This window comes from Barbus barbus (assembly GCF_936440315.1).
Source record: "Barbus barbus genome assembly, chromosome: 10".
NCBI classification, from domain to species: domain Eukaryota; kingdom Metazoa; phylum Chordata; class Actinopteri; order Cypriniformes; family Cyprinidae; genus Barbus; species Barbus barbus.
Window position 1 is genome coordinate 33,531,501 of NC_136738.1, and position 144,179 is coordinate 33,675,679.

The window sequence follows — 144,179 nt, forward strand, 5'->3', positions numbered from 1 at the left end:
GTGGTACCTGAATCCCGAGAATCCAGTTCTCAAACTACAGCCCGATGTGCCGATCCCGAGAATCCAGTTCTCCAGTCATGGCCTGGAGTGCCGTTCCTGATTCTCAAGTGTCCGCGCTGCAAGACCGCCCTCAAGTGTCCGCGCTGCAAGAGCGCCCTCAAGTGTCCGCGCTTCAAGAGCGTCCCCGAGTGCCCGCTCCTCCCGAGCGCTCCATAGAGCCCGCTCCTCCTGAGCGCCCCACAGAGGCAACTCCAGAACTTCCAGTAGCTCAAGTCACGGCTAAAGTGGCCGTCTGTAACTCCTTGCCCTGCCCTGTCATGGCTAAAGAGGCCGTCTGCGATTCCCTGCCCTGTCACGGCTAAAGAGGCCGTCTGCGAATCCTTGCCCTGCCCTGTCACGGCTAAAGAGGCCGTCTGCGAATCTTTGCCCTGCCCTGTCATGGCTATGGAGGCCGTCTGCGAATCCTTGTCCTGCCCAGGCACGGCTATAGAGGCCGTCTGCGAATCCTTGTCCTGCCCAGTCACGGCTATAGAGGCCGTCTGTGAATCCTCGTCCTGCCCAGTCACGGCAATAGAGGCCATCTGTGAGCTCACGCCCTGTTCTGTCACGGCTAAAGAGGCCGTCTGTGAGCTCTCGCCCTGTCCTGTCACGGCCACAGAGGCCGTCCCTGAACTCACTGTCTACCCTGTCACGGCCACGGAGGCCGTCCCTGAACTCACTGTCTGTCCTGTCACGGCCAAAGAGGCCGTCTGTGAGCTCTCGCCCTGTCCTGTCACGGCTCAAGAGGCCGTCTGTGAACCCTCGCCCTGTCCTGTCACGGCTAAAAACGCTGTCTATGAATCCTCGTCCTGCCCTGCCGCGCTCCCTGAGATCATGAATGCTCTCCCTGTATTGTCTGTCTCTGCGCTCCCTGTGTTGTCTGTCTCTGTTTCCCCCAAATCTCTCTGCCATGGTTTCCTGCCCAGTCTGCTTCCTGGCGAGGGTTTTCTGCTCAGGTCTGGTGGTCCTCTGCCCTGCCGTGGTGGTCTTCTGCTCGGGTCTGGTGGTCGTCTACCCCGCCGTGGTGGTCTTCTGCTCGGGTCTGGTGGTCGTCTGCCCCGCCGTGGTGGTCTTCTGCTCGGGTCTGGTGGTCGTCTGCTCCGCCGTGCTGGTCTTCTGCTCGGGTTTGGTGGTCTTCTGCTCAGGTCTGGTGGTCGTCTGCCCCGCCATGGTGGTCTTCTGCTCGGGTCTGGTGGTCGTCTGCTCCGCCGTGGTGGTCTTCTACTCCGGTCTGGTGGTCATCTACTCCGCCCTGGTGGGCTCCTGGTCCGTCTGCTCCGCCCTGGTGGACTCTTGCTCTGTCCTGGTCTCCGGTTCCGCCGGGGTGTCCTGCTCTGCCGGTTCTGCCTCAGTCCCCGATCTTCCCACTTCCTCACGGACCTGGCCCTCCGTCCCTCCCCCTGTTCCGCCTCCGCTCCACCGCCCTCCTGGACTATATAGGAGCGTCTGGAAGCCGCTCCTTGGGGGGGGGGGGGCGGGGGGGCTATGTCACGAATCCTGGCCAGGCTCTTCCGTTAACTCACCACCAGATGTCACTCACTCACCACATGGACTCGTACACCACACAGCACACTGGACTACAGTTCCCACAATACATTGCACTGACGATACACACAGCTGTCACTGATTACACAGCTGATTTCACTGATCACCCTATCACACACTATTTAAGCCATGGACTTCCTCAGCATCAGGGCCGAGTATTGATCTGCATTTAGTGCTCTCCTAGCGCTAGCTGCTTTACTGTGCCTTTCCGTGTTTCTGTTCATTTCCTGTAATTGTTAGCGCTTATCACTCTCCCAGGGATAGCTACTTTACGGAGCCTTAGTCTTAGTCTTGCCTTGGTTTTCTTGCCGTGTCTGACCCTGGATTTACCCTTCGCCTCTGCCGTTTGGACTCTGTTTGCTCCCCGTTTGGATTATTGCTCTCGTCTCTGGATTATCTCTCTGCCTTGCCCCTTTGGATACTGTTCGCTGATCGTCGACCCACGCTTGCTCCACGGATTGCTTTGTCTTGCCTCCACCATACCAGTTTGCCACTGTCTGAACCTGCTTGTTTTTGACCATGTTTTATAATAAAGCTTTGCATATGGATCCGCATGTCTCACGTCTCGTCAGCCCCGTAACAACATCACTTGACTCCATGTAAATATTACTATATCAATAAGCTATTCATAATTTTTTCTACCTCATATTGCTGCTATTTAAATACCCTGTACAACTTTTTTGCACATTCCTGTTATATTACTATTTATGTCAACAACATACTGACCTGCACATTTATATTTTTTTCTGTCCTTTTTTGTAACGGATGTAGTCTGGACACAGAGGTAAGTGGGTTAACAAACGTTTATTGAACAGGTGGATGGTTTGAGCTGAGCGGGAGTGATACGAGGTAAGTGAAGAGGTGACAGGATGGATATCTGGATGATCGTAGTGGTAATGCTGGTGTGTCCTTTGTCCACAGATATGATGAAGCCGGGGAATGGCCAGTCCTACGAGAAGCCCACTGATCACGGAGACAGACGATCTGGGAGGAGAGGAGAACACAAGGAGCAGATACTGGAGGTAAGGATATAAGGTAAGTAATGGATGCTTGATACTCAACAAGAGCTGGTAGTCGTTCGGTCCACGTAGTCGATACGAGATCGGACATTGAAGGGAATGAAGAGTGAGCTTAAGTAGGTGGCTTGATGACTGTGGTGATGAGGTGCAGGTGCTCGTGATCAGAACTCAGGTGAGGCGGATCGTTGTGATTGTCTGAGGGGAGAGCCTGGCCGATCCGTGACAGAATTTTGTTTCTGTATTTTACAATATGTTTTTTATATTAACATATTTTAATGACAGTATATTTCTTTAACAAAAATGTATCATTTTATTTTTCTAAATAAGCAGAAAATAGTACAAACTTTGCTAAAGGGATTGTTTTGAAGCATTTGTATCAATACTGTGTGCCTTTTATCCCCCTTGCCACCTCATACATTTATACGATTTTTAAAAAAAATAAACGACTTGAATGATTTATTTTCACACAAAATGTGTTGCTACATTAATGTTCAATACAAGCATATGTTTGTTCTGCAATTCTACATTTTAGATTCAAGATTCAAGAGTTTTATTTGTCACATATACAATTATACAGAGTATAACCAGCAGTGAAATGTAGGTCAGGTCCGCTCCAAGGACAGTGCAATTATAAAGAATACAAATATTAAGAAGAAGTACAAACATAAAATAAAATAAAAGATAATATAAAATAAGATAAGATAAAAAAATATAAATATAAATGTGCAGGTCAGTATGTTGTTGACAAATAGTAATGAGAGGAATGTGCAAAAAATAATGTGCAAAAAGTTGTACAGGGTATTTGAATAGCAGCAATATGAGGTAGAGAAAAATTATGAAGCTTATTGATATGATATTTACATGGAGAAAAATTATGAATAACTTATTGATATGGTGATATTACATGGAGTCAAGTGATATTATGACACAGAGTTAGAGTTTAGGAGCCTGATGGCCTGGGGGAAGAAGCTCCTCCTAAGTCTCTCAGTTTTTGCCATCAGGCTACGGAAGCGCTTACCAGATGGAAGCAAAGTGAATAGACGGTTACCAGGGTGATTTGAGTCCTTGAAGATTTTAACAGCTCTATTTTTGCAGCGTTTGAGGTAGATGTCCTGCAGAGAGGGGAGAGCAGACCCTGAGATGCGCTCAGCTAAGCACACAACTCTCTGTAGTGCTTTGCAGTCCTGATTGGAGCTGTTTCCATACCACACTGAGATGCACTGAGTCAGTACACTTTCTATGGTCCCTGAATAGAAAGTTTTCAGGATTGCTGGTGAGACCCTGAATTTCCTCAGCTGTCGCAGATGGTACAGTCTTTGCCTGGCTTTCTTAACCTGTGTTTGGATGTGTGTAGTCCAAGTCAGGTTCTCGGAGATGTTTACACCGAGGTACTTGAAGCTACTCACCCTCTCCACAGGGGTCCCACTGATCCTGAGAGGAGAGTAGGGCTGCTGCTGTCTCTTCCTAAAGTCCATGATCAGCTCTTTAGTTTTCCCCACATTCAGAGAGAGACAGTTGTCCTGGCACCATGATGTGAGTCTCTCTACCTCATCCAAGTATGCGGTCTCATCGTTGTTGGAGATGAGGCCCAGAACCACAGTGTCATCAGCGAATTTGACAATGGATGTGGAGCTGTGAGAGGACACGCAGTCATGCGTGTAGAGAGAGTAGAGCAGGGGACTCAGGACACAGCCCTGTGGGGCTCCTATGTTCAGAGTGATGGAGTTTGAGGTGAACTGGCCAACTTTCACCACTTGAGGTCTGCCGGTGAGGAAGTCTTGAATCCAGTCACAGAGTGAGGAGTTTAGGCCGAGGTCTGTGAGTTTAGATGCCAGCTTGATGGGGACTATAGTGTTGAAAGCTGAGCTATAGTCAATGAATAGCAGCCTTACATAATTCCCATTGTTGCTGTCCAAGTGTGTGAGGGAAGAGTGGAGAACATGAGAAATGGCATCGTCCGTGGATCTATTTGGGCGATAGGCAAACTGAAGAGGGTCCAAAGTATCAGGTAGGGAGGAGCAGATGTGGCTCTTTACAAGTCTCTCAAAAACCTTCATGACTATAGATGTGAGGGCAACTGGGCGATAGTCATTCAGGCAAGAGGGTTTATTGTTCTTTGGCACAGGGATAATGATGGATTTTTTGAATGAAGTGGGAACCACGGAGGTAGCAAGGGACTCATTAAAAATGGAAGTGAACAAACCAGCGAGCTGATCGGCGCAGGACCTCAGAACACGGCCGGTTATCCCATCAGGACCGGCTGCTTTCCTGACGTTCACTCTCTTTAACGCCCTCCGAACCTCATCCTCCGATACGGTGATTACAGGATCATCGCTGCTCTGCCTGCTGCTTCCTGACACGCCGCCGCCGTTGCCATCGAAGCGGCTGTAGAAGATGTTTAACTCGTCGGCCAGCAACGGATCTGCTCTCACCTCCGCGGAGGATTTGTTTCCGAAGTCACAGATGGTGACTTAGGCGCAGTGAATAGAACAAATTTTCTTAAGGTGTGCCTGTAGCCCCGTTGTACCCTATATATGTTATAGTATGCTGTAGTTTTGTTTTATTTTTTCAGGTCATAAACAAATGCAGATTTTAAGGCTATAATTTGAATAACAATGACAGAAAATGCAGAAAATTAATGTTTTTTCCCCCAGCAGTTTTCCCCAGTAATAATGTTTATATATAACAGCTTATATTGTGTCAGATTGCAGTAGTAGAAGAATTTGTGAGTTTCAGTGAATGAAATAAGAAATCAGCATCGTCTGACAGAATGACTCGCTGATGATTACAGTCTTATTCTTTTGGAGAGGATGGGATGGCTGATAAATCAGGATTAGAAAGAGCCCAGAAAACCAGAGTACTCGCCATCAGTAATTCAGCGGGAGCTCAGACTGGTAAGTTATAATTAATAACCATATGGTCCATAATACTTAATGTTTTTAATGACAGTGATTTCTTTCAGCTTGTTTAGAGTGACACTCAACATCAGTCATGCTGCTGCTAAATACAGACTAATACTAGTGTGAACAAATGATGAAAAGTGTAAATAAATCTAACAAGCATTTGGAGAGTGTCCTCAGACTCAACGCTCTCTCTGTCTCTTTGTTCAGGTCAGATCAGCATAAATGACAGCAGACGGGTCACAAGTCGATTTCCTAGTCGTCGTCGTCACTGGTTTCCACTGGAACAGGTAGATTGTCAACAAAACAGTCTCTGTAGAAGGAGATGAGTGAGCGCTGCATGTAGCGCCTGCTGATGACATCATGACCCTCATCCGGGAAGATCTACAGAGAGGTCAGAGGTCAAGCGTGAGGTCAGAGGTCAAGCGTGAGGTCAGAGGCGTGCAGGTGTGTGTCAGTCGGAAGGTCTTACCTGTAACCTGTAGTTCACGTTAATCACAGACAGCAGCTTCACTAGCTCCGCAGTGTGTTGAAAATGAACGTTCGCTAACAGGAGAGAAATAAAAAGTCATGATGATGCAGCTTTTCTGTCTGAAGGTTTGTGGGTTTTCTTTCATAAGCTCACCATCTGCTGTCCCGTGTATTATCAGAAAGTGTAAGTTCTCAGAGCGCGTGATGTTCAGCGGGAGACTGGAGATCTGATGAACACACACACAGAGTAAGAGTGTGACGCTGAGCTCCCTTCACTCCGTCAGCTGAGATCTGAGATTCACACTGCATCACATTCACTGATGTGTTCACAACAGTTTTCATGACCAAAACTAATTAAACATCTAACATGAAAGAACAATATATAGGGCTGCAAAGAAGTTCAACTGTTCTCGTCTTTGTCGCATTGCTGGACGTCCATATTGTGCCCCGACAGTTGTCATCCGTTTGGTTAAAATAAATTAGATTGTGTGGCTGGTGGTGTGAATGGGGCTTTACAGAGATGCCCATGATCTAAATATCACATGTCTTTGTGTCTCTAATCATACAGCAGCAACATCTTACCTTGTATTTGAGCTCATTTTGTAGAGGGAACCCAAAGTATCGCTCTGTAAAAGCTGAAGCTGCGTACAGAAACAGAACGATCAGACTAGTGTGTGTGTGTGTGTGTGTGTGTGTGTGTGTGCGCGCATTTTTGTGACAAATGAGGACATACATTTATGACACAGGTATGACAGGTATTACAAGGTGAAAGTGACTTTTCAGGACAATGACCCAAGTCCCCACTTTTCAAAACACTTCTAAATCATACAGAGTGAGGTTTTTTGGGGGAAAGTAGAAATGCATAGTCTCCTGTGAGGGCTAAGTTTAGGTGTAGGGTAGGTGTAGGCCAAGAGCACATACAGTTTGTACAGTATAAAAACCATTACGCCTATGGGATGTCCCCACTTTTCACAAAAACAAATGTGTGTGTGTGTGTGTGTGTGTGTGCATGTTTATGTGGTTTATGAGGACACAAATTTGTATAATGACATGGGTATGACAGAGGTATTACAATATGAAGGTGGTTTATGAGGACACTGCCTATGTCCCCGTAATTCAAAAGGCTTAAAAAACATACTAAATGATGTTTTTTTGAAAATCTAAAAATGCACAAAGTGTCCTGTGAGGGCTAAGTTTAGGTGTAGGGTTGGTGTAGGGCAATAGCACACACAGTTTGTTCAGTATAAAAACCATTACGCCTATGGAGAGTCCCCATAAACCACAAAAACCAACGTGTGTGTGTGTGTGTGTGTGTGTGTGTGTGTGTGTGTGTGTGATGTACCGTAGAGCTGCCAGTCAAACACTGGACTCACAGCCGCTCCGCAGCGGAGTTCAGGTCCGTGTGAGAGCAGCAGAATAGAGCTCAGGAACCCACCATATGCCTGCACACACACACACACACCTGCAAAACACTTCTGAGATCACTTCGCACAAACACTAGGTTTTGATCTTGCAGAGCCTGATCTATTTCTGTAATAGAGTCAAACTGTAATTCTGGTCTGAACAAGTATTTTTATCTTGGTTTGCCCGACAGAGATAGTTTTTATTTAAAGCAGCTGATTTGTTTAAATATCTGTGCTTTTTGGGCAATTTATTCAAGTCTGCAGAGTGTAAGGTCACATTATGGTTTTATGGCTTGTGTGGTTTCTGCAGTAAAGGATAGATGTTATTCTGTCATCATTTAGTCTCCATCGTGTTGTTCCTAATGTGTTTGACTGACTTTCTTCTGCAGAACACAAGCAGATGTTTTGAGAAATGTGTCAGTGTTTGTTTTTTGTCCATACATTAAAAGCCAACATTCTTCAAAATATCTTATTTTGTGTACAGCGGAAGAAAGAAAGTCACACAGTTTAGAAATGTCATGATGAAGAGTAAATTCTGAGATCATTTCATTTCTGTGTGTGCGATCACTTTAACGAGTCTGGTGTGACTAATGCTGTGTTCAAGTCCTCCTGGGACGTTCGTACTTACGAGTTGACAAGCAGTCATTACAATGTCAGGTGTGTTCAAGTCACTTTGATCGGAACAAGATGACGATTTAAGTTTCCTGCATAAAATTGAACGATTTTTTAAACTTACATCTACAAAATGACGAATAAAGAATCATCGTGTTTTGGCTTTTGTTCTCTTTTTATTCAATTTATGAGTGATGTAAACAATCATTATACATTCTATTTTTAATCTTTTTGGCGCCGTACGAGTGGCAGCCTGCTACAGCAGCTCTGTGTTTTGTTACTGTTAGTCTTAGTCTGTTCTGTTTAGGGTTGTTTATGTTGCTAAACTAAGCAACATAGCACAAGAATAAGGATGGTGGGGAAGTAGTTTGATCACTTTTTTCTGCTTTTTTGGCACTTTGTTTACTCGCTGTATTGTGTGTTCATGGCGAACGCAGCGAGGGGATTGTTTACTCTCGCGACCAGCTGATAACGTTTGGGAATACCATTCTATCCCCCGGAGATATACCTGTGATTCCGAAGGAGCTGAGGAGGGATGCCGAGCTGGAGCTTTACGGAGGGCAAAGAGAAGGAGAATTAAGCCCTACCTTCCATCAGCCATTATGGGAAATATAAGATATTTGGTTAACAAGACGGATGAACTGGCGGCGCTGGTGAGAAACCAGAGGGAATATAGGGAGTGCAGCATGATGTGCTTTACGGCAACGTGGCTGCATGAGTATATTTCGGATGCCAATGCTACAGTGGCTGGCTTTCAAACAATGCGGGCGGATAGAGATTGCAGCGAGCGGTAAGAAGAAAGGAGGGGGGCTCGCTGTGTTGATTAATAACAGATGGTGCAATTCAAAGAACATTTATGTTAAAGAATGCATCTGTAATCCTGATATTGAACTGATTGCCATTGGTCTGAGGCTGTTTTATTTGCCTCGGGAGTTTACTTCCGCTATTTTTGTTGTTGTTTATGTTCCACCTACGGCAAGCACAGAGATAGCGAGTGACGTTATACATATGGTTATAGTGAAGCTACAAACACAGCAACCAAATGCCTTTGTTGCCATATCGGGAGATTTTAATCATGTAAATCTTGCCTCAACTTTATCTACTTTTTATCAGTTTGTGAAATGTCCAACAAGAGAGAATAAAACACTGGACCTACTGTATGCCAATGTCAAGGAAGCTTACAAGTCTACGACTCTCCCCCCACTTGGATGATCAGATCACAACCTTGTTTTACTCACTCCACTTTACAAGCCTGCTGTTCAGCGTCAACCTATTACAACTAGGATGGTAAGGAAATGGACCCAGAAGGGGGTTGAAGATCTGCGCAGTGCACTGGCAATTACTGACTGGAATGTACTGTGTGAACAGGGGGACGATATTGACAGTATGGTGGACTGTGTTACTGAATACATTAACTTTTGTGTTGATACAACCATTCCTACTATTGAGGTATGATGCTTCTCTCATAATAAACCCTGGATTACCAGAGACCTGAAGGCTCTGTTAAATAAAAAGAAGAGAGCTTTCAAAGGAGGGGATAAGGAAGAGGTGAAGCGTGTACAAAGGGAATTAAAGAGGAAGCTGAGGGAGGGCAAAGACTCCTATAGGCACTTGAGGATAAACTGATGAGGAATAAGGTGAAAGAGGTCTGGAGGGGTATGAGGGGTATTACTGGCCTTCAACAACCAGGCAGAGTAATAGAAAGTGATCCAGGAATGGCAGATGAACTAAACCAGTTTTTTAACAGGTTCAATGTGGAATCTGCTACAACACACTATCATCCATACTCCCACAGGAATCCTCTGGAATCGGAAGAAACAGCTTTCAGCACATATCCTCACCAAAACCCTCCACATCAGGTTTTCACATATACATCCACAGACACTAGCTTCCCCCGCACTGGACTAATTATAACAGAGGAGCAGGTTCGGAGGGAGCTGAGGAGATTACATCATGGCAAAGCTGCAGGTCCAGATGCTATTTGTCCTAAAACTCTGAAAGTCTGTACAGACCAACTGTGTGGAATATTTCAGCGCCTTTTTAATCTGAGCCTCAGTTTGGAGAGAATACCTCTGCTTTGGAAAAAATCGTGTTTGATTCCGGTGCCAAAGAAGGGTTGTTCCACTAAGTTAAATGACTATAGGCCAGTTGCACTCGCATCACACATAATGAAGACTATGGAGAGGATAGTCTTATCACACCTGAGGTCACTGGTCTGTTCATCATTGGACCCTTTGCAGTTTGCTTATAGCCCCCAGGTTGGGGTGGAGGATGCTATTATATACATGCTTCAGAGGATCTATCCACACTTAGACAAGGCTGGTAGCACGGTGAGAATCATGTTCTTTGACTTTTCCAGTGCTTTAGACACTATTCAACCAACATTACTTGCGGGAAAAATGGAGGGAATGCAAGTGGATGCTGCAATGATCTCCTGGGTCACTGATTACCTCACAGGCAGACCACAGTTCGTGAGGCTGGGGAACTGTGTGTCACAGGAGGTGGTTAGCAACACAGGTGCTCCCCAAGGAACTGTCCTGTCTCCCTTTCTTTTCACCCTTTACACATCTGACTTCCAGTACAACACAAGGCATTGCTGTGGTTGGGTGTGTTAGGGATGGGCAGGATTTGGAGTACAGTGCACTCATCAACAGCTTTGTGGAGTGGTGTGGAACTACTCACCTACAGCTAAATGTTACAAAAACAAAAGAACTGGTTATTAACTTCAGGAGGAAAAAGACAACTCACCCCCGTCAGTATAAGTGGCGGTAATGTGGAGATTGTGGACTCCTACAAATACCTGGGCTAAAATAAATAAACTGGACTAAAAACATGGAGGCAATATACAGGAAGGGACAAAGTCAACTTTATTTTCTGCGGCGACTTAAGTCCTTCAATGTATGTAGTAAAATGCTTAATATGTTTTATCAGTCTGTGGTTGCTAGTTCTTTGTTTTATGCTGTGGTGTGCTGGGGTACTGGTATGAAAGGGGGTGATGCTAAACGGCTGAATAAACTCATCAAAAAAGCTAGTTCTGTCATTGGACAGGATATGGTTCCTCTGGAGGTGGTTGCGGAGAAGAGAATGATGCATAAATTGCTAGCCATCATGGAAAACACCACCCACCCTCTAAATGACTTGTACATATAGTAGTTTTAGATAGTTTTATTGTACATTACAAAAAAAAAATAAAAACGACTATGTGGTGGCGTTCATGTGCGTTCAGCTCGTAAATACGATGTATCCGACATGACTTGAATGCACCAATAACCTCACCTTGCCAAAAACCCCGACTCTGCCTCCATCAATATACGGCTGCTCCATCAGATACCTGCGTGGAAAAATGTAATTATGATGTGGGGAAAAACTAATTTAAGATCACTGTTATATCCACCGAAGCAGAGACGATGAATGAGAACTGCTTTATGCAGACTGCAAATTTCTTCCACAAACCCTTCAACATCCACATCCAGTTTCTACATCTGTCCCATAGAGATCTGTTCTCAAGTCTACATTAACACATCAGATGCAGAAACATTTGTTTTAGATGCTTATTTATATTTTTGCTTTAATGTGCCAGTAGGAAATTAAACTTAATATAAAATGAAAAAGTGAGTGGATTATTACATGATTTGCTGAAGAAATTCTCTCTGGCACACTAGAGAAATGATATGAAACATCTTCAGTGTTTTTGTGAAACATCTAATGTCTCAGACTTTTGTACAGTAGATGGAGGTTTGAGGTTTAGTTTACTCACTGTAAAACAGAGCACAGATCCTCCGTCTCCAAGAGTCCCAGACGCTGATAGATGTCCTGCAGCATCTGCTGGCCCTGATAGCCGCTTCCCCTGCCGTCCAGCCGCGCCACAATCACTTCATCACAGCTGACCAGCTCATCGGTCCAGTCCAGACGGAAGCGCTCGCTCACCTGCTGACCGCCAGGGTCAGAGTCACTGCCTCACACACACACTCAGAGGTCAGAGGTCACCGATGCGACTTGATCGTTCCAAGATACTGTATTTATCCATACTAGTGATTATCAAAACCTGCTTCCTAAAAAAAGAAATCTCTCACTGAATATTTTTGGCGAGTAAAATAGTTTCTAATATAATATTTTAGTAAAAAAATTAATTAATTCATTAATTAAAATAATAAAAGTGTTGCTAAATAGCCTTCTAAATAAAACAATACACTTTAGATATTTTGATTACATTAATTACAGATGTTAATGATCGTATATGTACACGGAAAGTATTCACTACACAAGAGAAGGACTTCATGCTTTTTAAATAATCTTGAGACTCAGTAGTGTTTTTGTGTATGTGTGTTAGTGTATTTCATTTGTTTGTGAGCATGTGTGTGTTAGGGTCAAGGTTTTTTATATGTTAATTAGTGTGGGTGTGTGTGTGTGTGTGTGTGTGTGTGCATGTGCGTGTGTGAGTGTGTGTGTCTGTCTGTCTGTGTGAGTGTGTGTGTGAGTCTGTCTGTCTGTCTGTGTGTGTGTGTGCATGTGTGCGTGTGTGAGTGTAAGCTCGTACAGCAGCAGCAGGAGCGGATATTGTTTACTCTCCTCAAACTGCGGAGGGAAGCTGAGCTCGAGTCGCAGTGCTGTAAACACACAGTAAACACACATCAGTCTTACAGTAAAAACACAACCAGTGCAAACCATCCTAGGCTACATTCAGACTGCAGGCAAAAATTTGAATCTTTTTTTTTTTGTTGCTTATTTGTGATAAATTTTTTTGAGTGAATGGCACAAAGCACATGCAGTCTGAGGCCTCATTTACAAAACATGATCTTAAAGTGCGTGTACGATAATATACCTGCCAACATTAATTTTTCTAGAAACGGTTCGGAGTGGAAGAGTAATTAGCATCATGTCAGGGTCGAAGCAGGCGAACACACTTCTTATGTACGCACTGACCTTACATTAAAGTTATACGTTTTTCAAACTGTTGCTCATTTGTCTCTAACAATGTGCACATTTTTGATCTTCCACTTCGTTTCAATGTTTTTGCCTGAGGTTAATCACAATAATTTTTCAAATGTTTTATGTCTCCTTATCATGATGAATATACTGAACACCAGCAATGGCACGTAAATGAACATGTAACTATCTATAAAGATTGTGATCAAATTGAAAAAAATGGTTATGTTTATAGTGGTGATGATGATTATTTGGGTTCTTGAAAAATAACCTGGTTTGTTTGTGAATACTTATATATTCCTCGGTGTAACAGTTTTGCCCTGTTTTCAAGTACAAATATTTAAACATTGTTAAATCAAGATATATTTACTGCACTCTTTTTTTATTTGATATTTTCTCTTGGTTTAAGCATAAACTCACTTATCTTGATACAAGATATATCGTTTTGCTTCTCCAGTAAATATATCTTGATTTAAGAATGTTTAAATATTTCAACTGGACAACAAGACACAAACACTGAGGAAGAATGGAACTTTTTCCAGTCCTCGTAAGGTTGCTGTGGAAGTTCCTCTACGTTTAGTTCAAAGAACAGTTTGTTTCAGATCTCTCTTCTGGCTCAAATGTGCCAGTGTCGGTTTCCTGTGATGAGCTTGAGGTTGTTCTTCAGATGCTCTTCGTCAGTCCTGTTGTGGTGTGTGAGATCTTTCACACGTGAGATATTTGTTGAGCAGTCAGACTTTCATTGAGGAGGTTTGAAATATTTGGACAGGGTTTATGGTCGACTCATCTGCTATGTTGTCTTCAGATTGATTTACCTGTGTCCAGGGGCGGACTTAGTGATTTGGGGGACCTAAGCAAATTTCAGGTACTGGGCCCCAACACAATAACTATATGCTCTTTTACGCCTAACCCTTATTTTGCTCGCTAGCTCTCTCTCATTATAGCTATAACTATTATTTATTATAACTATTACCCCTTCACAAGAGACAAGAGTTTTTTATTTGTCACATACACAATTATACAGGGTATAACCAGCAGTGAAATGTAGGTCAGGTCCGCTCCAAGGACAGTGCAATTATATAGAATACAAATATTAAGAAGGAGAAAAGTACAAAACATAAAATAAAATAAAAGAATAAAATAAAATAAAAGATAAGATAAAAAATATAAATATAAATGTGCAGGTCAGTATGTTGTTGACTTAAATAGTAATAAGAGGAATGTGCAAAAATAATGTGCAAAAAGTTGTACAGGGTATTTGAATAGCAGCAATATGAGGTAGAGAAAAATTATGAATAGCTTATTGATATATGATATTTACATGGAGAAAAATTATGAATAACTTATTGATATGGTGATATTACATGGAGTCAAGTGATGTTATGACACAGAGTTAGAGTTTAGGAGCCTGATGGCCTGGGGGAAGAAGCTCCTCCTAAGTCTCTCAGTTTTTGCCATCAGGCTACGGAAGCGCTTACCAGATGGAAGCAAAGTGAATAGTCGGTTAGCAGGGTGATTTGAGTCCTTGAAGATTTTAACAGCTCTATTTTTGCAGCATTTGAGGTAGATGTCCTGCAGAGAGGGGAGAGCAGACCCTGAGATGCGCTCAGCTAAGCGCACAACTCTCTGTAGTGCTTTGCAGTCCTGATTGGAGCTGTTTCCATACCACACTGAGATGCACTGAGTCAATACACTTTCTATGGTCCCTGAATAGAAAGTTTTCAGGATTGCTGGTGAGACCCTGAATTTCCTCAGCTGTCGCAGATGGTACAGTCTTTGCCTGGCTTTCTTAACCTGTGTTTGGATGTGTGTAGTCCAAGTCAGGTTCTCGGAGATGTTTACACCGAGGTACTTGAAGCTACTCACCCTCTCCACAGGGGTCCCACTGATCCTGAGAGGAGAATAGGGCTGCTGCTGTCTCTTCCTAAAGTCCATGATCAGCTCTTTAGTTTAGTTGCTCACATTCAGAGAGAGACAGTTGTCCTGGCACCATGATGTGAGTCTCTCTACCTCATCCAAGTATGCGGTCTCATCGTTGTTGGAGATGAGGCCCAGAACCACAGTATCATCAGCGAATTTGACAATAGATGTGGAGCTGTGAGAGGACACGCAGTCATGCGTGTAGAGAGAGTAGAGCAGGGGACTCAGGACACAGCCCTGTGGGGCACCTATGTTCAGAGTGATGGAGTTTGAGGTGAACTGGCCAACTTTCACCACTTGAGGTCTGCCGGTGAGGAAGTCTTGAATCCAGTCACAGAGTGAGGAGTTTAGGCCGAGGTCTGTGAGTTTAGATGCCAGCTTGATGGGGACTATAGTGTTGAAAGCTGAGCTATAATTCCCATTGTTGCTGTCCATGTGTGTGAGGGAAGAGTGGAGAACGTGAGAAATGGCATCGTCCGTGGACCTGTTTGGGCGATAGGCAAACTGAAGAGGGTCCAAAGTATCAGGGATGGAGGAGCAGATGTGGCTCTTTACAAGTCTCTCAAAAACCTTCATCAGGGCTCCAGACAAAAAAATCGAGTAAGGAGCCATTGGCTCCTATAAAAGAAAAACTTAGGCGCCAAATTATTTTTTTAGGTGCCACAGAATAAAAGTGGTTTATTTTATTATTATCATTTTATTTTTCCCCCCTATTTTAACATTTCAATCATTTCGTCATGTGTTTATGTCTTATCTTTTCTAGGCTTTATCAGCATTTTAATCCATCTTGTAGATGATCAGGTCGACCGGGGGACTAAGGTTCACTTAAAGTGTGAATTAAATGTCTTTTACAACTTGAAATATACAATCAAAGAATTGTTCGTTACACAGAATCTGTACCAATATCATGGACCATAAGCATCACTTGGCAACTGAGTGCAGTGCATCCTATAAATGTTGTCACGTCTTTCACACATTCAGTCTGTTTTTCTTCATTAGTAAAATGCAATTTTATAGGAGGAGTTGAATCATGTACAACAGAATAAGTAAAAATATTAATATGCACAGAGCATAAATATAGCAAAACGCTCCTCTTTATAGTTATTTTTCTAGCTGACTGATGAGTTTATGGACACTGAGTGGTTATTCTGAGGTAAATGTACTACAATGCAATGTTTAAAAGCTTTATACATTTCCTCAGTTTGAAACACTGAATGAGCTTTTACATAAAACATTTCAGTAGGTTGTACTATAGGCTTTCTGCTCCGGGTGTGTGTTCACGGTGTGTGTGTGTTCACTGCTGTGTGTGTGCACGTTGGATGGGTTAAATGCAGAGCACGAATTCCGAGTATGGGTCACCATACTTGGCTGAATGTCACTTCACTTCACTTCACTTCACTTCACTTCACTTCACTTCACTTCACTTCACTTCACTTCACTTTCTTATTGCCTACCTTTTGATCATGTTCATTTCATACTATAGTAGTAAATCGAAATATATAAAGGGTTCACTTGCTGCTTTAACTGAGGTGCTAAAGAGATCGCGCCTGAGCATTAAGTGCGATACTCTCCGCTCGCGCGATCCGGACGCATACACGGACCGTGTGGACGCGGGGTACTGGTGTTTATATTACCGAAAGTGTGCGCTTGTGGTCCGCATTAAAGAGCACCCAAACCGCATCATTTGAATTTCGTAGCATTTTAAAGCTGATACTTTGTTTATTAAAAAGTAAGACAGCACAAAGCTTTTTGCGATTACTGGATGGCAAGTGCGCTTCAAATAACAGGAAGTCCATGCATTAACAGAACACAGCATAGACTAAGATCTCGATAAGAAGAATCCATATTAGTAATGATTATAAACGAGAATTGTTGACGATATTGCCAGTATCCACAGAGCTGACAGCTTTACCTGTTGAAGTTTGTTCAAGTTGTGCACGAAATAGACACGGCTTTTCTGCACTTGCACTTTGGGGCTGTTTACACCTGGTCACTTCATGCATTTTTTCCTGATCGGATAGCTATCTGATCCTGAAAAGACCAGGTGTAAATGCCGTCCGAAACGCATTCGAGACGGATATAAATCCAATCGCTCTAACCACTTCAGGAGGTGGTCTGGGCGAAACCGGACAAGTGTAAATGCATCTGGTTGTTGAAACCACATATGGTAATTTTACTCCTCCCATAATATTAAAATAATAGACGTGTGAGAGCGTTTTATAGGCTATATGGCATGTTATACTCAGATATGACAGCGCAATGCAACAAGCATCACCGCGGATGAGTAGCGGAGTATTTCTTCAGCAAGCGACGCGCAAACTGAATGAACCTGAAAGTAAGTCGCAGACGCTCAACACACAATCTTCTTCATTAAAAGTAGCGAGACTAGCCTATCTTTCCAGTGCTGATGCCGCGCGCACTCTTGTTGCGGTCTCTGATATTGAAATTAGCTGATAATTAATCAAATTATCCATTGCTTTCATTGACGTGAACTCCGTTATATTTGCATATGAAGCGGGAATTGAAGAACGGATTTATATCCGTTTTGCGAAGACACATTTATGTGGCCAAGTGTAAATGGGGAAACGTTTTAACAAATCATATAGATATCCGATCAGAGAAAATGCATGAAGTGACCAGGTGTAAACAGGCCCTTTCAGGTCTCTCTCACTGCGTTCAGCAGACTGTGTGCGGCAGAGACGAGGACTGTTTGAAACTCTTTTCCAGTAAAACTTTGATGCGCATCGTCTTATGTAAGTTTAATACGTGAACATAACAAAAGATGTGAGCGCAAAACAATCGGGAAAAAAGTCCTTTCATGCAAATTATATATAGTCGCCAGTGGCGACCTCAGCAAAAACTTCACTCGCAAATTAATATTTTAATAAATAAATATAAATAAATTTTAGTCGCAGTTTGGAGCCCTGTTCATGACTATAGATGTGAGGGCAACTGGACGATAGTTATTCAGGCAAGAGGGTTTATTGTTCTTTGGCACAGGGATAATAATGGATTTTTTGAATGAAGTGGGAACCACGGAGGTAGCAAGGGACTCATTAAAGATGGAAGTGAACAAACCAGCGAGCTGATCGGCGCAGGACCTCAGAACACGGCCGGTTATCCCATCAGGTCCGGCTGCTTTCCTGACGTTCACTCTCTTTAGCGCCCTCCGAACCTCATCCTCCGACACGGTGATTACAGGATCATCGCTGCTCTGCCTGCTGCTTCCTGACGCGCTGGTCGGCAGAAACGCGCCGCCGCCGTTGCAATCGAAGCGGCCGTAGAAGATGTTTAACTCGTCGGCCAGCAACGGATCTGCTCTCACCTCCGCGGAGGATTTGTTTCCGAAGTCACAGATGGTCCTCAGTCCCTGCCACATCCGTCGAGAGTCGTTGAGCTGGAAATGAGACTCAATTCTCTCTCTGTATCTGTGTTTGGCAGCTCTTACTGCGCGTTGGAGAGCATAGCACGATGCTTTGTACTCGCTCGTACAAACTTAAGTAGTCTAAATAATTAGTCATCCTGATGCTATTCTAAAGCCATATTAAGCTACCTTATTTTTTCTTGGATCACAAAAGAAAACATATAAAAAATGCTTGCACTTGTCCATTTAATGAATTGTAAACTTCTCTTCAATCTTTTTACAAAAAGGATTAAAATGTCATAAAAATTATCGCATGGAACTCGTTCCGCATTCTAAGTGTTCTCAAGGCATATGATAGGGTTTGCCGAGAAAAAAATCGAAAATGTAATCTATTAAAGGTGCCATAGAATGCATTGATACAGTATTTTAAATTGTTCTCTGATATCTACACAGAAGGTATGTGGCTTAGGTAAGGGCAAAAAATCTCCAGAAACGATTTTACATGTCCATTTACAACCTTAGGATTTCTCCCTAGAATGAAACGGTCTGTTATTGGCTTATTTGGCAGAGTCATGAATAATAATGAGCTCTGCTCTGATTGGCTGTTTCACAGTGCTGCTCAATGTTGAGCTCTGCTCTGATTGGCTGTTTCACAGTACGGCTCATCAGCAAGAAGGAAGCACAGGGAGGAAAATATATATTTAAATACTTTCTCTCGCAGTTATATCGTCGGGTAATTATACTGTATTATAAAACGCGGGCATCAGGGAGCTGTTATTAATATGCGAGGCATTGAAACTGCTTTTGAACGATCCATCGATCGCGTTATAGTTTCACTTTCAAGAGACGCGATCACACAAACTATGTTTACATTATGGAGCAACAGTACTTACCACACATTTAACAAGATCAGATGCTTGTCAGTGATGCTCAGGATCTGTAAGTCATTCGCCATCATCCTCATCTCGCCTTACTGAGAGTGAAATCTTATGTACTGTAACAGGCTACTGCTAGCAAGGAGCTAACCATGTCCCTTTAGTGGCTCGCGTTATTTGCTTTCTGTGCCTTTCTGAATACAGACACCAACCCATCCCTGCACTTCACACCCCCTGCACGGCCTGGAACATAACATTTATTTTGTTATTTTCGCTGTTGTCCGCGCTTGTTTATTTACAATACCTGCAGAGCTTCTGATGGTTCGGCCGGCTTAGAGCAAGGGCGGGTTTATGCAAATGTTGGGGGCGTAGTGATCCCGACTGTTGCGTCACAGTCGGTGTTATGTTCTGATTCGCCTGTTTTTCAGTGGTCTTTTTTAATCACGAGATTTACATATGAAGGAGGAAACTATGGTGTTTGAGGCTCACTGTATGTCATTTCCATGTACAGAACTGTTATTATTTAAATATGCCAGGGTAAAGACAGTTTTTCATTCTATGGCACCTTTAAGCGAAAATCTTACAGTCCTTGCATTTGCGCATTTATACGCGTTTTTAGTTTATAGTTCATTTGCATTTATAGTTCGCGCTGGCACGCCTAGGAAAAGCACACAAGAGAGTCATTTTAAAACCTCAAGAAAATTTTTTATTATGACTTGAAACACAATTTCTTTAGTGAGGTGAATATATCTTATGTTTATATATCTTAATGTGTAGCTTATTCATATCCATTTGTAATTATATTCATAGTTTTTGCTCATAGTGCACATTTACTGCACAATCCATCTGTATAGTATGTTCATATCACCCATCTGTATATCATACTGATAGTATTTAAAAAATTGGTAAATTATGTCCATAGTACTACTGCCTTATCTACATATGTAACATATTGTAGGCACTGTATATCCTGTACCTCTGCTTATTGCACTTCTGGTTAGATGCTAACTGCATTCCGTTGCCCTGTACCTTACATGTGCAATGACAATAAAGTTGAATCTAATCTAATCAAATCTATATCTGTTCTGAGACAGTCAAAACAGCTTAGAATGCGCGCAAAGAGTGCTCCGTCTATAATCACTAAAAGCTGTCACTCACTTCAGTTCATCACGATCTCACAACGTCCCGTTAATAAGCTCTCTGCACAATGAATCTCTTATTAACATCCTAAAATGGCGGCGCGCGCAGTCGCAGCGGCTTCTCTCTCTCCCGACAAATCGGTGTTTTCGTGTTTTTTGTCTTGTAAGTCGCAATGTTTTTGCACATCTTCGTCTCGTCTACCTGTCTTTAAGCGCGCATACAGTCGTGAGTTTCTGCTCGATGTCGGCAGAACCACATTTTTAGAGTTAAACTTCACGCACGCTGAAGAGCTGCGGGACCTCAGTCTGCTCCGAATGCCTACTCCATCACCGACCCCCACTACTGCATCTCGCCCACAGCGGAGGCGCTACAAGCGGCGTGAGAGGAAGCAGAAGAGGGGTAAGCGCGGAGGTATCTGAGCTAGGCTAGCGGCCAACCCACACAAGCCAGCTATCCCCACCATCGTACTGGCGAACGTACGCTCTTTGGACAATAAACTGGACTACATCCGACTACTCCTCTCTACTCAGAGGACTGTAAGAGACTGTTGTGTTTTTGTGTTTACGGAAACATGGCTCAACAACAGCGCCATACAGCTCAACCAGCTAACATGCTATCGAGCTGACAGAGCTCTCGTCGAGGGAGGTAAGATCCGCGGCGGCGGTCTCTGTGTTTACATCAATGATGCATGGTGTCGCGACGCTGTTGTGGTCTGCAAACACTGCTCACCCCTGGTGGAGTTTATGATTATTAAGTGCCGGCCGTTCTATCTACCGAGGGAATATACAGCCATACTGCTCGTTGCTGTATACATCCCTCCCAGCTCCAACAACAACAACAGGAGTGAGGCACTAAATGATCTGTACCAGCACACCAGTGAGCAGCAGACAGCCCACCCAGATGCTTTTCTTATCTTGGCTGGGGATTTCAACCACGCAGACTTAAAGAGTGTGTTCCCAAAAATTCACCAACACATAGACTTTCCAACAAGGGGAAAAAACACTCTGGACTTTGTTTACACCACCCAGAGAGGAGCTTACAAGGCCCTCCCCCTCCCCCACCTCGGAGACTCAGACCACATCACTGTCATGCTAATGCCTGCATACAGACCGCTCGTTAAAGTCACCAAACCAGTTCACAAACAGATTCAAGTGTGGCCGGAAGGGTCGTCAGAGGCACTTCAAGACTGCTTTGACACCACTGACTGGAATATGTTTAAACAGGCTGCCACATACAACAACACTACAGACCTCCAAGAGTACTCAAAGACTGTTACTGCCTACATCTCCAAGTGCATTGATGATGTAACAGTCACAAAGTCCATCACTGTCCGGGCCAACCAGAAGCCGTGGATGACAGGGGAGGTCTACAGACTTCTGAAGGCTCGGAACGCTGCCTTTAGAGCTGGAGATGAGGAGGGCCTGAAGTCAGCTAGGGCCAACCTATCCCGCGGCATCAAAGAGGCCAAGAGACAGTACTCCAGGAGGATAGCCCATCATTTCAGCGACAGCAGAGACACGCGGAGCCTGTGGCAGGGGATACAGACCATTACGGATTACAAGCCCCCACCACAGACCTGTGACAACACCATCCCCCTGCTGAACGAGCTGAATGCCTTCTTTGCTTGCTTTGAGGCACAAAACAGCACCACTGCACAGAAGACTCCACCTCCTCCCAGTGACCAGGTGATGATGCTGTCCCCGGACAGCGTGAGGAGGTCCCTCAGCAGGATCAATTCACGCAAAGCTCCGGGTCCTGACAACATTCCTGGGCGTGTACTGAGAGACTGTGCAGTAGAACTCACTGAGGTCTTCACAGACATCTTCAACATCTCACTAAATCAGGCTGTTGTCCCCACATGCTTCAAAGCTACCACCATCATTCCAGTCCCTAAGAAGTCATCTCCATCCTGCTTCAATGACTACCGTCCAATAGCACTCACTCCCGTCCTCATGAAGTGCTTTGAACGGCTAGTCTTGCACCACATCAAGTCTGTCCTCCCCCCCTCCCTGGACCCCTTCCAGTTTGCATATAGGTCCAACCGCTCGACCGATGATGCCATCACCACTGCCCTCCACCCAGCCCTCACACATCTGGAGAAAAAAGACTCATATGTCAGGATGCTGTTCATAGACTTCAGTTCAGCATTCAACACAATCATCCCTCAACAGCTCACTCACAAACTGGCCCAGCTGGGGCTCAATACCTCTCTGTGCAACTGGCTATTGGACTTCCTGACCGGGAGACCTCAAGCAGTACGGGTCGGCAGTAACACATCCAGCACCATCACACTGAACACTGGGGCCCCCCAAGGATGTGTGCTGAGCCCCCTCCTCTTCACTCGGCTGACCCACGACTGCACACCATCACACAACTCCAACATTTTCATTAAGTTTGCGGATGACACGACTGTGGTGGGTCTCATCAGCAACAGAGATGAGGCAAACTACAGGAGCGAGGTGAGCCGCCTGGCCGGGTGGTGCAGTGACAACAATCTCTCTCTGAATGTGAAGAAGATGAAGGAGATTGTTGTTGACTTCAGGAGAGTACACACTCAGCATGCCCCTCTAACCATCAACAGTGCGACTGTGGAGCGAGTGAGCAGCACCAAGTTCCTGGGTGTGCACATCACTGAGGACCTCTCCTGGACTAACAACACTGTAGCACTGGCCAAGAAAGCACAGCAGCATCTCTACTTCCTCCGCAAACTCAGAAGAGCCAGAGCCCCGGCCCCCATCATGTGCACCTTCTACAGAGGCACCATCGAGAGCATCCTAACTAGCTGCATCACTGTGTGGTATGGCGCTTGCAACGCATCCTGCCGCAAGTCACTTCAACGCATAGTGAGAGCAGCTGAGAAGATCGTTGGTGTCTCTCTCCCCTCCCTCCAGGACATTTACAACACCCGTCTCACCCGCAGAGCCCTCCGCATTGCAGGTGATCCCACCCACCCGACACACAGCTTCTTCAGTCTGCTGCCATCAGGGAGGAGACTGCGGAGTCTCCAGGCGAGGACCAGCAGACTGAAGGACAGCTTCATACATCAGGCTGTCAGGAAGCTGAACTCCCTCCCGTCCTTGCCCCCCCTCCCCTCTTTCACCCCCATTTAACACAGCAACACACTAGGAACTCTGGCTCTGTGACCGGCACCTGTCACTTGTGCAGCATTGGCTGATCACTACCCATCCAACATTGACTGCAAATTACCTCTTCGGATAGTCTGACAAAAATCTATCCGAACAGTCACTTCGACTTGTCACTTTAACAGACTGATAAGCTCTTCTTGCACTACACTCATAACAAAACAAAACAAATCTGCACAGTTTTGTTTTTGTACATTCAACTGGTTTGCACTACATCTATTCTGCCATGTTCCTTATGCACTTTATCTATCTCTCTTTTTTTATTTTTCTACAATGTCCTCAGACTGATAAGCTCTTTTGCACTACAAATTTATCTACACAGTGTTGTTTTTATTTAACTGGTTTTGCACTCTATCTGCCATGCGCCACTTTATTGATCTAATTCTTATTTTTTTCTACGATATCCTCATTTGTATATTTGTATAGTTGTATGTACATATGTTTAAACTGTATTTATCTGTATCTGAACGTGTTTAATGTTAACTGTATGCACCAAGGGTCTGAGAGTAACGCAATTTCAATTCTCTGTATGTATGTGCTGTACATGTGGAAGAATTGACAATAAAGCTAACTTGAACTTGAATTTACATCTTATCTACATCTTATCATGTTGGTATAATGAGAGGATTCACAAGCTTGCAGAACTAAAAAAACTCACTGTTTTGAGTGAACATTTGACGCTCTCCATAACACAAATACATACTGGTGCATTTGCCAAGTATGTTTCGCGAATATCAGACAGGGCCCCCTGATTCCCCAGGGCCCTAAGCGGCCACTTACTTCACCTATTGGTTAAGTCCGCCCCTGCCTGTATCTTCTGTCCTATGAATGTTAAGAGGACGTGTTGTGCTTTTTCTCAGATGTTTATTCTGATATGATGCTTTTCTATTTTCATTTGCGGTCAGGGATGTGAGGTTTATGGCATCAGATGTTAGCTATTATAATGTCTAAGGGTGTATTCACACATTTCTTGTTTGGTTCGATTGAATCAAATTCAAGTTTGTTTCCCTTGGTGCAGATCTTTTGGGCAGGTGTGAATATAGCAGTCGTACTCAGGTGCGGACCAAACAACCATACAGAGACCCAGCTGAAGAGGTGGTCTCAGTCCGCTTCCAAACAAACTCTAGTACGGTTGAATGGATGAACCAATGAATGGATGACCTTAAGCACACGTGTGGTTTTGTTTACAGTTTCTGGTTCACTTGCAAAAAGGGCAGTGTGAAATCGAACCGCACCAAACAAACAAACAAAACAATCAACCTCGTATTTGGTCCGGACCAAAGCAAGTGAACTAGCGGACTTTCCTGGTGTGGATACACCCTTTGATGAAAATCTCATTGGCATTTTTTATTGTTGCTTTTATTTCCTGTTAGGCAAGTTGGTGATGGTAGTGATGATGACTGTGATGATGATGATGACTTCATACCCTGATTGTTAATCAGTAAATTCCTGATTTGTTTAACTGGAGTTTGTTTCTTTTGGAGAAATTCTGTGATCTCCAGACGAGCATCTACAGTCACGTGATCTACAGAGCAGAAGAGAAAGAAAACAAGACCGCTTAAGGTTTGGTGTGTCCTGCCATTATTTGAGGAACTAATATAAATTGTCAGAAAAACAGCAGTTTGTTTCATTATGTATTTTAGGTAACACTTTAGAATAGGGAACACTTATTCACTATTAACTACGACTTTTCCCTCAAATTCCTAATTTGCTACTTATAAATGGTTAGTAAGGTATTTGATAAATTTAGGTAATGGGCAGGATTAGGGATGTAGAATAAGGTCATGTAGAATAAGGCATTAATATGTGCTTAATTAGTTCTAATAAATGGCTAACATTCTAGTAGCATGCATGCTAATAAGCAACTAGTTAAGAGACCATAAAATAAAGTGTTACCGTATTTTATTTTAGGCCCTTTGCCTTTTTCGACAGGAATGACAGAAAATGGATGCCCCATTAATTGTTCTTGTCAGCCTCTCACATTACTTAACTGAGTGGGAAAAAACATTCTAGCATGAGCATCACTCCCAGTTCCCAAAATCCTTAAAAGAACAGTCGTTCATTCTCTTTTATCACTGAAATGAACACATGGCCCTAGCTAACATTGCATTATAATTAGATATGCAACAAAGACCTTTGAGTTTGTTCTTATTCAAGTTTGTGTTCATGTCTCATATAGTGAGATGCAGACGCTAAACTGAGAAAAACTGAGACATGCGCAACACTTCACATTTACACAGCAGTCTGTGCTTTAATATATTCACACACACTCGTCCATATCACCATTTAAGTGAACAGCCCGACTTTTGATTTGTTCATCCAATATCTGCCAAATTCTGTGACACTTTGTTTTATACAGTACGTTTCATTTTTATGACTGGATTTCATGGTTTTATCCACATTTTACTGATAGTGCTCTGGTTTTGGGACATAAATGAGATTTCTGTGAGCGAGCAGCTCTTAACCGCAGAACTGATGAAGAACAGTCGTGTGTGTGTGAGCGTGTGTATGTGTGTGTGTTTGGACTCACTGCTCATGTTGCTGAGAAGGTGTACAGTAGTTTTGGGGATTCCTGGACCTGAACGTGAAATACAGATAGTTTAAAGAAATCTTCAGGTGTTTTTGCAAACCAGAATCAGGCTGATTCATGCCAAATCCAATGTGATATTGTGTGTGTGTGGTTTACCCCTGCAGTTCAGCAGGACCGCCCGTCTGTCTGGACTCACTGATGCTTCATAGAATGAACAGTGAGGTTTAAACACAGAACAGCTCAAGCACTCGCGATGGAACGGCTCCACCGTGCTAACCCTGTGGGTTAAAGGTCCACGCTTATGGGATGATATTAGACTCAAAATGATTAATAGATGCACGCGCAATTATCCATGTACTGCATACATTTTATGCATGTATCTTACTAACTACGAACAAATGTCTTTCAATTTGAGTCTGTGGAATTCAGGATTAAATGATTGTGCAGCGATTTTAACAAATACAGATATGTTTGTGTATAAAAATGTTGTGATCTGCATTAATATATCATAAATTGCTCATGCAAAAAGGAATCCGTGCATTTGTGGATCAGGTGACACACGTGCATGTATTGACATCTTGTTTGCATTAATCTTGTTCGGTTTCATTTGGATTTTGAGACTTCATTTTCGCAGTTTGCAGCATTTCACGACGCCCACACACACAACTTCCAATGAACAAAGCCCAGTGCAATTCATTAACGTGTACACGATTTGAAAAATTCGCAAATGTGCATCACTACACTGAAACAAATGCTTTTCAGCCAGTGTCTGCAGAGTTTAGAATTACATCAATGTGCAGCATTTTATACAAATATAGACTTATTTTTTTAATACAAATATTATAGTTTGTATTAAACTATCATAATTTGTGCATGCAGCGATTAAAATGTGCATTTGTGGAACAGGCGACGCACGTGCATTCATTCACATCTCTTCTGAGTTGATTCTATTTGATTCATTTAATTTTGAGACTTTCATTCCGCCCGTTTAGCCTTGCCCAATCCACACACACAGCTCGCGATCCACACGCAGCTGAGCCTAAGAACATCAGCGAGCACTAGATGGCACTAGCCCCACTAAGTAACAACAGTAGCATTTTTAGAGATTTGCTGTTTACACTAAGTGAAAATAGCCATTCTATACATGCTGTAAAAGTAGCAGATATTTGCAATAAGTGTAAATAGTAATTAGACTATATTTATAGGCTACTTATAAACAAATGGCGAATTAGCATTGTCAACTTCATCTTTGTAGCCGATACTGACTCAGAAAACAGTTTAGTAATAAGTAGGCCTAAATAAAATGTGTTCTAGCTATTTTTCCCTAAACATTCATTGTTAATGTTTATGTAAGTTAATGTAATAGTTTAATTAATTGAATATAAACGTGCAATTACTAATGGCTTAAATGAGCAACTATAATAGCCCTTTAATGATAATAATAATAATAATAATAATAATAATACAAGGAAGGAATAACTGACAACGTGCCGTTGAATTACAGGGAAAAAAAACACAAAGGTACCATCAGGACATTCTTGTTTGGCTAAATTAATATGAGCTATTTTGTGTCCTAAGACTAGTTAAATTAGAACTTTATAAGTTCAATAAAACATTTTTATTATATTTCTACGGGCAGAGTAGAATAGCCAAACCAAAAAGAAACGAAGAAAACACAATGTAACATTCATAAAAGTGTACACAATGGAATGAGCACAGGTGACTGGGGCTAGTGCCCTCTAGTGCTCGCTGATGTTCTTAGGCTCAGCTGCGTGTGGATCACGAGCTGTGTGTGTGTGGATTGGGCAAGGCTAAACGGGCGGAATGAAAGTCTCAAAATTAAATTAATCAAATAGAATCGACTCAGAAGAGATGTGAATGAATGCACGTGCTTCGCCTGATCCACAAATGCACATTTTAATCGCTGCATGCACAAATTATGATAGTTTAATACAAACTATAACATTTGTATTAAAACTATATTTGTATAAAATGCTGCACATTGATGTAATTCTAAACTCTGCAGACACTGGCTGAAAAGCATTTGTTTCAGTGTAGTGATGCACATTTGCGAATTTTTCAAATCGTGTACACTTTAATGAATTGCACTGGGCTTTGTTCATTGGTAGTTGTGTGTGTGGGCGTCGTGAAATGCTGCGAAAATGAAGTCTCAAAATCCAAATGAACCGAACAAGATTAATGCAAACAAGATGTCAATACATGCACGTGTGTCACCTTGATCCACAAATGCACAGATTCCTTTTTGCATGAGCAATTTATGATATATTAATGCAGATCACAACATTTTTATACACAAACATATCTGTATTTGTTAAAATCGCTGCACAATCATTAAATCCTGAATTCCACAGACTCAAATTGAAAGACATTTGTTCGTGGTTAGTAAGATACATGCATAAAATTTATGCAGTACATGGATAATTGTGCATGCATCTATTAATCATTTTGAGTCTAATATCATCCCATACACGCTGCTGTAACAAGAGTTATTGAGCAAGAATAAAAATGGTCTGGGCAGAATCAATGTATCTCACCTGTACAGGTGCCTGTGACTGAATCCAGCTTCATTACTGATAAAATATCTGCATAAAAACACATGACATGTTAGACATCTAACAGATTGCATGTGTGTGTGAGTGTGTGTGTGTGTGTGTGTGTGTGTGTGAAGTAACTCACACTGTGTTCCACTTTTGATCATAGCTCAGGATCTCTGTGACCTCCCAGGTGCCGGAGGTCAGGTGTCGCATGCTGACCTCTTCACCTTCAGGCTGAAAGCAGAAAGTGTGAGAAAAGCAGAGATCAAAGTTAGATCCGCATTAATTGTGTTTGTTTTCTGTGTGGCTCGTGTGCTTTATACCTGCTCTGACATCATAGTAAGGTGTCTAAAGGATCCACGGCCTCCACTTCTGAGAGGTGATGTCACGAAAAACGTTTCTCCATCTTTAGAGAAAGATGGTTTTTCATTCTGGACCAATCATATGAGAACATCAGATCACTTCAAATCAATGTCCTGTTGAATGTAAATAGATGTGGCAAAATCTAAAATAGCGTAATCTTACCTGTCTGGCAATCCATTTGTCCGATATCATGACGTGCTTCTGCAGAGAGAGACCAAAACAGCGTGTTTGTGTGTTTGCATACGTTGCACATAAGTGTGAGTGTGTGTGTGTGTGTGTGTGTGTCAGGGTTGTGTACCATTCAGAATGGAATTGATATTCCAATGCAACTCCTGAATTTGAATTGAGGTTACAACCAGGATTATGCGCAATATGGCAGAAAACGTCCTGCATTGTAAATTGAATAGCTGCCCAGAGACGTTACCAATATGGCTGCCAAGAGAACTGACTCTCCTTGAAATGGACTTTGACAGACAGAAGAACATTTAATTTCCAAGAATGCACTTCTTAAGTTGCAATTTAGTAAATCCCTGTTATTCCAGTTAAACTTGTTAATTAATAATAATAATAAATCATTTATTGTCATTGTTGTAAAACAACGAGATTACATTAGAGCCTCAATCGACAGTGCAGTTTCTTAAAGTGCAAATACATAGAATGTAAACATAATAAGGTCCAACATGATCAGCAATATCCCAGTATGTAAACCGGAGAGTACGGCATTGACAAGGAATAAGGGTATGAGGTAGAGAAACGGTAATAGCCAATAATGATGTGTATTGTTGTGTGTGCTGCAGCAATGCAAAGTCCAGTTCACAGTTAATGCTATTGTTGAAAAGTGGTACATGATGAATCCAAATTTAAGTGGGTGGCCAGGGGAGAGGGGAACAGTGTTTGTTCAGCAGTCTAACTGCCTGGGGATAAAGGCTGTTGGCCATTCTGGTGGTCCTGGCCTTAAGAGACCTGTACCTCTTACCAGAGGGCAAAAGGTGGAACAAAAAGTGTGCTGGATGAAACTGGTCTCTTATGATGTTATGTGTCCTACGCAGGCAGCGGGAGGTGTACACAGTAGAAACCTCCGGGAGGACGTCCCGATGATTTTACCAGCAGTTTTTACCACCCTCTGAATCATCTGCTGTTCAGCTGGAAAACCACAGTAGCAGCCCATAGGTCAGCACAGTGTGAATTACACAATTGTAAAAGTTAAACATGAGGTTCTGGGGCAATTTGGCTTTTTTCAGCTTCCTCAGGAAAAAGAGATGCTGCTGGGCCTTCCCTACAGCTAAGATGATGCTATTGCCCCAGGACAAATCCTCCGACACAGTGAGACCCAGGAATTTAAAACTGTTCACCCTTTCTACAGCCTCTCCGTTAATATAGAGAGGTGAATGTCCAGGATGATGTAATTTACGAAAATACACTATAATTTCTTTTGTCTTTTTAATGTTAAGAGCCAGGTTATGCTTTTTACACCACTCTGTCAGTAGTTCAGTCTCCTCCCTGTATGCCGTCTCATTGTTGTTTGTTATGAGGCCGAGCACAGTTGTGTCGTCTGGAAATTTAACGATGTGGTTAGTGGGGAAGGAGGCAGAACAGTCATGTGTGTAAAGTGTGTAGAGTAGTGGACTGATCACACAACCCTGAGGGGCACCAGTGTTGATGTATGTGGTGTTTGAAATGTGCTCACCCGTTTTCACACATTGAGAACGATTGGTTAAAAAGTCCAGAATCCAATTACATAGTACATTATTCAATCCAAGGTTGCTCAGTTTCAGCAGGAGTGTGTTTGGCCGGATTGTATTAAAAGCCGAACTAAAGTCAATGAAAGCAGCCTAGCATAGGTGTTTTTGTGCTCCAGGTGTTCCAGAAGTATGTGAAGCACAATAGCAATGGCATCCTCCTCCGATCTGTTCTCCCGGTATGCAAACTGGTACTGGTCGAGAGCAGGTGGTAAAGCCTTTTTTATGTGTTTCATGACCAGCCGTTCCAGACACTTGGCAGGGATAGGTGTGAGTGCCACAGGCCTGTAGTCATTTAGGCATGTGACATTAGCTTTTTTGGGGACAGGAATGATTGTGGCTGCTTTGAAACATGCTGGGACCCATGACTTGGACAGCGACATGTTGAATATGGTTGTGAAGACCTCTGCCAGCTCGGCCGCACAGTCCTTTAGCACCCGGCCCAGCACTCCGTCTGGACCAGATGCCTTCCTGGGGTTGATGTTACTAAGGCAGAGTCTCACTTCATGAAGGCTCAGGACAGGTGCAGTGTTGTCGTTGGAGGGCAGCTGGGGCAACAAAGTGTCCTTGTTCTCCCTCTCAAAACGGGCATAAAACAGGTTTATTTCCTCTGATAGCGTAACAGCCCTACTTACAGAGGCAGATGTTGTAGTCCGATATTGCCCTAATTCCATCCCACACCTGTCGGGAGTTTGTTGAGGTGTTAAAGTGGGCTTCAATTCGCCTTTTGTAATCCAATTTAGCAGACTTGATGCCCCTTCTGAGAGCACTCCTGGCTGTGCTGTAGGCCCTCTTATCTCCAGACCTATAGGCTGCATCTCTAGCTTTAATCAGCAGCCGAATGTCATCCATGGTTTTTGTTTAGGAAAGACATCGATCTGCTTCCAGGATGTAACCCTGTCTACACAGAAATTGATATAGTCCATCACTGTGGTGGTGTACTCATCAAGGGCCTGGCGTGTTAGTAATTCCAGGTCCCAGAAAACATCCCAGTTTGTATGGTGGAAGCAGTCCTGTAGTTCAGGGATAGCATTTTTAGGCCATGTTCTAACTGGCTTAGTGATGGGCCTGGCAGTCCCCGGTGTTGAGTTCGAGGAGTTCTGCATGGCTGTACTGAAGTGCCTCAGCCAAATAAATGTGCGAGAGAATGCACAACAACACTAGCATGAAAACACTATGCCAGTCGAGAGAGCTCAGAGCTGCTGCATCTGTGCGCGCCGCCGCCATCTTAGCTTAGCATTCAAAGTATTTCAAGCTAGTTCAATTCAAATTCACGCTGATGAAGGAGACTCACCGGCACACATTTCCCCGTGTGTGTGTAGCAGAGAGTGAGAATGGAGGAGTTCTGAGGACGGTTTAACCAGCGTACAGCAAGACACTCGTCCGTCACCCACTGCACCATGCTGATGTAGAGATCACTGCACACACACATACACATACGCATACACATACACACACACACACACACACACACACACACAGACAGAGACAGACAGACAGCAGGCTGATGTTCTGTGCATCTAAAGGTCTAAAAATGGAGCTTAAGGTCTTATTAAAGTAAAGATTATCCCACCAGATTTACTTGTGTGTCTCTCTTCAGTGCCCATAGATGGAACTAGTTTATCATTGTTTTTTGTGTTGTTTTTTGTTCATCATTTTGTGTGTGTGAGAGATTGTGCATCTGTGTGTGTGTGTGTGTGTGTGTGTGATTGAGTGTGTCTGTATGATTCACTGTGATTGTGTGAGATAGTATGTGTGATTGACTTAAGTGTGTGTGCGTGTAATTGTGTGAGTGTGTGACAGGCCCAGCTCAAGATTCAGATCACTGAGGGTGATTACATTAGTGAGGGTGCTCTAACCTTAATATAAAGGTTTTAGTGCCGTCCATTGCTATGACGCAAAGAGCGCTCCGTTAATAATAACTGAAGGCTGTCACTCATTTTAGTTAATCGCAATCTTACAAAATTACGTTATAATCAATGAAGTTCTCTATGCTGCACAATGAAACTCTTATTTACCTTGCGTTGACACTTTGTTATAACGAGATTACTGCAATAATTTGGCCAAAGCGCTAATGCACTCGATAGTTTGCCAAATCTGCAGTGAAATGTCATTAGTGTCAGAATGGCTGAGCCAGGCTCCAGACTCAAGGTTTCGACCTTCCCAAAGAATGAGGCTTCTGGTTTCCGAATGGAGGTGTGGGTTCAAATCCCACTTTTGACAAGAGTCTATGGGCAGTCGTGGCCTAACGGATAGAGAGTTGGACTTGTAACCTGAAGGTCGTGGGTTTGAGTCTCAGGTCTGGCAGGGATTGTAGGTGGGGGAGTGAATAACCAACACTCTCTCCACCCTCAATACCATGACTGAGGTGAGACCCTTGAGCAAGACACCGAACCCCCAACTGCTCCCTGGGTGCCGCAGCATTGGCTGCCCACTGATCCAGGTGTATGTTCACTACTGTGTGTACACTTGGATGGGTTAAATGCAGAGCACAAATTCCGAGTATGGGTCACCATACTTGGCCACACACCACTTCCCTTTCCCCCCATTATTACAGCATTAACTGAGGGTTCTATCGTGCTTAGCCCATAGAACCGGGCCTGGTGTGTGGTACCTTTTCTGTAAGCTGTTGGGATGCAGGAGTTGAGTAGCATGTGTAGATCCGTCCACGTTGATTACAAACAGTGCCACTTCAGGATTCTTCTGTCCAGCCTGTCGCACACAGAGTGAAATAAAGTTAAATGTTCTGTTGAAGTTGAAAGTGTTCTGTTGTTCACTGTCACAGCTGTAGAGATGTTTTTTTTTTAGAGTTATTTTTGGCTGGGTTTTTTGCCTTTGATTGTGATAGGACAGTGTGGAGGAGACAGGAAGCAACGTGGGAGAGAGATGGGATCGTGTATTATGGGATCGTGAAAGTTCCTCGAGCCGGGATTCTAACTCCGGACGCCCGTAGCACAACTGCGCTTTATGTCAGTCCGCTGCCCACAAGGCTATCGGTGCCGACATGAAATAGGGATTTGTAACTGAATGCACAAAACAAGTGACTTTGACACACTATTTCCCTTTTTTAAAACTGTGACGCTGCTTTGACACAATCTGCATTTTAAAAAGCACTATATAAATAATGGTGATTTGACTTGACTTTGTTTTAGACTTGTGATGAACCAAAATAACAACTTTTAATTTATGTTCTCTCTAATGGCATTTTGACTGTTAGCATCTCTATCATGCTCACAGCACGGATAAACTACAACAGGTGAAGATGTCAGCTGTGTGACGCCAGTGCTGGATTAACAATATCAATGTGTAGATATTTACACATCTACATTTTTGATGAAACTATATTAATTCTTAAATACCAAGATCTTTTTGTCTGTTCTGTTCATGCTTTCTTACTTTAGATATGAAACAAAGGCTCAGTTTTAATTTTTCTTACAAATTTCAAATAATGTCTTTTTTTTCATACTCTTTCTCTTTACTAAATTGTAGCACCAAATAAACATGAATGAACATCGGAAGGTGCTGAAAGAAACAAACTTTCTAAAATGATTCATGGTTAATGTAATCCAGTGGTTCTCAAGCTTTTTATACCGAGTACCACCTCAGAAAACATTTTGCTCTCTAAGTACCACCATTATGAACAACATTAAAATACAGTAGCATAGTAGGCTTACCTATTCAGCTACAGCGCTGCACAGTTAAAAAAACAAGGCAGTTTTATTCCTAATAAGAATATTTATTGTTGTCAGCCACTTTAACATTGTAAATACACAGTTTGAACATTAACACTGCACAGTGCTTACAAACAGGTACATAAAAAACTTAAAAAGAATTAAATTAAAATGTGTTGTGTTTTAACTTTAATATATTTAATTTAGTGATTCCTCTGCATACCACTAGTGGTACTCATACCACACACTCAAAAAAATTATTCATTGGATGAATTCAGTTTAATTGAGGGCACGATTTCCATCCAATAAATATGTGTAGCCCCAATGTAATTGAGTTGGGCCAACTCAATTCGATCAAATATAGTTTAAATGAAACTGATACCTTGATGAAGTGATGTTTGTTTATGCTTGTTGAACTCAAACTAAAACATTTAACTGGAAAATAAATTATCAGGCAGACATCCTTCTACACTAAAAAAAAAAAAAAAAAAAAAAAAATTGGATGTTGGATTTACTTAAATTTAGGCATTAGCCAACTTGGATGGTAAGATGGTATGGTTACATCCATGGCAACCCATAGTTGTGTTTTTTATTAAAAACTTTGCTTTATGTTAGCAGGTCCTCAACTCAAGCACATACTCTACAACAGGGGTCACCAACCTTTTTGTGAGGGAGGGCTCCCTGAAGTGATAAAATGGTCTCAAGGGCTACTTGTTTAATATACTCCAAATAAATAAATAGCATTTTATTTATCATGGTCACATATATATACATACATGACATTACTGTTTTCTCACAAGCATTTTAAATGTTTTTATCAATCCAGAAAAATATAAAAAATAGAAGAAATGTATAAAAAATAGGCTATCACAATTTTTTTCCATGTCATACAATATTTATCATGATATTAATTTACCATTGATGGGGAAGGAAATGCTTTCCAGGTTTGTTAGACCTTGACAATGAAGGTAAACATCACTTTGTTCACAATTAAATTCCACAGAGGACCTACTTTTTAATTTAGGGCCCCAGTAAATACATTTAATTTTTCCCTAAATTGTGTTTTATTTTTTAATTTGTTTTAATGGATTCTGTGTTTTATGATTCAGTAAAAAAAAAAAAAGCATTTTCATTTTATCAGATAAGATGCTGCACAACGGAACTGTATAAATTGATAGTTATAAAAAAATAACTTGGCTGTATGATATTCCTTAAAATTATATTATTAATATTATTATTATTATAATTACTTGCATTTTAGTATACAGTAGTAATATAATCTGTCAAAATATATTACAAAAGTCAAATATATATAATCCTATACAAAAGTTAAACTGGGCTTTTATTTTGGCGGATTGTCGTGAAGGTCTTTTAGTTTTAGTTTCAGCATGTATTTGACGGTAATTTTTCTCAAATGAAACTGCATGAAGCTGGTGAAGGGATTCTCAGAGCAGCTCTGGAGATGAAGTGTGTTCATGTCCTCATATATTGAGATGTAGATACTGAAAACACCGCGAGTCGTGTGTGTTTGAGTTTGTGTATCAGACGAAACTACTCCACACATTCACACAGAGACACACAGAACAGACTTATTAGTGACATGCACTGACTGGCTGCTGAAGCATTCATTTATGTTGTGATATGATGTTACATTAATCCATATTGAGTAAAAATATCCCGTTTATCATCATTAACAATTTTTATCATAATCTCGATATGATATCGTTTATCATCCGGTGCTAATTCAGACTGGCGGGCGACTCAGAGACTCCATGCGGGCTACCAGGTGCTCGCGGGCACCACGTTGGTGACCCCTGCTCTACAATTTACTACAATGGTAACCCCCCAAAACACTAACATACCAGAAACTCTTTTAAATACAAACACAAAAGAGCATTAAACATTAACAAGTCTCCCAATTTTATCATATAAATAAAAAATGCCTAAAATAACATTTTATTTCAAGATTTACTCTCCTTATCCAGCCCTGTGCAAAGCATGATGGGAAGGGGAAATCCACTTCCTAGTTACGCAAGTAAAATCATTTATATTCTTTCAAATTGAAAATATTGAGTTGAGCCAAAACGCAACTGTTTCAAGTCAGTTTAGCACAATGCAATTGTATAAATGGGAAACCTAACATAATGGTGTTACATGAAAAGGATTTTTAAAAATAAACTGAACAGTGTTGGATTTTTGAGTGCACTTTGAGAACCACTGATGTAATTGATCAAGATGTCCAGAAAACAGCCAGTAAACAATAAAGATAAGTATAAATATAAGTATATATATATTTATATACTTATATTTCTATAAGTTATATATACACTCACCTAAAGGATTATTAGGAACACCTGTTCAATTTCTCATTAATGCAATTATCTAATCAACCAATCACATGGCAGTTGCGTCAATGCATTTAGGGGTGTGGTCCTGGTCAAGACAATCTCCTGAACTGGTGATTTAAGCAATTTTGAGCGTGGCATGATTGTTGGTGCCAGACGGGCTGGTCTGAATATTTCACAATCTGCTCAGTTACTGGGATTTTCACGCACAACCATTTCTAGGGTTTACAAAGAATGGTGTGAAAAGGGAATAACATCCAGTATGCGGCAGTCCTGTGGGCGAAAATGCCTTGTTGATGCTAGAGGTCAGAGGAGAATGGGCCGACTGATTCAAGCTGATAGAAGAGCAACTTTGACTGAAATAACCACTCATTACAACCGAGGTATGCAGCAAAGCATTTGTGAAGCCACAACACGCACAACCTTGAGGCGGATGGGCTACAACAGCAGAAGACCCCACCGGGTACCACTCATCTCCACTACAAATAGGAAAAAAGAGGCTACAATTTGCACGAGCTCACCAAAATTGGACGGTTGAAGACTGGAAAAATGTTGCCTGGTCTGATGAGTCTCGATTTCTGTTGAGACATTCAGATGGTAGAGTCAGAATTTGGCGTAAACAGAATGAGAACATGGATCATCATGCCTTGTTACCACTGTGCAGGCTGGTGGTGGTGGTGTAATGGTGTGGGGGATGTTTTCTTGGCACACTTTAGGCCCCTTAGTGCCAATTGGGCATCGTTTAAATGCCACGGCCTACCTGAGCATTGTTTCTGACCATGTCCATCCCTTTATGACCACCATGTACCCATCCTCTGATGGCTACTTCCAGCAGGATAATGCACCATGTCACAAAGCTCGAATCATTTCAAATTGGTTTCTTGAACATGACAATGAGTTCACTGTACTAAAATGGCCCCCACAGTCACCAGATCTCAACCCAATAGACCATCTTTGGGATGTGGTGGAACGGGAGCTTCGTGCCCTGGATGTGCATCCCACAAATCTCTATCAACTGCAAGATGCTATCCTATCAATATGGGCCAACATTTCTAAAGAATGCTTTCAGCACCTTGTTGAATCAATGCCACGTAGAATTAAGGCAGTTCTGAAGGCGAAAGGGGTTCAAACACAGTATTAGTATGGTGTTCCTAATAATCCTTTAGGTGAGTGTATATAACATATATATATATATATATATATATATATATATATATATATATATATAGGTTATATATATATATATATATATAACCTGGGATTTGTCATGTGTGGGGGGGGGGGCATTCCGGTGGTTTCCAGCATTTGAGGGGTGCACGTGTATGCAAAGCCTACAAAATCAATTAACAAACAATTAACAATTAACAATTATATCAACTGACAAACTGTAAAACACTATAGCAAGTTGAGAGAGCCCTCTGTTATGAAGACTAAAATGCTGATCAAAATCATTCTAGACGCTGGCAGTGTGCAAAGCTACATCTGACCGCAGGATATTAATAAAATCTAATTTAAGAGTTTTTAGACCTTGTTTAAGACCTGCAAAAATTAATTTCAAATCAATAATGAATACCATATGAGCAGAGTATGGCAATGTCTATGGTAACATATTAAACTGTAAAATGACAGTAAAAACATGATTTAAGTACAGTTGAGATACAAGTTTTCACAAAAATAAAAAATATATCTAGCTTTCCTGTAGCTCAAATAGTAGAGCATGGCGCTAGCAACGCCAAAGGTCATGGGTTCGATTCCCAGGGAAAGCAAGAGCTGATAAAAAAAATGTTAAAAACTGTAACTTGAATGCAAAAATGTAAGTCGATTTGGATAAAAGTGTCTGCTAAATGCGTAAATGTAAATCTAAAATGATAAACCTGACATTTCAGTCTTTAAACCATTGTTTAAGAAAAGAGATGGGTCAGAAGTATAAATTATTATATCAATTTAAAACAGGGTTATATTGGGCAGATGGGGGGAATTTTCAATAAGCCAGCAGGCAGGCTTATTGAAAATCCAATTAGATTCTCTGCCAGTAGCGCTTTTAGAACGTCAAACATATAACGGTTTCCACAGAAACGGCTGTAAACAAAGCAGCACTGTGCTCATGAACGCTACTTGATCAGATAAAATTGAAATGCAATGGAAACTTTTCTGAAGACACTCGGTTCCTTTCAGTGATAGCAATCACTGCTTGAATTAGTAAGAATGAGTAAAGATTTTAAAACTATAGCCTATAATGTTGAAAATGTACGAAGAAAGTCCTCTGATAATTTACCAGGGTAGCCAACCCGTGTGTAAATATATCTTACATCTGTATAGATTTGTCATGAAAACAAGTTTTTATTAGAGACTCCATTGAATTGTCATGTAAAAAATCATGTAAAATGTGAATTTTAAATTTGTCTTTGTTTTTTGGCTAAATTAAAACTTTGCATTAATTTAAGGGTTTGTTTTTGTGTTAAGTATGAAAAACATTAGAGGAGAGATCCAGATCCAGAAAGACATTTCATCACGAGCTGCTAATCTTTTCTAAGATACAAATTCATCACCAGGACAGCAGATAGACAGCTGCCCGCGTACCTTTGGGTATGGATACTGGTGTCCGCGAGGGTAAAGCGTCCCTGTGAAACGCGGCAGCTGCATGTTGGGCACCAGAGTGTCATTGATGGTGAGAAATGCCAGCCTGGAGCCTGATGGAGACCACCAGTGAGCGGCTGAAGAGTGCAGGATCTGCTCTGATAGACAAGCAGAAAGATTCAGTAAAATAACAACAAAAACAGCTGTAATGGCACAGATTGTGTTGCTCATAATAGTGTGATGATGGTGTGTTACCCTCATAAAGCCAATCAGTTACTCCATTAAATATGAGGCCATCTTGCCCCGATGACGTCAGTCTGAGAGAACTGCTCTTCACATCTGGCTGATAGTAAATATTATTCTCAAATATGTACACCTGAGACAGAGAGAGAAGGAGCTGAGAGACGCCATACTTGTAGACAAATATCACACTCAGAAGAGAAAACAAGAAAAGAATGAAAGCTCTGCAGAAGGAGGTGAAAACAGCTGCTAGGATCATGAGCTCATGGCGGTCAGTCATTCAAAACATTGTGTTTAAAGTCTGTCCATCTATACCCGTTTGTCCAGCAGATGTCCTCAGTTCAGTGTTTTGTGAATCAGTTTACATTGCATTTGGCTCAAATGATTCAGAAATATTTTCCTCATTGCTCTCGATTTCCAACACCTCAGTATCAAATAATCGACTCCCAGCCCTTTCCTGTACTTTTAGAGTATTTTTTTCTTGCACAATGCATATTTCTTAATATTGTGCCTAAAATGTGTTTTAATATCACTATTAATAGCTAAGAATTGTATGAACTCTGTATAATATTAGTCTTTAAATGCAAGATATTTAAAGTCTACCTGAAGTATAAGATAATTAGATCATTTAGATAATTTATTTTATTTGTCCTCAGGGAGGAAATTCATTCAAGGACAACTACACATTTTATACGAACTTGTCATAATACTTAGTATAATACTCAGTGTACTTGCAATAGTTCTACTTTAGCACAATCAGATATACTTCAGTATATCTTTATTTACAATTAAAGTGCAAGCACAAAATTAGTGTTTCAACTTAGTAGGCTTTATGTATACTAGTTTAGTATTGTCATGCCTGTTTTGGGAGTTTTGTTTCATGTTCATTGTTTTCATGTCTCTTATTTTGTCATAGTCATAGTTCCTGTCTAGTCATGTGATTCCCTCGATCCTTATAGGTGTGTTCGACTTGAAGCGGCGCTACGCAGAATGATCAGTGTATGACATCAAAGTGCTATTCGAAAGCATAAGGATCCATCTGCTCTCTTATGGCTCTTGCGGTACTGTGATGTCATACACTGATCATTCTGCGCAGCGCCGCTTCACGTCGAAAACACCTAATGTATTCCTGCCTAGTGTGTGTGTCATGTTCTAATTGATTGCTTTAGTCATGTGCCTTGTTTCCCATTGGTTGGTTTGTGTCACATGACCCTTATTGTTTGGTATTTATAGCCCTCGTGTTGCCATTTTTTCTTGTTGAGTATCATCTGTGTAACCTGCTGTTGGTGAGTGTTTCTGCTCATGCCAAGTCAAGTCTGTTCAAGTTAAGTCGGTTTCTAGTCAAGTTTGTGTCAAGTCTTCATTTGTTTGGATTTTGGAATTAACACTGTTTAATAAACTGCACATGGGTTCTTAAAACTTGCCATTCAGTGGACTGCTTGTTACAAGTATACCAAAAGTACAATTACAGGGTATTTTTATTAAGCACATAAATATGTAAATGTATTTGTAGCATACTTAATACAAAATAAATATTTCATATGCATTTTAGTATTTTTTTTTTTTCACTAGGGTAAAAAAAATCGATATGGGTTGCCATGAATGTATCGATCGATTGCTTCAGTCTGTTCCTCTCTGTTGTGCTGCTGAGAGGTTTGCGATTGTAGCTCCGCTTTTTTATTGAATTTTTAACTTACTTTTACTCTCTGTTGTGGTATAATGAGCACACTCACACCCTAAAGAGAGCAGCCCAGAAAATGGAGCGCAGGAGGAGGAAAACAAAACTAGAGGTGTTTTGTATAGCTTGGCGGGAAAGTACCCTATCCTACAGAAAAGCATTAAAAACTGCTAGATCTGATTACCTTTCATCTCTTCTAGAAGAAAACAAACATAACCCCCGGTATTTATTCAATACAGTCACTAAATTAACGAAAAATAAAGTATCAGCAGGTGTTGGCATTTCCCAAGAGCACAGCAGTAATGATTTAATGAACTACTTTACTTCCAAGATCGATACTATCAGAGATAAAATTGTAACCATGCAGCCGTCAGCTACAGTATCGCATCAGATGCACTATAGATCCCCTGAGGAACAATTCCACTCTTTCTCTACTATAGGAGAGGAAGAATTGTATAAACTTGTTAAATTATCTAAACCAAAAACATGTATGTTAGACCCTATTCCATCTAAACTACTAAAAGAGCTAATTACAGAAGTCATAGATCCTCTTTTGGCTATTATTAATTCATTATTGTCATTAGGATATGTCCCCAAAACCTTCAAATTGGCTGTTATTAAGCCTCTCATTAAAAAACCACAACTTGACCCCAAGGATCTAGTTAATTACAGACCGATCTCAAATCTCCCTTTTCCGTCAAAGATACTAGAAAAGGTAGTATCCTCACAATTATATTCCTTCTTTGAGAAAAATGGTATCTGTGAGGAATTCCAGTAAGGATTTAGACCGTATTATAGTACTGAGACTGTTACAAATGACCTGCTTCTATCATCTGATCGTGGTTGTATTTCTTTATTAGTTCTACTGAATCTAAGCGCTGCGTTCAACACTGTCGATCACAACATTCTTTTAAATAGACTAGAACACTTTGTTGGCATTAGTGGAAGTGCCTTAGCATTGTTCAAATCATACTTATCTGACCGCCATCAGTTCGTAGCAGTGAATGAAGAGATATCATATCAAGTCAAGTTGAGCTTTATTGTCATTCTGCTACATGTATGGACATATAGTGGAAAGAAACGTCGTGTCTCACAGGACCACGGTGCTACATACTAGTTAAACATAAGATAAACATACAACAATGCAAGTATAAGAAAAAAAAAAACAGAGCATCTGACTATAGACAAAAATAGACCATCTGACTATACATATACTATAAATACTATAACTACTATACCTAGTTGCCTAAACATACACAAACTGAGACTGTACAAGAACTTTTACATGTATGTGCAAAAAATAAACTAAATAAAAAAAATTATATATTTTGTACATTAAATTGTTGTGCAGATTAGAGAGAGATTTTGTGGGAAGCAGCGCATAGTGCAGAAAGATTTGTAGTGCAATGCTCAAGTAAACATTATTTTGTAGTGCAATGCTCAAGTAAACATTTTCTTATTGAGTCTTTGTAGCAGGTAGTGTTTATAGAAAGTGTCTGGTGTGCATATAGTGGGATGAGTGCGTTACTACAGGTGGTTTGTATACATTTACATTTATGCATTTAGCAGACGCTTTTATCCAAAGCAACTTACATTGAATTCAAGTTACAGTTTTTATATTTTATCAGCTCTTGCTTTCCCTGGGAATCGAACCCATGACCTTAGCGTTGCTAGCGCCATGCTCTACTATTTGAGCTACAGGAAAGAATAGGCTATACAGAGGAAAGCCTCTGTATAGCCCACTCACCTGTGTGTAGCATACTCAGAACTGCACTTAGGAAAAGTTGTCAACAGTATTAATGAGTTGGGTGGATGGGGATTCAGAGGGGGACAGGGAGATTGGAGTTAAGAGCTCTCACAGCCTGGGGAAAAAAACTGTTGAGCAATCTGACAGAGCGAGCTTTGATACTCCGGTACCTTCTACCTGATGGTAGGAGCTGGAAGAGGTTGTGGGAGGGGTGGGTGGGGTCTTTCACGGTGCTGGAGGCCTTGCTGGAGAATCGTGCAAGGAAAATGTCCAGGATGGAGGGGAGAGGGGCACCGATGATCTTTGCGGCAGTGTTCACTGTCCGTTGTAGGGTCTTGTGGTCAGCAGCACTGCAGTTCCCATACCAGACAGTGATGCAGGTCGTCAGCATACTCTCAATGGTGCACCTGTAGAAAGTGGTGAGGATGGGTGGCGGGAGACTTGCCCTTTTCAGCTGGTGGAGAAAGTGGAGGCGCTGTTGACCCTTCTTATTGAGTGACGTGACGTTGGTGGTCCAGGTGAGATCCTCTGTGATGTGCACCCCCAGGAATTTAGTGCTGCTGACTCTCTCCACGGTTGAGCCGTGGATGGTCAGTGGGGGGTGGTCAACAGAGTTTCTCCTGAAGTCCATCACAACCTCTTTTGTCTTACATTGAGGGACAGGTTGTTAACACCACACCATTTCGCCAGCTGTGCCACTTCCTCTCTGTAGAGTGTTTCATTATTGTTGCTGATGAGGCCTACCACCGTTGTGTCATCAGCAAACTTGATGATGTGGTTGGAGCTGGACTTGGCAGTGCAGTCGTGAGTCAGCAGCGTGAAGAGCAGCTGGCTGAGCACACAGCCTTGTGGGGCACCTGTGCTCAGTGTGGTAGTGCTGGAGGAGTTGCGGCCGACACGGACTGACTGAGGTCTTGCAGTTAAAAAGTCCAGGATCTAATTACAGAGGGAGGTGTTAAGGCCCAGCAAGTTTAGTTTGTGGATGAGCTGTTGTGGGATTATAGTGTTGAATGCTGAGCTGAAGTCGATGAACAGCATTCTTACGTAAGAGTCTTTCTGTTCCAGGTGAGTAAGAGCTAGGTGGAGAGTGGTGGATATTGCATCGTCCGTGGAACGGTTTGGACAGTATGGAATGGGTCCAGTGTCTTTGGGAGACTGGATTTAATGTGATGCACGACTAACCTCTCAAAGCACTTCATCATGATTGGGATCAGTGCTATGGGACAATAGTCATTCAGACAGGACACGGGTGACTTCTTTGGTACTGGAATTATGGAGGTGGATTTGAGACATGTGAGGACGACTGCCTGGCTCAGCGAGGTGTTGAAGATGTCTGTTAGGACATTGGTCAGCTGTGCAGCACAGTCTCTCTCAGTGCATGTCCAGGTATGTTGTCAGGACCCGCAGCCTTTCGTGGGTTAATACGGGACAGGGTCTTCCTTACGTCGGCTGGAGAGAGTGAAGTGTCATTCAGCCAAGTATGGTGACCCATACTCGGAATTCGTGCTCTGCATTTAACAGAGAGATAGAGTACCTGGTCGTTTGGAGATGTGAGTAGTTTCTGTGCAGGTGTGTCGTTCTGTATCTCAAATCATGAGTAGAAGTGGTTGAGTGCATCTGGTAAGGATGTGTCATCGTCACTGGCCTGTGGCGGGGGCTTGTAGTCATTGTCTGCATGGCTTGCCACATTGTCCGAGTGTCTTTACTGTCTGTGAAGTTGTTGATTATTTTTAGCATATTGATGTTTTGCCTTCTTGATGCCATGAGACAGATTGGCTCTTGCTGTTTTGAGGGCTGCTTTGTCTCCTGATCTGAATGCTTCATCTCTGGTCTTTAGCAGTCCACAAACCTCTGCTGTCATCCATGGCTTCTGGTTGGCACGTGTGGTAATGGTCTTGGTGACTGTCACATCATCTATGCACTTTTTGATGTAAGCAGTCAAAGTTTCAGTGTACTACTGCAAGTCTGTGTGGTTGTTGTAGGTGGCTGCCTCTTTAAACATGTTCCAGTCTGTGTCCTGGAAGCAGTCCTGCAGTGCTGAGGTGGCATTGTCTGGCCATACTGTGATCTGCTTTTGAACCGGTTTGGCGAGTTTGAGAAGTGGTCTGTATGTTGGTATTAGCATAACAGAGATGTGGTCCGAGTACCCAAGGTGGGGGCGGGGTTCAGCTTTGTATGCGTTTTCCTCTGTTATATAAACAAAGTCCAGTGTGTTCACGCTGCCTTGTTGCAAAGTTCACATGTTGGTAGAACTTTGGGAAAACTGTCTTTAGGTTTGCATGGTTGTAGTCACCGGCTATGATTAAAAAGCCGTCAGGGTTATTTGTTGTTCGCTGATGACGCTATACAGTTCACAAAGGGAAATGTAAACCGCGACAGTAACAATGGCTAGTTTAGCAGTTTAACCTTGCTCAAGGGTGTCACCTCAGTCGTGGTATTGAGGGTGGAGAGAGTGTTGGTTATTCACTCCCCCACCTACAATCCCGGACCTGAGACTCGAACCCATGACCTGCGGGTTACAAGTCCAACTCTCTATCCACTAGGCCACGACTGCCCCTATAAAAAGCGCTATATAAATAAAGGTGACCTGACTTGAGCACTTGCAGTGTAACAGATTTCAAATAATTTGCAAAATAGAAATATTGTGGAAAAATTATTTTAGGCTATATCTGTCACAAATTCAGCCTCTGTGGCTCCCTCCGATCACCACCAGAGGGAAGCATCTCCTGAGTACTAACATTATCATTCGGACTCCATTACCCATATCACCCCATTCCTGAGACTGATTACCTGCACAGGTGTTCCTCATCAACCAGCATATATAAACCATTCTTTCCCCTCTCTCAGTGCGAAGTCTTGTTCTTGCCCATGCAGACATTTCTGAGCGTTATTCCCTTGTTTGAATTCCTGTTGCTGACCTGGACTGTTAGTTTGATTACGAACAAACTCTGCCTGCCTACTCTGACTGCCTTGTTGACCTGCTCTATTCTCAGTCTGCCGCCTGCCCTGACCCTCAGCCTGAACTTGGTTTATGATTCTGCCTTGTCTACATTGTGTTTACCATCTGTGATTGACCCCTGCTTGTACAACTATTCTGTGGAACTAATAAAGCTGCACATGGATTTAAATGAAAATGCCTCCTCGTTACAGAAGACTTCGCCTGAAATTGATCCAGCAGCATTCCACCATTTCACCACGGAGGTATCTGCTCAAGCTTCGATCCTGACCACCCATCAACAGCAACTCAATCACCTTACCTTGCTGACCGAAGAGATGCTACAAGCCATACGGGATCTACGCCGACAAACGCCCATAGCTCAAGCTCCAGTCTCAAGCTCACCTCCTCAAGCTCCGACTTCCTCCACATCCACCACCAGTCCTCATCTGGCCTTCCCAGATAAGTTTGATGGTTCACCCACGAAATGCAAGGGCTTCCTAATGCAGTGCTCGATGTTTGTGAGTCAACAACCTCTGCTTTATCCCTCCGATGACAGTCGCATCGCTTTTGTCTGCTCACTTCTCACCGGAAGAGCATTGGAATGGGCTACCGCTGTAGGGAGTGACAATCAATCTGTTTTTCCCACCTTTTCTGTCTTTATTCAGCGGTTCAAGGAGGTATTCAACCACCCCGCTGGAGATAAAGAGGCGGGTGACCAACTGATCACACTACGGCAAGGTAAAACGACGGTGAGTTCCAATTTGAATTCCTCCACTGTATTAGAGATACCAGTCACCCTCTCTGTTAATGGACGAGTCACGGAAACAAGGGCTTTGATTGATTCAGGGGCTGCTGGAAATTTCATTGATGCTGATTTTGCCAAGTCTCACAATATTCCTCTTGTTCCCTGTGGGTGTCATCTGGCAGTGGCAGCGCTAGACGGCCAGCCGCTGGGCTCGGGCCGAGTTCAGTTTGTTACCGAGGAGATTCAGTTAAGTGTTGGGGTGCTTCACACGGAATCCATCAAGCTGTTTGTCTTCTTGTCACCCCACACCCCCATCATACTCGGATTACCCTGGCTCGAGAAACACAACCCTTCCATTTCATGATCAGAAAGGCAAATCACGCAATGGTCAAAATCTTGCCAACAAGACTGTCTTCTAGCTACCTCAGCCAAAAAGATTACGAGCACACTCAAAACAACTCTTCCTACCGAATACCACGATCTCACAGAGGCATTCAGCCAGACCAAGGCCACTCAACTTCTACCACATAGGACTAGTGATTGTGACATCACCCTTCAACCCAGTTCATAACCACCCAAGAGGAGAATCGTCCCTCTTTCTCAACCCGAGGCAGAGTCTATGAAAGCATATATCGAGGAGGAGCTCGCAAAGGGATTCATCAGACCATCCACTTCACCAGCTTCAGCCGGTTTCTTTTTCGCTAAGAAGAAGGATGGGGGTCTTCGACCGTGTATTGATTATCGAGGCCTGAATGACATCACCATAAAATTCCGTTATCCACTACCCCTAGTTCCGGCGGCCCTAGAGCAACTGCGAGAGGCAAAATAATTCACCAAACTAGACCTGCGCAACGCTTATAATCTCATTCGCATAAAGGAGGGTGACGAGGGGAAAACGGCCTTCTCAACCACCACGGGGCACTACGAATACCTCGTTATGCCCTTTGGGCTTGCCAATAGTCCTTCTGTGTTCCAGTCTTTCATCAACGACGTATTCAGAGACATGCTCAACCGTTGGGTCATTGTGTATATAGACGACATCTTGATTTACTCTGTCACTCGAGGAACATATCAAGCAGGTCCGAGCTGCCCTAAAATGCCTCATTGATCACCAACTTTACACCAAGGCAGAAAAATGCGAATTCCACCAAACATCTGTTTCTTTCCTCGGTTATGTGATCAGTTCAGGAGGGGTAGCCATGGATGATCAGAAGGTTCGTGCTGTTGTCGACTGGCCTCTATTGGAGATTTATCCGTGACCTCAGCACGGTAGCAGGACCCCTTACGTCCATGACCAAGAAAGGTAATCAATGCCTCACCTGGTCACTGGCAGCCCTTCAGGCCTTTCAGTCCCTCAAGGAACGTTTTACCTCCGCTCCCATATTACATCATCCCGATCCGGAACAAGAGTTCATTGTGGAGGTGGACACCTCCAGCACGGGCATTGGAGCGATTCTCTCCCAACGTCAGGGCAACCCACCTAAACTATACCCTTGTGCCTTCTTCTCCCGTAAACTCAATACTTTGTTTTGTTTTGTCGTGACTGCCGAGCAGAATTATGATGTGGGCAATCGGGAACTTTTAGCTATGAAGGCAGCCTTTGAGGAGTGGCGTCATTGGCTCGAGGGAGCTAAACAACCTTTCACCGTTCTCACCGATCACCGGAACCTGGAATATCTCAAATCCGCTAAACGACTCAATCATCGACAGGCCCGATGGGCACTCTTCTTCACAAGATTCCACTTATTCCACAAATAACTTATCGACCAGGATCCCAGAGCACCAAGGCAGACGCATTCTCCCGACTCCAGGAATTGTCAACCCTGACTCCCGATCAAGAACCAATCCTGCCATCTTCCATCATTCTCACACCGATTCAATGGGATATTATGACAGAGATTACTGACGCCCAGACCACTGAACCTCCACCTGCCGAGACCCTGCCTAATCTCACCTATGTCCCTCAGGCTTTACGGCAACGAGTCCTCAGTTTAGTACATGCAACCCCCAGCTCAGGCCATCCTGGTATTACAGCCACACTCCAACTTATGAGTAATCGATTTTGGTGGCCCTCCATTCAGTCTGACACAACGGCATTCGTGAAGAACTGTGAAATATGCAACATCTCCAAATCTCCTCATCAATTACCCGCTGGTCTGCTCCATCCACTACCCATTCCTCAACGTCCTTGGTCACACATCGCCATTGACTTTATAACAGATCTTCCACCCTCACAGGGCCACACCACCATCCTCACAGTCATTGACCGCTTCTCTAAGGCCTGTCGCCTCATTCCACTCCCAAAGCTGCCAACAGCATTCGAAACTGCCGAAGCCCTATGCAACTACGTGTTCAGATTCTACGGCCTTCCTGAGGACGTGGTCTCGGATCGAGGACCACAATTCACTTCGCGGGTATGGACCGCATTCTGCCAACAACTGAACATTAACGTGAGTCTCACTTCTGGATACCATCCCCAATCCAATGGCCAGGTAGAACGCCTCAATCAAGAATTAACCCGATTCCTTCGATCTTACTGCCACCGAAACCAATCCGACTGGAGCCGCTACCTATTCTGGGCTGAATACGCCCAGAACTCTATCTGCAAACCTGCTACTGGCATCACACCATTCCGATGTGTTCTGGGATTCCATCCTCCTTTGTTCCCCTGGTCAGGGGAGCCTTCAGAATTACCAGCTGTTAATTCATGGTTGCAACTGAGCGAGGAGACGTGGAATGAGGCTCATACTCGCCTGCAAAGAGCTGTTCATCAAACCACGGAACAGGCCAATCGACGCCGACGCATCAACCCAAATTACCAACCCGGGCAGTGGGTCTGGTTGTTCACTCGGGATCTACGTCTCCGGTTACCCTGCAAGAAGCTCAGTCCCAGGTACGTAGGTCCATTCAAAATCCTCAGACAAATTACTCCCGTTTCATTTCGTTTATCACTCCCTGCTCATTACCGTATCTCACCCACTTATCATGTCTCTTTGCTCAAGCCCGCTGGTGGTCCGAGAGGAGCGGAGGTCCAGGAGGAGGCTGGTGACCAGAGGGCTCCTCCCCACATCATAGACGGCGAGGAGGCATATCGTGTCTGAGAAATCCTGGACTCTCTGCGCTGGGGTAGAATCCTTCAATACCTAGTAGACTGGGAGGGGTACGGCCCGGAGTAACGGTCATGGGTCAACTCGGATGACATCTTGGACCCATCTCTGACCACTGACTTTCACTGAGACCATCCGGATAAACCGACCCCGTGGAAGACCCCAGCGTCGGTCGCCTCTTCGCGTCAGGAGCCGCTCAAAGGGGGGAGGATCTGTCACAAATTCAGCCTCTGTGGCTCCCTCCGAACACCACCAGAGGGAACCATCTCCTGAGTACTAACATTATCATTCAGACTCCATTTCCCATATCACCCCGTTCCTGAGACTGATTACCTGCACAGGTGTTCCTCATCAACCAGCATATATAAACCATTCCTTCCCCTCTCTCAGTGCGAAGTCTTGTTCTTGCCCATGCAGACATTTCTGAGCGTTATTCCCGTGTTTGAATTACTGTTGCTGACCTGGACTGTTAGTTCGATTACGAACAAACTCTGCCTGCCTGTTTACCGTCTGTGATTGACCTCTGCTTGTACGACTATTCTGTGGAACTAATAAAGCTGCACATGGATCTAAATGAAAATGCCTCCTCGTTACAATATCATACGTTCATCTGCTCTTTGTTATTTATGATGAGAGAATTTGTGTGCACTGAACAAAACTCTGGTGTTCCAGTAATGACTAATATAAACGCCTCTGAATGGCCATTGTGTTCATACATACAACATAATCGTGTGTGATTGGTTATAATGCGCAATACTGTCAAACGTGAAAATAAATATGATGGAATATGAGCAGATAGCAAACAAAATTTAATGCTGCTATTGACATTTTTCATTGAATTTTTATTTTATGCCAGAGCTGTAATAGATTTAGTTTAATTGTGCGAGGGTTTTTTTTTTTTTTTTGTCCCCAAGGCCCTTTAATTTATGACCCATGGCCAGGCTAAGGCTAAGCCTTACACACGCTCCACCTATGCCTTTTTGTCATCACAACTGATATTCTGTATAATGGCGGTGTTTAACTCTCGTCAGAAGAGGCATTATGGCAGAGACACTGAATCTGCACAAACAAGTGTCCAGTGACACAGTCAAAAATCGAGTGGTCTTGGATCCTGTTTCTGCAGGATCTGACACAAATTAAGCCCTTGTTGCGTTGATTTGTATTGTATTGTTGTCTTTTGATGTTGTGTGATGATGTGCATCTGTGGCTACTTCTCAATACTCAAACTGATGCTTTCTTGTTTCCTCGATCCTCCAGCCTGAGATCCAGAAACTGATCAAAGTTAGCTTAAAGACATCTCATTTCTGTAATTGTGTGATGTTTTAAGTTGAGGAACGAGGACTAAGGAAGCTTCCAGAGAAGCAATAAACCCTAAGGATACACAGGTGAATTCTATGCGGACGTCTTTCTTGCCGAAAAACCTGACACACCTATAAATTCTCCTCCCCCTTCGCATCTGTCACAATAATTTATGTTTTACCTTTGCAGTTTAAATAAACCATACTTCTCACATATTTCAACAGGACATCCTGCTTTTTTCATATTAATTATGAATGTCTTAAACTTTATCAAGCAATCATATTTAAATAGCGCTTTTTACAATTTCGATTGTGTCAAAGGAGCTTTATGGTATTAAACAGGAAAACAGTGTGTCGATAATGCAAAAAAACAAAAAAAAACAATAGTAAACACTTTACCAACATAAGTTCAAAATATTCCAAAAATGCTTTTCTTTGATTCCTCCATCCTCATTTTCTTTCCTTTTATCCTTCCCTCATATCCTGGTGCAGCTCAGACATGAGGATAGGAAATGCGGATGTGCAAATAAAAACTGAGAAGCTACCTGTGTCTTTTACTAACCAGCTGTTGACCGTGATTTCCCCATGATGCAAACTGTAGAACACAATCAGAGACCTCCGGAGGATTCAGTTCGTGCACTTCCCTACACACACACACACACACACACCAACACACACACACACACACACACACACAAAGAGAGCGAGAGAGAGAGAGAGAGAGAGAGAAAGAGAAGTGCATCTTCATCACATAACATTCACATAAATAACAGCCCTCCTATGCATAGTACCTGTCTGTATGTGTAATACCGTGTTTGTATGTTGTAGATCAAGTAAGATGCCAGGTAGGAGTATCGATACACCTAAAAACAACACAAGCAAAACTAAATCCAGAATTATTTAGAACAAATTAAACACTATACTAAACACAACATTCATGACAACAAAACACCGCACATACTTGTACTTGACCTCTGACCTTTCTGACATCATACGCCAGTAACACGTAGTTGAGATCTGGTGACACCGCAAACTTGGAGGCCTTGAACTCTGCCTGTGTGACAGATCAAACAAATGACAATAAATGATTATCTTTCAACAATAAACATTATGATGCTGAAGTGTTGCAATGTGTGACTATTAATTGTGAGTGTTATATTTAAACTTTTTATAGTTCAAAATAAAAGAGCATATTGTAATATGGTATGTGTCTGTTTAGGGTCTTAGGGTCCACAGTAGGCTTCCATGATTCATGTTTGTGGCATAAGAAATGGTAAATTATGCAGTTAAAGGTGCCATAGAATGAAAAACTGTCTTTACCCTGGCATATTTAAATAATAACAGTTCTGTACATGGAAATGACATACAGTGAGCCTCAAACACCATAGTTTCATATTTAAATCTCGTGATTAAAAAAGACCACTGAAAAACAGGCGAATCAGAACATAACACCGACTGTGACGCAACAGTCGGGATCACTACGCCCCCAACATTTGCAGAAACCCGCCCTTGTTCTAAGCCGGCCGAACCATCAGAAGCTCTGCAGGTATTGTCAATAAACAAGAGCGGACAACAGCGAAAATAACAAAATAAATGTTATGTTCCAGGCCGTGCAGGGGGTGTGAAGTGCAGGGATGGGTTGGTGTCTGTATTCAGAAAGGCACAGAAAGCAAATAACGCGAGCCACTAAAGGGACATGGTTAGCTCCTTGCTAGCGGTAGCCTGTTACAGTACATACGATTTCACTCTCAGTAAGGAGAGATGAGGATGATGGCGAATGACTTACAGATCCTGAGCACCACTGACAAGCATCTGATCTTGTGAAATGTGTGGTTAGTACTGTTGCTCCATAATGTAAACATAGTTTGTGTGATCGCGTCTCTTGAAAGTGAAACTATAACGCGATCGATGGATCGTTCAAAAGCAGTTTCAATGCCTCGCATATTAATAACGGCTCCCTGATGCCCGCGTTTTATAATACAGTATAATTACCCGACGATATAACTGCGAGAGAAAGTATTTAAATATATATTTTCCTCCCTGTGCTTCCTTTTTGCTGATGAGCCGTACTGTGAAACAGCCAATCAGAGCAGAGCTCAACATTGAGCAGCACTGTGAAACAGCCAATCAGAGCAGAGCTCATTATTATTCATGACCCTGCCAAATAAGCCAATAACAGACCGTTTCATTCTAGGGAGAAATCCTAGGGTTGTAAATGGACATGTAAAATCGTTTCTGGAGATTTTTTGCCCTTACCTAAGCCACATACCTTCTGTGTAGATATCAGAGAACAATTTAAAATACTGTATCAATGCATTCTATGGCACCTTTAAGTGCAGTTTTCCCATTTGAAATACTTGTCTCGTTTGTATAACATCACTCACAAATGTGGTGTTTTTCATTAAAACCTCTGTCTGATTGGTCTCCGTGTTCAGAATCTTTAGATCTCTGTCTCTGTCCTTGTAGACGAGTCGTTGAGCTGAAACATATTCACACAAACATCCAGAACATGCTCTAAACAGCAGCGTCACACCGCTTTTCAGATTCAAGGGTTAGGATTGTTTGATAGATTCTACATACACAGTAAACTCCCCAGAGTAAAATGAACTCTATTCAGAGAACATTTGGTCCCACTCTAAACAGAGTTAAATTAACACTGAAGTAGAGTTAAAGTTAATGAGATAATTAAGTGATTAATTAAATGGTGATTGAGCATTAGTGATGAACACCTGCTGTTAACAAGCAGAATCCCTGAAGAAAAGAGAAACATAAGAACTACAACTGACTTCAGCCACAGATTAAATCAACTGAAATAAAATATTATTTTATTATTTTTAAATTATTTTATTTATTATAAATTATTCATATTAATTAGGGCCCAAGCCAGTAAGGCGCAGGGCCCTATTGTTCCCCTAAGGATTATTATTAGGGCCCAAGCCAGTAAGGCATAGGGCCCTATTGTTCCCCTAAGGATTATTATTATTAGGGCCCAAGCCAGTAAGGCGTAGGGCCCTATTGTTCCCCTAAGGATTATTAGGGCCCAAGCCACTAAGGCGCAGGGGCCTATTGTTCTTCTAAGGATTATTATTAGGGCCCAAGCCACTAAGGCGCAGGGGCCTATTGTTCCCCTAAGGATTATTATTAGGGCCCAAGCCAGTAAGGCGCAGGGCCCTATTGTTCTTCTAAGGATTATTATTTAGGGCCCAAGCCAGTAAGGCGCAGGGCCCTATTGTTCTTCTAAGGATTATTAGGGCCCAAGCCAGTAAGGCGCAGGGCCCTATTGTTCTTCTAAGGTTTATTATTTTTAGGGCCCAAGCCAGTAAGGCGCAGGGCCCTATTGTTCTTCTAAGGATTATTATTAGGGCCCAAGCCAGTAAGGCGCAGGGCCCTATTGTTCTTCTAAGGATTATTATTTTTTTTATTTATTTTTTTATTTTTTTTTATTTCAATCATCCGGGCACTTTTGGGGGCCTTAACGTGCCCGAAAACTCTCGAAAATTGGCACGCACATTGGAACCTGCGGCCATTAGGACGCCGCTGAGGCTGGGACCCGGGCGTGGCACAGGGGCTCTACGGCGCCCCCTGGAAAATTGTCAGAAAACTTGATGTATAGCTCACACATACTTGCACGTATTCATATGAAACTCGGTACACATATAGAACTCATTGAGCTGAACAACTTTCACGCTGCATGTCTTAGGCTCCGCCCAACAGGAAGTCGGCTATTCAGGGCTGTTTAAAAAGCGCATGCTCTGGAATTTGATATACTCCTCTGAGGATTTCCATACGATTGCCACCAAACTAGGTGAACATGATCTCAAGACATTGGGGACGCTAAATTGCGAAGATATTTTTGATATGTCGAACGGTTTGCCCGTGGCGAGGCGATGAAGTTATGGCGAAAAATGAGACCCAGGAAATGCCTAATAACGTCCACATACATTGTATGATGTAGATCAAACTTCAGTGATTTGTTCGTTGTATGATGCCGATCGGATAGATGTGACTATTATGACTGAAAGTTATAGCGCCACCAACTGGCTGCAGGAAGTGTGTCGTTTTCAAAATGCTTTGAATTCAGCATCTTCTTTTACCTCGATTTGCTTCAAACTTCACCAGAATAATGTCAAAACACGGCCGATGTAAAACTGTGAAGGGAATATTGATATCTAAAATTATGTTGCCATGGCAACGTGTCAAAGTTGAAAATTCGTTTCTGGTGATTTTGAGGCAGATAACATGTTTAGAATGTCATGAAACTCAACACACATATCAGTATTAATGATAGTTAGACACTGGAAAAAGCTCATAAACGGGCGTGGAAGAGACACTCTATAGCGCCACCTTTTGTCAAAAATGAGGGGGTTAGTTTTAGCTACAGACACCAAACTCGGTACATAAATTGTTCTAATTAATCCGGACAACTTTCTAATTTACAGTCATTAGCTACGACCAACAGGAAGTCGGCTATATTTATTTTAATGTGGGTTTTTTTTAAAAACGGGCTGTAAACAAATTAATACTCCTCCAAGCAGAAACACGGAAATCACACCAAACATTTTTTATCATGATGCCAAAATACTGAAGATGCTAAATTGCGGACGGATTTAGGATATCTTGAACGATGATTTAATGGCAATTTATTAAAGTTACAGTAAAAAAGATAATTTTTTGTTTTTTTTTATCTTTTAAGAGCAGCTTCCAAACACTTCATAAAAAATTACATACACAGAACAATACAGTCTGAGGATATGTGATTAATTTCATGAATTTACAATACACTATGCTTAGGAGAAAATTTAAAAACTATCAGAGAGCTCTTAGACTGCTGAGTGAGAGCTCCCTGCCAGCCTGCATCTGAGTGAGAGCTCCCTGTCAGCCTGCAGCTGAGTGAGGGGTGGGGGTGGGGTGGGGGTGGGGTGGGCTGTGAGTGACTGTGTGAGTGACTGTGTGGATTGAGGAGCTGGGTGAGAGAGAGAAAGAGAGAGAGGGTCTGTTTTTTAAAATCTTTAAAAAATGCTTATAAATCATTAAATAAGGTCTCAATTCTTAACATTAGGAAATGCATTAATTAACGTGAACTAACAATGAAAAATATATTTTTACAGCATGTTAATTCTTCCATGATAGTATGAACTAACAAAGAACAATTTTTTTAAAGCATTTATTAATCTTTTTAATGTTAGAAAAATAGTCATGTTCAAAAGATAAACTTTAAAATGTAATAATATATTAACACATTTTGGAATTAATATTGATCAACATTAAATGGTATATAATTATTAATGTTTATATATATATAATGATAGCTACAGACACCAAACTCGGTACATAAATTGTTCTTATTAATCCGGACAACTTTCTAATTTACAGTCATTAGCTACGACCAACAGGAAGTCGGCTATATTTATTTTAATGTGGGTTTTGTTTTTAAACAGGCTGTAAACAAATTCATACTCCTCCAAACAGAAACACGTAAATCACACCAAACATTTTTTCTTATGATGCCAAAATACTGAAGATGCTAAATTGCGGACGGATTTAGGATATCTTGAACGATGATTTAATGGCAATTTATTAAAGTTACAGTAAAAAAGAGAAAACTTTTCTTTTAAGAGCAGCTTCCAAACACTTCATAAAAAATTACATACACAGAACAATACAGTGTAAGGATATGTGCTTAATTTCATGAATTTACAATACACTATGCGGAGGAGAAAATTTAAAAACTATCAGAGTTCTCCTGTCTCTGTGCTTCTAATGTTTGCGGTAGGTGACTGGGTGAGTGACTGACTGTGTGAGTTCAGTGAGTGTGGAGGGGGAGAGAGAGAGAGAGAGGGTCTGTTTAAACATCTCAATAAAATCCTTAAAAAATGCTTATAAAGCATTAAAGGTTTTGATAACACTTTATAATTAAGTCTCATTTGTTAACAGTAGGGAATGCATTAATTAACATGAACTAACAATGAAAAATATATTTTTTACAGCATGTTAATTCTTCATTGATAGTATGAACTTACAATGAACTAACAATGAACAAAATATTTTTAATATTAGAAAAATAGTCATGTTCAAAAGATAAAACTTTAAAATTTAATAATATATTAACACATTTTGGAATTGATTTTGATCAACATTAAATGGTATATATTTATTAATGATGTTAACTAACAACAGTTAAATAATGTTGTTTTTTAACATTGGTGAATGCACAAATAACATTAAATATTAACAATATATTTTTTACTTTATTCATTTGTGTTAGAAAAAATTATTCATGTTAGTTAATGGAAAAATAAATCATTAAAACCTTTGGTAACTATAATAATTTCTCATTTGTTAGCATTAGTAAATGCATTAACTAACATCAACTACCAATGAAAAATATATTTTCACAGAATTTAAAGTTTTATATGCTGTTCTGTGTGTGTGTGTTTCACAGAGTTGATGGTTTGGATTAACCCTTTAATTGCCGTATCCCTTAAAACCAAACTGCCAGAGGGTTACTGTGATGCTTGTGCTCGCTGGGTACCGTTTTATCGATGCCACCGGGGTGGCGTATGCTGACGGCTTGGGCCCGTCATCGCTGCTCGCAGCTATATTTATTATTTTTTTTTTATTTTTTTTTTTATTTATTTTTTTTTTCAATCATCCGGGCACTTTTGGGGGCCTTAACGTGCCCGAAAACTCTCGAAAATTGGCACGCACATTGGAACCTGCGGCCATTAGGACGCCGCTGAGGCTGGGACCCGGGCGTGGCACAGGGGCTCTACGGCGCCCCCTGGAAAATTGTCAGAAAACTTGATGTATAGCTCACACATACTTGCACGTATTCATATGAAACTCGGTACACATATAGAACTCATTGAGCCGAACAACTTTCACGCTGCATGTCTTAGGCTCCGCCCAACAGGAAGTCGGCTATTCAGGGCTGTTTAAAAAGCGCATGCTCTGGAATTTGATATACTCCTCTGAGGATTTCCATACGATTGCCACCAAACTAGGTGAACATGATCTCAAGACATTGGGGACGCTAAATTGCGAAGATATTTTTGATATGTCGAACGGTTTGCCCGTGGCGAGGCGATGAAGTTATGGCGAAAAATGAGACCCAGGAAATGCCTAATAACGTCCACATACATTGTATGATGTAGATCAAACTTCAGTGATTTGTTCGTTGTATGATGCCGATCGGATAGATGTGACTATTATGACTGAAAGTTATAGCGCCACCAACTGGCTGCAGGAAGTGTGTCGTTTTCAAAATGCTTTGAATTCAGCATCTTCTTTTACCTCGATTTGCTTCAAACTTCACCAGAATAATGTCAAAACACGGCCGATGTAAAACTGTGAAGGGAATATTGATATCTAAAATTATGTTGCCATGGCAACGTGTCAAAGTTGAAAATTCGTTTCTGGTGATTTTGAGGCAGATAACATGTTTAGAATGTCATGAAACTCAACACACATATCAGTATTAATGATAGTTAGACACTGGAAAAAGCTCATAAACGGGCGTGGAAGAGACACTCTATAGCGCCACCTTTTGTCAAAAATGAGGGGGTTAGTTTTAGCTACAGACACCAAACTCGGTACATAAATTGTTCTAATTAATCCGGACAACTTTCTAATTTACAGTCATTAGCTACGACCAACAGGAAGTCGGCTATATTTATTTTAATGTGGGTTTTTTTTAAAAACGGGCTGTAAACAAATTAATACTCCTCCAAGCAGAAACACGGAAATCACACCAAACATTTTTTATCATGATGCCAAAATACTGAAGATGCTAAATTGCGGACGGATTTAGGATATCTTGAACGATGATTTAATGGCAATTTATTAAAGTTACAGTAAAAAAGATAATTTCTTTTTTTTTTTTATCTTTTAAGAGCAGCTTCCAAACACTTCATAAAAAATTACATACACAGAACAATACAGTCTGAGGATATGTGATTAATTTCATGAATTTACAATACACTATGCTTAGGAGAAAATTTAAAAACTATCAGAGAGCTCTTAGACTGCTGAGTGAGAGCTCCCTGTCAGCCTGCAGCTGAGTGAGGGGTGGGGGTGGGGTGGGGTGTGAGTGACTGTGTGAGTGACTGTGTGGATTGAGGAGCTGGGTGAGAGAGAGAAAGAGAGAGAGGGTCTGTTTTTTAAAATCTTTAAAAAATGCTTATAAATCATTAAATAAGGTCTCAATTCTTAACATTAGGAAATGCATTAATTAACGTGAACTAACAATGAAAAATATATTTTTACAGCATGTTAATTCTTCCATGATAGTATGAACTAACAAAGAACAATTTTTTTAAAGCATTTATTAATCTTTTTAATGTTAGAAAAATAGTCATGTTCAAAAGATAAACTTTAAAATGTAATAATATATTAACACATTTTGGAATTAATATTGATCAACATTAAATGGTATATAATTATTAATGTTTATATATATATAATGATAGCTACAGACACCAAACTCGGTACATAAATTGTTCTTATTAATCCGGACAACTTTCTAATTTACAGTCATTAGCTACGACCAACAGGAAATCGGCTATATTTATTTTAATGTGGGTTTTGTTTTTAAACAGGCTGTAAACAAATTCATACTCCTCCAAACAGAAACACGTAAATCACACCAAACATTTTTTCTTATGATGCCAAAATACTGAAGATGCTAAATTGCGGACGGATTTAGGATATCTTGAACGATGATTTAATGGCAATTTATTAAAGTTACAGTAAAAAAGAGAAAACTTTTCTTTTCTTTTTTTCTTTTAAGAGCAGCTTCCAAACACTTCATAAAAAATTACATACTCAGAACAATACAGTCTGAGGATATGTGATTAATTTCATGAATTTACAATACACTATGCGGAGGAGAAAATTTAAAAACTATCAGAGTTCTCCTGTCTCTGTGCTTCTAATGTTTGCGGTAGGTGACTGGGTGGGTGACTGACTGTGTGAGTTCAGTGAGTGTGGAGGGGGAGAGAGAGAGGGAGAGAGAGAGAGGGTCTGTTTAAACATCTCAATAAAATCCTTAAAAAATGCTTATAAAGCATTAAAGGTTTTGATAACACTTTATAATTAAGTCTCATTTGTTAACAGTAGGGAATGCATTAATTAACATGAACTAACAATGAAATATATATTTTACAGTATGTTAATTCTTCATTGATAGTATGAACTTACAACGAACTAACAATGAACAAAATATTTTTTATATTAGAAAAATAGTCATGTTCAAAAGATAAAACTTTAAAATTTAATAATATATTAACACATTTTGGAATTGATTTTGATCAACATTAAATGGTATATATTTATTAATGATGTAAATTAACAACAGTTAAATAATGTTGTTTTTTAACATTGGTTAATTCACAAATAACATTAAATATTAACAATATATTTTTTACTTTATTAATTTGTGTTAGAAAAAATTATTCATGTTAGTTAATGGAAAAATAAATCATTAAAAAATGCTTATAAATCATTAAAAGCTTTGGTAACTATAATAATTTCTCATTTGTTAGCATTAGTAAATGCATTAACTAACATCAACTACCAATGAAAAATAAATTTTCACAGAATTTAAAGTTTTATATGTTGTTCTGTGTGTGTGTGTTTCACAGAGTTGATGGTTTGGATTAACCCTTTAATTGCCGTATCCCTTAAAACCAAACTGCCAGAGGGTTACTGTGATGCTTGTGCTCGCTGGGCACCGTTTTATCGATGCCACCGGGGTGGCGTATGCTGACGGCTTGGGCCCGTCATCGCTGCTCGCAGCTATATTTTTTATTTTTTTTTATTTTTTTTATTTCAATCATCCGGGCACTTTTGGGGGCCTTAACGTGCCCGAAAACTCTCGAAAATTGGCACGCACATTGGAACCTGCGGCCATTAGTGCGCCACTGAGGCTGGGACCCGGGCATGGCACAGGGGCTCTACGGCGCCCCCTGGAAAATTGTCAGAAAACACGATGTATAGCTCACACATACTTGCACGTATTCATATGAAACTCGGTACACATATAGAACTCATTGAGCTGAACAACTTCCGCACAGCATGTCATAGGCTCCGCCCAACAGGAAGTCGGCTATTCAGGGCTGTTTAAAAAGCGCATGCTCTGGAATTTGATATACTCCTCCGAGGATTTCCATACGATTGCCACCAAACTCGGTGAACATGATCTCAAGACATTGGGGACGCTAAATTGCGAAGATATTTTTGATATGTCGAACGGTTTGCCCGTGGCGAGGCGATGAAGTTATGGCGAAAAATGAGACCCAGGAAATGCCTAATAACGTCCACATACATTGTATGATGTAGATCAAACTTCAGTGATTTGTTCGTTGTATGATGCCGATCGGATAGATGTGACTATTATGACTGAAAGTTATAGCGCCACCAACTGGCTGCAGGAAGTGTGTCGTTTTCAAAATGCTTTGAATTCAGCATCTTCTTTTTACTCGATTTGCTTCAAACTTCACCAGAATAATGTCAAAACACGGCCGATGTAAAACTGTGAAGGGAATATTGATATCTAAAATTATGTTGCCATGGCAACGTGTCAAAGTTGAAAATTCGTTTCTGGTGATTTTGAGGCAGATAACATGTTTAGAATGTCATGAAACTCAACACACATATGAGTATTAATGATAGTTAGACACTGGAAAAAGCTCATAAACGGGCGTGGAAGAGGCACTCTATAGCGCCACCTTTTGTCAAAAATGGGGGGGTTAGTTTTAGCTACAGACACCAAACTCGGTACATAAATTGTTCTTATTAATCCGGACAACTTTCTAATTTACAGTCATTAGCTACGACCAACAGGAAGTCGGCTATATTTATTTTAATGTGGGTTTTTTTTAAAAACAGGCTGTAATCAAATTCATACTCCTCCAAACAGAAACACGGAAATCACACCAAACATTTTTTCTCATGATGCCAAAATACTGAAGATGCTAAATTGCGGACGGATTTAGGATATCTTGAACGATGATTTAATGGCAATTTATTAAAGTTACAGTAAAAAAGAGAATTCTTTTTTTTTTTTTTTTTTTAAGAGCAGCTTTCAAACACTTCATAAAAAATTACATACACAGAACAATACAGTCTGACGATATGTGATTAATTTCATGAATTTACAATACACTATGCAGAGGAGAAAATTTTAAAACTATCAGAGCTGCTTCTGAGTGAGAGTTCCCTGTCACTGCAGCTGAGTGAGGGGTGGGGGTGGGGTGGGCTGTCAGTGACTGTGTGAGTGACTGTGTGGATTGAGGCAGTGGGTGAGAGAGAGAAAGAGAGAGAGATTGTCTGTTTTTTAAAATCTTAAAAAAATGCTTATAAATCATTAAAGATTTTGATAACACTTTATAATAAGGTCTCATTTCTTAACATTAGGAAATGCATTATTTAACATGAACTAACAATGAAAAATATATTTTTACAGCATGTTAATTCTTCCAGGATAGTATGAACTAACAAAGAACAATTTTTTTAAAAGCATTTATTAATCTTTTTAATGTTAGAAAAATAGTCATGTTCAAAAGATAAACTTTAAAATGTAATAATATATTAACACATTTTGGAATTAATATTGATCAACATTAAATGGTATATAATTATTAATGATTATATATATATATATATATATATATATAATGATAGCTACAGACACCAAACTCGGTACATAAATTGTTCTTATTAATCCGGACAACTTTCTAATTTACAGTCATTAGCTACGACCAACAGGAAGTCGGCTATATTTATTTTAATGTGGTTTTTTTTTAAAAACGAGCTGTAAACAAATTCATACTCCTCCAAACAGAAACACGGAAATCACACCAAACATTTTTTCTCATGATGCCAAAATACTGAAGATGCTAAATTGCGGACGGATTTAGGATATCTTTAACGGTGTTTTAATGGCAATTTATTAAAGTTACAGAAAAAAGAGAAAACTTTTTTTTTTTATCTTTTAAGAGCAGCTTCCAAACACTTCATAAAAAATTACATACACAGAACAATACAGTGTGAGGATATGTGCTTAATTTCATGAATTTACAATACACTATGCTTAGGAGAAAAATTTAAAACTTAGAGATCTCCTGTCACTGTACTTCTAATGTGTGCGGTAGGTGACTGGGTGGGTGACTGACTGTGTGAGTTCAGTGAGTGTGGAGGGGGAGAGAGAGAGATAGAGAGAGAGAGAGAGAGAGAGAGTGAGTCTGTTTAAACTTCTCAATAAAATCCTTAAAAAATGCTTATAAAGCATTACAGGTTTTGATAACACTTTATAATGAAGTCTCATTTGTTAACAGTAGGGAATGCATTAATTAACATGAACTAACAATGAAAAATATATTTTTTACAGCATGTTAATTCTTCATTGATAGTATGAACTTACAATGAACTAACAATGAACAAAATATTTTTAATATTAGAAAAATAGTCATGCTCAAAAGATAAAACTTTAAATTTTTTTAATATTGATCACCATTAAATGGTATATAATTATTAATGATGTAAATTAACAACAGTTAAATAATGTTGTTTTTTAACATTGGTTAATTCACAAATAACATTAAATATTAACAATATATTTTTTACTTTATTTATTTGTGTTAGTAAAAATTATTCATGTTTGTTAATGGAAAAATAAATCATTAAAAAATGCTTATAAATCATTAAAAGCTTTGGTAACTAATAATTTATCATTTGTTAACATTAGTAAATGCATTAACTAACATCAACTAATGAAAAATATATTTTGACAGAATTTAAAGTTTTATATGTTGTTCTGTGTGTGTGTGTGTTTCACAGAGTTGATGGTTTGGATTAATCCTTCAATTGCCGTATCCCTTAAAACCAAACTGCCAGAGGGTTACTGTATTGTGTGTGCTCGCTGGGCACCGTTTTTCGATGCCACCGGGGTGGCGTATGCACTGGCGGCTTGGGCCCGTCATCGCTGCTCGCAGCTATATTTTTTTTTTATTTTTTTTTTATTTCAATCATCCGGGCACTTTTGGGGGCCTTAACGTGCCCGAAAACTCTCGAAAATTGGCACGCACATTGGAACCTGCGGCCATTAGGACGCCGCTGAGGCTGGGACCCGGGTGTGGCACAGGGGCTCTACGGCGCCCCCTGGAAAATTGTCAGAAAACTTGATGTATAGCTCACACATACTTGCACGTATTCATATGAAACTCGGTACACATATAGAACTCATTGAGCCGAACAACTTCCGCACAGCATGTCTTAGGCTCCGCCCAACAGGAAGTCGGCTATTCAGGGCTGTTTAAAAAGCGCATGCTCTGGAATTTGATATACTCCTCTGAGGATTTCCATACGATTGCCACCAAACTCGGTGAACATGATCTCAAGACATTGGGGACGCTAAATTGCGAAGATATTTTTGATATGTCGAACGGTTTGCCCGTGGCGAGGCGATGAAGTTATGGCGAAAAATGAGACCCAGGAAATGCCTAATAACGTCCACATACATTGTATGATGTAGATCAAACTCCAGTGGTTTGTTCGTTGTATGATGCCGATCGGATAGATGTGACTATTATGACTGAAAGTTATAGCGCCACCAACTGGCTGCAGGAAGTGTGTCGTTTTCAAAATGCTTTGAATTCAGCATCTTCTTTTTACTCGATTTGCTTCAAACTTCACCAGAATAATGTCAAAACACGGCCGATGTAAAACTGTGAAGGGAATATTGATATCTAAAATTATGTTGCCATGGCAACGTGTCAAATTTGAAAATTCGTTTCTGGTGATTTTGAGGCAGATAACATGTTTAGAATGTCATGAAACTCAACACACATATCAGTATTAATGATAGTTAGACACTGGAAAAAGCTCATAAACGGGCGTGGAAGAGACACTCTATAGCGCCACCTTTTGTCAAAAATGAGGGGGTTAGTTTTAGCTACAGACCCCAAACTCGGTACATAAATTGTTCTAATTAATCCGGACAACTATCTAATTTACAGTCATTAGCTACGACCAACAGGAAGTCGGCTATATTTATTTTAATGTGGGTTTTTTTTAAAAACGGGCTGTAAACAAATTAATACTCCTCCAAGCAGAAACACGGAAATCACACCAAACATTTTTTATCATGATGCCAAAATACTGAAGATGCTAAATTGCGGACGTATTTAGGATATCTTGAACGATGATTTAATGGCAATTTATTAAAGTTACAGTAAAAAAGATAATTTTTATTTTTTTTTATCTTTTAAGAGAAGCTTCCAAACACTTCATAAAAAATTACATACACAGAACAATACAGTCTGAGGATATGTGATTAATTTCATGAATTTACAATACACTATGCTTAGGAGAAAATTTAAAAACTATCAGAAAGCTGTTAGACTGCTGAGTGAGAGCTCCCTGCCAGCCTGCATCTGAGTGAGAGCTCCCTGTCAGCCTGCAGCTGAGTGAGGGGTGGGGGTGGGGTGGGCTGTGAGTGACTGTGTGAGTGACTGTGTGGATTGAGGAGCTGGGTGAGAGAGAGAAAGAGAGAGAGAGGGTCTGTTTTTTAAAATCTTTAAAAAATGCTTATAAATCATTAAATAAGGTCTCAATTCTTAACATTAGGAAATGCATTAATTAACGTGAACTAACAATGAAAAATATATTTTTACAGCATGTTAATTCTTCCATGATAGTATGAACTAACAAAGAACAATTTTTTTAAAGCATTTATTAATCTTTTTAATGTTAGAAAAATAGTCATGTTCAAAAGATAAACTTTAAAATGTAATAATATATTAACACATTTTGGAATTAATATTGATCAACATTAAATGGTATATAATTATTAATGTTTATATATATATAATGATAGCTACAGACACCAAACTCGGTACATAAATTGTTCTTATTAATCCGGACAACTTTCTAATTTACAGTCATTAGCTACGACCAACAGGACGTCGGCTATATTTATTTTAATGTGGGTTTTTTTTTTAAACGGGCTGTAAACAAATTCATACTCCTCCAAACAGAAACACGGAAATCACACCAAACATTTTTTCTCATGATGCCAAAATACTGATGATGCTAAATTGCGGACGGATTTAGGATATCTTGAACGATGATTTAATGGAAATTTATTAAAGTTACAGTAAACAAGAAAAAACATTTTTTTTTTAAATCTTTTAAGAGCAGCTTCCAAACACTTCATAAAAAATTACATACACAGAACAATACAGTCTGAGGTTATGGGATTAATTTCATGAATTTACAATACACTATGCGGAGGAGAAAATTTAAAAACTATCAGAGCTGCTTTTGAGTGAGAGCTCCCTGCCAGCCTGCCTCTGAGTGAGAGCTCCCTGTCACTGCTGCTGAGTGAGGGGTGGGGTGGGCTGTGAGTGACTGTGTGAGTGACTGTGTGGATTGAGTGTGGATTGAGCCAGTGGGTGAGAGAGAGAAAGAGAGAGAGGGTCTGTTTTTTAAAATCTTAAAAAAATGCTTATAAATCATTAAAGATTTTGATAACACTTTATAATAAGGTCTCATTTCTTAACATTAGGAAATGCATTAATTAACGTGAACTAACAATGAAAAATATATTTTTACAGCATGTTAATTCTTCCATGATAGTATGAAATAACAAAGAGCAATTTTTTTAAAGCATTTATTAATCTTTTTAATGTTAGAAAAATAGTCATGTTCAAAAGATAAACTTTAAAATTTAATAATATATTAACACATTTTGGAATTAATATTGATCAACATTAAATGGTATATAATTATTAATTTGTATATATATATATATATATGATAGCTACAGACACCAAACTCGGTATATAAATTGTTCTTATTAATCCGGACAACTTTCTAATTTACAGTCATTAGCTACGACCAACAGGAAGTCGGCTATATTTATTTTAATGTGTGTTTTTTTTTTTTAAACGGGCTGTAAACAAATTCATACTCCTCCAATCAGAAACACGGAAATCACACCAAACATTTTTTGTCATGATGCCAAAATACTGATGATGCTAAATTGCGGACGGATTTAGGATATCTTGAACGATGATTTAATGGAAATTTATTAAAGTTACAGTAAAAAAGAACACTTTTTTTTTTTTTTATCTTTTAAGAGCAGCTTCCAAACACTTCATAAAAAATTACATACACAGAACAAGACAGTCTGAGGATATGTGATTATTTCATGAATTTACAATACACTATGGCGAAAAGAAAATTTTCAAACTTATCAGAGTTCTCCTGTCTCTGTGCTTCTAATGTGTGCGGTAGGTGACTGGGTGGGTGACTGACTGTGTGAGTTTAGTGAGTGTGGAGGGGGAGAGAGAGAGAGAGAGGGTCTGTTTAAACTTCTCAATAAAATCCTTAAAAAATGCTTATAAAGCATTAAAGGTTTTGATAACACTTTATAATAAGGTCTCATTTCTTAACATTAGGAAATGCATTAATTAACGTGAACTAACAATGAAAAATATATTTTTACAGCATGTTAATTCTTCCAGGATAGTATGAACTAACAAAGAACAATTTTTTTTAAAGCATTTATTAATCTTTTTAATGTTAGAAAAATAGTCATGTTCAAAAGATAAACTTTAAAATTTAATAATATATTAACACATTTTGGAATTAATATTGATCAACATTAAATGGTATATAATTATTAATGTTTATATATATATATATATATAATGATAGCTACAGACACCAAACTCGGTACATAAATTGTTCTTATTAATCCGGACAACTTTCTAATTTACAGTCATTAGCTACGACCAACAGGAAGTCGGCTATATTTATTTTAATGTGGGTTTTTTTTAAACAGGCTGTAAACAAATTCATACTCCTTCAAGCAGAAACACAGAAATCACACCAAACATTTTTTCTCATGATGCCAAAATACTGAAGATGCTAAATTGTGGACGGATTTAGGATATCTTGAACGATGATTTAATGGCAATTTATTAAAGTTACAGAAAAAAGAGAACTTTTTTTTTTTTATCTTTTAAGAGCAGCTTCCAAACACTTCATAAAAAATTACATGCACAGAACAATACAGTCTGAGGATATGTGATTAATTTCATGAATATACAATACACTATGCAGAGGAGAAAATTTTCAAACTTATCAGAGTTCTCCTGTCTCTGTGCTTCTAATGTATGCGGTGGGTGACTGACTGTGAGTTCAGTGAGTGTGGAGGGGGAGAGAGAGAGAGAGAGGGTCTGTTTAAACTTCTCAATAAAATCCTTAAAAAATGCTTATAAAGCATTAAAGGTTTTGATAACACTTTATAATAAGGTCTCATTTCTTAACATTAGGAAATGCATTAATTAACGTGAACTAACAATGAAAAATATATTTTTACAGCATGTTAATTCTTCCAGGATAGTATGAACTAACAAAGAACAATTTTTTTTTAAAGCATTTATTAATCTTTTTAATGTTAGAAAAATAGTCATGTTCAAAAGATAAACTTTAAAATTTAATAATATATTAACACATTTTGGAATTAATATTGATCAACATTAAATGGTATATAATTATTAATGTTTATATATATATATATATATAATGATAGCTACAGACACCAAACTCGGTACATAAATTGTTCTTATTAATCCGGACAACTTTCTAATTTACAGTCATTAGCTACGACCAACAGGAAGTCGGCTATATTTATTTTAATGTGGGTTTTTTTTAAACAGGCTGTAAACAAATTCATACTCCTTCAAGCAGAAACACAGAAATCACACCAAACATTTTTTCTCATGATGCCAAAATACTGAAGATGCTAAATTGTGGACGGATTTAGGATATCTTGAACGATGATTTAATGGCAATTTATTAAAGTTACAGAAAAAAGAGAACTTTTTTTTTTTTATCTTTTAAGAGCAGCTTCCAAACACTTCATAAAAAATTACATGCACAGAACAATACAGTCTGAGGATATGTGATTAATTTCATGAATATACAATACACTATGCAGAGGAGAAAATTTTCAAACTTATCAGAGTTCTCCTGTCTCTGTGCTTCTAATGTATGCGGTGGGTGACTGACTGTGAGTTCAGTGAGTGTGGAGGGGGAGAGAGAGAGAGAGAGGGTCTGTTTAAACTTCTCAATAAAATCCTTAAAAAATGCTTATAAAGCATTAAAGGTTTTGATAACACTTTATAATTAAGTCTCATTTGTTAACAGTAGGGAATGCATTAATTAACATGAACTAACAATGAAAAATATATATTTTACAGCATGTTAATTCTTCATTGATAGTATGAACTTACAACGAACTAACAATGAACCAAATATTTTTAATATTAGAAAAATAGTCATGTTCAAAAGATAAAACTTTAAAATTTAATAATATATTAACACATTTTGGAATTGATTTTGATCAACATTAAATGGTATATATTTATTAATGATGTAAATTAACAACAGTTAAATAATGTTGTTTTTTAACATTGGTTAATTCACAAATAACATTAAATATTAACAATATATTTTTTACTTTATTCATTTGTGTTAGAAAAAATTATTCATGTTAGTTAATGGAAAAATAAATCATTAAAACCTTTGGTAACTATAATAATTTCTCCTTTGTTAGCATTAGTAAATGCATTAACTAACATCAACTACCAATGAAAAATATATTTTCACAGAATTTAAAGTTTTATATGTTGTTCTGTGTGTGTGTGTGTTTCACAGAGTTGATGGTTTGGATTAACCCTTTAATTGCCGTATCCCTTAAAACCAAACTGCCAGAGGGTTACTGTAATGCTTGTGCTCGCTGGGCACCGTTTTATCGATGCCACCGGGGTGGCGTATGCTGACGGCTTGGGCCCGTCATCGCTGCTTGCAGCTATATTTATTATTATTTTTTTTTTATTTCAATCATCCGGGCACTTTTGGGGGCCTTAACGTGCCCGAAAACTCTCGAAAATTGGCACGCACATTGGAACCTGCGGCCATTAGGACGCCGCTGAGGCTGGGACCCGGGCGTGGCACAGGGGCTCTACGGCGCCCCCTGGAAAATTGTCAGAAAACTTGATGTATAGCTCACACATACTTGCACGTATTCATATGAAACTCGGTACACATATAGAACTCATTGAGCTGAACAACTTCCGTGCAGCATGTCTTAGGCTCCGCCCAACAGGAAGTCGGCTATTCAGGGCTGTTTAAAAAGCGCATGCTCTGGAATTTGATATACTCCTCTGAGGATTTCCATACGATTGCCACCAAACTAGGTGAACATGATCTCAAGACATTGGGGACGCTAAATTGCGAAGATATTTTTGATATGTCGAACGGTTTGCCCGTGGCGAGGCGATGAAGTTATGGCGAAAAATGAGACCCAGGAAATGCCTAATAACGTCCACATACATTGTATGATGTAGATCAAACTTCAGTGATTTGTTCGTTGTATGATGCCGATCGGATAGATGTGACTATTATGACTGAAAGTTATAGCGCCACCAACTGGCTGCAGGAAGTGTGTCGTTTTCAAAATGCTTTGAATTCAGCATCTTCTTTTACCTCGATTTGCTTCAAACTTCACCAGAATAATGTCAAAACACGGCCGATGTAAAACTGTGAAGGGAATATTGATATCTAAAATTATGTTGCCATGGCAACGTGTCAAAGTTGAAAATTCGTTTCTGGTGATTTTGAGGCAGATAACATGTTTAGAATGTCATGAAACTCAACACACATATCAGTATTAATGATAGTTAGACACTGGGAAAAGCTCATAAACGGGCGTGGAAGAGACACTCTATAGCGCCACCTTTTGTCAAAAATGAGGGGGTTAGTTTTAGCTACAGACACCAAACTCGGTACATAAATTGTTCTAATTAATCCGGACAACTTTCTAATTTACAGTCATTAGCTACGACCAACAGGAAGTTGGCTATATTTATTTTAATGTGGGTTTTTTTTTAAAAACGGGCTGTAAACAAATTAATACTCCTCCAAGCAGAAACACGGAAATCACACCAAACATTTTTTGTCATGATGCCAAAATACTGAAGATGCTAAATTGCGGACGGATTTAGGATATCTTGAACGAAGATTTAATGGCAATTTATTAAAGTTACAGTAAAAAAGATAATTATTATTATTTTTTTTATCTTTTAAGAGCAGCTTCCAAACACTTCATAAAAAATTACATACACAGAACAATACAGTCTGAGGATATGTGATTAATTTCATGAATTTACAATACACTATGCTTAGGAGAAAATTTAAAAACTATCAGAGAGCTGTTAGACTGCTGAGTGAGAGCTCCCAGACTGCTGAGTGAGAGCTCCCTGCCAGCCTGCATCTGAGTGAGAGCTCCCTGTCAGCCTGCAGCTGAGTGAGGGGTGGGGGTGGGGTGGGGTGTGAGTGACTGTGTGAGTGACTGTGTGGATTGAGGAGCTGGGTGAGAGAGAGAAAGAGAGAGAGGGTCTGTTTTTTAAAATCTTTAAAAAATGCTTATAAATCATTAAATAAGGTCTCAATTCTTAACATTAGGAAATGCATTAATTAACGTGAACTAACAATGAAAAATATATTTTTACAGCATGTTAATTCTTCCATGATAGTATGAACTAACAAAGAACAATTTTTTTTAAGCATTTATTAATCTTTTTAATGTTAGAAAAATAGTCATGTTCAAAAGATAAACTTTAAAATGTAATAATATATTAACACATTTTGGAATTAATATTGATCAACATTAAATGGTATATAATTATTAATGTTTATATATATATAATGATAGCTACAGACACCAAACTCGGTACATAAATTGTTCTTATTAATCCGGACAACTTTCTAATTTACAGTCATTAGCTACGACCAACAGGAAGTCGGCTATATTTATTTTAATGTGGGTTTTGTTTTTAACCTGTTAACCTTCAACCCCATTTAGGGCCTCGCAGGTGAAAATAACCTACCTGAATTAAAATGGTAACAGTTTGTGACAAAGTGTGCTTACACAAACAAATTAGGTATCTTTGGAAAGAAGAGACTCTGGGCTTTACTATCTATCATCCAGAGTTGATAATGCTCAAAAAGATAAAAAGTTATAGACACTGACGTGCCTTGAAAAATATTTTTCCACACTGAATGTTTTTTTATTTCATATACAAATACATGAAATAAGTCCTGGAGCAATCCAGAAAAGTAATGGATCGAAAGCCATGTGTCTCATCAGTTCATATTTCAAATTTGAAGAAGATACCATGAAAAATGAGATTCCTGCAATATTTTTTCTGAAACTATTTATAGTTCCCCCCACCCCCCTGTTTGAGGAAAAATAACCACCAAATGGATTACAGAATTATACAAGCTATTTTAGTCATTATACATGTTCCTGCATAGTTTTTCAATTATAAAATAATAGACAGATTTATTTGAGCACTAAAAAATACAAAAATAATTATTTGAGTAATAAAAAAGGAAAAAAAATTGAAAAAAAATGCTTTGTATATAGTATGTATACTGAAGTATTCTTCGTTATTCGTTATTACAATGATAAATATCACTGCCAGACGTGAAGTGATATTGCCAGACATGGTCATAGAGTCAGTAAACACACGCTGATGTGCTTCCATTCAGATTATAATCAAACAGATGGGCCATATAATCAATAATAGCTGATCAATGAATCACAATGATAGCCGTCATAGAGTCGCTAATAAACACGCTGATGTGCGTCCATACATATTATAATCATGCAGACACGGCCACATTCCCCACACAATACACACACACACATATAAAAAATGTAGAAGAAAAAAAAAAACAGTTTTTTATGGATAAAGCAGATCGCTAAGTTATGCCCCGCTCAGATGACAGCGTGCGTCACAGAAGCGTCACTGCCGGCAGGAGGGAGCGCCAAATTCAAATAATCTATATTCCGCTTTTCTGAGACTTTTTTTTCCGTAGACGGTCTCATTATGTTTGTAAGACCGTATTCTACAACATCGTTTTGTTTTTTTACCACCAAGACGCTGTTTTTGAGCGTAATTTATTCCATAACGGACGCGAACAATAACTCTCTGAAGAAATGAAACGTAAACAAAGGAATATTCATCCTTATTACAACGTTATTGTTTCGCTGGACTAAAAGTGCTCGCTGGGATGTTTTTCTGTGGACCCTTACCTCTCTAACTAAACTGGGATTTCAGCAGTGGACGCGTTTGTGGCTCGTTATTACAATGATAAAGGTACGTACGGCTTTTTTACTCTGCGTGTTTGGATGTGTACTGCTTACACAAATGTAGCAAATTTGTGCCACTCATTCCTTATAAGCTTTCCATCGAAAAACAGCGATCTGTCGTCGATGCTTGAGGCTTAGACCCTCAGAATGATATATAGTTTGTCAAGATTAACTTTGTCCCGTTTCATTTATTCTATTAGAAAACAATGACACATGCAAACAAAGAGCGTTCAGTGCGAGGTCGCTCTGGTGAAGGCTAACAGGTTAAACAGGCTGTAAACAAATTCATACTCCTCCAAACAGAAACACGTAAATCACACCAAACATTTTTTCTTATGATGCCAAAATACTGAAGATGCTAAATTGCAGACGGATTTAGGATATCTTGAACGATGATTTAATGGCAATTTATTAAAGTTACAGTAAAAAAGAGAAAACTTTTCTTTTTTTTTTTTCTTTTAAGAGCAGCTTCCAAACACTTCATAAAAAATTACATACACAGAACAATACAGTCTGAGGATATGTGATTAATTTCATGAATTTACAATACACTATGCGGAGGAGAAAATTTTAAAACTATCAGAGTTCTCCTGTCTCTGTGCTTCTAATGTTTGCGGTAGGTGACTGGGTGGGTGACTGACTGTGTGAGTTCAGTGAGTGTGGAGGGGGAGAGAGAGAGGGAGAGAGAGAGAGGGTCTGTTTAAACATCTCAATAAAATCCTTAAAAAATGCTTATAAAGCATTAAAGGTTTTGATAACACTTTATAATTAAGTCTCATTTGTTAACAGTAGTGAATGCATTAATTAACATGAACTAACAATGAAAAATATATTTTTACAGCATGTTAATTCTTCATTGATAGTATGAACTTACAATGAACTAACAATGAACAAAATATTTTTTATATTAGAAAAATAGTCATGTTCAAAAGATAAAACTTTAAAATTTAATAATATATTAACACATTTTGGAATTGATTTTGATCAACATTAAATGGTATATATTTATTAATGATGTAAATTAACAACAGTTAAATAATGTTGTTTTTTAACATTGGTTAATTCACAAATAACATTAAATATCAACAATATATTTTTTACTTTATTAATTTGTGTTAGAAAAAATTATCCATGTTAGTTAATGGAAAAATAAATCATTAAAAAATGCTTATAAATCATTAAAAGCTTTGGTAACTATAATAATTTCTCATTTGTTAGCATTAGTAAATGCATTAACTAACATCAACTACCAATGAAAAATATATTTTCACAGAATTTAAAGTTTTATATGTTCTGTGTGTGTGTGTGTTTCACAGAGTTGATGGTTTGGATTAACCCTTTAATTGCCGTGTACCTTAAAACCAAACTGCCAGAGCGTTACTGTGATGCTTGTGCTCGCTGGGCACCGTTTTATCGATGCCACCGGGGTGGCGTATGCTGACGGCTTGGGCCCGTCATCGCTGCTCGCAGCTATATTTTTTTTTTTTTTTTATTTCAATCATCCGGGCACTTTTGGGGGCCTTAATGTGCCCGAAAACTCGTGAAAATTGGCACGCACGTTGGAACCTGCGGCCATTAGGACGCCGCTGAGGCTGGGACCCGGGCGGGGCACAGGGGCTCTACGGCACCCCCTGGAAAATTGTCAGAAAGCTTGATGTATAGCTCACACATACTTGCACGTATTCATATGAAACTCGGTACACATATAGAACTCATTGAGCCGAACAACTTCCGCACAGCATGTCTTAGGCTCCGCCCAACAGGAAGTCGGCTATTCAGGGCTGTTTAAAAAGCGCATGCTCTGGAATTTGATATACTCCTCTGAGGATTTCCATACGATTGCCACCAAACTCGGTGAACATGATCTCAAGACATTGGGGACGCTAAATTGCGAAGATATTTTTGATATGTCGAACGGTTTGCCCGTGGGGAGGCGATGAAGTTATGGCAAAAAATGAGACCCAGGAAATGCCTAATAACGTCCACATACATTGTATGATGTAGATAAAACTTCAGTGATTTGTTCGTTGTATGATACCGATCGGATAGATGTGACTATTATGACTGAAAGTTATAGCGCCACCAACTGGCTGCAGGAAGTGTGTCGTTTTCAAAATGCTTTGAATTCAGCATCTTATTTTTACTCGATTTGCTTCAAACTTCACCAGAATAATGTCAAAACACGGCCGATGTAAAACTGTGAAGGGAATATTGATATCTAAAATTATGTTGCCATGGCAACGTGTCAAATTTGAAAATTCCTTTCTGGTGATTTTGAGGCAGATAACATGTTTAGAATGTCATGAAACTCAAAACACATATCAGTATTAATGATAGTTAGACACTGGAAAAAGCTCATAAACGGGCGTGGAAGAGGCACTCTATAGCGCCCCCTTTTGTCAAAAATGGGGGGGTTAGTTTTAGCTACAGACACCAAACTCGGTACATAAATTGTTCTTATTAATCCGGACAACTTTCTAATTTACAGTCATTAGCTACGACCAACAGGAAGTCGGCTATATTTATTTTAATGTGGGTTTTTTTTTTAAACAGGCTGTAAACAAATTCATACTCCTCCAAACAGAAACACGTAAATCACACCAAACATTTTTTCTCATGATGCCAAAATACTGAAGATGCTAAATTGCGGACGGATTTAGGATATCTTGAACGATGATTTAATGGCAATTTATTAAAGTTACAGTAAAAAAGAGAAAACTTTTTTTTTTTTTCTTTTAAGAGCAGCTTCCAAACACTTCATAAAAAATTACATACACAGAACAATACAGTCTGAGGATATGTGATTAATTTCATGAATTTACAATACACTATGCAGAGGAGAAAATTTAAAAACTATCAGACAGTTGTTATACTGCTTCTGAGTGAGAGCTCCCTGTCACTGCTTCTGAGTGAGGGGTGGGGGTGGGGTGGGGTGGGGTGTGAGTGACTGTGTGAGTGACTGTGTGGATTGAGGCAGTGGGTGAGAGAGAGAGAGGGTCTGTTTTTTTAAATCTTAAATGCTTATAAATCATTAAAGATTTTGATAACACTTTATAATAAGGTCTCATTTCTTAACATTAGGAAATGCATTATTTAACGTGAACTAACAATGAAAAATATATTTTTACAGCATGTTAATTCTTCCATGATAGTATGAACTAACAAAGAACTATTTTTTTAAAGCATTTAGTAATCTTTTTAATGTTAGAAAAATAGTCATGTTCAAAAGATAAACTTTAAAATTTAATAATATATTAACACATTTTGGAATTCATTTTGATCAACATTAAATGGTATATAATTATTGTTGATGTTAACTAACAACAGTTAAATAATATAGGTTTTTAAGATTGGTTAATTCACAAATAACATTAAGTATGAAAAATATATTTTTACTTTATTTATTTGTGTCAGTAAAAACTATTCATGTTAGTTAATGGAAAAATAAATCATTAAAAAATGCTTATAAATCATTAAAAGCTTTGGTAACTATAATAATTTCTCATTTGTTAGCATTAGTAAATGCATTAACTAACATCAACTACCAATGAAAAATATATTTTCACAGAATTTAAAGTTTTATATATTGTTCTGTGTGTGTGTGTTTCACAGAGTTGATGGTTTGGATTAACACTTTAATTGCTGTATCCCTTAAAACCAAACTGCTAGTGGGTTACTGTAATGTGTGTGCTCGCTGGGCACCGTTTTATCGATGCCACCGGGATGGCGTATGCACTGATGGCTTGGGTCCGTCATCGCTGCTTGCAGCTATATTTTAAAATTGCTTGCTTCTAAGCAGTTGCAATATTGTTTCACAGCAAACATTTGTGTATTGCTGAACCAAAAGCTTGAAGTAGCAGATTAACTTGCGCTTTTTGCTTATAAATCATTTGAAGGAACATCATGAAGTGGTCTTTCTTTGGTTTATTGACTGATAGTCACCTGCTACAGAACTGCAACGCCCCCGCCCCCCAAAAAATAATATAGTGCTTCAGTGTTGACGATAAAGATCTGCATCAGCTCAGGCTTTTAGACATGGACACTTATCATATGATCCTCAAGAGTGGTGACAATAATTATTTATACTGCAGTGCATGATGGGAGTTTTTACTATGGTCTTACTCAGCATGCATTGCAGCATGGATCATTTTGTTGATTGTCACCATTGTTGAGATTCATATGCTGGTTCTTGATGTCTGTGTATCTACATAATACAGAAGTTTGGTATTTTTTATGCATTACATGGGCTTGAAGTCATTCACAATAACTATTAGAGCAGCCCTTTGTTTGCCAGCTGTAGCTTCACAGGATCGATTATGCAAAACCTAAAAGTTTAATTAGAACAAAAACAAAAAAGCTTTACTTGTAATGAAACCAGCTCATGGTGAAAGCAGCTAAAACGTGCTTAATGCACAGTACTGATCTCTCTGCTATACAGCACCACATGCATTGGTACAGAGAGAGATCTAACACAGGAGTCAAGGGTCAAGAGCACAACTAAAGCAAAAACTGCTCTCCATGATGGTGGCATCATTTTAACCAATAAAACCAACATCTGATCCTCTGTAATTCTCAGTAATTCTCCTCTGCTGAGATTTCAAGAGATTTAATGTCTCATTTTATTTCAGTTGATTTCATCTGTGGCTGAAGTCAGTTGTAGTTCTTCTGTTTCTCTTCAGTGATTCTACTTGTTAACAGCAGGTGTTCATCACTAATGCTCAATCATCATTTAATTAGTCACTTAATTAGCTCATTAACTTTAACTCTGCTTCAGTGTTAATTTAACTCTATGTAGAGTGGGAGCAAATGTTCTCTGAATAGAGTTAATTTTACTCTGGGGTGTTTACTGTGTATGTGTTTACTGCCATGTGTGTCTGTCTGACAAGTCTTGTGTTGTCCAACAGACACAGCTGCTGCAGAACGTGAACAGAGATTGAGACAGAGGTTGTGAGTGTGATCCTTTCTCACCAGAAACCCACTGAGCTTCAAGATCATGATCCTGCAGCTCACTGGAGAAAAGGTCATCCAGGGTCAGACAGGATCTCAGAGTGTGGTGAGCATCACCTAAAACGGTTAACACACGCATGCACGCACGCACACACACACTCACTAACTTACATGAGCATGTTCAGTGTGAAAGTTACAAATGCCACATGAAGAAGTGCTTCTCATGCTTCTTAAGACTCCATTGAGCTCCATGTTTCAAAGATCTGCATGGACTAACCTGAGGCTGTTTGACCTGACCAGTACTGAGTCTGAACTTGCTCACTCTCTTTGCTAATGTCATATTATTTAATTTTTTTTATATATATTTTGCTTGGTCAGTGTATTTGTTGGTTTTGGCTCTTTTACTGTTGTAGGCTGTAGAAATCTTAATAACTGTAAAAGTGACTGAAATAATTTGGCGAAGTGATTAATGGAAGTGTAATGTGACACAAAGTTACCCGAAGCTGACTTAAAACCAGACATTTTGGGGGCTCGGTCGGGTGACAGACTTCTATTCTACTCTGTGAGGGAATGTTTACTGAGAGTGGAAACGCACAGACCTTTAGACAGAAGAAAGATGGACAATCCGATCAGGGACAGCACAAACGCAATAACCAGAAGTGAGATTCCCACTCCCTTCCAGTTCATCTCAGTGGAGACACTTCCCACATCCTACAGAGAGACATAGACAGAGAGAGAGATTGATTTCCATTTCCATTCACCTTAGAAAAAATTTATTGGTGACCTTAGATTGTTTTAGACACACTGATCCTGTTTACTTGCAGAAGGACATTGCAATATTAATCAAAATTTGGTCATTTGTCTCTTGTAAGATCCATATACATACATAAACCTGATATAAACCTGATAACCAGATTATTCCATTATTTTCCAATATTCCATAATCTGATTAAGTCGGCAGATGTATAGCTGTGTTAATCCAAATATTAAATTAAATGTTTAATGTTAATAAAAATGTTTTATCCCGCTCTGATAAATCCAAGTTGCTATGGTTACACAGGTTTGTTTACACATTAAACTCATGGCCACAAGAAAAATGTTGTTCCCTCAACATAGCATTGCATGGCTACGACATAAGGATAGTGTTACCTCGACAAAATGATCTTGTGGCCATGATATATTATCACGTTTCCACTAGTTAATATGTCATGGCCACGACAAAATTAAGTGAACCGAACATGTCCCCTCCCGTTCACCGTACAGAAGATTCACTGTAATGGAATTTTAAATTAAATACTAAATTAGAAGAATCTACGGTGGCCGAGAGAGCTCAACGCACTGCAACTTCAGAAAACACATGCAAATAGAAAAAAACACTAGCAAATCAAGAAAACATCATCATCATTTTGACAGCACATGTGCTGCAAATCCTCAGAACATGCAAATTAAGAAACGCTGCAAATGCTCACAACACATGCAGATTAAGAAACGCTGCAAATCCTCACAACACATGCAAATTGAGAAACGCTGCAAATCCTCACAACACATGCAAATTAAGAAACGGTGCAAATCCTCACAAAACATGCAAATTGAGAAACGCTGCAAATGCTCACAACACATGCAAATTAAGAAACTCTGCAAATCCTCACAACACATGCAAATTAAGAAACGCTGCAAATCCTCACAACGCATGCAAATGTCCTTTCTTTCATTAGCCTACTAGAAGGGCCTGAATAAATTTTAAAATATTATTACTGACATTTTTATTTTGACCTGGTTTTAATAATTAATGAAGCATTGCAAATTTATTTTCATTAACCTTGAAATTATATTTAGTTGAGGATATTAAGTTAGCCATTTTACATAATAATGTTAATCGTGTAATTTGTCATTATTAATCTAATAATATCCAAAAGACAAAGAAATCATGCAATCAGGGTGTTAAAATAAGTCATTTTTTTGGGTCCCCTTGAAACATTTCCATTGTGGTCCATGCAGCGCGTTTTTGTGAGGATTTGCTGCGTTTCTTAATTTGCATGTGTTGTGAGGATTTGCAGCGTTTCTCAGTTTGCATGTGTTGTGAGCATTTGCAGCGTTTCTCAATTTGCATGTGTTGTGAGCATTTGCAGCGTTTCTCAATTTGCATGTGTTGTGATGATTTGATTTTCTGGTGTTTTTTCTATTTGCATGTGTTTTCTGAAGTTGCAGTGCGTTGAGCTCTCTCGGCCACCGTAAGAATCACTAAAAGAGAATAGCGGTTAATCTGATTGTTTTAGCCTGTTGAAATCATGCTGGTTATATGTATATAGGAATATTCATAATGGCGACATTATTTGGAAAATGTGGTCACTGATTTGATGTCAAATGAATGATAAACTTCGGACACTATGATTATTATAGTTCATTGTGCTACTTTAATGGACATTTATCATATTTTGAACCACGCATGTTTGGAGTTAGTTGTATGTTTTGATGTGTGTTTTAGACACAGTCACTGTCTGTAAATGTTTGTTCTTCTCAGTGTCCTGTATTTATGTGCTGCTGTCTTCAGATCTGTGTTTAAGCCTGTTTTTAAATGAAAGAAGCACCTCTGTACCTGCAATCCTCATGGCAAGCTTATCAAATAAAAGCTGCTCCAGATTTATTATTTTAATTATTTATTTTTTATTTATTATATTACAAACTGAGAACCTTTCACTTGAAAGCATCAGTGTAATGTGTCTTTGTGTTTAGACTCAATCTGATTGACTTTGTTCTATTTTTAATTACATACTGAACACTATTTATTTCTCAGAACCACACCCCTGTGCAGCTCAGTTTTGTCTGTGTTTTGATTCTGACAGAATGAGTCAGACTTTGAATTAACGCATCTGATAAACCAACACAAATTTGGTTTATGAAACAAAGCTGCACTGCCTTTGAAATCAGCATTATCTGGAAAGCAGACAAACTCAAAATCCAAAGTCAAATTCCATTTATTTTTATTTTTTTAAGATTTAGGCCATTAAGACCATGTTAAGACATTTGATTATGAGTTCTGGGCATTATGCCATCATTTGTTCCATTATATAACTTCTTTGAAATAAACTCACCTATTAACAATACAGCATTTTGGCTAGACAAGTAAATTCTGTTTTTTCCCCCTTTGAGTACTGTAGGACAGACACTGATTTTAAATACAGAATGCATTCCTTCAAAACAATTTCATCACAATACGAATAGATTTGTTTGCTGATTTCATTTTGTCTATTGTTTCGCTGACGTTAAGGCTTACCGTGCTGTTAGTGATCAGCAGGAGATTAAAGTTAGAATGAGTTTAACTCAGATGAGATACACACAGATACACTTATAATCTTTAGCATAAAGCTGAAGGTGATTTAACGTAAATGACAAAAAAAAAAACTTTTACAAATATTATCTGCTCTTCTAAGCCCTTTGTTAATGGAGATAAGGAATAGTTGAAACACTTTAGATTTCAGAGTAACTCCAGTGACATGCAAAATCTTTTTTTTTTTAGGAAATGTGTGTTTTTCATGATCAACAGCAGCAACAACAAAAGCCAGTATGAACACGCAAACGTCAGGTTCCTTCATGCTCTACATTTAGATGCACTCAGTAAGTTTGAGTGAGTCTCATTAATGATTGAATGAAAGTCCTCTGACGTCTCCCTTGGGATCAGCCTGACCTTCATCCAGTTAAATCTTTAATCTGCTGAGCACTTTAAACTAACATGAGTTATTTTATTTTGTGCTTATCTTACTAACCATGGTGACAAACTAGCCCTACATGTAGAGACAATGATCATATATGTTAAAGTGTTCAGCTCTTTTAAATTAGAGAATGAGTTCAAGGTTTGCCCGGTAGTTTATAAAACTGACATTACACAGTATATCTGTCTATAATCCTTTTGGAGAAAAACTTTCATTGATGTGGTGCAGGAAGGCTGTTACCAAAAAGTTTCAAAGAATCTCCTCTGCAGTCACACAGAAACACACAATCAGAAACAGCCTTGATTATTTCTTTTGCACAGAATGAGCAGAACTCTTCCTCACCTTCACGTCGATGGATGAGCGCCTCTGGCAATGGTTGGACACTCCAGCGGTCTGATTCATATCTTCTTTTTTCCAGCAGTTAATAGCAGTGAAGTGGATACTGGTGCGATGCTACGAGCGTGTTATCCAGCACTGATGAGCTCGCTCCGTCACAGCAGCTCTCGATCAGAATCCAGCTGCACGTCAGCGACGCACCAGATGCAGAACCATCTGTGTGTTGACACGAGTGACGAGTGGAGCGCAAAATCACCATAAACATCAGTCTGCTGGATTATAGCAATGCGCTCAAAGATTTATACAAGTAGGACACGGGCCAACAAACAATCTCAAACAATGAGTCCATACCAAACAAATAAACACCAGTAGCAAAAAGCATTAAGTAACTTTATTTAAAGAAGTTGTAACGCTCTAACCCGGATAACTCTTAAAATCCATGAAATGAAAGAGATGGAAAACTTGGTGTCCCACACATTTTAATGGTTGGTACTCTTAAACGCGCTCCTCTCATACATGAGAGATTAACCCTCTGGGCCCTGAGGGTGTTTTGGGGACCTGGAGAACTTTCGACATGCCCTGACATTTGTGCTTTTTTCAGTTGCTTATAAAAATATAAATGGCTAAAGTCTAATAACGCTGTAAACAGCACAAACTGGGCTACACTAATATGTTAGCAGCATTTATGTACATGATTGTGTTTTTGAGAAAACAACGTTTATGCGTGGTTAGTGAAAAACTAACATTTTGAAGTCACTGAAATAAGACCATAAAACACACACAGAACAACTGATCACAAGACTTTTGAGAACCAGATCTTGCAGGCTAGAATATTTACTTCACAATTATGTGAAAATCATCTTGTTTATTTGCTCACAGAAAACAATACATTGATTTAAATTTTTAAAGACATGTTTTGTGATCGAGAGCCAATATGCGAGGGAGTGGTAATGGGCTTGAATATTAAGTGGTTCTCACCTGAGAGACAAAGGGCCCTCCCCTAAAGCTGCTAATGGCCCATCAGTGTGACTGTGACTGAGGCAGGTAAGAGAGAGAGTGTGAGGAGACTGAAAAAATGGGTTTCTTAAATTATTTGTATTTTATTTACAACACAGTATAATCAAAACATACATAATTATTGTGCACACTGATCGGAACCACAGAGATGTGAACAGACTTTGACATGTTCCTGCAACAGATTCTTCTGTTGAAGTTGAACTTCTGATGTTAGTGCAGCGCTCTCAGAGGAAAACAGTTTGAAGAGACTGTAAGTCAGCAGGATTCATCATCTGTGGTGCAGGTGTCTGATTCAATAAAATACAAACAACCAAAAAAAGAGAAAAAACATTTGTGAGCATGTTTATATCAGGAGCATCTCTATATATATTTTATATAGGTTTTGTAGTCATAGACTCATTCATGCTTTGTATTATCGTAAACATTTTATATCTGAGAAACTAATTATTATTGTTTAGCACGTTATTAAAATCTATTTTTGAACAGAGTAGGCTATTAATCATAAACATGTTCTAAACATACTTAGACTCGTAGCATTCATCATGTTACAATGTACTCTCATATTACTTTTATTGTTTTATACTCGCGCAGTAAGAAATTTAAATACAATGAATTGCCCATCATATTCACAATGTTTTACTGGATTTCAAACATTTTTTCAGGAATTATAGCCATCCTGAACATCAGGTATGATTTTATAGTGTAAAAGATATGATTCTGCAGTCATAGACTCTGTACTATAAAAGGATATACTTCGTACTATAAAACATATATTTTATATCTGAGAACTAATTGTTATCGTTTAGCACGTTATTAAAATATATTTGTGTTGTAGTTTGGGAACAACCCATCTAGTAATGTGTTCAAGTTTCTGTCACAATAACACGATAACTAATGCAGAAAATAAAATAAACATTACTTACTCATCAGATCGATTTTGAGGGAAACCCAGCCTTTACTCAGCGCGTCTTCTTCCAGAAAGTAACAGTAGCAGCGATGAACTCCTCACTGACACTGACGCTTTGTTTATGCTCCGCGCGCGCGGGTCACGTGGTTATTTGCATGTGAACGCGAGTGGGCGGGATCTCATTAAAAATAATGAGTTAGACGGGACAGACTGGACATCCTGTTGGTTTCATACGGATTACTTCATCACAGAATATTTGTTTTCGATATGACGTACTTCATTTGAAAGAAGACACTTCAAGCTTTCTATAGAGATAACTCTCATGTTTCTGTGTTGAGTATTCGCTGAGTTACACTTCATTTTAGTGACGCATTTCTGAAAACAGATCGCGGAGACGGAGAAGACCGAGAGCGCACGCTGTTTGTTTTCTTTATTCTTCAAAAGCACAACGTTTAGTTGTTATTATGAGTGAATACAAATAAAAGAAGACCCCTTACAGATTCGAATGGTGTATTGCTCTTATCTGAACGATCAAAAATGGCAGAGTAATTCAAGCTCATTTCTGCCTCATCAGGAAAATCTGCCCCAAAACGCGTATTCGCGTTTGTCGGGCTCAGAGGGTTAACTCTTTCTTGGCGTTACAAACAAAATTAAAGACAAAATAATAACAAGACGGCAGAGCGGAATTATCATCCGTGGTGGTTCTCATGTCAGTCACGTAGTCCTTCCAACGTCATCACCATATAGTGCACACTATAAATGAAGTGATCAGTCTCTTAAAGGGCACACCGCGCAATAATGTGATGCATTCAAATACATCGTTTTGGCCGTTATAAAGTTGAGGAGACAGTTTGGGGGGAGAAGAGAGGAGGAGAGAAGAAGAAAGTATTAATATCTCTTTTCTCTCTTTATAGTCTTCATCTTCTCTCATACCTTTTTCTTGTTCTCCCTTTTCTTACTGTCTGATTTGTCTCATCCTGTCCTATTGTCTCACTCTCTAATTTCAATTCAATTTAAGCACTTGATTGTTACATAAAATAATGTTATATGAAACTAATTACATATTAAATATATTTTTGTTCAAAAGTTTTAGATCAGTAAGATTTTTAAAATAAGTCTCTGCTGTTCAGCAAGTATGCATGTATTTGATCTAAAGTCCAGCAAAAAGTCATATTTGTGAATTATTTTTACAATTTCAAATAGATGCTTTCATTGTAAATATGTTAAAATGGTATTTATTGTGATCTAAGCGAAATATTTCAATGTCATTACTCCAGTCTTCATTGTCACACGATCCTTCAGAAATCATTCTAATATGCTGATTTGCTTATATATACAGTATGTGTTTCTAAGGGTGTGCAGCTGGAAATTAATTGGGTAACTGTCTTTCTCCTTCTGGCCACTCTCCAGTCCCACTCGGGCCTGGTCCCACGACCAGGGCCCGCTATTCATCCGAGTTCCTTGACTTTCAGCAAATTGAATTATTTCTGGTTAAATTCACACATTCTCCTCTTTAATCATTTCTTTGCTTCAAGCATGTATACATGATCTTATCATGAATGTATGAAGGCCTCATTTGTACTGTGTAGAATCTCTATTTCAGCTACTTATAGCATCTATAAAGACAGCCTTCATGCTTTCAATGTGGAACTAGCCACAGCTAGACAGACTTTCTTTTCAAACCTTATAAACAGTAACTTAAACAACACTCGCACTCTTTTTGTGACTGTTGAGAGACTAACAAACCCCCCAAGTCAGATTCCCAGTGAAATGCTCTCCGACTGCAAATGCAATGAGTTTAATTCCTCCTTTTCTGAGAAGATCAATAATATCAGAAAGGAGATTGGCACATCCTCAAGTTATACAGAGGTCACACAGATTCGACCGCAATTTCAAAAAGAAGTGACTGTGTGTTTGAAAAAAAATTGATAACAAAATTTTGGAAGAAATAGTACAGCTCCTTAAATCTTCAACCTGCTATCTTGACACACTTCCCACATCCTTTTTCAAAAACGCCTCACTTCTTTCTGGGACTTTTCCAAACTCCCTTAAAACTGCAGTTGTTAAGCCCCTTCTGAAAAAGCGCAATCTTGATAACACCATGTTGAGCAACTATAGACCCATATCAAATCTTCCTTTCATAGGTAAGATTATTGAAAAGGTAGTTTTTAATCAGCTGAACAACTACTTAAACTCAAATGGATACCTGGACAATTTTCAATCTGGTTTCCGAGCACATCACAGCACAGAGACAGCACTCATTAAGATAATAAATTATATTTGCCTCAATTCTGATTCTGGCAAAATATCAGTGCTGGTACTACTAGATCTTAGTGCTGCGTTTGACACTGTCGATCATAACATACTTCTAGAGAGACTGGAAAACTGGGTCGGGCTTTCTGGGATGGCACTCAAATGGTTCAGATCATACTTAGAAGGGAGAGGTTACTATGTGAGTATAGAAGAGCATAAGTCTAAGTGGACGGCCATGACATGTGGAGTCCCACAAGGCTCAATTCTTGCACCGCTCTTGTTTAGCCTGTATATGCTCCCACTAAGTCAGATAATGAGGAACAACCGAATTGCCTATCACAGCTATGCTGATGATACCCAGATTTACCTAGCCTTATCTCCAAATGACTACAGCCCCATTGACTCCCTCTGCCAATGCATTGATGAAATTAACAGTTGGATGTGCCAGAACTTCCTTCAGTTAAACAAGGAGAAAACTGAAGTCATTGCATTTGGAAACAAAGATGAAGTTCTCAAGATGAATGCATACCTTGACTCTAGGGGTCAAACAACTAAAAATCAAGTCAGAAATCTTGGGGTGGTTCTGGAGACAGACCTTAGTTTCAGTAGTCATGTCAAAGCAGTAACTAAATCAGCATACTATCATCTCAAAAATATTGCAAGAATTAGATGTTTTGTTTCCAATCAAGACTTGGAGAAACTTGTTCATGCCTTTATCAACAGCAGGGTGGATTACTGTAATGGTCTCCTCACCGGCCTTCCCAAGAAGACCATTAGACAACTGCAGCTCATCCAGAACGCTGCTGCCAGGATTCTGACTAGAACCAGAAAATCTGAGCATATCACACCAGTCCTCAGGTCCTTACACTGGCTTCCAGTTACATTTAGGATTGATTTTAAAGTACTTTTACTCGTTTATAAGTCACTCAATGGCCTAGGACCTAAATATATTGCTGATATGCTAACTGAATATAAACCGAACAGACCACTCAGATCATTAGGATCGAGTCAGTTAGAAATACCAAGGGTTCACACAAAACAAGGGGAGTCTGCTTTTAGCTATTATGCCGCCCACAGTTGGAACCAGCTTCCAGAAGAGATCAGATGTGCTAAAACATTAGCCACATTTAAATCAAGACTCAAAACTCATCTGTTTAACTGTGCATTTGTTGAATGAGCACTGTGCTATATGTCCGAACTGACTGCAATAAATTTTAGGTTTAATCATTTTCTTTAAATTTATTTTAAATCATTTTCTATATCATTTTAAAATTCCTTGTTTTTATTATTTTTATTTCCATGTTTTTATTGATTTTAATGTCTATTTCACTTTCTTTTATGTAAAAGCACTTTGAATTACCACTGTGTATGAAATGTGCTATATAAATAAACTTGCCTTGCCTTGCCTTGATGGTCATTGTGGTTTTATGTCTTAGAGACCCCTTTTAACCTGTGACATTAGCTAAATAACTCACAAACCTGGCCCCAAATTCTTCATTTACATGGTGCGTAATTGCCAGTGGTTGTTCCCCCCACTGTCAGATCTATCTATCTATCTATATATATATATATATATATATATATATATAATGTATATGTATATATATGTATATGTATATGTGTTTTGTAGCCATAGACATGTTTTGTATTATGGTAAAAAAAATACATTTTATTTTTGAGTAACTAATTATTATTGTTTAGCACGTTATTAAAATTATTTTTGAACAGAGTAGGCTATTAATCATAAACATGTTCTAAACATACTTAGACTCGTAGCATTCATCATGTTACAGTGTACTCTCATATTACTTTTATTGTTTTATATGGAGCAAGAAAACATACTCGCACCGTAAGAAATTTAAATACAATGAATTGCCCATCATATTCAAAATGTTTTACTGGATTTCAAACATTTTAGTCAGGAATTATAGTTTGGGGGAAACCCAACTATGATTTTGTAGTCATATAGCCATCCTGAATATCATGTATGATTTTATATTATAGAAGATATGATTCTGCAGTCATAGACTCACGCATGCTTTGTACTATAAGAGGATGAACTTTGCACTATAAAAAATATATTTTATATCTGAGAACTAATTGTTATCGTATATAATTAAAATATATTTGTGAACAGATTATTAATAATAAACATGGTCTAAACTTTCTTAGATGCGTAGCATTCATCGTGTTGTAGTTTGGGAAAAACCCAACTAGTAATGTGTTCAAGTTTATGTCACAATAACACGTTAACTAAAGCAGAAAATAAACATTACTTACTCATCAGATCGATCTTCTGAACTTGCTGTTATTCTGAGGTAAACCCAGCCTTTACTCAGCGCGTCTTCTTCCAGAAACGAACAGTATAGCAGCGATGAACAGTCTCCTGATGCTGTGTCTATGTTGGGCGTCTCCAAGCGTACGTGGGTCACGTGGTTATTTACATGTGAACACGAGGGGGCGGAATCTCATTAAAAATAATGAGTTAGACGGGACAGACTGAACATCGTGTTGATTTCATACGGATTACTTCATCACAGAATATTTGTTCGAAATGACTTACTTCATTTGAAAGAAGACACTTCAAGCTTTCTACAGATATAACTCTCATGTCTGTGTGTTGAGTATTCGGTGAGTTACACTTCATTTTAGTGACGTGTTTCTGAAAACAGATTGCGGAGAAGTAGAAGACAGAGAGCGCACCCTGTTTGTTTTCTTTATTCTTCAAAAGCACAAAGTTTAGTTGTTATTATGAGTGTATACAAAGAAAGTAGACTCCTTACAGATTCGAATGGTGTATTGCTCTTATCTGAACGATCAAAAATGGCAGAGTAATTCAAGCTAATTTCTGCCTTATCAGGAAAATCTGCCCCAAAACGCGTATTTGCGTTTGTCGGGCTCAGAGGGTTAACCTGTTAACGTTCACCAGAGCGACCTCGCACTGAACGCTCTTTGTTTGCATGTGTCATTGTTTTCTAATAGAATAAATGAAACGGGACAAAGTTAATCTTGACAAACTATATATCATTCTGAGGGTCTAAGCCTCAAGCATCGACGACAGATCGCTGTTTTTCGATGGAAAGCTTATAAGGAATGAGTGGCACAAATTTGCTACATTTGTGTAAGCAGTACACATCCAAACACGCAAAATAAAAAAGCAGTACGTACCTTTATCATTGTAATAACGAGCCACAAACGCGTCCACTGCTGAAATCCCAGTTTAGTTAGAGAGGTAAGGGTCCACAGAACAACATCCCAGCGAGCACTTTTAGTCCAGCGAAACAATAACGTTGTAATAAGGATGAATATTCCTTTGTTTACGTTTCATTTCTTCAGAGAGTTATTGTTCGCGTCCGTTATGGAATAAATTACGCTTAAAAACAGCGTCTTGGTGGTAAAAAAACAAAACGGTGTTGCAGCATACGGTTTTACAAACATAATGAGACCGTCTACGGAAAAAAAAGTCTCAGAAAAGCGGAATATAGATTATTTGAATTTGGCGCTCCCTCCTGCCAGCTCTGACGCACACTGTGACACGCACGCTGTCATCTGAGCGGGGCGTAACTTAGCGATCTGCTTTATCCATAAAAAACTGTTTTTTTTTTCTTCTACATTTTTTATATGTGTGTGTGTGTATTGTGTGGGGAATGTGGCCGTGTCTGCATGATTATAATATGTATGGACGGACATCAGCGTGTTTATTAGTGACTCTATGACGGCTATCATTGTGATTCATTGATCAGCTATTATTGATTATATGGCCCATCTGTTTGATTATAGTCTGAATGGAAGCACATCAGCGTGTGTTTACTGACTCTATGACCATGTCTGGCAATATCACTTCACGTCTGGCAGTGATATGTATCATTGTAATAACGAATAACGAAGAATACTTCAGTATACATACTATATACAAAGCATTTTTTTCTATTTTTTTTCCTTTTTTATTACTCAAATAATTATTTTTGTATTTTTTAGTGCTCAAATAAATCTGTCTATTATTTTATAATTGAAAAACTATGCAGGAACATGTATAATGACTAAAATAGCTTGTATAATTCTGCAATCCATTTGGTGGTTATTTTTCCTCAAACAGGGGGGTGGGGGGACTATAAATAGTTTCTGAAAAAATATTGCAGGAATCTCATTTTTCATGGTATCTTCTTCAAATTTGAAATATGAACTTATGAGACACATGGCTTTCGATCCATTACTTTTCTGGATTGCTCCAGGACTTATTTCATGTATTTGTATATGAAATAAAAAAACATTCAGTGTGGAAAAATATTTTTCAAGGCACGTCAGTGCCTATAACTTTTTATCTTTTTGAGCATTATCAACTCTGGATGATAGATAGTAAAGCCCAGAGTCTCTTCTTTCCAAAGATACCTAATTTGTTTGTGTAAGCACACTTTGTCACAAACTGTTACCATTTTAATTTAGGTAGGTTATTTTCACCTGCGAGGCCACAAATGGGGGTGAAGGTTAACAGGTTAATGTGTGTATGTTGTGTTTGGTTCAATGTTACATGTACCCCTGTAGTGCAGTTTAATAAACATCCATATGTATTCACACTTGGTCATCTGTGTCTGCAGCTCACAGAACGAGGTCACTTTAACGTTCTGGTTTTGTTACACGCTCTATGAGCGACATGTTAAGAAGGAGATTATTCTCAGTGACCAGAGAAATAATTTTCCTTAGAGTCAATAGACGATTGAAACTGTCCGTACTACGGATGAACAAATTATTTTATTGTACTGTTAATGCTACAGTTAATTCCTGAAGATGAATATATAATTGATAACAACCCGTTATGATAAATTATGTTCGATTTATGAAAATGTCCATCTGAAACAGGGTTAGGGATAAAAAAAAAATTAAAACAAAGTCCAATATCGGTTGTGCACTGTCCTTCCACTCCTTCTGGCCACTTTCCAGTCCCCAAATGTGTTTTATGAATTGTATTTATGAATCTACTACGTTTCTAAGGGTCTTTTTATGAGGGGTATTCTCCAAAGGGTTAGATTTTAAGATCCATCCATCCATCTTCTTCCGCTTATCCGGGGCCGGGTCGCGGGGGCAGCAGTCTAAGCAGAGATGCCCAGACTTCCCTCTCCCTAGACACTTCCTCCAGCTCTTCCGGGGGGACACCGAGGCGTTCCCAGGCCAGCCGGGAGACATAGTCTCTCCAGCGTGTCCTAGGTCTTCCCCGGGGTCTCCTCCCAGTGGGACGCGCCCGGAACACCTTCCCGGGAAGGCGTCCAGGAGACATCCGGAACAGATGCCCGAGCCACCTCAGCTGACCCCTCTCAATGTGAAGGAGCAGCGGCTCTACTCTGAGCTCCTCCCGAGTGACCGAGCTTCTCACCCTATCTCTAAGGGATCGCCCAGCCACCCTGCGGAGAAAGCTCATTTTAGCCGCCTATATCCGGGATCTTGTCCTTTCGGTCATGACCCAAAGCTCATGACCATAGGTGAGAGTAGGAACGTAGATTGACCGGTAAATCGAGAGCTTCGCCTTGCGGCTCAGCTCTTTCTTCACACGACAGACCGGTACATCGACCGCATTACTGCAGAAGATGCACCGATCCGTCTGTCAATCTCCCGTTCCATCCTTCCCTCACTCGTGAACAAAACCCCAAAATACTTAAACTCCTCCACTTGAGGCAGGAACTCTCCACCAACCTGAAGTGGGCAAACCACCCTTTTCCGACTGAGGACCATGGCCTCGGATTTGGAGGTGCTGATTCTCATCCCAGCCGCTTCACACTCGGCTGCAAACCGTCCCAGTGCCTGCTGAAGGTCCTGGCTTGATGAAGCCAACACGACAACGTCATCTGCAAAAAGCAGAGACGAAATCATGTGGTCACCAAACCTGACACCCTCCGGCCCCTGGCTGCGCCTAGAAATTCTGTCCATAAAACTTATGAACAGAACCGGCGACAAAGGGCAGCCCTGCCGGAGTCCAACATGCACCGGGAACAAGTCTGACTTACTGCCGGCAATGCGAACCAAGCTCCTGCTTCGGTCATACAGGGACCGGACAGCCCTTAGTAAAGGACCCCGGACTCCATACTCCCGGAGCACCCTCCACAGGCCGCCGCGAGGGACACAGTCGAATGCCTTCTTCAAATCCACAAAACACATGTGGACTGGTTGGGCAAACTCCCATGAACCCTCCAGCACCCTGTAGAGGGTATAGAGCTGGTCCAGTGTTCCATGGCCCGGACGAAAACCACACTGTTCCTCCTGAATCCGAGGTTCTACAATCTCTAGATTTTAAGATATGCTTCGTAATTACTTTTCATTGAGAACAAAGAATCATGGGTTAGCCCTCATAATCTAGTTCAGGATTTGATCCGATCCAGTCGACCTCAGAATCCGGTCCAGGTTTTGCTCCAATCCATGAGCCCTCAGAATCCAGTCCAGGGTTTGCTCCGATCCAGGAACATTCAGAATCCAGTCCAGGATTTGCTCCAATCCAGAAGACCTCAGAATTCAGTTGTCCTCAGAATCCGGTCCAGGGTTTGCTCCGATCCATGAATCCTCAGAATCCAGTCCAGGATTTGCTCCAATCCAGGAGACCGCAGAATCCAGTCGTCCTCAGAATCCAGTCCAGGTTTTGCTCCAGTCCATGAGCCCTCAGAATCCAGTCCAGGTTTTGCTCCGATCCAGGAGCCATCAGAATCCAGGAGCACTCATCATTCTGAAATACATGATTTATGAAAATGTCCATCTGAAACACATGATTTTTGAAAACAATTTTGATCTGAAATACATGATTTATGAAAATGTCCATCTGAAACACATGATTTTTGAAAACAATTTCCCTCTGAAATATATGGTTTATGACAACGATTTATGAAAATGTCCATCTGAAACAGGATTAGGGGTTAAAAAAAAAATTGAAACACAGTCTAATTTCTGTTGTGCACTGTGCTTCCGCTCCTTCTGGCCACTTTCCAGTCCCACTCAGGCCTGGTCCCACGCCCAGGGCCCACCATCTATCCGAGTTCCTTGACTTTCAGCAAATTGAATTATTTCTGTTTAAATTCACACATTCTCCTCTTTAATCATTTCTTTGCTTTAAGCATGTATACCTGATCTTATCATGAATCTATGAAGGCCTCATTTGTACTGTGTAGAATCTCTATTTCATCTACCCATACTGACATTAATGTATCATGTCTAAAATAGAATTCCAAAATGTGTTTTATGAATTGTATTTTTGAATCTACTATGTTTCTAAGGGTCTTTTTATGAGGGGTATTCTTCAAAGGGTTAGATTTTAAGATATGCTTCATAATTACTTTTCATTGAGAACAAAGAATCATGGGTTAGCCATCATAATCCAGTTCAGGATTTGATCCGATCCAGTCGACCTCAGAATCCATTCCAGGTTTTGCTCCAATCCAGGAGACCGCAGAATCCGGTCGGCCTCAGAATCCGGTCCGGGTCTTGCTCCAATCCAGGAGACCACAGAATCCGGTCGTCCTCAGAATCCGGTCCGGGTTTTGCTCCAATCCAGGAAACCGCAGAATCCGGTCGTCCTCAGAATCCGGTCCGGGTTTTGCTCCAATCCAGGAGACCGCAGAATCCGGTCGTCCTCAGAATCCGGTCCGGGTTTTGCTCCAATCCAGGAGACCGCAGAATCCAGTCGTCCTCAGAATCTGGTCTGAGTTTTGCTCCAATCCAGGAGACCGCAGAATCCAGTCGTCCTCAGAATCCAGTCCAGGTTTTGCTCCGATCCAGGAGCCATCAGAATCCAGGAGCACTCATCATTCTGAAATACATGATTTATGAAAATGTCCATCTGAAGCACATGATTTTTGAAAACAATTTCGATCTGAAATACATGATTTATGAAAATGTCCATCTGAAGCACATGATTTTTTAAAACAATTTCCTTCTGAAATATATGGTTTATGACAACGATTTATGAAAATGTCCATCTGAAACAGGTTTAGGGGTTAAAAATTTTTTTAAACGAAGTCCAATTTCTTTTGTGTACTGTCCTTCCACTCTGTCTGGCCACTTTCCAGTCCCACTCGGGCCTGGTCCCACACCCAGGGCCCACCATGCATCCGAGTTCCTTGACTTTCAGCAAATTTAATTATTTCTGTTTAAATTCACACATTCTCCTCTTTAATCATTTCTTTGCTTTAAGCATGTATACATTATCTTATCATGAATCTATGAAGGCCTCATTTGTACTGTGTAGAATCTCTATTTCATCTATCCATACTGACATTAATGTATCATGTCTAAAATAGAATTCCAAAATGTGTTTTATGAATTGTATTTATGAATCTACTACGTTTCTAAGGGTCTTTTTATGAGGGGTATTCTTCAAAGGGTTAGATTTTAAGATATGCTTCGTAATTACTTTTCAATGAGAATAAAGAATCATGGGTTAGCCATCATAATCCAGTCCAGGTTTTGCTCCAATCCAGGAGAGCGCAGAATCCGGTCGTCCTCAGAATCCGGTACGGGTCTTGCTCCAATCTAGGAGACCGCAGAATCCGGTCGTCCTCAGAATCCGGTCCGGATCTTGCTCCAATCCAGGAGACCGCAGAATCCGGTCGTTCTCAGAATCCGGTCCAGGTTTTGCTCCAATACATGATTTATGAAAATGTCCATCTGAAACAGGGTTAGGGCTTAAAAAAAAAAAAAAAAAAAAAAAAGTCCAATTCCGGTCGTCCTCAGAATCCGGTCCGGGTTTTGCTCCAATCCAGGATACCGCAGAATCCGGTCGACCTGAGAATCCGGTCCGGGTTTTGCTCCAATCCAGGATACCGCAGAATCCGTTTGTCCTCGGAATCCGGTCCGGGTTTTGCTCCAATCCAGGAGACCGCAGAATCCGGTTTTCATCGGAATCCGGTCCGGGTTTTGCTCCAATCCAGGATACCGCAGAATCCGGTCGTCCTCGGATTCCGGTCCTGGTTTTGCTCCAATCCAGGAGACCGCAGAATCCGGTTTTCATCGGAATCCGGTCCGGGTTTTGCTCCAATCCAGGATACCGCAGAATCCGGTCGTCCTGAGAATCCGGTCCGGGTTTTGCTCCAATCCAGGAGACCAAAGAATCCGGTCGTCCTGAGAATCCGGTCCAGGTTTTGCTCCAATACATGATTTATGAAAATGTCCATCTGAAACACATGATTTAAAAAAAAAATTCCATCTGAAATACAGGATTTATGAAAATGTCCATCTAAAATATATGATTTAAAAAAAAAATTCCATCTGAAACACATGATTTTTGAAAACAATTTCCATCTGAAATATATGGTTTATGACAACGATTTATGAAAATGTCCATCTGAAACAGGGTTAGGGCTTAAAAAAAAATTAAAACAAAGTCCAATTCCGATCGTCCGCAGAATCCGGTCCGGGTTTTCCTTCAATCCAGGATACCGCAGAATCCGGTCGTCCTGAAAATCCGGTCTGGGTTTTGCTCCAGTACATGATTTATGAAAATGTCCATCTGAAACACATGATTTTTAAACAATTTCCAATGTGAAATACATGATTTATGAAAATGTCCATCTAAAGCACATGATTTTTGAAAACAATTTCCATCTGAAATATATGGTTTATGACAACGATTTATGAAAATGTCCATCTGAAACAGGGTTAGGGCTTTAAAAAAAAAAAAAAAAAAAAAAAAAGTCCAATTCCAGTCGTCCTGAGAATCCGGTCCGGGTTTTGCTCCAATCCAGGATACCGCAGAATCCGGTCGTTCTGAGAATCCGGTCCGTGTTTTGCTCCAATCCAGGATACCGCAGAATCCGTTCGTCCTCGGAATCCGGTCCGGGTTTTGCTCCAATCCAGGATACCGCAGAATCCGGTCGACCTGAGAATCCGGTCCGGGTTTTGCGCCAATCCAGGATACCGCAGAATCCGGTCGTGCTCAGAATCCGGTCCGGGTTTTGCTCCAATCCAGGAGACCAAAGAATCCGGTCGTCCTGAGAATCCGGTCCAGGTTTTGCTCCAATACATGATATATGAAAATGTCCATCTGAAACGCATGATTTTTTAAAACAATTTCAATTTGAAATACATGATTTTTGAAAATTATTTCCTTCTGAAATACATGATTTTTTTAAACGATTTCCAATGTGAAATACATGATTTATGAAAATGTCCATCTAAAATATATGATTTAAAAAAAAAATTCCATCTGAAATACATGATTCATGAAAATGTCCATCTGAAACACATGATTTTTGAAAACAATTTCCATCTGAAATATATGGTTTGTGACAACGATTTATGAAAATGTCCATCTGAAACAGGGTTAGGGCTTAAAAAAAATTAAAACAAAGTCCAATTCCGATCGTCCGCAGAATCCGGTCCGGGTTTTCCTCCAATCCAGGATACCGCAGAATCCGGTCGTCCTGAAAATCCAGTATGGGTTTTGCTCCAGTACATGATTTATGAAAATGTCCATCTGAAACACATTATTTTTTAAAACAATTTCCAATGTGAAATACATGATTTATGAAAATGTCCATCTGAAACACGATTTAAAAAAAAAATCCATCTGAAATACGATTCATGAAAATGTCCATCTAAAACACATGATTTTTGAAAACAATTTCCGGTTTTCATCGGAATCCGGTCCGGGTTTTGCTCCAATCCAGGATACCGCAGAATCCGTTCGTCCTCGGAATCCGGTCCGGGTTTTGCTCCAATCCAGGAGACCGCAGAATCCGGTTTTTCTCGGAATCCGGTCCGGGTTTTGCTCCAATACAGGATACCGCAGAATACGGTCGTCCTCGGATTCTGGTCCTGGTTTTGCTCCAATCCAGGAGACCGCAGAATCCGGTCGTCCTCAGAATCCGGTCTGGGTTTTGCTCCAGTACATGATTTATGAAAATGTCCATCTGAAACACATGATTTTTTAAAGCAATTTCCAATGTGAAATACATGATTTATGAAAATGTCCATCTGAAACACGATTTAAAAAAAAAATTCCATCTGAAACACATGATTTATGAAAATGTCCATCTAAAATATATGATTAAAAAAAAAAAAATTACATCTGAAATACATGATTCATGAAAATGTCCATCTGAAATACATGATTTTTGAAAATTACTTCCTTCTGAAATACATGATTTTTTTTTAAAATTCCAATGTGAAAAACATGATTTATGAAAATGTCCATCTGAAACACATGATTTAAAAAAAAAAATCCATCTGAAATACATGATTCATGAAAATGTCCATCTGAAACACATGATTTTTGAAAACAATTTCCATCTGAAATATATGGTTTATGACAACGATTTATGAAAATGTCCATCTGAAACAGGGTTAGGGCTTAAAAAAAAAAAAAAAAAAAAAGAGTCCAATTCCGGTCGTCCTCAGAATCCGGTCCGGGTTTTGCTCCAATCCAGGATACCGCAGAATCCGGTCGTCCTGAGAATCCGGTCCGGGTTTTGCTCCAATCCAGGATACCGCAGAATCCGGTTTTTCTCGAAATCCGGTCCGGGTTTTGCTCCAATCCAGGATACCGCAGAATCCGGTCGTCCTGAGAATCCGGTCCGGGTTTTGCTCCAATCCAGGAGACCGCTGAATCCGTTTTTTCTCGAAATACGGTCCGGGTTTTGCTCCAATCCAGGATACCGCAGAATCCGGTCGTCCTCGGAATCCGGTCCGGGTTTTGCTCCAATCCAGGAGACCGCTGAATCCGTTTTTTCTCGGAATCCGGTCCGGGTTTTGCTCCAATCCAGGATACCGCAGAATCCGGTCGTCCTCGGATTCCGGTCCGGGTTTTGCTCCAATCCAGGAGACCGCTGAATCCGTTTTTTCTCGAAATACGGTCCGGGTTTTGCTCCAATCCAGGATACCGCAGAATCCGGTCGTCCTCGGAATCCGGTCCGGGTTTTGCTCCAATCCAGGAGACCGCTGAATCCGTTTTTTCTCGGAATCCGGTCCGGGTTTTGCTCCAATCCAGGATACCGCAGAATCCGGTCGTCCTCGGATTCCGGTCCGGGTTTTGCTCCAATCCAGGAGACCGCTGAATCCGGTTTTTCTCGAAATCCGGTCCGGGTTTTGCTCCAATCCAGGATACCGCAGAATCCGGTCGTCCTCGGAATCCGGTCCGGGTTTTGCTCCAATCCAGGAGACCGCTGAATCCGTTTTTTCTCGGAATCCGGTCCGGGTTTTGCTCCAATCCAGGATACCGCAGAATCCGGTCGTCCTCGGATTCCGGTCCGGGTTTTGCTCCAATCCAGGAGACCGCTGAATCCGTTTTTTCTCGAAATACGGTCCGGGTTTTGCTCCAATCCAGGATACCGCAGAATCCGGTCGTCCTCGGATTCCGGTCCGGGTTTTGCTCCAATCCAGGAGACCGCTGAATCCGGTTTTTCTCTAAATCCGGTCCGGGTTTTGCTCCAATCCAGGATACCGCAGAATCCGGTCGTCCTCGGAATCCGGTCCGGGTTTTGCTCCAATCCAGGAGACCGCTGAATCCGTTTTTTCTCGGAATCCGGTCCGGGTTTTGCTCCAATCCAGGAGACCGCAGAATCCGGTCGTGCTCTGAATCCGGTCCGGGTTTTGTTCCAATCCAGGAGACCGAAGAATCCGGTCGTTCTGAGAATCCGGTCCAGGTTTTGCTCCAATACATGATTTATGAAAATGTCCATCTGAAACACATGATTTTTTAAAACAATTTCAATTTGAAATACATGATTTTTGAAAATTATTTCCTTCTGAAATACATGATTTTTTTTTTCAATTCCAATGTGAAATACATGATTCATGAAAATGTCCATCTGAAACACATGATTTTTGAAAACAATTTCCATCTGAAATATATGGTTTATGACAACGATTTATGAAAATGTCCATCTGAAACAGGGTTAGGGCTTAAAAAAAAAAAAAAAAAAAGAGTCCAATTCCGGTCGTCCTCAGAATCCGGTCCGGGTTTTGCTCCAATCCAGGATACCGCAGAATCCGGTCGTCCTGAGAATCCGGTCTGGGTTTTGCTCCAATCCAGGATGCCGTAGAATCCGGTCGTCCTGAGAATCCGGTCCGGGTTTTGCTCCAATCCAGGATACCGCAGAATCCGGTCGTCCTCGGAATCCGGTCCGGGTTTTGCTCCTATCCAGGAGACCGCTGAATCCGGTTTTTCTCGGAATCCGGTCCGGGTTTTGCTCCAATCCAGGATACCGCAGAATCCGGTTGTCCTCGGAATCCGGTCCGGGTTTTGCTCCAATCCAGGAGACCGCTGTATCCGGTTTTTCTCGGAATCCGGTCCGGGTTTTGCTCCAATCCAGGATACCGCTGAATCCGGTTTTTCTCGGAATCCGGTCCGGGTTTTGCTCCAATCCAGGAGACCGCTGAATCCGGTCGTCCTCAGAATCCGTTCCGGGTTTTGCTCCAATCCAGTAGACCGCAGAATCCGGTCGTGCTCAGAATCTGGTCCAGGTTTTGTTCCAATCCAGGAGACCGAAGAATCCGGTCGTCCTGAGAATCCGGTCCAGGTTTTGCTCCAATACAGGATTTATGAAAATGTCCATCTGAAACACATGATTTTTTAAAACAATTTCAATTTGAAATACATGATTTTTGAAAATTATTTCCTTCTGTAATACATGATTTTTTTTTAAAATTCCAATGTGAAATACATGATTTATGAAAATGTCCATCTGAAACACATGATTTAAAAAAAAAAATCCATCTGAAATACATGATTTATGAAAATGTCCATCTAAAATATATAATAAAAAAAAAAATCCATCTGAAATACATGATTCATGAAAATGTCCATCTGAAACACATGATTTTTGAAAACAATTTCCATCTGAAATATATGGTTTATGACAACGATTTATGAAAATGTCCATCTGAAACAGGGTTAGGGCTTAAAAAAAAAAAAAAAAAAAAAGAGTCCAATTCCGGTCGTCCTCAGAATCCGGTCCGGGTTTTGCTCCAATCCAGGATACCGCAGAATCCGGTCGTCCTGAGAATCCGGTCCGGGTTTTGCTCCAATCCAGGATACCGCAGAATCCGGTTTTTCTCGAAATCCGGTCCGGGTTTTGCTCCAATCCAGGATTCCGCAGAATCCGGTCGTCCTGAGAATCCGGTCCGGGTTTTGCTCCAATCCAGGAGACCGCTGAATCCGTTTTTTCTCGAAATCCGGTCCGGGTTTTGCTCCAATCCAGGATACCGCAGAATCCGGTCGTCCTCGGAATCCGGTCCGGGTTTTGCTCCAATCCAGGAGACCGCTGAATCCGTTTTTTCTCGGAATCCGGTCCGGGTTTTGCTCCAATCCAGGATACCGCAGAATTCGGTCGTCCTCGGATTCCGGTCCGGGTTTTGCTCCAATCCAGGAGACCGCTGAATCCGGTTTTTCTCGAAATCCGGTCCGGGTTTTGCTCCAATCCAGGATACCGCAGAATCCGGTCGTCCTCGGAATCCGGTCCGGGTTTTGCTCCAATCCAGGAGACCGCTGAATCCGTTTTTTCTCGGAATCCGGTCCGGGTTTTGCTCCAATCCAGGAGACCGCAGAATCCGGTCGTGCTCTGAATCCGGTCCGGGTTTTGTTCCAATCCAGGAGACCGAAGAATCCGGTCGTCCTGAGAATCCGGTCCAGGTTTTGCTCCAATACATGATTTATGAAAATGTCCATCTGAAACACATGATTTTTTAAAACAATTTCAATTTGAAATACATGATTTTTGAAAATTATTTCCTTCTGAAATACATGATTTTTTTTTTTCAATTCCAATGTGAAATACATGATTCATGAAAATGTCCATCTGAAACACATGATTTTTGAAAACAATTTCCATCTGAAATATATGGTTTATGAAAACGATTTATGAAAATGTCCATCTGAAACAGGGTTAGGGCTTAAAAAAAAAAAAAAAAAAAGAGTCCAATTCCGGTCGTCCTCAGAATCCGGTCCGGGTTTTGCTCCAATCCAGGATACCGCAGAATCCGGTCGTCCTGAGAATCCGGTCTGGGTTTTGCTCCAATCCAGGATGCCGTAGAATCCGGTCGTCCTGAGAATCCGGTCCGGGTTTTGCTCCAATCCAGGATACCGCAGAATCCGGTCGTCCTCGGAATCCGGTCCGGGTTTTGCTCCAATCCAGGAGACCGCTGAATCCGGTTTTTCTCGGAATCCGGTCCGGGTTTTGCTCCAATCCAGGATACCGCAAAATCCGGTCGGCCTCGGAATCCGGTCCGGGTTTTGCTCCAATCCAGGAGACCGCTGAATCCGGTTTTTCTCGGAATCCGGTCCGGGTTTTGCTCCAATCCAGGATACCGCAGAATCCGGTCGTCCTCGGAATCCGTTCCGGGTTTTGCTCCAATCCAAGAGACCGCAGAATGCGGTCGTGCTCAGAATCCGGTCCGGGTTTTGTTACAATCCAGGAGACCGAAGAATCCGGTCGTCCTGAGAATCCGGTCCAGGTTTTGCTCCAATACATGATTTATGAAAATGTCCATCTGAAACACATGATTTTTTAAAACAATTTCAATTTGAAATACATGATTTTTGAAAATTATTTCCTTCTGAAATACATGATTTTTTTTTTTAATTCCAATGTGAAATACATGATTTATGAAAATGTCCATCTAAAATATATAATAAAAAAAAAAAATCCATCTGAAATACATGATTTATGAAAATGTCCATCTAAAATATATAATAAAAAAAAAAATCCATCTGAAATACATGATTCATGAAAATGTCCATCTGAAACACATGATTTTTGAAAACAATTTCCATCTGAAATATATGGTTTATGACAACGATTTATGAAAATGTCCATCTGAAACAGGGTTAGGGCTTAAAAAAAAAAAAAAAAAAAAAAAGAGTCCAATTCCGGTCGTCCTCAGAATCCGGTCCGGGTTTTGCTCCAATCCAGGATACCGCAGAATCCGGTCGTCCTGAGAATCCGGTCCGGGTTTTGCTCCAATCCAGGATACCGCAGAATCCGTTTTTTCTCGAAATCCGGTCCGGGTTTTGCTCCAATCCAGGATACCGCAGAATCCGGTCGTCCTGAGAATCCGGTCCGAGTTTTGCTCCAATCCAGGATACCGCAGAATCCGGTTGTCCTCTGAATCCGGTCCGGGTTTTGCTCCAATCCAGGAGACCGCTGAATCCGTTTTTTCTCGAAATACGGTCCGGGTTTTGCTCCAATCCAGGATACCGCAGAATCCAGTCGTCCTCGGAATCCGGTCCGGGTTTTGCTCCAATCCAGGAGACCGCTGAATCCGTTTTTTCTCGGAATCCGGTCCGGGTTTTGCTCCAATCCAGGATACCGCAGAATCCGGTCGTCCTCGGATTCCGGTCCGGGTTTTGCTCCAATCCAGGAGACCGCTGAATCCGGTTTTTCTCAAAATCCGGTCCGGGTTTTGCTCCAATCCAGGATACCGCAGAATCCGGTCGTCCTCGGAATCCGGTCCGGGTTTTGCTCCAATCCAGGAGACCGCTGAATCCGTTTTTTCTCGGAATCCGGTCCGGGTTTTGCTCCAATCCAGGATACCGCAGAATCCGGTCGTCCTGAGAATCCGGTCCGGGTTTTGCTCCAATCCAGGATACCGCAGAATCCGGTCGTCCTGAGAATCCGGTCCGGGTTTTGCTCCAATCCAGGATACCGCAGAATCCGGTCGTCCTCGGAATCCGGTCCGGGTTTTGCTCCAATCCAGGAGACCGCTGAATCCGGTTTTTCTCGGAATCCGGTCCGGGTTTTGCTCCAATCCAGGATACCGCAGAATCCGGTTGTCCTCGGAATCCGGTCCGGGTTTTGCTCCAATCCAGGAGACCGCTGAATCCGGTTTTTCTCGGAATCCGGTCCGGGTTTTGCTCCAATCCAGGATACCGCTGAATCCGGTTTTTCTCGGAATCCGGTCCGGGTTTTGCTCCAATCCAGGAGACCGCAGAATCCGGTCGTCCTCGGAATCCGTTCCGGGTTTTGCTCCAATCCAGTAGACCGCAGAATCCGGTCGTGCTCAGAATCCGGTCCAGGTTTTGTTCCAATCCAGGAGACCGAAGAATCCGGTCGTCCTGAGAATCCGGTCCAGGTTTTGCTCCAATACAGGATTTATGAAAATGTCCATCTGAAACACATGATTTTTTAAAACAATTTCAATTTGAAATACATGATTTTTGAAAATTATTTCCTTCTGAAATACATGATTTTTTTTTTATTCCAATGTGAAATACATGATTTATGAAAATGTCCATCTGAAACACATGATTTAAAAAAAAAAATCCATCTGAAATACATGATTTATGAAAATGTCCATCTAAAATATATGATTTAAAAAAAAAAATCCATCTGAAGTACATGATTCATGAAAATGTCCATCTGAAACACATGATTTTTGAAAACAATTTCCATCTGAAATATATGGTTTATGACAACGATTTATGAAAAGGTCCATCTGAAACAGGGTTAGGGCTTAAAAAAAAAAAAAAAAAAAAGAGTCCAATTCCGGTCGTCCTCAGAATCCGGTCCGGGTTTTGCTCCAATCCAGGATACCGCAGAATCCGGTCGTCCTGAGAATCCGGTCCGGGTTTTGCTCCAATCCAGGATACCGCAGAATCCGGTTGTCCTCGGAATCCGGTCCGGGTTTTGCTCCAATCCAGGAGACCGCTGAATCCGGTTTTTCTCGAAATCCGGTCCGGGTTTTGCTCCAATCCAGGATACCGCAGAATCCGGTCGTCCTCGGAATCCGGTCCGGGTTTTGCTCCAATCCAGGAGACCGCTGAATCCGTTTTTTCTCGGAATCCGGTCCGGGTTTTGCTCAAATCCAGGATACCGCAGAATCCGGTCGTCCTCGGATTCCGGTCCGGGTTTTGCTCCAATCAAGGAGACCGCAGAATCCGGTCGTCCTCGGAATCCGTTCCGGGTTTTGCTCCAATCCAGGAGATCGCAGAATCCGGTCGTGCTCAGAATCCGGTCCGCGTTTTGTTCCAATCCAGGAGACCGAAGAATCCGGTCGTCCTGAGAATCCGGTCCAGGTTTTGCTCCAATACATGATTTATGAAAATGTCCATCTGAAACACATGATTTTTTAAAACAATTTCAATTTGAAATACATGATTTTTGAAAATTATTTCCTTCTGAAATACATGATTTTGTTTTTTAAATTCCAATGTGAAATACATGATTTATGAAAATGTCCATCTGAAACACATGATTTAAAAAAAAAAATCCATCTGAAATACATGATTTATGAAAATGTCCATCTAAAATATATAATAAAAAAAAAAATCCATCTGAAATACATGATTCATGAAAATGTCCATCTGAAACACATGATTTTTGAAAACAATTTCCATCTGAAATATATGGTTTATGACAACGATTTATGAAAATGTCCATCTGAAACAGGGTTAGGGCTTAAAAAAAAAAAAAAAAAAAAAGAGTCCAATTCCGGTCGTCCTCAGAATCCGGTCCGGGTTTTGCTCCAATCCAGGATACCGCAGAATCCGGTCGTCCTGAGAATCCGGTCCGGGTTTTGCTCCAATCCAGGATACCGCAGAATCCGGTTTTTCTCGAAATCCGGTCCGGGTTTTGCTCCAATCCAGGATTCCGCAGAATCCGGTCGTCCTGAGAATCCGGTCCGGGTTTTGCTCCAATCCAGGAGACCGCTGAATCCGTTTTTTCTCGAAATCCGGTCCGGGTTTTGCTCCAATCCAGGATACCGCAGAATCCGGTCGTCCTCGGAATCCGGTCCGGGTTTTGCTCCAATCCAGGAGACCGCTGAATCCGTTTTTTCTCGGAATCCGGTCCGGGTTTTGCTCCAATCCAGGATACCGCAGAATTCGGTCGTCCTCGGATTCCGGTCCGGGTTTTGCTCCAATCCAGGAGACCGCTGAATCCGGTTTTTCTCGAAATCCGGTCCGGGTTTTGCTCCAATCCAGGATACCGCAGAATCCGGTCGTCCTCGGAATCCGGTCCGGGTTTTGCTCCAATCCAGGAGACCGCTGAATCCGTTTTTTCTCGGAATCCGGTCCGGGTTTTGCTCCAATCCAGGAGACCGCAGAATCCGGTCGTGCTCTGAATCCGGTCCGGGTTTTGTTCCAATCCAGGAGACCGAAGAATCCGGTCGTCCTGAGAATCCGGTCCAGGTTTTGCTCCAATACATGATTTATGAAAATGTCCATCTGAAACACATGATTTTTTAAAACAATTTCAATTTGAAATACATGATTTTTGAAAATTATTTCCTTCTGAAATACATGATTTTTTTTTTTCAATTCCAATGTGAAATACATGATTCATGAAAATGTCCATCTGAAACACATGATTTTTGAAAACAATTTCCATCTGAAATATATGGTTTATGACAACGATTTATGAAAATGTCCATCTGAAACAGGGTAAGGCCATACAGGCTGTTTGTGGGAATTTTTCAATGCAAACTAGTTGCCAACGGACGCATAGGCTGGACATGGGCTCGCGCTCACTATTTGGACGACACTCGCTGCTTATTCTAATGGTGGCGTGGACGTTTTACGAAAACGCTGATAAGGCCGCCAAATCACCAAAAGGCTCTGTACGGACGCCTCCGGGGGCGCCCTCGCGCTGCGTGGCACCTTATTCTTCATCGTAGTCTTCCTCAGTGACACGGAACGCCTATTTTGACCACTCACCACCTAAACTTCACCGTAGTCTTCCTCAGTGCCACGGAAAGCCTTTTTTTGACCAATAACCACCTAATATCTTCACCATAGTCTTCCTCAGTGACACGGAAAGCCTATTTTGACCACTAACCACCTAAATGACCACAAAGTGCCTATTTTGACCACTGTCCACCTAAACTTCACCATAGTCTTCCTCAGTGCCACGGAACGCCTATTTTGACCAATAACCACCTAAATGACCGAAAAGTGCCTATTTTGACCACTGTCCACCTAAACTTCACCATAGTCTTCCTCAGTGCCACGGAACGCCTATTTTGACCAATAACCACCTAAATGACCGCAAAGTGCCTATTTTGACCACTGTCCACCTAAACTTCACCATAGTCTTCCTCAGTGCCACGGAACGCCTATTTTGACCAATAACCACCTAAATGACCGCAAAGTGCCTATTTTGACCACTGTCCACCTAAACTTCATCATAGTCTTCCTCAGTGCCACGGAACGCCTATTTTGACCAATAACCACCTAAATGACCGCAAAGTGCCTATTTTGACCACTGTCCACCTAAACTTCACCATAGTCTTCCTCAGTGCCACGGAACGCCTATTTTGACCAATAACCACCTAAATGACCGCAAAGGGCCTATTTTGACCACTGTCCACCTACACTTCATCATAGTCTTCCTCAGTGCCACGGAACGCCTATTTTGACCAATAACCACCTAAATGACCGCAAAGTGCCTATTTTGACCACTGTCCACCTAAACTTCACCATAGTCTTCCTCAGTGCCACGGAACGCCTATTTTGACCACTAACCACCTAAATGACCGCAAAGGGCCTATTTTGACCACTGTCCACCTAAACTTCGCCGTATTGACACGGAACGCCTTTTTTGACCACTAACCACCTAAATGACCGCAAAGTGCATATTTTGACCACTGTCCACCCAAACTTCGCCGTAGTGCCACGGAACACCTTTTTTGACCCGTAACAACTTTTTTTTTTGTCAAAGCAGGATGTATCTATATCTTGGCTTCAAAAGGTCATAATACCTCGAGATTCTATACAAGGGTAGCCGAGGGGGCCCCGATGTGAGATCCAAAGTTTCGAGTTTCTACGTTGTTCCAAAAAATGTGACAGTGTCCGATCGGCCCCGAAATTGATATATATGTCACGTCACGGTCCCCTGGGACAGCGTGTGGAGTTCCGTGTCCGTATCTACTTAATTGGCCGAAAAAAAACCCTTGACCACAAACCACCTGTGAAGTTTCCATTGAAATAAGTTGCAAGTGGTATGTTGGGTATACAGGGGTCAAAAGGTCACAGGACCTCGAAATTCGGCATGGTGGTAGCCTAGGGGCCCCCGACTCGGGGGCCAGAGTTTCGGAAGTATAGATCACTTCTAAGCATGTGTTTCTGCAGTTCATAAATCTTTTCACGTCAGGTCACTTCAGTTAAATCAAAAGGGTTTTAGGCCCTATGTGAGCAACAGGCCTGTGTGAGAGATTTTTTCCAAAATGTGCACAAACAACTTGGCGTTCGGGTAGACGCTCGTCCACTCAATATGGTATTCGGGGGCCCCTAGGCTACCAGCACGTGAAGTTTGGGGCCCCTAGGACCCCCAGGGGCCGAACGGGAGCCATTGACACGGGCAACTTATTCCATTCATTTTCTTAGGTGTTTTGTGGACAGAGAGACAGGAAGGTCAGATCGCCCCGAAATTTACATGTGTGTCACGTCACGGTCCCCCGGGACAGTGTCCGGAGTTCCGTGTCCGTATCTGCCTCGATCGGCCAAAAAAGACCCCTTGACCGCAAACCACCTATGAAGTTTCCATTGAAATAAGTTGCAAGTGGGATCTTGGGTATACAGGGGTCAAAAGGTCACAGGACCTCGAAATTCGGTACGGTGGTAGCCTAGGGGCCCCCGACTCGGGGGCCAGAGTTTCGGAAGTATAGATCACTTCTAAGCATGTGTTTCTGCAGTTCATAAATCTTTTCACGTCAGGTCACTTCAGTTAAATCAAAAGGGTTTTAGGCCCTATGTGAGCAACAGGCCTGTGTGAGAGATTTTTTCCAAAATGTGCACAAACAACTTGGCGTTCGGGTAGAGGCTCATCCTCTCAATATGGTATTCGGGGGCCCCTAGGCTACCAGCACGTGAAGTTTGGGGCCCCTAGGACCCCCAGGGGCCGAACGGGAGCCATTGACACACGCAACTTATTCCATTCATTTTCCTAGGTGTTTTGCGGACAGTGAGACAGGAAGGTCAGATCGCCCCGAAATGGACATGTACGTCAATGGACATGTAATTTATCTTATTAATAAAATATGACCTATTAATGCATTGTCCACGGAAAGCCTGTGGAGGCCCCGTCAAATAAGTTACAGGTGTCACTTTCTTATATTGGAATGCATTAATAAGTCATATTTTATTAATAAGATTATTTTATTGCATATCTGGTATTAAAAAAAATATGAGCTTTTTATTAATGTTAAGCATTTAATGATAGCATACAAATTTCCAGGATTATGAACAAAATATATGTTGTGATTTGGTCATATTTAGGTTGAATATTGGTCCATTTGCAGCACATGTGCTGCGTTGCATTTTTATGCAAATTAAGCCATTTTAATACTTACAATGTACACGAAACAGTTGTACAGTGTTTACTGAGCACAGTACTTTAGATTTTATGCAAAAAAATAATCTTATTAATAAAATATGACCTATTAATGCATTGTCCACGGAAAGCCTGTGGAGGCCCCGTCAAATAAGTTACAGGTGTCACTTTCTTATGTTGGAATGCATTAAAAAGTCATATTTTATTATTTTATTGCATATCTGGTATTAAAAAATATGAGCTTTTTATTAATGTTAAGCATTTAATGATAGCATAAAAATTTCCAGCATTATGAACAAAATTTATGTTGCGATTTGGTCATATTTAGGTTGAATATTGGTCCATTTGCAGCACATGTGCTGCGTTGCATTTTTATGCAAATTAAGCCATTTTAATAGCTACAATGTACATGAAACTGTTGTACGGTGTTTACTGAGCACTGTACTTTAGATTTTATGCAAAAAAAGAATCTTATTAATAAAATATGACCTATTAATGCATTGTCCACGGAAAGCCTGTGGAGGCCCCGTCAAATAAGTTACAGGTGTCACTTTCTTATGTTGGAATGCATTAATAAGTCATATTTTATTATTTTATTGCATATCTGGTATTACAAAATATGAGCTTTTTATTAATGTTAAGCATTTAATGATAGCATAAAAATTTCCAGGATTATGAACAAAATTTATGTTGCAATTTGGTCATATTTAGGTTGAATATTGGTCCATTTGCAGCACATGTGCTGCGTTGCATTTTTATGCAAATTAAGCCATTTTAATAGCCACAATGTATATGAAACTGTTGTACGGTGTTTACTGAGCACTGTACTTTAGATTTTATGCAAAACAATAATCTTATTAATAAAATATGACCTATTAATGCATTGTCCACGGAAAGCATGTGGAGGCCCCGTCAAATAAGTTACAGGTGTCACTTTCTTATGTTGGAATGCATTAATAAGTCATATTTTATTATTTTATTGCATATCTGGTATTAAAAAATATGAGCTATTTATTAATGTTAAGCATTTAATGATAGCATAAACATTTCCAGGATTATGAACAAAATATATGTTGCGATTTGGCCCTATTTAGGTTATATAGAGCTGTTTTTAATTAATGCAAATTTGACAGTAGCATTTTGTTAATATTTCAGGAAATCTTTATGGTAATTTTAAAAGGTTACCATCAATGTAAAGCTCATTATCTAAGCTTTCCAAAGATATATGATATGTTGGTATAGCCTGTTTAGAAAGGAGAAAGCACAGGTCACATAGAGCTGTTTTTATTGAATGCAGTGCTTAAATTTGACAGTAGCTTTTTGTTAATATTTCAGGAAATCTTTATGGTATTCTTAAAAGGTTACCAGCAATGTAAAGCTCATTATCTAAGCTTTCCAAATATATATGATATGTTGGTATAGCCTGTTTAGAAAGGAGAAAGCACAGGTCAAATAGAGCTTTTTTTATTGAATGCAGTGCTTAAATTTGACAGTAGCTTTTTGTTAATATTTCAGGAAATCTTTATGGTAAATTTTAAAGGTTACCATCAATGTAAAGCTCATTATCTAAGCTTTCCAGAGATATATGATATGTTGGTACAGCCTATTTAGAAATGGAGAAAGCACAGGTCAAATAGATCTTTTTTTATTGAATGCAGTGCTTAAATTTGACAGTAGCTTTATATTAATATTTCAGGAAATCTTTATGGTATTTTTAAAAGGTTACCATCCATGTAAAGCTCATTATCTAAGCTTTCCAAAGATATATGATATGTTGGTATAGCCTATTTAGAAATGGAGAAAGCACAGGTCAAATAGAGCTTTTTTTATTGAATGCAGTGCTGAAATTTGACAGTAGCTTTTTATTAATATTTCAGGAAATCTTTATGGTATTTTTAAAAGGTTACCATCAATGGAAAGCACATTATCTAAGCTTTCCAAAAATATATGATATGTTGGTATAGCCTATTTAGAAATGGAGAAAGCACAGGTCACATAGAGTTTTTTTATTGAATGCAGTGCTTAAATTTGACAGTAGCTTTATTTTTATATTTCAGGCAATCTTTATGGTATTTTTAAAAGGTTACCATCAATGTAAAGCTCATTATCTAAGCCTTCCAGAGATATATGATATGTTGGTATAGCCTATTTAGAAATGGAGAAAGCACAGGTCAAATAGAGCTGTTTTTATTGAATGCAGTGCTGAAATTTGACAGTAGCTTTATATTAATATTTCAGGAAATCTTTATGGTATTTTTAAAAGGTTACCATCCATGTAAAGCTCATTATCTAAGCTTTCCAAAGATATATGATATGTTGGTATAGCCTATTTAGAAATGGAGAAAGCACAGGTCAAATAGAGCTTTTTTTATTGAATGCAGTGCTGAAATTTGACAGTAGCTTTTTATTAATATTTCAGGAAATCTTTATGGTAATTTTAAAAGGTTACCATCAATGTAAAGGTCATTATCTAAGCTTTCCAAAAATATATGATATGTTGGTATAGCTTATTTAGAAATGGAGAAAGCACAGGTCACATAGAGCTGTTTTTATTGAATGCAGTGCTGAAATTTGACAGTAGCGTTTTGTTAATATTTCAGGAAATCTTTATGGTATTTTTAAAAGGTTACCATCAATGGAAAGCACATTATCTAAGCTTTCCAAAAATATATGATATGTTGGTATAGCCTATTTAGACATGGAGAAAGCACAGGTCACATAGAGTTTTTTTATTGAATGCAGTGCTTAAATTTGACAGTAGCTTTTTGTTAATATTTCAGGAAATCTTTATGGTAATTTTAAAAGGTTACCATCAATGTAAAGGTCATTATCTAAGCTTTCCAAAAATATATGATATGTTGGTATAGCCTATTTAGAAATGGAGAAAGCACAGGTCACATAGAGCTGTTTTTATTGAATGCAGTGCTTAAATTTGACAGTAGCTTTTTGTTAATATTTCAGGAAATCTTTATGGTATTTTTAAAAGGTTACCATCAATGGAAAGCACATTATCTAAGCTTTCCAAAAATATATGATATGTTGGTATAGCCTATTTAGAAATGGAGAAAGCACAGGTCACATAGAGTTTTTTTATTGAATGCAGTGCTGAAATTTGACAGTAGCTTTTTGTTAATATTTCAGGAAATCTTTATGGTAATTTTAAAAGGTTACCATCAATGTAAAGGTCATTATCTAAGCTTTCCAAAAATATATGATATGTTGGTATAGCTTATTTAGAAATGGAGAAAGCACAGGTCAAATAGAGCTTTTTTTATTGAATGCAGTGCTGAAATTTGACAGTAGCTTTTTGTTAATATTTCAGGAAATCTTTATGGTATTTTTAAAAGGTTACCATCAATGTAAAGCTCATTATCTAAGCTTTCCAAAAATATATGACATGTTGGTATAGCCTATTTAGAAATGGAGAAAGCACAGGTCACATAGAGCTTTTTTATTGAATGCATTGCTGAAATTTGACAGTAGCTTTTTGTTAATATTTCAGGAAATCTTTATGGTATTTTTAAAAGGTTACCATCCATGTAAAGCTCATTATCTAAGCTTTCCAAAAATATATGATATGTTGGTATAGCCTATTTAGAAATGGAGAAAGCACAGGTCACATAGAGCTTTTTTATTGAATGCAGTGCTGAAATTTGACAGTAGCTTTTTGTTAATATTTCAGGAAATCTTTATGGTATTTTTAAAAGGTTACCATCAATGGAAAGCACAGTATCTAAGCTTTCCAAAAATATATGACATGTTGGTATAGCCTATTTAGAAATGGAGAAAGCACAGGTCACATAGAGCTGTTTTTATTGAATGCAGTGCTTAAATTTGACAGTAGCTTTTTGTTAATATTTCAGGAAATCTTTATGGTATTTTTAAAAGGTTACCATCAATGGAAAGCACAGTATCTAAGCTTTCCAAAAATATATGACATGTTGGTATAGCCTATTTAGAAATGGAGAAAGCACAGGTCACATAGAGCTTTTTTATTGAATGCAGTGCTGAAATTTGACAGTAGCTTTTTGTTAATATTTCAGGAAATCTTTATGGTATTTTTAAAAGGTTACCATCAATGGAAAGCACAGTATCTAAGCTTTCCAAAAATATATGACATGTTGGTATAGCCTATTTAGAAATGGAGAAAGCACATGTCACATAGAGCTGTTTTTATTGAATGCAGTGCTTAAATTTGACAGTAGCTTTTTGTTAATATTTCAGGAAATCTTTATGGTAATTTTAAAAGGTTACCATCAATGTAAAGGTCATTATCTAAGCTTTCCAAAAATATAAGATATGTTGGTATAGCCTGTTTAGAAATGGAGAAAGCACAGGTCACATAGAGCTGTTTTTATTGAATGCAGTGCTGAAATTTGACAGTAGCTTTTTGTTAATATTTCAGGACATCTTTATGGTATTTTTAAAAGGTTACCATCAATGGAAAGCACATTATCTAAGCTTTCCAAAAATATATGACATGTTGGTATAGCCTATTTAGAAATGGAGAAAGCACAGGTCACATAGAGCTGTTTTTATTGAATGCAGTGCTTAAATTTGACAGTAGCTTTTTGTTAATATTTCAGGAAATCTTTATGGTATTTTTAAAAGGTTACCATCAATGGAAAGCACATTATCTAAGCTTTCCAAAAATATATGACATGTTGGTATAGCCTATTTAGAAATGGAGAAAGCACAGGTCACATAGAGCTGTTTTTATTGAATGCAGTGCTTAAATTTGACAGTAGCTTTTTGTTAATATTTCAGGAAATCTTTATGGTATTTTTAAAAGGTTACCATCAATGTAAAGCTCATTATCTAAGCTTTCCAAAGATATATGATATGTTGGTATAGCCTGTTTAGAAATGGAGAAAGCACAGGTCAAATAGAGCTTTTTTATTGAATGCAGTGCTTAAATTTGACAGTAGCTTTTTGTTAATATTTCAGGAAATCTTTATGGTATTTTTAAAAGGTTACCATCAATGTAAAGGTCATTATCTAAGCTTTCCAAAAATAAATGATATGTGTGTATAGCCTATTTAGAAATGGAGAAAGCACAGGTCAAATAGAGCTGTTTTTATTGAATGCAGTGCTGAAATTTGACAGTAGCTTTTTGTTAATATTTCAGGAAATCTTTATGGTAATTTTAAAAGGTTACCATCAATGTAAAGGTCATTATCTAAGCTTTCCAAATATATATTATATGTTGGTATAGCCTGTTTAGAAATGGAGAAAGCACAGGTCAAATTGTATGCAAATTAAGCCATTTTATTAGCTACAATGTACATGAAACAGTTGTACGGTGTTTACTGAGCACAGTACTTTAGATTTTATGCAAAAAAATAATCTTATTAATAAAATATGACCTATTAATGCATTGTCCACGGAAAGCCTGTGGAGGCCCCGTCAAATAAGTTACAGATGTCACTTTCTTATGTTGGAATGCATTAATAAGTCATATTTTATTATTTTATTGCATATCTGGTATTACAAAATATGAGCTTTTTATTAATGTTAAGCATTTAATGATAGCATAAAAATTTCCAGGATTATGAACAAAATATATGTTGCGATTTGGTCATATTTAGGTTGAATATTGGTCCATTTGCAGCACATGTGCTGCGTTGCATTTTTATGCAAATTAAACCATTTTAATAGCCACAATGTATATGAAACTGTTGTACGGTGTTTACTGAGCACTGTACTTTAGATTTTATGCAAAAATAATCTTATTAATAAAATATGACCTATAAATGCATTGTCCACGGAAAGCCTGTGGAGGCCCCGTCAAATAAGTTACAGGTGTCACTTTCTTATGTTGGAATGCATTAATAAGTCATATTTTATTATTTTATTGCATATCTGGTATTACAAAATATGAGCTTTTTATTAATGTTAAGCATTTAATGATAGCATAAAAATTTCCAGGATTATGAACAAAATTTATGTTGCGATTTGGTCATATTTAGGTTGAATATTGGTCCATTTGCAGCACATGTGCTGCGTTGCATTTTTATGCAAATTAAGCCATTTTAATAGCTACAATGTACATGAAACAGTTGTACGGTGTTTACTGAGCACTGTACTTTAGATTTTATGCAAAAAAAATAATCTTATTAATAAAATATGACCTATTAATGCATTGTCCACGGAAAGCCTGTGGAGGCCCCGTCAAATAAGTTACAGGTGTCACTTTCTTATGTTGGAATGCATTAATAAGTCATATTTTATTATTTTATTGCATATCTGGTATTAAAAAAATATGAGCTTTTTATTCATGTTAATCATTTAATGATAGCATAAAAATTTCCAGGATTATGAACAAAATATATGTTGCGATTTGGTCATATTTAGGTTGAATATTGGTCCATTTGCAGCACATGTGCTGCGTTGCATTTTTATGCAAATTAAGCCATTTTAATAGCCACAATGTATATGAAACTGTTGTACGGTGTTTACTGAGCACTGTACTTTAGATTTTATGCAAAAAAATAATCTTATTAATAAAATATGACCTATTAATGCATTGTCCACGGAAAGCCTGTGGAGGCCCCGTCAAATAAGTTACAGGTGTCACTTTCTTATGTTGGAATGCATTAATAAGTCATATTTTATTATTTTATTGCATATCTGGTATTACAAAATATGAGCTTTTTATTAATGTTAAGCATTTAATGATAGCATAAAAATTTCCAGGATTATGAACAAAATATATGTTGCGATTTGGTCATATTTAGGTTGAATATTGGTCCATTTGCAGCACATGTGCTGCGTTGCATTTTTATGCAAATTAAGCCATTTTAATAGCCACAATGTATATGAAACTGTTGTACGGTGTTTACTGAGCACTGTACTTTAGATTTTATGCAAAAAAATAATCTTATTAATAAAATATGACCTATTAATGCATTGTCCACGGAAAGCTTGTGGAGGCCCCGTCAAATAAGTTACTGGTGTCACTTTTTTTATGTTGGAATGCATTAATAAGTCATATTTTATTATTTTATTGCATATCTGGTATTACAAAATATAAGCTTTTTATTAATGTTAAGCATTTAATGATAGCATAAAAATTTCAAGGATTATGAACAAAATATATGTTGCGATTTGGTCATATTTAGGTTGAATATTGGTCCATTTGCAGCACATGTGCTGCGTTGCATTTTTATGCAAATTAAACCATTTTAATAGCCACAATGTATATGAAACTGTTGTACGGTGTTTACTGAGCACTGTACTTTAGATTTTATGCAAAAAATAATCTTATTAATAAAATATGACCTATAAATGCATTGTCCACGGAAAGCCTGTGGAGGCCCCGTCAAATAAGTTACAGGTGTCACTTTCTTATGTTGGAATGCATTAATAAGTCATATTTTATTATTTTATTGCATATCTGGTATTAAAAAAATATGAGCTTTTTATTAATGTTAATCATTTAATGATAGCATAAAAATTTCCAGGATTATGAACAAAATATATGTTGCGATTTGGTCATATTTAGGTTGAATATTGGTCCATTTGCAGCACATGTGCTGCGTTGCATTTTTATGCAAATTAAGCCATTTTAATAGCCACAATGTATATGAAACAGTTGTACGGTGTTTACTGAGCACTGTACTTTAGATTTTATGCAAAAAAATAATCTTATTAATAAAATATGACCTATTAATGCATTGTCCACGGAAAGCCTGTGGAGGCCCCGTCAAATAAGTTACAGGTGTCACTTTCTTATGTTGGAATGCATTAATAAGTCATATTTTATTATTTTATTGCATATCTGGTATTAAAAAAATATGAGCTTTTTATTAATGTTAATCATTTAATGATAGCATAAAAATTTCCAGGATTATGAACAAAATATATGTTGCGATTTGGTCATATTTAGGTTGAATATTGGTCCATTTGCAGCACATGTGCTGCGTTGCATTTTTATGCAAATTAAGCCATTTTAATAGCCACAATGTATATGAAACTGTTGTACGGTGTTTACTGAGCACTGTACTTTAGATTTTATGCAAAAAAATCATCTTATTAATAAAATATGACCTATTAATGCATTGTCCACGGAAAGCCTGTGGAGGCCCCGTCAAATAAGTTACAGGTGTCACTTTCTTATGTTGGAATGCATTAATAAGTCATATTTTATTATTTTATTGCATATCTGGTATTACAAAATATGAGCTTTTTATTAATGTTAAGCATTTAATGATAGCATAAAAATTTCCAGGATTATGAACAAAATATATGTTGAGTTTTGGTCATATTTAGGTTGAATATTGGTCCATTTGCAGCACATGTGCTGCGTTGCATTTTTATGCAAATTAAACCATTTTAATAGCCACAATGTATATGAAACTGTTGTACGGTGTTTACTGAGCACTGTACTTTAGATTTTATGCAAAAAATAATCTTATTAATAAAATATGACCTATAAATGCATTGTCCACGGAAAGCCTGTGGAGGCCCCGTCAAATAAGTTACATGTGTCACTTTCTTATGTTGGAATGCATTAATAAGTCATATTTTATTATTTTATTGCATATCTGGTATTAAAAAATATGAGCTTTTTATTAATGTTAAGCATTTAATGATAGCATAAACATTTCCAGGATTATGAACAAAATTTATGTTGCGATTTGGCCATATTTAGGTTGAATATTGGTCCATTTGCAGCACATGTGCTGCGTTGCATTTTTATGCAAATTAAGCCATTTTAATAGCTACAATGTATATGAAACTGTTGTACGGTGTTTACTGAGCACTGTACTTTAGATTTTATGCAAAAAATAATCTTATTAATAAAATATGACCTATAAATGCATTGTCCACGGAAAGCCTGTGGAGGCCCCGTCAAATAAGTTACAGGTGTCACTTTCTTATGTTGGAATGCATTAATAAGTCATATTTTATTATTTTATTGCATATCTGGTATTAAAAAATATGAGCTTTTTATTAATGTTAAGCATTTAATGATAGCATAAACATTTCCAGGATTATGAACAAAATATATGTTGCGATTTGGCCATATTTAGGTTATATAGAGCTGTTTTTAATTAATGCAAATTTGACAGTAGCATTTTCTTAATATTTCAGGAAATCTTTATGGTAATTTTAAAAGGTTACCATCAATGTAAAGCTCATTATCTAAGCATTCCAAAGATATATGATATGTTGGTATAGCCTATTTAGAAATGGCGACAGCACAGGTCACATAGAGCTGTTTTTATTGAATGCAGTGCTTAAATTTGACAGTAGCTTTTTGTTAATATTTCAGGAAATCTTTATGGTATTTTTAAAAGGTTACCATCAATGTAAAGCTCATTATCTAAGCTTTCCAAAAATATATGACATGTTGGTATAGCCTATTTAGAAATGGAGAAAACACAGGTCACATAGAGCTGTTTTTATTGAATGCAGTGCTTAAATTTGACAGTAGCTTTTTGTTAATATTTCAGGAAATCTTTATGGTATTTTTAAAAGGTTACCATCAATGTAAAGCACATTATCTAAGCTTTCCAAAAATATATGACATGTTGGTATAGCTTATTTAGAAATGGAGAAAGCACAGGTCACATAGAGCTGTTTTTATTGAATGCAATGCTGAAATTTGACAGTAGCTTTTTGTTAATATTTCAGGAAATCTTTATGGTATTTTTAAAAGGTTACCATCAATGTAAAGGTCATTATCTAAGCTTTCCAAAGATATATGACATGTTGGTATAGCCTATTTAGAAATGGAGAAAGCACAGGTCACGTAGAGCTGTTTTTATTGAATGCAGTGCTTAAATTTAACAGTAGCTTTTTGTTAATATTTCAGGAAATCTTTATGGTATTTTTAAAAGGTTACCATCAATGTAAAGGTCATTATCTAAGCTTTCCACAAATATATGACATGTTGGTATAGCCTGTTTAGAAATGGAGAAAGCACAGGTCAAATAGAGCTGTTTTTATTGAATGCAGTGCTGAAATTTGACAGTAGCTTTTTGTTAATATTTCAGGAAATCTTTATGGTATTTTTAAAAGGTTACCATCAATGTAAAGCACATTATCTAAGCTTTCCAAAAATATATGATATGTGTGTATAGCCTATTTAGAAATGGAGAAAGCACAGGTCACATAGAGTTGTTTTTATTGAATGCAGTGCTGAAATTTGACAGTAGCTTTTTGTTAATATTTCAGGAAATCTTTATGGTATTTTTAAAAGGTTACCATCAATGGAAAGCACATTATCTAAGCTTTCCAAAAATATATGATATGTGTGTATAGCCTATTTAGAAATGGAGAAAGCACAGGTCACATAGAGCTGTTTTTATTGAATGCAGTGCTGAAATTTGACAGTAGCTTTTTATTAATATTTCAGGAAATCTTTATGGTATTTTTAAAAGGTTACCATCAATGGAAAGCACATTATCTAAGCTTTCCAAAAATATATGATATGTGTGTATAGCCTATTTAGAAATGGAGAAAGCACAGGTCACATAGAGCTGTTTTTATTGCATGCAGTGCTGAAATTTGACAGTAGCTTTTTATTAATATTTCAGGAAATCTTTATGGTATTTTTAAAAGGTTACCATCAATGGAAAGCACATTATCTAAGCTTTCCAAAAATATATGATATGTGTGTATAGCCTATTTAGAAATGGAGAAAGCACAGGTCACATAGAGCTGTTTTTATTGAATGCAGTGCTGAAATTTGACAGTAGCTTTTTGTTAATATTTCAGGAAATCTTTATGGTATTTTTAAAAGGTTACCATCAATGTAAAGCTCATTATCTAAGCTTTCCAAAAATATATGACATGTTGGTATAGCCTATTTAGAAATGGAGAAAGCACAGGTCAAATAGAGCTGTTTTTATTGAATGCAGTGCTGAAATTTGACAGTAGCTTTTTGTTAATATTTCAGGAAATCTTTATGGTATTTTTAAAAGGTTACCATCAATGTAAAGGTCATTATCTAAGCTTTCCAAAAATATATGACATGTTGGTATAGCCTATTTAGAAATGGAGAAAGCACAGGTCAAATAGAGCTGTTTTTATTGAATGCAGTGCTGAAATTTGACAGTAGCTTTTTGTTAATATTTCAGGAAATCTTTATGGTATTTTTAAAAGGTTACCATCAATGTAAAGGTCATTATCTAAGCTTTCCAAAAATATATGACATGTTGGTATAGCCTATTTAGAAATGGAGAAAGCACAGGTCAAATAGAGCTGTTTTTATTGAATGCAGTGCTGAAATTTGACAGTAGCTTTTTGTTAATATTTCAGGAAATCTTTATGGTATTTTTAAAAGGTTACCATCAATGTAAAGGTCATTATCTAAGCTTTCCAAAAATATATGACATGTTGGTATAGCCTATTTAGAAATGGAGAAAGCACAGGTCACATATAGCTGTTTTTATTGAATGCAGTGCTTAAATTTAACAGTAGCTTTTTGTTAATATTTCAGGAAATCTTTATGGTATTTTTAAAAGGTTACCATCAATGGAAAGCACATTATCTAAGCTTTCCAAAAATATATGACCTGTTGGTATAGCCTATTTAGAAATGGAGAAAGCACAGGTCACATAGAGCTGTTTTTATTGAATGCAGTGCTTAAATTTAACAGTAGCTTCTTGTTAATATTTCAGGAAATCTTTATGGTATTTTTAAAAGGTTACCATCAATGTAAAGGTCATTATCTAAGCTTTCCAAAAATATATGACATGTTGGTATAGCCTATTTAGAAATGGAGAAAGCACAGGTCACATAGAGCTGTTTTTATTGAATGCAGTGCTTAAATTTGACAGTAGCTTTTTGTTAATATTTCAGGAAATCTTTATGGTATTTTTAAAAGGTTACCATCAATGGAAAGCACATTATCTAAGCTTTCCAAAAATATATGATATGTGTGTATAGCCTATTTAGAAATGGAGAAAGCACTGGTCACATAGAGCTGTTTTTATTGAATGCAGTGCTGAAATTTGACAGTAGCTTTTTGTTAATATCTCAGGAAATCTTTATGGTATTTTTAAAAGGTTACCATCAATGTAAAGGTCATTATCTAAGCTTTCCAAAAATATATGATATGTGTGTATAGCCTATTTAGAAATGGAGAAAGCACTGGTCACATAGAGCTGTTTTTATTGAATGCAGTGCTGAAATTTGACAGTAGCTTTTTGTTAATATCTCAGGAAATCTTTATGGTATTTTTAAAAGGTTACCATCAATGTAAAGGTCATTATCTAAGCTTTCCAAAAATATATGACATGTTGGTATAGCCTATTTAGAAATGGAGAAAGCACAGGTCACATAGAGCTGTTTTTATTGAATGCAGTGCTTAAATTTAACAGTAGCTTCTTGTTAATATTTCAGGAAATCTTTATGGTATTTTTAAAAGGTTACCATCAATGTAAAGGTCATTATCTAAGCTTTCCAAAAATATATGACATGTTGGTATAGCCTATTTAGAAATGGAGAAAGCACAGGTCACATAGAGCTGTTTTTATTGAATGCAGTGCTTAAATTTAACAGTAGCTTCTTGTTAATATTTCAGGAAATCTTTATGGTATTTTTAAAAGGTTACCATCAATGGAAAGCACATTATCTAAGCTTTCCAAAAATATATGATATGTGTGTATAGCCTATTTAGAAATGGAGAAAGCACTGGTCACATAGAGCTGTTTTTATTGAATGCAGTGCTGAAATTTGACAGTAGCTTTTTGTTAATATCTCAGGAAATCTTTATGGTATTTTTAAAAGGTTACCATCAATGTAAAGGTCATTATCTAAGCTTTCCAAAAATATATGACATGTTGGTATAGCCTATTTAGAAATGGAGAAAGCACAGGTCAAATAGAGCTGTTTTTATTGAATGCAGTGCTGAAATTTGAAAGTAGCTTTTTGTTAATATTTCAGGAAATCTTTATGGTATTTTTAAAAGGTTACCATCAATGGAAAGCACATTATCTAAGCTTTCCAAAAATATATGATATGTGTGTATAGCCTATTTAGAAATGGAGAAAGCACAGGTCACATAGAGCTGTTTTTATTGAATGCAGTGCTGAAATTTGACAGTAGCTTTTTGTTAATATTTCAGGAAATCTTTATGGTATTTTTAAAAGGTTACCATCAATGTAAAGGTCATTATCTAAGCTTTCCAGAAATATATGACATGTTGGTATAGCCTATTTAGAAATGGAGAAAGCACAGGTCAAATAGAGCTGTTTTTATTGAATGCAGTGCTGAAATTTGAAAGTAGCTTTTTGTTAATATTTCAGGAAATCTTTATGGTATTTTTAAAAGGTTACCATCAATGGAAAGCACATTATCTAAGCTTTCCAAAAATATATGATATGTGTGTATAGCCTATTTAGAAATGGAGAAAGCACAGGTCACATAGAGCTGTTTTTATTGAATGCAGTGCTGAAATTTGACAGTAGCTTTTTGTTAATATTTCAGGAAATCTTTATGGTATTTTTAAAAGGTTACCATCAATGGAAAGCACATTATCTAAGCTTTCCAAAAATATATGATATGTGTGTATAGCCTATTTAGAAATGGAGAAAGCACAGGTCACATAGAGCTGTTTTTATTGAATGCAGTGCTGAAATTTGACAGTAGCTTTTTGTTAATATTTCAGGAAATCTTTATGGTATTTTTAAAAGGTTACCATCAATGTAAAGGTCATTATCTAAGCTTTCCAAAAATATATGACATGTTGGTATAGCCTATTTAGAAATGGAGAAAGCACAGGTCACATATAGCTGTTTTTATTGAATGCAGTGCTTAAATTTAACAGTAGCTTTTTGTTAATATTTCAGGAAATCTTTATGGTATTTTTAAAAGGTTACCATCAATGGAAAGCACATTATCTAAGCTTTCCAAAAATATATGATATGTGTGTATAGCCTATTTAGAAATGGAGAAAGCACTGGTCACATAGAGCTGTTTTTATTGAATGCAGTGCTGAAATTTGACAGTAGCTTTTTGTTAATATCTCAGGAAATCTTTATGGTATTTTTAAAAGGTTACCATCAATGTAAAGGTCATTATCTAAGCTTTCCAAAAATATATGACCTGTTGGTATAGCCTATTTAGAAATGGAGAAAGCACAGGTCACATAGAGCTGTTTTTATTGAATGCAGTGCTTAAATTTAACAGTAGCTTCTTGTTAATATTTCAGGAAATCTTTATGGTATTTTTAAAAGGTTACCATCAATGTAAAGGTCATTATCTAAGCTTTCCAAAAATATATGACCTGTTGGTATAGCCTATTTAGAAATGGAGAAAGCACAGGTCACATAGAGCTGTTTTTATTGAATGCAGTGCTTAAATTTAACAGTAGCTTCTTGTTAATATTTCAGGAAATCTTTATGGTATTTTTAAAAGGTTACCATCAATGGAAAGCACATTATCTAAGCTTTCCAAAAATATATGATATGTGTGTATAGCCTATTTAGAAATGGAGAAAGCACTGGTCACATAGAGCTGTTTTTATTGAATGCAGTGCTGAAATTTGACAGTAGCTTTTTGTTAATATCTCAGGAAATCTTTATGGTATTTTTAAAAGGTTACCATCAATGTAAAGGTCATTATCTAAGCTTTCCAAAAATATATGACCTGTTGGTATAGCCTATTTAGAAATGGAGAAAGCACAGGTCACATAGAGCTGTTTTTATTGAATGCAGTGCTTAAATTTAACAGTAGCTTTTTGTTAATATTTCAGGAAATCTTTATGGTATTTTTAAAAGGTTACCATCAATGTAAAGGTCATTATCTAAGCTTTCCAAAAATATATGACATGTTGGTATAGCCTATTTAGAAATGGAGAAAACACAGGTCACATAGAGCTGTTTTTATTGAATGCAGTGCTTAAATTTGACAGTAGCTTTTTGTTAATATTTCAGGAAATCTTTATGGTATTTTTAAAAGGTTACCATCAATGTAAAGCACATTATCTAAGCTTTCCAAAAATATATGACATGTTGGTATAGCTTATTTAGAAATGGAGAAAGCACAGGTCACATAGAGCTGTTTTTATTGAATGCAATGCTGAAATTTGACAGTAGCTTTTTGTTAATATTTCAGGAAATCTTTATGGTATTTTTAAAAGGTTACCATCAATGTAAAGGTCATTATCTAAGCTTTCCAAAGATATATGACATGTTGGTATAGCCTATTTAGAAATGGAGAAAGCACAGGTCACGTAGAGCTGTTTTTATTGAATGCAGTGCTTAAATTTAACAGTAGCTTTTTGTTAATATTTCAGGAAATCTTTATGGTATTTTTAAAAGGTTACCATCAATGTAAAGGTCATTATCTAAGCTTTCCAAAAATATATGACATGTTGGTATAGCCTGTTTAGAAATGGAGAAAGCACAGGTCAAATAGAGCTGTTTTTATTGAATGCAGTGCTGAAATTTGACAGTAGCTTTTTGTTAATATTTCAGGAAATCTTTATGGTATTTTTAAAAGGTTACCATCAATGTAAAGCACATTATCTAAGCTTTCCAAAAATATATGATATGTGTGTATAGCCTATTTAGAAATGGAGAAAGCACAGGTCACATAGAGTTGTTTTTATTGAATGCAGTGCTGAAATTTGACAGTAGCTTTTTGTTAATATTTCAGGAAATCTTTATGGTATTTTTAAAAGGTTACCATCAATGGAAAGCACATTATCTAAGCTTTCCAAAAATATATGATATGTGTGTATAGCCTATTTAGAAATGGAGAAAGCACAGGTCACATAGAGCTGTTTTTATTGAATGCAGTGCTGAAATTTGACAGTAGCTTTTTATTAATATTTCAGGAAATCTTTATGGTATTTTTAAAAGGTTACCATCAATGGAAAGCACATTATCTAAGCTTTCCAAAAATATATGATATGTGTGTATAGCCTATTTAGAAATGGAGAAAGCACAGGTCACATAGAGCTGTTTTTATTGAATGCAGTGCTGAAATTTGACAGTAGCTTTTTGTTAATATTTCAGGAAATCTTTATGGTATTTTTAAAAGGTTACCATCAATGTAAAGCTCATTATCTAAGCTTTCCAAAAATATATGACATGTTGGTATAGCCTATTTAGAAATGGAGAAAGCACAGGTCAAATAGAGCTGTTTTTATTGAATGCAGTGCTGAAATTTGACAGTAGCTTTTTGTTAATATTTCAGGAAATCTTTATGGTATTTTTAAAAGGTTACCATCAATGTAAAGGTCATTATCTAAGCTTTCCAAAAATATATGACATGTTGGTATAGCCTATTTAGAAATGGAGAAAGCACAGGTCAAATAGAGCTGTTTTTATTGAATGCAGTGCTGAAATTTGACAGTAGCTTTTTGTTAATATTTCAGGAAATCTTTATGGTATTTTTAAAAGGTTACCATCAATGTAAAGGTCATTATCTAAGCTTTCCAAAAATATATGACATGTTGGTATAGCCTATTTAGAAATGGAGAAAGCACAGGTCACATATAGCTGTTTTTATTGAATGCAGTGCTTAAATTTAACAGTAGCTTTTTGTTAATATTTCAGGAAATCTTTATGGTATTTTTAAAAGGTTACCATCAATGGAAAGCACATTATCTAAGCTTTCCAAAAATATATGACCTGTTGGTATAGCCTATTTAGAAATGGAGAAAGCACAGGTCACATAGAGCTGTTTTTATTGAATGCAGTGCTTAAATTTAACAGTAGCTTCTTGTTAATATTTCAGGAAATCTTTATGGTATTTTTAAAAGGTTACCATCAATGTAAAGGTCATTATCTAAGCTTTCCAAAAATATATGACATGTTGGTATAGCCTATTTAGAAATGGAGAAAGCACAGGTCACATAGAGCTGTTTTTATTGAATGCAGTGCTTAAATTTGACAGTAGCTTTTTGTTAATATTTCAGGAAATCTTTATGGTATTTTTAAAAGGTTACCATCAATGGAAAGCACATTATCTAAGCTTTCCAAAAATATATGATATGTGTGTATAGCCTATTTAGAAATGGAGAAAGCACTGGTCACATAGAGCTGTTTTTATTGAATGCAGTGCTGAAATTTGACAGTAGCTTTTTGTTAATATCTCAGGAAATCTTTATGGTATTTTTAAAAGGTTACCATCAATGTAAAGGTCATTATCTAAGCTTTCCAAAAATATATGATATGTGTGTATAGCCTATTTAGAAATGGAGAAAGCACTGGTCACATAGAGCTGTTTTTATTGAATGCAGTGCTGAAATTTGACAGTAGCTTTTTGTTAATATCTCAGGAAATCTTTATGGTATTTTTAAAAGGTTACCATCAATGTAAAGGTCATTATCTAAGCTTTCCAAAAATATATGACATGTTGGTATAGCCTATTTAGAAATGGAGAAAGCACAGGTCACATAGAGCTGTTTTTATTGAATGCAGTGCTTAAATTTAACAGTAGCTTCTTGTTAATATTTCAGGAAATCTTTATGGTATTTTTAAAAGGTTACCATCAATGTAAAGGTCATTATCTAAGCTTTCCAAAAATATATGACATGTTGGTATAGCCTATTTAGAAATGGAGAAAGCACAGGTCACATAGAGCTGTTTTTATTGAATGCAGTGCTTAAATTTAACAGTAGCTTCTTGTTAATATTTCAGGAAATCTTTATGGTATTTTTAAAAGGTTACCATCAATGGAAAGCACATTATCTAAGCTTTCCAAAAATATATGATATGTGTGTATAGCCTATTTAGAAATGGAGAAAGCACTGGTCACATAGAGCTGTTTTTATTGAATGCAGTGCTGAAATTTGACAGTAGCTTTTTGTTAATATTTCAGGAAATCTTTATGGTATTTTTAAAAGGTTACCATCAATGTAAAGGTCATTATCTAAGCTTTCCAGAAATATATGACATGTTGGTATAGCCTATTTAGAAATGGAGAAAGCACAGGTCAAATAGAGCTGTTTTTATTGAATGCAGTGCTGAAATTTGAAAGTAGCTTTTTGTTAATATTTCAGGAAATCTTTATGGTATTTTTAAAAGGTTACCATCAATGGAAAGCACATTATCTAAGCTTTCCAAAAATATATGATATGTGTGTATAGCCTATTTAGAAATGGAGAAAGCACAGGTCACATAGAGCTGTTTTTATTGAATGCAGTGCTGAAATTTGACAGTAGCTTTTTGTTAATATTTCAGGAAATCTTTATGGTATTTTTAAAAGGTTACCATCAATGGAAAGCACATTATCTAAGCTTTCCAAAAATATATGATATGTGTGTATAGCCTATTTAGAAATGGAGAAAGCACAGGTCACATAGAGCTGTTTTTATTGAATGCAGTGCTGAAATTTGACAGTAGCTTTTTGTTAATATTTCAGGAAATCTTTATGGTATTTTTAAAAGGTTACCATCAATGTAAAGGTCATTATCTAAGCTTTCCAAAAATATATGACATGTTGGTATAGCCTATTTAGAAATGGAGAAAGCACAGGTCACATATAGCTGTTTTTATTGAATGCAGTGCTTAAATTTAACAGTAGCTTTTTGTTAATATTTCAGGAAATCTTTATGGTATTTTTAAAAGGTTACCATCAATGGAAAGCACATTATCTAAGCTTTCCAAAAATATATGATATGTGTGTATAGCCTATTTAGAAATGGAGAAAGCACTGGTCACATAGAGCTGTTTTTATTGAATGCAGTGCTGAAATTTGACAATAGCTTTTTGTTAATATCTCAGGAAATCTTTATGGTATTTTTAAAAGGTTACCATCAATGTAAAGGTCATTATCTAAGCTTTCCAAAAATATATGACCTGTTGGTATAGCCTATTTAGAAATGGAGAAAGCACAGGTCACATAGAGCTGTTTTTATTGAATGCAGTGCTTAAATTTAACAGTAGCTTTTTGTTAATATTTCAGGAAATCTTTATGGTATTTTTAAAAGGTTACCATCAATGTAACGCACATTATCTAAGCTTTCCAAAAATATATGATATGTTGGTATAGCCTATTTAGAAATGGAGAAAGCACAGGTCAAATAGAGCTGTTTTTATTGAATGCAGTGCTGAAATTTGAAAGTAGCTTTTTGTTAATATTTCAGGAAATCTTTATGGTATTTTTAAAAGGTTACCATCAATGTAAAGGTCATTATCTAAGCTTTCCAAAAATATATGACATGTTGGTATAGCCTATTTAGAAATGGAGAAAGCACAGGTCAAATAGAGCTGTTTTTATTGAATGCAGTGCTGAAATTTGAAAGTAGCTTTTTGTTAATATTTCAGGAAATCTTTATGGTATTTTTAAAAGGTTACCATCAATGGAAAGCACATTATCTAAGCTTTCCAAAAATATATGATATGTGTGTATAGCCTATTTAGAAATGGAGAAAGCACAGGTCACATAGAGCTGTTTTTATTGAATGCAGTGCTGAAATTTGACAGCAGCTTTTTGTTAATATTTCAGGAAATCTTTATGGTATTTTTAAAAGGTTACCATCAATGTAAAGCTCATTATCTACGCTTTCCAAAAATATATGACATGTTGGTATAGCCTATTTAGAAATGGAGAAAGCACAGGTCACATAGAGCTGTTTTTATTGAATGCAGTGCTGAAATTTGACAGCAGCTTTTTGTTAATATTTCAGGAAATCTTTATGGTATTTTTAAAAGGTTACCATCAATGTAAAGGTCATTATCTAAGCTTTCCAATAATATATGACATGTTGGTATAGCCTATTTAGAAATGGAGAAAGCACAGGTCACATATAGCTGTTTTTATTGAATGCAGTGCTTAAATTTAACAGTAGCTTTTTGTTAATATTTCAGGAAATCTTTATGGTATTTTTAAAAGGTTACCATCAATGGAAAGCACATTATCTAAGCTTTCCAAAAATATATGACATGTTGGTATAGCCTATTTAGAAATGGAGAAAGCACAGGTCAAATAGAGCTGTTTTTATTGAATGCAGTGCTTAAATTTGAAAGTAGCTTTTTGTTAATATTTCAGGAAATCTTTATGGTATTTTTAAAAGGTTACCATCAATGGAAAGCACATTATCTAAGCTTTCCAAAAATATATGATATGTGTGTATAGCTTAATTAGAAATGGAGAAAGCACAGGTCAAATAGAGCTTTTTTTATTGTATGCAGTGCTTAAATTTGACAGTAGCTTTTTGTTAATATTTCAGGAAATCTTTATGGTATTTTTAAAAGGTTACCATCAATGTAAAGCTCATTATCTAAGCTTTCCAAAAATATATGATATGTGTGTATAGCCTATTTAGAAATGGAGAAAGCACAGGTCACATAGAGCTGTTTTTATTGAATGCAGTGCTTAAATTTGACAGTAGCTTTTTATTAATATTTCAGGAAATCTTTATGGTATTTTTAAAAGGTTACCATCAATGGAAAGCACATTATCTAAGCTTTCCAAGAATATATGATATGTGTGTATAGCCTATTTAGAAATGGAGAAAGCACAGGTCACATAGAGCTGTTTTTATTGAATGCAGTGCTTAAATTTGACAGTAGCTTTTTGTTAATATTTCAGGAAATCTTTATGGTATTTTTAAAAGGTTACCATCAATGGAAAGCACATTATCTAAGCTTTCCAAAAATATATGATATGTTGGTATAGCCTATTTAGAAATGGAGAAAGCACAGGTCAAATAGAGCTTTTTTTATTGTATGCAGTGCTTAAATTTGACAGCAGCTTTTTGTTAATATTTCAGGAAATCTTTATGGTATTTTTAAAAGGTTACCATCAATGTAAAGCTCATTATCTAAGCTTTCCAAAAATAAATGACATGTTGGTATAGCCTATTTAGAAATGGAGAAAGCACAGGTCACATAGAGCTGTTTTTATTGAATGCAGTGCTTAAATTTGACAACAGCTTTTTGTTAATATTTCAGGAAATCTTTATGGTAATTTTAAAAGGTTACCATCAATGTAAAGCTCATTATCTAAGCTTTCCAAAAATATATGACATGTTGGTATAGCCTATTTAGAAATGGAGAAAGCACAGGTCAAATAGAGCTTTTTTTTATTGAATGCAGTGCTTAAATTTGACAATAGCTTTTTGTTAATATTTCAGGAAATCTTTATGGTAATTTTAAAAGGTTACCATCAATGTAAAGCTCATTATCTAAGCTTTCCAAATATATATGATATGTTGGTATAGCCTGTTTAGAAATGGAGAAAGCACAGGTCAAATTGTATGCAAATTAAGCCATTTTATTAGCTACAATGTACATGAAACAGTTGTACGGTGTTTACTGAGCACTGTACTTTAGATTTTATGCAAAAAAATAATCTTATTAATAAAATATGACCTATTAATGCATTGTCCACGGAAAGCCTGTGGAAGCCCCATCAAAGAAGTTACAGGTGTCACTTTCTTATGTTGGAATGCATTAATAAGTCATATTTTATTATTTTATTGCATATCTGGTATTACAAAATATGAGCTTTTTATTAATGTTAAGCATTTAATGATAGCATAAAAATTTCCAGGATTATGAACAAAATATATGTTGCGATTTGGTCATATTTAGGTTGAATATTGGTCCATTTGCAGCACATGTGCTGCGTTGCATTTTTATGCAAATTAAGCCATTTTAATAGCTACAATGTACATGAAACTGTTGTACGGTGTTTACTGAGCACAGTACTTTAGATTTTATGCAAAAAAATTATCTTATTAATAAAATATGACCTATTAATGCATTGTCCACGGAAAGCCTGTGGAGGCCCCGTCAAATAAGTTACAGGTGTCACTTTCTTATGTTGGAATGCATTAATAAGTCATATTTTATTATTTTATTGCATATCTGGTATTAAAAAATATGAGCTTTTTATTAATGTTAAGCATTTAATGATAGCATAAAAATTTCCAGGATTATGAACAAAATATATGTTGCGATTTGGTCATATTTAGGTTGAATATTGGTCCATTTGCAGCACATGTGCTGCGTTGCACTTTTATGCAAATTAAGCCATTTTAATAGCTAAAATGTACATGAAACTGCTGTACGGTGTTTACTGAGCACTGCACTTTAGATTTTATGCAAAACAAAATTCTTATTAATAAAATATGACCTATTAATGCATTGTCCACGGAAAGCCTGTTGAGGCCCCGTCAAATAAGTTACAGGTGTCACTTTCTTATGTTGGAATGCATTAATAAGTCATATTTTATTATTTTATTGCATATCTGGTATTAGAAAATATGAGCTTTTTATTAATGGTAAGCATTTAATGATAGCATAAAAATTTCCAGGATTATGAACAAAATATATGTTGCGATTTGGTCATATTTAGGTTGAATATTGGTCCATTTGCAGCATATGTGCTGCGTTGCATTTTTATGCAAATTAAGCCATTTTAAAAAGCTACAATGTACATGAAACTGTTGTACGGTGTTTACTGAGCACAGTACTTTAGATTTTATGCAGAAAAATATTCTTATTAATAAAATATGACCTATTAATGCATTGTCCACGGAAAGCCTGTGGAGGCCCCGTCAAATAAGTTACAGGTGTCACTTTCTTAGAAAGTGACACCGGTAACTTATTTGACGGGGCCTATGCAGGCTTTCCGTGGACAGTTTATTTTTATGCAAATTAAGCCATTTTAATAGCTACAATGTACATGAAACTGTTGTACGGTGTTTACTGAGCACAGTACTTTAGATTTTATGCAAAAAAATATTCTTATTAATAAAATATGACCTATTAATGCATTGTCCACGGAAAGCCTGTGGAGGCCCCGTCAAATAAGTTACCGGTGTCACTTTCTTAGAAAGTGACACCGGTAACTTATTTGACGGGGCCTATGCAGGCTTTCCGTGGACAGTTTATTTTTATGCAAATTAAGCCATTTTAATAGCTCCAATGTACATGAAACTACTTGACGGTGTTTCCTGAGCACTGTACTGTAGGTATTATGCAATAAAATGATCTTATTAATAAAATATGACTTATTAATGCATCGTCCACGGAAAGCCTGTGGAGGCCCCGTCAAATAAGTTACAGGTGTCACTTTCTTATGTTGGAATGCATTAATAAGTCATATTTTATTATTTTATTGCATATCTGGTATTAAAAAATATGAGCTTTTTATTAATGTTAAGCATTTAATGATAGCATAAAAATGTCCAGGATTATGAACAAAATATATGTTGCGATTTGGTCATATTTAGGTTGAATATTGGTCCATTTGCAGCACATGTGCTGCGTTGCACTTTTATGCAAATTAAGCCATTTTAATCGCTAAAATGTACATGAAACTGCTGTACGGTGTTTACTGAGCACTGCACTTTAGATTTTATGCAAAACAAAATTCTTATTAATAAAATATGACCTATTAATGCATTGTCCACGGAAAGCCTGTTGAGGCCCCGTCAAATAAGTTACAGGTGTCACTTTCTTATGTTGGAATGCATTAATAATTCATATTTTATTATTTTATTGCATATCTGGTATTAGAAAATATGAGCTTTTTATTAATGGTAAGCGTTTAATGATAGCATAAACATTTCCAGGATTATGAACAAAATATATGTTGCGATTTGGTCATATTTAGGTTGAATATTGGTCCATTTGCAGCACATGTGCTGCGTTGCACTTTTATGCAAATTAAGCCATTTTAATAGCTCCAATGTACATGAAATTACTTGACGGTGTTTCCTGAGCACTGTACTGTAGGTATTATGCAATAAAATAATCTTATTAATAAAATATGAATTATTAATGCATTGTCCACGGAAAGCCTGTGGAGGCCCCGTCAAATAAGTTACAGGTGTCACTTTCTTATGTTGGAATGCATTAATAAGTCATATTTTATTATTTTATTGCATATCTGGTATTAAAAAATAGGAGCTTTTTATTAATGTTAAGCATTTAATGATAGCATAAAAATTTCCAGGATTATGAACAAAATCTATGTTGCGATTTGGTCATATTTAGGTTGAATATTGGTCCATTTGCAGCACATGTGCTGCGTTGCATTTTTATGCAAATTAAGCCATTTTAATAGCTCCAATGTACATGAAATTACTTGACGGTGTTTCCTGAGCACTGTACTGTAGGTATTATGCAATAAAATAATCTTATTAATAAAATATGAATTATTAATGCATTGTCCACGGAAAGCCTGTGGAGGCCCCGTCAAATAAGTTACAGGTGTCACTTTCTTATGTTGGAATGCATTAATAAGTCATATTTTATTATTTTATTGCATATCTGGTATTAAAAAATATGAGCTTTTTATTAATGGTAAGCATTTAATGATAGCATAAAAATTTCCAGGATTATGAACAAAATATATGTTGCGATTTGGTCATATTTAGGTTGAATATTGGTCCATTTGCAGCACATGTGCTGCGTTGCATTTCTATGCAAATTAAGCCATTTTAATAGCTACAATGTACATGAAAATGTTGTACGGTGTTTACTGAGCACAGTACTTTAGATTTTATGCAATAAAATAATCTTTTTAATAAAATATGACCTATTAATGCATTGTCCACGGAAAGCCTGTGGAGGCCCCGTCAAATAAGTTACAGGTGTCACTTTCTTAGAAAGTGACACCGGTAACTTATTTGACGGGGCCTGTGCAGGCTTTCCGTGGACAGTGCACTTTTATGCAAATTAAGCCATTTTAATAGCTACAATGTACATGAAACTGTTGTACGGTGTTTACTGAGCACAGTACTGTAGGTATTATGCAATAAAATAATCTTTTTAATAAAATATGACCTATTAATGCATTGTCCATGGAAAGCCTGTTGAGGCCCCGTCAAATAAGTTACAGGTGTCACTTTTTGATGTTGGAATGCATTAATAAGTCATATTTTATTATTTTATTGCATATCTGGTATTAAAAATATGAGCTTTTTATTAATGTTAAGCATTTAATGATAGCATAAAAATTTCCAGGATTATGAACAAAATATATGTTGCGATTTGGTCATATTTAGGTTGAATATTGGTCCATTTGCAGCACATGTGCTGCATTGCATTTTTATGCAAATTAAGCCATTTTAATAGCCACAATGTATATGAAACTGCTGGACGGTGTTTATTGAGGATTTTATTCAAAAAAAATTATCTAATTAATAAAATATGACCTATTAATGCATTGTCCACGGAAAGCCTGTGGAGGCCCCGTCAAATAAGTTACAGGTGGGCATGCACCAATAGTGGTGAAACTCACCAAAATCCAACTCGAAATTCCAACGTCAGAAAGTGACATCTGTAACTTATTTGACAGGGCCTGTACAGGCTTTCCGTGGACAGTGCATATTTTTTTGGGGAAATTAATAGGCTGTTCGTGGTCATATAGGTGGTAAGGGGGATGAATAGGCTGTTTTTGGTCATATAGGAGGTAAGGGGGATGAATAGGCTGTTCTTGGTCATATAGGAGGTAAGGGGGATGAATAGGCTGTTTTTGGTCATATAGGAGGTAAGGGGGATGAATAGGCTGTTTTTGGTCATATAGGAGGTAAGGGGGATGAATAGGCTGTTCTTGGTCATATAGGAGGTAAGGGGGATGAATAGGCTGTTTGTGGTCATATAGGAGGTAAGGGGGATGAATAGGCTGTTTGTGGTCATATAGGAGGTAAGGGGGATGAATAGGCTGTTTGTGGCAAGCAATGTGCCATCCTGTGGCCGAGTACCAAATTACATCAAAACCCATTCAAACGGATGGTGACTTTATCGAGGTCCCGCAGGGACCCTGGGGGCCCCAGGACCGAGCGGACACCTCTGGCAGGACCCGTCGGTCCTCCCCTTGGCGCCCAGGCGGTTTTCGGGGGCGGGAAAAATCATCTAGGGGGTGGGGCGCAGCTTTGACATTTACCACCTATGAAGCTGCCCGTTGCCAGCCTATTAAGCGGCCGGTGGATTTGATGCCCTAACACCTTAAAGGGAAGTGTGAAATATTGAATATTGCGGATTTTTTTGCTTTTCGCACCATAGACAAAGGGCGTCCCAAATAGCTGCGGAACGAAGGTTTCAGCGTAATATCTCATCCAGAAGCCGAGATCCAGTGACAGTGACACTTGTAACTTATTTGACGGGGCCTACACAGGCTTTCCGTGGACATTGCATTTTTTTGCAAATTAAGCCATTTTACGAGCTCGGATGTACATGAAACTGCCAGAGGGTGTTTCCTGAGCACTGTACTGTAGGTATTATGCAATAAAATAATCGTATTAATAAAATATGACTTATTAATGCATTCCAAAATCAGAAAGTGACACATGTAACTTATTTGACGGGGCCTACACAGGCTTTCCGTGGACATTGCATTTTTTTGCAAATTAAGCCATTTTACGAGCTCGGATGTACATGAAACTGCCAGAGGGTGTTTCCTGAGCACTGTACTGTAGGTATTATGCAATAAAATAATCGTATTAATAAAATATGACTTATTAATGCATTCCAAAATCAGAAAGTGACACATGTAACTTATTTGACGGGGCCTACACAGGCTTTCCGTGGACATTGCATTTTTTTGCAAATTAAGCCATTTTACGAGCTCGGATGTACATGAAACTGCCAGAGGGTGTTTCCTGAGCACTGTACTGTAGGTATTATGCAATAAAATAATCGTATTAATAAAATATGACTTATTAATGCATTCCAAAATCAGAAAGTGACACATGTAACTTATTTGACGGGGCCTACACAGGCTTTCCGTGGACATTGCATTTTTTTGCAAATTAAGCCATTTTACGAGCTCGGATGTACATGAAACTGCCAGAGGGTGTTTCCTGAGCACTGTACTGTAGATATTAAGCAATGAAATCATAAAAATATGAATAATAAATAAAATATGACCTATTAATGCATTGTCCAAGGAAAGCTTGTGGAGGCCCCGTCAAATAAGTTACGGGAGGCCGAAAAAGACCCCCTTGACCGCTCACCACCTATGAATTTTCCATTGAATAAGTTGCCAGTGGGACGTCGGAAACTCAGGGGTCACGAAGGTCGCAGGGCCCCGAGATTCATCACGGGGGACCGTCAGGGCCCCCCGACACGGGTCCTGGAGTTTCGTGGCCCCAGATGCTTCCCGAGCCAATAAAGCACCGAGAAAGTAGCTGCTGCACAGGCCCTTCCAACACAGAGGTCTATGTAAGACAGAAAGTTGTATGGAGAGCAATGAAATATATTTTTTGGCGGCCCCCGACCTAGCCCTCTCGGTATGTCGTCGAGGGCCAAGCGACGCAGCATCCTGAGAAATTTGAGGCCCCTCGGGCCCCCGGGGGCCGAACGGGAGCCGCTGACACGTGCAACTTATCTCATTCATTTTCATAGGTGTTTGTTGGACAGCGGAGAGAAAGGTCCGATCGGCCCGAAATGGACATATACGTCACGTCACGGTCCCCCGGGACAGCCTCCGGGGTTCCGTGTCCGCATCTGCCCGAATGGCCGAAAAAGACCCCCTTGACCACTCACCACCTATGAATTTTCCATTGAATAAGTTGCCAGTGGGACGTCGGAAACTCAGGGGTCACGAAGGTCGCAGGGCCCCGAGATTCATCACGGGGGACCGTCAGGGCCCCCCGACACGGGTCCTGGAGTTTCGTGGCTCCAGATGCTTCCCGAGCCAATAAAGCACCGAGAAAGTAGCTGCTGCACAGGCCCTCCAACACAGAGGTCTATGTAAGACAGAAAGTTGTATGGAGAGCAATGAAATATATTTTTTGGCGGCCCCCGACCTAGCCCTCTCGGTATGTCGTCGAGGGCCAAGTGACGCAACTTCCTGCAAAATTTGAGGCCCCTCGGGGCCCCGGGGGCCGAACGGGAGCCGCTGACACGTGCAACTTATCTCATTCATTTTCATAGGTGTTTGTTGGACAGCGGAGAGAAAGGTCAGATCGGCCCGAAATGGACATATACGTCACGTCACGGTCCCCCGGGACAGCCTCCGGGGTTCCGTGTCCGCATCTGCCCGAATGGCCGAAAAAGACCCCCTTGACCGCTCACCACCTATGAATTTTCCATTGAATAAGTTGCCAGTGGGACGTCGGAAACTCAGGGGTCACGAAGGTCGCAGGGCCCCGAGATTCATCACGGGGGACCGTCAGGGCCCCCCGACACGGGTCCTGGAGTTTCGTGGCCCCAGATGCTTCCCGGGCCAATAAAGCACCGAGAAAGTAGCTGCTGCACAGGCCCTTCCAACACAGAGGTCTATGTAAGATAGAAAGTTGTATGGAGAGCAATGAAATATATTTTTTGGCGGCCCCCGACCTAGCCCTCTCGGTATGTCGTCGAGGGCCAAGTGACGCAACTTCCTGAGAAATTTGAGGCCCCTCGGGCCCCCGGGGGCCGAACGGGAGCCGCTGACACGTGCAACTTATTCCATTGTGAAGGCACCCGTCAAATAAGTTGCAAGTGGGCAGTTCCTGTATGACTCGGCAAAATCACAGGAAGTGCCCACGTGCAACTTATTTGACGGGGCCTAAACATGCTTTCCGTGGACAGTGCGTTTTTATGCCAAATAAGCCATTTTACGAGCTCCAATGTAGATGAAACAGATTGACGGTGTTTCCTGAGCACTGTACTGTCGGTATCACGCAATAAAATCATCTTATTTATAAAATATGACCTATTAATGCATTGTCCACGGAACACTTATTTAGGTCGCGTCAAATAAGTTGCAAGTGGGCAGTTCCTGTATGACTCGGCAAAATCACAGGAAGTGCCCACGTGCAACTTATTTGACGGGGCCTAAACATGCTTTCCGTGGACAGTGCGTTTTTATGCCAAATAAGCCATTTTACGAGCTCCAATGTACACGAATCAGATTGACGGTGTTTCCTGAGCACTGTACTGTCGGTATCACGCAATAAAATCCTCTTATTTATAAATTATGACCTATTAATGCATTGTCCACGGAACACTTATTTAGGTCGCGTCAAATAAGTTGCAAGTGGGCAGTTCCTGTATGACTCGGCAAAATCACAGGAAGTGCCCACGTGCAGCTTATTTGACGGGGCCTACACAGGCTTTCCGTGGACAGTGCATTTTTATGCAAATTAAGCCATTTTACGAGCTCGGATGCACATGAAACTGCCGGAGGGTGTTTCCTGAGTACTGTACTGTAGATATTAAGCAATGAAATCATAAAAATATGAATAATAAATAAAATATGACCTATTAATGCATTGTCCACGGAAAGCTTGTGGAGGCCCCGTCAAATAAGTTACGGGAGGCCGAAAAAGACCCCCTTGACCGCTCACCACCTATGAATTTTCCATTGAATAAGTTGCCAGTGGGACGTCGGAAACTCAGGGGTCACGAAGGTCGCAGGGCCCCGAGATTCATCACGGGGGACCGTCAGGGCCCCCCGACACGGGTCCTGGAGTTTCGTGGCCCCAGATGCTTCCCGAGCCAATAAAGCACCGAGAAAGTAGCTGCTGCACAGGCCCTCCAACACAGAGGTCTATGTAAGACAGAAAGTTGTATGGAGAGCAATGAAATATATTTTTTGGCGGCCCCCGACCTAGCCCTCTCGGTATGTCGTCGAGGGCCAAGTGACGCAACTTCCTGCAAAATTTGAGGCCCCTCGGGGCCCCGGGGGCCGAACGGGAGCCGCTGACACGTGCAACTTATCTCATTCATTTTCATAGGTGTTTGTTGGACAGCGGAGAGAAAGGTCCGATCGGCCCGAAATGGACATATACGTCACGTCACGGTCCCCCGGGACAGCCTCCGGGGTTCCGTGTCCGCATCTGCCCGAATGGCCGAAAAAGACCCCCTTGACCACTCACCACCTATGAATTTTCCATTGAATAAGTTGCCAGTGGGACGTCGGAAACTCAGGGGTCACGAAGGTCGCAGGGCCCTGAGATTCATCACGGGGGACCGTCAGGGCCCCCCGACACGGGTCCTGGAGTTTCGTGGCCCCAGATGCTTCCCGAGCCAATAAAGCACCGAGAAAGTAGCTGCTGCACAGGCCCTTCCAACACATAGGTCTATGTAAGACAGAAAGTTGTATGGAGAGCAATGAAATATATTTTTTGGCGGCCCCCGACCTAGCCCTCTCGGTATGTCGTCGAGGGCCAAGTGACGCAACTTCCTGATTAATCTGAGGCCCCTCGGGCCCCCGGGGGCCGAACGGGAGCCGCTGACACGTGCAACTTATCTCATTCATTTTCATAGGTGTTTGTTGGACAGCGGAGAGAAAGGTCCGATCGGCCCGAAATTGACATATACGTCACGTCACGGTCCCCCGGGACAGCCTCCGGGGTTCCGTGTCCGCATCTGCCCGAATGGCCGAAAAAGAACCCCTTGACCGCTCACCACCTATGAATTTTCCATTGAATAAGTTGCCAGTGGCACGTCGGAAACTCAGGGGTCACGAAGGTCGGAGGGCCCCGAGATTCATCACGGGGGACCGTCAGGGCCCCCCGACACGGGTCCTGGAGTTTCGTGGCCCCAGATGCTTCCCGAGCCAATAAAGCACCGAGAATGTAGCTGCTGCACAGGCCCTTCCAACACAGAGGTCTATGTAAGACAGAAAGTTGTATGGAGAGCAATGAAATATATTTTTTGGCGGCCCCCGACCTAGCCCTCTCGGTATGTCGTCGAGGGCCAAGTGACGCAAATTCCTGAGAAATTTGAGGCCCCTCGGGCCCCCGGGGGCCGAACGGGGGCCGCTGACACGTGCAACTTATTCCATTGTGAAGGCACCCGTCAAATAAGTTGCAAGTGGGCAGTTCCTGTATGACTCGGCAAAATCACAGGAAGTGCCCACGTGCAACTTATTTGACGGGGCCTAAACATGCTTTCCGTGGACAGTGCGTTTTTATGCCAAATAAGCCATTTTACGAGCTCCAATGTACATGAAACAGATTGACGGTGTTTCCTGAGCACTGTACTGTCGGTATCACGCAATAAAATCATCTTATTTATAAATATGACCTATTAATGCATTGTCCACGGAACACTTATTTAGGTCGCGTCAAATAAGTTGCAAGTGGGCAGTTCCTGTATGACTCGGCAAAACCACAGGAAGTGCCCACGTGCAACTTATTTGACGGGGCCTAAACATGCTTTCCGTGGACAGTGCACTTTTATGCAAATTAAGCCATTTTAATAGCTCCAATGTACATGAAACTACTTGACGGTGTTTCCTGAGCACTGTACTGTAGGTATTATGCAATAAAATAATCTTATTAATAAAATATGACTTATTAATGCATTGTCCACGGAAAGCCTGTGGAGGCCCCGTCAAATAAGTTACAGGTGTCACTTTCTTATGTTGGAATGCATTAATAAGTCATATTTTATTATTTTATTGCATATCTGGTATTAAAAAATAGGAGCTTTTTATTAATGTTAAGCATTTAATTATAGCATAAAAATTTCCAGGATTATGAACAAAATATATGTTGCGATTTGGTCATATTTAGGTTGAATATTGGTCCATTTGCAGCACATGTGCTGCATTGCATTTTTATGCAAATTAAGCCATTTTAATAGCAACAATGTACATGAAACTGTTGTACGGTGTTTACTGAGCACAGTACTTTAGATTTTATGCAAAAAAATATTCTTATTAATAAAATATGACCTATTAATGCATTGTCCACGGAAAGCCTGTGGAGGCCCCGTCAAATAAGTTACAGGTGTCACTTTCTTAGAAAGTGACACCGGTAACTTATTTGACGGGGCCTATGCAGGCTTTCCGTGGACAGTTTATTTTTATGCAAATTAAGCCATTTTAATAGCTCCAATGTACATGAAACTACTTGACGGTGTTTCCTGAGCACTGTACTTTAGATTTTATACAAAAAATGTTCTTATTAATAAAATATGACTTATTAATGCATTCCAACATCAGAAAGTGACACCTGTAACTTATTTGACGGGGCCTGTGCAGGCTTTCCGTGGACAGTGCACTTTGATGCAAATTAAGCCATTTTAATAGCTAAAATGTACATGAAACTGTTGTTCTGTGTTTACTGAGCAGTGTACTTTAGATTTTATGCAAAAAATGTTCTTATTAATAAAATATGACCTATTAATGCATTGTCCACGGAAAGCCTGTGGAGGCTCCGTCAAATAAGTTACAGGTGGGCAGTTCCTGTATGACTCGGCAAAATCACAGGAAGTGCCCACGTGCAACTTATTTGACGGGGCCTAAACATGCTTTCCGTGGACAGTGCGTGTTTATGCCAAATAAGCCATTTTACGAGCTCCAATGTACACGAATCAGATTGACGGTGTTTCCTGAGCACTGTACTGTCGGTATCACGCAATAAAATCATCTTATTTATAAAATATGACCTATTAATGCATTGTCCACGGAACACTTATTTAGGTCGCGTCAAATAAGTTGCAAGTGGGCAGTTCCTGTATGACTCGGCAAAATCACAGGAAGTGCCCACGTGCAGCTTATTTGACGGGGCCTACACAGGCTTTCCGTGGACAGTGCATTTTTATGCAAATTAAGCCATTTTACGAGCTCGGATGCACATGAAACTGCCGGAGGGTGTTTCCTGAGTACTGTACTGTAGATATTAAGCAATGAAATCATAAAAATATGAATAATAAATGAAATATGACCTATTAATGCATTGTCCACGGAAAGCTTGTGGAGGCCCCGTCAAATAAGTTACGGGAGGCCGAAAAAGACCCCCTTGACCGCTCACCACCTATGAATTTTCCATTGAATAAGTTGCCAGTGGGACATCGGAAACTCAGGGGTCACGAAGGTCGCAGGGCCCCGAGATTCATCACGGGGGACCGCCAGGGCCCCCCGACACGGGTCCTGGAGTTTCGTGGCCCCAGATGCTTCCCGAGCCAATAAAGCACCGAGAAAGTAGCTGCTGCACAGGCCCTCCAACACAGAGGTCTATGTAAGACAGAAAGTTGTATGGAGAGCAATGAAATATATTTTTTGGCGGCCCCCGACCTAGCCCTCTCGGTATGTCGTCGAGGGCCAAGTGACGCAACTTCCTGCAAAATTTGAGGCCCCTCGGGGCCCCGGGGGCCGAACGGGAGCCGCTGACACGTGCAACTTATCTCATTCATTTTCATAGGTGTTTGTTGGACAGCGGAGAGAAAGGTCCGATCGGCCCGAAATGGACATATACGTCACGTCACGGTCCCCCGGGACAGCCTCCGGGGTTCCGTGTCCGCATCTGCCCGAATGGCCGAAAAAGACCCCCATGACCACTCACCACCTATGAATTTTCCATTGAATAAGTTGCCAGTGGCACGTCGGAAACTCAGGGGTCACGAAGGTCGCAGGGCCCCGAGATTCATCACGGGGGACCGTCAGGGCCCCCCGACACGGGTCCTGGAGTTTCGTGGCCCCAGATGCTTCCCGAGACAATAAAGCACAGAGAAAGTAGCTGCTGCACAGGCCCTTCCAACACATAGGTCTATGTAAGACAGAAAGTTGTATGGAGAGCAATGAAATATATTTTTTGGCGGCCCCCGACCTAGCCCTCTCGGTATGTCGTCGAGGGCCAAGTGACGCAACTTCCTGATTAATCTGAGGCCCCTCGGGCCCCCGGGGGCCGAACGGGAGCCGCTGACACGTGCAACTTATCTCATTCATTTTCATAGGTGTTTGTTGGACAGCGGAGAGAAAGGTCCGATCGGCCCGAAATTGACATATACGTCACGTCACGGTCCCCCGGGACAGCCTCCGGGGTTCCGTGTCCGCATCTGCCCGAATGGCCGAAAAAGACCCCCTTGACCGCTCACCACCTATGAATTTTCCATTGAATAAGTTGCCAGTGGCACGTCGGAAAATCAGGGGTCACGAAGGTCGCAGGGCCCCGATATTAATCACGGGGGACCGTCAGGGCCCCCCGACACGGGTCCTGGAGTTTCGTGGCTCCAGATGCTTCCCGAGCCAATAAAGCACCGAGAAAGTAGCTGCTGCACAGGCCCTTCCAACACAGAGGTCTATGTAAGACAGAAAGTTGTATGGAGAGCAATGAAATATATTTTTTGGCGGCCCCCGACCTAGCCCTCTCGGTATGTCGTCGAGGGCCAAGTGACGCAACTTCCTGAGAAATTTGAGGCCCCTCGGGCCCCCGGGGGCCGAACGGGAGCCGCTGACACGTGCAACTTATTCCATTGTGAAGGCACCCGTCAAATAAGTTGCAAGTGGGCAGTTCCTGTATGACTCGGCAAAATCACAGGAAGTGCCCACGTGCAACTTATTTGACGGGGCCTAAACATGCTTTCCGTGGACAGTGCGTTTTTATGCCAAATAAGCCATTTTACGAGCTCCAATGTACATGAAACAGATTGACGGTGTTCCCTGAGCACTGTACTGTCGGAATCACGCAATAAAATCATCTTATTTATAAATATGACCTATTAATGCATTGTCCACGGAACACTTATTTAGGTCGCGTCAAATAAGTTGCAAGTGGGCAGTTCCTGTATGACTCGGCAAAATCACAGGAAGTGCCCACGTGCAACTTATTTGACGGGGCCTAAACATGCTTTCCGTGGACAGTGCGTTTTTATGCCAAATAAGCCATTTTACGAGCTCCAATGTACACGAATCAGATTGACGGTGTTTCCTGAGCACTGTACTGTCGGTATCACGCAATAAAATGATCTTATTTATAAAATATGACCTATTAATGCATTGTCCACGGAACACTTATTTAGGTCGCGTCAAATAAGTTGCAAGTGGGCAGTTCCTGTATGACTCTGCAAAATCACAGGAAGTGCCCACGTGCAACTTATTTGACGGGGCCTAAACATGCTTTCCGTGGACAGTGCACTTTTATGCAAATTAAGCCATTTTAATAGCTAAAATGTACATGAAACTGTTGTACGGTGTTTACTGAGCACTGTACTTTAGATTTTATGCAAAACAAAATTCTTATTAATAAAATATGACCTATTAATGCATTGTCCACGGAAAGCCTGTGGAGGCCCCGTCAAATAAGTTACAGGTGTCACTTTCTTAGAAAGTGACACCGGTAACTTATTTGACGGGGCCTATGCAGGCTTTCCGTGGACAGTTTATTTTTATGCAAATTAAGCCATTTTAATAGCTACAATGTACATGAAACTGTTGTACGGTGTTTACTGAGCACAGTACTTTAGATTTTATGCAAAAAAAATATCTTATTAATAAAATATGACCTATTAATGCATTGTCCACGGAACACTTATTTAGGTCGCGTCAAATAAGTTGCAAGTGGGCAGTTCCTGTATGACTCTGCAAAATCACAGGAAGTGCCCACGTGCAACTTATTTGACGGGGCCTAAACATGCTTTCCGTGGACAGTGCACTTTTATGCAAATTAAGCCATTTTAATAGCTAAAATGTACATGAAACTGTTGTACGGTGTTTACTGAGCACTGTACTTTAGATTTTATGCAAAACAAAATTCTTATTAATAAAATATGACCTATTAATGCATTGTCCACGGAAAGCCTGTGGAGGCCCCGTCAAATAAGTTACAGGTGTCACTTTCTTAGAAAGTGACACCGGTAACTTATTTGACGGGGCCTATGCAGGCTTTCCGTGGACAGTTTATTTTTATGCAAATTAAGCCATTTTAATAGCCCCAATTTACATGAAACTACTTGACGGTGTTTCCTGAGCACTGCACTGTAGGTATTATGCAATAAAATAATCTTATTAATAAAATATGACTTATTAATGCATTGTCCACGGAAAGCCTGTGGAGGCCCCGTCAAATAAGTTACAG

General features: G+C 39.3%; 2 protein-coding genes across 2 annotated transcripts; both read right to left on the minus strand.

Moving 5' to 3' along the window:
* Positions 1–5,524: 5,524 nt before the first annotated feature.
* Positions 5,525–33,947, minus strand: LOC306876560 (inactive dipeptidyl peptidase 10-like). The gene is made up of 16 exons (XM_079427843.1): positions 33,159–33,947; positions 31,839–31,962; positions 28,968–29,006; positions 28,766–28,873; positions 28,443–28,676; positions 26,044–26,165; positions 25,888–25,935; positions 24,784–24,882; positions 12,527–12,596; positions 11,747–11,941; positions 11,266–11,320; positions 7,317–7,416; positions 6,557–6,615; positions 6,129–6,201; positions 5,976–6,049; positions 5,525–5,887 (listed from the first exon to the last, which is right to left on the minus strand). The coding sequence occupies exons 5-16, from the start codon at positions 28,604–28,606 to the stop codon at positions 5,759–5,761; spliced, it is 1,188 nt and encodes a 395-aa protein (XP_079283969.1). The 5' UTR covers positions 28,607–28,676; positions 28,766–28,873; positions 28,968–29,006; positions 31,839–31,962; positions 33,159–33,947; the 3' UTR covers positions 5,525–5,758.
* Positions 33,948–50,497: 16,550 nt separating this feature from the next.
* Positions 50,498–82,251, minus strand: LOC306876562 (inactive dipeptidyl peptidase 10-like). The gene is made up of 7 exons (XM_079427845.1): positions 82,118–82,251; positions 78,665–78,776; positions 78,087–78,182; positions 53,275–53,369; positions 51,870–51,944; positions 51,701–51,753; positions 50,498–51,534 (listed from the first exon to the last, which is right to left on the minus strand). Exons 1-7 carry the CDS (start codon positions 82,175–82,177, stop codon positions 51,432–51,434), a joined length of 594 nt encoding a protein of 197 aa, XP_079283971.1. The 5' UTR covers positions 82,178–82,251; the 3' UTR covers positions 50,498–51,431.
* Between the last annotated feature and the right edge of the window lie 61,928 nt (positions 82,252–144,179).

Bases quoted from the DNA above. Each gene is read 5' to 3' on its own strand.
- LOC306876560 (XM_079427843.1), bottom strand. From the start codon at position 28,606: ATGATCAAAAGTGGAACACAGTGTGAGTTACTTCACACACACACACAC. The intron at 26,166-28,442 runs GTGAGATACATT...TTTAACCCACAG, and splicing joins AGTCACAGGCACCTGTACAG to GGTTAGCACGGTGGAGCCGT. The intron at 6,616-7,316 runs GTACATCACACA...TTCTGTACGCAG, and splicing joins GTTTGACTGGCAGCTCTACG to CTTCAGCTTTTACAGAGCGA.
- LOC306876562 (XM_079427845.1), bottom strand. From the start codon at position 82,177: ATGAATCAGACCGCTGGAGTGTCCAACCATTGCCAGAGGCGCTCATCC. The intron at 78,777-82,117 runs GTGAGGAAGAGT...GTCTCTCTGTAG, and splicing joins GCTCATCCATCGACGTGAAG to GATGTGGGAAGTGTCTCCAC. The intron at 51,945-53,274 runs GTGAGTGATGTT...TCTGTCACACAG, and splicing joins TAATGAAAAACACCACATTT to GCAGAGTTCAAGGCCTCCAA.